At 44.6% G+C, this 144,179-nt stretch overlaps 1 protein-coding gene across 1 annotated transcript; it reads right to left on the reverse strand.

Moving 5' to 3' along the window:
• Positions 1-5,569: 5,569 nt before the first annotated feature.
• On the reverse strand, positions 5,570-103,820 carry PDLIM4 (PDZ and LIM domain 4). The gene is made up of 7 exons (XM_005311487.5): positions 103,589-103,820; positions 81,615-81,766; positions 62,926-63,010; positions 25,062-25,240; positions 19,896-20,053; positions 12,989-13,109; positions 5,570-11,183 (listed from the first exon to the last, which is right to left on the reverse strand). Exons 1-7 carry the CDS (start codon positions 103,679-103,681, stop codon positions 10,979-10,981), a joined length of 993 nt encoding a protein of 330 aa, XP_005311544.2. The 5' UTR covers positions 103,682-103,820; the 3' UTR covers positions 5,570-10,978.
• Between the last annotated feature and the right edge of the window lie 40,359 nt (positions 103,821-144,179).

The following is a 144,179-nucleotide window of genomic DNA, read 5'->3' on the forward strand; positions in this document are numbered from 1 at the left end:
GCTGACACGTACGGCTCAGACTGTCTCTCCCAGCATAGCGGCTGCTCCACTTCTCCCGCCTCCCAGGCTTGCGGCGCCAATCAGCTGTTTGGCGCCGCAAGCCTGGGAGGGGAGGAGAATTAGAGCGGGGGTGGCGTACTCGGGGAGGAGGCAAAGCACAGGTGAGCTGGGGTGGGGAGCTCCTGCATGGCTCCCTGGAGGGGGGGGCGAGCTGCCGCGGGGGGGGGGGGGGCGCTTCAGGGCGGGGGGGGAGCTGCTGTGGGGAGGAGCACCTCAGGGTGGGGGGGGGGCGGGGAGCTGCAACAGGGCTGGTTGGGCGGGGGGGGGCGCAAGGTGGAAGTTTCGCCTGGGGCGCGAAACTTCCTTGCACCAGCCCTGGCTGCGAGGCGAGGGACTGAAGGATGATGCAAGGATCCTTAGCTGTTAATTTTCCTGACTTTTGAATGTCAGGGTCTGCCTTGCAGACCCTGGAGCTGCTGTACCATGCAGCAGGGGCGTTTTGCCCCCGAAGCCATCCAGAACCTGGGTAGCATAAAGCGGTCTTTGTCCCCCGTCTCTCTGTGCCGGGGGCTCTGCATGGCTTCTCTCTGAAAACACAGCACAGAATCTGGCCTTGAACATGTTGTTTCCCTTCAGTGTCCTTGCCCTGCCTAGGAAATCAGCCCATTTCCCCCAAGACAGAAATGATCCCAGAAGTAAACAGCAAACAGGACTTGGCTGGGAGAGAAGCTGACACTGCACTAGGGTCAAGCTTAAAACAGTAAGGGACTTCTGAGAAAGTCAGTCCCTTTTATGAAAAGCTCCTCCTATCAGGGAAAACCTGCTGCAATAATTTAATCTTGTATTAGGGTCTAGCTGGGGGAGGGAGGGAAGAGGAGGAAAAGCAGCATTATGTAACTTACCTTGGAGTTCTGGGAAGACTGGAGAGAGTCTCACAGGCAAAGAAACTGCTGTGGAAGTTGCAGCAGTAGCAACAGTTTGCCAAGTGCATCTGATCCCCTTCAAAAACACATTAGATGCACCAATTTCTTTTTTAAAAGCATAACGAAGCAAAACAATAGCATGTCAGTTCCCAGTGTGCTAGTAAAAGGCAAGCTGAACCCCTCTGTGGGCTAAGATCTCCAGCTCGTAGCAGGCCTAGGCAATAAATTATGGTATGGTGAAAAGCAGCAACAGGCCAATCATACAGACTCAACTTGGATTGTAATGAGATGATAAAGTCCAGATAACAATTACCGGCTGGGATGGGATGTGGACTCATTATCGTCAAGCAGCTCATTAGGTCCAAACAAGTTTAAAAATATGTAAAGGTAACATTTGTTTGTATTTCCCATCAGTGATTGGATTAGGAAAGGGTTCTGCTTCCCCACCTACATTTTGTTTGGTGATGGGGGAGGCGGAAGCTGGCAAACCCACCTATGTTCTGCCATTTTGCATTTGGCTGCTTAGTAATGTTTAATGGTCTGTGTTTAGAAAGGGAGTTCTTGGTCCTAAGCTTTTGGAGAATTAGTGGGTGTGTGTTTCCTTTGAGCTTTTGAAACCAACTGATAAATCCAGTACAAGTCACAGCCTAAACCTAGAAGCTTGGAGCAGTTTACAGGCTTCATTTAGGTCACAGTTGGAAATGTTTGGAGGTTTCTTCCTAGTCCCTCTGCACTTATTTTGTGCCCAATGATTATTCAGTGGCAGATGTTTCGTGGCCTCCACTTTTTTCTTATGTAGTTTTTTTGTAAACAAAAAGGGTTTCCTGTGAGTTGAGTGCTCCTACAAGGCGCTAGTTTGATAGCCATGAAGATCAAACCCCACTATCCACAGGGCAGATACAGGACAGGGGGAGCTGCTGGAGGTTCCCCCACATTGGCTTGTCAATGCACCTCACTAAGGGAAGGGAGGTACAACTTCCAACTACGAGAGGTTATTTCAATTTATGGCCCATTCGGTCCTTAGGCTCTGCTGCTCAGGCTCCCAATTACAACTGATACCGTTGGTGGTAGTGGCTTTTATGCTGAAGACATCTGTCCAGCAGGAGCTGAACTGTGGCCAAATTAATTTCACATTAGTCACCCAAGTCAGCAACAAGTAACAACTTTCCGTAACTAACAATCTGGGCGGGATTGAAGCTGGTGAACTAGGAGTGAAGAATAAAAGAAGGACATTTGTAAAACATTGCTTCACTTTTATATTGACTCATAGTTTGGGTTTTTTTTTCTCCTTTGTCTTACACGTACATTCAGAAATTCTTCCCAAGCAAGATTTTCCAGAAAATGTCCTTTGCTATGTTAGCTACTGAGCATGCCAAATCTTCCTTAATCTTATGATTTGCACTGTTTTGAGCAGGTGATAAAGTATCTGGATCTGTGCCCTTGTTAGTTAAGCCTGCCTGCCACTGGATTTGAACCCGAGATTGAACGTGCGCCAATGTCTGGAGGTCCCTATATTTCTGCTTGATGCTTTTCCTCTGCTCATCCTATTTACTGTCAAATATAAAATGGAATCCAGTGCTTTCTATTTCATCCACAAATAATTCCCTTTTCCTGATTGTTCATTTAATAGATATATGGAACGCTGCCATCCACCCCGCCCTGCTCGTGTGCCTCAACTTTGTTCTGGAGCAAGTACGTGCAGCGCTGAGGACCGTTTGGTCTTTATGCCCATTCAGTTCTTGGCCTCCTTGCTAAGACTTACATGGTGCCAACTTTAGCAGTGGTTTTATGGGATCTGGGGTGAGACCACTAACACATTCTGCACTGGGCTCCTAACAGCTGTCAGTCGATCACTTTGCTGGGTCTTAAGACCAGCTTGTAGACTGAAAGGAGAAAACACATTTATAGTAGATAGCCGCAGCCAAAGTGACCCTCTGTACTCAGCCTGTGAGGACCAGAACATGTTCACATCTGTCCCTCTGCTTGGCTGCAGCTGTTGACCACTTCCATTCGCCTTTTGTAGGAGTTAATATGGGCAGAGGCAAGACATGAGCTCCGGCCAAAGGAAAAATTATAGTTTTGTACCAAAAGGCCCAGGGGCATTGGATCAAAATTGTAATGGAGGCTGGAGAAAAGGCGAAAGCAAAGAATCAACATATACCTCAAACCCGCATATGTCTGCATAAGAGAGGAGCCATCTTGGGACAGTCACTGCTCAGTTTCAATCTGTAGTGATTTTGCAGGTTAGAGCAAAGTAGCCCTCATGCCAGATCATTCGGAGAAGGATTTTGGGTCCACAATGATACATGGTAGTTCTCAGCTATTTCTTTGTCCACCTCCAGATTATCAGAGCTACTGAGAGACTCAGTATCCATTCCAGCAATGACTACGGTGATGGGCCTCATCCAGGCACTGGAGGATGGAGTATCAGATACTCCTGGCATTCATTCTCTACTTGTACGTGTATATCCTACTGCACTTCAGAGCCTGGGAAGGTGAACCTTGATACCAAGACTCTTGTGAGTGCACCTGGAATTGGGGATAAAATCTTTTGGACTGATTTATCTTTACATTTAAACAGATTTGCCCTTTTCAAAGCCCAGTAGTAAAGGGCAGAGAATGCTACGATCAGCCATAACCCAGGCAGCATCTGCACATTTCTTACTTCATATTGTGTCCTCACATATGAAACCCTCCATCCGGATCCTGTACTAAAATATCTACAGCTGTAAACAAAATAAACAGACTTTTGAGCGAGGCTGAATCACAGGGAGATGAGACGGGACCTTACAAAACCTTCTGAGTTCGTGTTCTGGCCTCAGTGAAAGGGGTTTGGTATTGTGCACATTAAACCTCATTGTGGGCAACTCTCTTCATATCCATCCAGGATGTTTTTACAGATGAGAAACTCAATGGTCAAAATAACAGAGCCACTATCTCTTGAAGAAAAGGATCTTTGACCAAATTCTTTAGTAGTGACGCCTGCCCCAGCACCGCTCTGCCAGCAGTAATCTAGAGTTATATCCTGGACCTGACTCTGACGGCTCCGAGTTGCTCTGGCAGCAAAAAGCAGCTCTTTAGGCAGTAAACCTGGCTCTCTGAGGATTCCTGGCTCCACTAGAATATCTCCTGCACCGCTCCTCTCTGAGACCCCGATGCATGATTCTTTTTGGGATAAGGGGGGAATGGCTGGGATGCCCCTATGGCCACATTGGGCTGTGGGCAGCCAGCCTATGTTAGAGCTGGGGAAGGGGATCTCACAGAGTTAACAGTTAATTAAGCGAAAACTCCATTGCAATTCTGATCTGTTCCATTTGGCATTGCAGGACGCTTCTCTTGGGGTGGATCCTGCCAATGCTTACATGAGTCCAGTTCTGGACGCCACATTTCAGGAAAGATGTGGTCAAACTGGAGAAAGTCCAGAGCAACAAACATGATTAAAGGTCTAGAAAACATGACCTATAAAGGAAAGATTGAAAAAACTGGGTTTGTTTAGTTTGGAAAAGAGAGGACCGAGGGGGGGACTTGATAAGAGTTTTGAAGTACATAAAAGGTTGTTACAAGGAGGAGGGTGAAAAATTGTTCTTGTTAACCTCTGAGGATAGGACAAGAGGCAAAGGGCTTAAATTGCAGCAAGGGAGGTTTAGGTCGGACATTAGGAAAAAACTGACTGTCAGGGTAGTGAAGCACTGGAACAAATTGCCTAGGGAGGTTGTGGAATCTCCGTCATTGGAGGTTTTTAAAAACAGGTTAGACAAACACCTGTGAGGAATGGTTTAGTTGCTACATAGTCCTGCCTTCAGGGCAGGGGACTGGACTAGATGAGCTAATGAGGCCCCTTCTAGTTCTACACTTCTATGATTCTATGAGTAACTTCACTCAGTCAATTAATCCCATTAAATGCAATGAGCGTAAACCTGTGAGTAAAGTTACTTAGATGCTTATATACAGACTCAGGTGCATAGTCCTCTTCAACACAAGAATGAGTTCGCAATAGAGGCACAATCAGCATTGTTAATCCGACTACACACTGTCCATTCCTTTTGCAGAGATGATGGACGTGCAAGCATAAAGCAATGATCGCTCTTCTGCATAAAGAATAAAAACTATGTGCATACAAATTCAAACAGCATTAATCCCACTGCGTGCGTGAGGCTCTTTGCTCCCATACCACAAAAATACTGTAACCTTTAGGAAATAATATGGCCATAAATCAATAACCAAGACAAGGTCGATGAGGTAATATCTTTTACTGGACCAACTTCTGTTGGTGGAAGATACAAGCTTTCAAGCTACACAGAGCTCTTCTTTAAGTCTGGCCTGAAGAAGAGCTCTGTGGAGCTTGAAACTTTCACCAACAGCAGCTGGTCCAGTAAAAGATATTACCTCGCCCCCCTTGTCTCTCTAATATCGTGGGAGCAACACGACTACAACAAGACTGCAAACACAATAAATCAATAACATTTCCCAAAGGAAATCTGCACCGAGAACATGTACCTTCTGTTTATATAATGCATACCCTGTATCCACCTGCGTTTGGACACTGTGGGAACAATATGCACACGCGCTGCATGCCCTAATGGGACAACAGGGAGCTTCATTGCTCGATAAACCATCAACCCAACTATAAAGAATGTGAGACAGGAAACTGACAGTACAACTTTATTTTGTATTTCATACAAACGCTCTCCCCCAAATGCTTTACAGAGTTAAATAATAGAGTTAACAGACACTTACGGTATTTACAAGGTTCATTCTTGTCACTAGCCTGGTACGGCAGGTAGAACAGCAGTCTGGTTTTAGTCATTTGTTACGAGGCAAATAATGTAAGCGAAATGGAATCAGTCCAGGAACTAATTTACCACAGGATATTATCGTGTGAGGTGGCTCCATTTTTAAGCTACTCAGGGGAGCAAATGAGTGGATTACTCATAAGAAAGAGTGGCCATGAGACAAGTGTATGGAAATTTTGATTTGTGGGAACTTATTTGCAAATGAAAAGAGAGGTAAGTTTGAATCCCTAAGGTCAGAACTTGCCAGCAGTTATTTATATAACAGCTAAACGAGACCACTGAGTATGCCTAAGTGAATGGTTTGCTTGATTTATACATTCAAACGCAAGGGTAATGAAGCAATTTATGAATGTCTAAGGTGGTGCCTCATGTTAGTGTTACAACACATCTGAAGAGTATGCTAGACACCTGCAGTGTGAAAAACCGCCTTAGAAATGGAGCTGAACAGGAGACAGAGGTGCTGGAAAGTGGTAGATGGCCCAACCTGACAAATACGTCGTTCTCACAACAATACATTTGGAAAGCTGGGTAGGCCAGTCTCATAGTACACTTCCTCCTGCCCAGTCAACTCTGCACTCAATCCTGTTTGTTCAGAAACTTCCATGTTCTGCTCTATGTCACTATGCTTCCGACTTATTGCCAGGTCCCCATATGATTATTATTACACGTGCCTATCAGGCATTAACTATCATTCTTTGTTGCCACAAATATTTGAATAATGAGAAAATGGGTAAAGGCCTGAAGAGGATGTTTGACTATTTATTTCTCTGTGGGAACCAGAAGGATGTAAAGTATCTGTTTCGAGTCAAGCAAATCCAATGGGCACACATGCTTGTGTCCCGCACCTCATATTACGCAATGGCTTTCTGAGAGAGGGCACTTACAATAGGGGAAAACGACTTTACAATCTTAAATCTTGGTGTTTGATTAAAAAGATATTTCATGATTAAAAAGATACCTTCCATCTGAGTATGTCAAGGTGCTTGACAACATGAACTCAGCTTCACAACAACCATATGAAGAAGTCTTACACTCATTTTACACATAGGGAAACCGAGGCAGAGAGCAGGGTTAAGTGACTTGCCCCAGGCACGACTGGCAGCACACCCCATATCTCTTGACTCCTAGTCCTGGATTACCATGATTTCTCATTAAGCAGACAATTAGCTAAAGGGCACATGAGAAAATGAACATGAACTTTTGAGTATCAGCGGGTAGCCGTGTTAGTCTATCTACAAAAACAACAAGGAGTCTGGTGGCACCTTAAAGACTAACAGATTTAAACTTTTAAGCGGAGCAATAAAGCTAGAGGAAATAAGCCACAAGCAGCATTTATAGAGGAAGTGCAAAGAGACCAATTGTCAGCGATGATACATCAGCACATAAATACCCGAACACAACCCCAAAACCAGGTAAGGCAGGTGCCCACTTCACAAAACCTATTATAATCAATTACGCCGGGCCCAGTAAGCCGGGCCGAGGTTAATAAACCAAGTACAAATGAATGTGAATGACAATTGCAACGTAATACACTTCCGGTAGTGGCGGGCAAACACAGTACAATAGTATTTTATACTTGATTAGGAGTTTAGCAGTACAGCTAATCATTTACAGTTGTCCAAAGTATTAATGTTCATATGGTCCCATCCCTTAAGAAAGACTAAGCATATGTAAGAGGAGACCCATACTTAGCTATCTATGCGACAGAACCCCCTTATGTTACCTGGACCGTAATCATTAAACCCGCTCCTCACTGAAGGGAGTTGCAAACCAGGATGTGGATGGATTTACAGACCTGATGTAGGTTTTGATGGTGAGCACAGGATAGTAAAGGGGGAAGGGTATTTTCCATTACCAGGAGAAACACAGTGCATCAGTGCCATGGCCTTTTGTCTCTTGGGACGAACACTGGGTTCAAATCCTGAACAGATCACAAGTGAAAACAAGCTACTGTCTAAACCACATTATAAAACTACTGCTCCATTCTGCGGGATGGGTGACTTTTGTTTGGGGGAAGTTCAGGCCGGGCATGGAAGGTGCATTGTTGCTCAGGATTAAACTGCATAACTCTGAAGAAGGGGAAAAAAAAAAAAAGAGCCAGCCCTTATTTACCAAAATGTCAAGCTTGAAGCCATGCTATTAGGGTCTCATTTCCTCTAGCACCGCTGTAAATCACTGATCCCCGAGTGAAACAAAAGCGAGAATGGACATGCTGCTGTCAGCTGGAATGACCCGCACTCTCTCACACAGAGAAATGCCCTCACCCTGCCACCAGAAGAATTCCTGCAAATGAGTTAGACCTACATAAACAGTAGCAGCCAGACTTGTCTGCGCTGCTGTTAAGTGGCACCTGGACTCAGGATTTCCTGACCCTGGCTTCTCATGCAGCCTGCCAATACTACAGCACATTCCGCACTAGGAAACCTTGAATACCAGCGCTATGCCAGCAACCAGTTTCACCAATACACGGTTAACCATGTGTCCCATTTCTACCTCCCTCCTGTGATCCATCATAGCTTCAAACAGAATAAAGAATATGCCACTCAAACCCTCACAGCCTCTCTGTGTCACCGGGTGATGTAACAGCCATAGGAAGGATGATTTCTACAGGTGATTTCTATGCCTAGCACTAGCCAACAGATCTTTTTTTCTGACCTTCTTCTGAGACCCCATTTCTCAGACCCCTTTTAGGGAAAACCGACAGGAGAAAGAGGGGCAGGCCAGTTGCCCCATCTATACTCTTTTGTGCCTGCCCAGAAGAGGCAGCTGTGTATCAAGAGTGCCACGTTTTGCTTACCTCACAATTCTCTGCACTAAGCATGGCCGGCTCCAGGCACCAGCGACGGCAGCAGGTGCTTGGGGTGGCCAATGGAAAGGGGCGACACGCCCGGATCTTCGGCGGCAAGTCCCTCTCTTCCTCTTTGAGCTGCCGCCGAAATGCTGCCAATCGGCTTGATGATTTTTTTTTTTTTTTTCACTTCGCCGCTTGGGGCGGCAAAAAAGCTGAAGCTGACCCTGGCACTAAGGGGCTGGTGGAGGGGAAAGGGACTACTGCTCCGAGGCAGAAATAGCACTCCCCCATCAGATAGTAACTCTTTTTGATATTGATCAATAATGCTGTCCTGGACTGTCCAATTCAAACCACAACACATTCTTTTCTGGGGAGTGATCAAAACCTATGATCTGCCCGGAACGGAACTGAACGTTTGCACTGAATGTTTTACTAGGAGCCGCGTGGAATGCCGTGGGGAGGTCTTGTGTTTCTCAAGAGTTACTGTTGATGCTCTTTAACTGCTAAGAAAAAGACCAGAACTATAACCAGGATACGGTAACCCTGGCAACATGCAGTTCAATGTTCGGCTTTCTGACACAGAAAAAAGGTGATTTGTTTTCCGTTCTGTTCTTAAACCACGTCTATGGTTCAAAGGTCAGATATTCCAGCAAGCTGAGTGTCTCCAACCCCCACTGATCCCAAAGGGAGTTGGGGGAAACTACAGTCCACCAGTTTTCAGTGGAATGCATTCTACCGCTCTCTGAAGTGCAAATTCAATTCAGAAGGGTGGACTAATCTCATGAGCTGCCTAGTGTATGGTGGTTATTGTGGCAACTGCATCCTACTGCCTCTTCCAATGGGAGAGATCAGCAGCAGCACACATGACCTTTCTAAAAGAAAAATGTTTCCAGGCTTCTGATTTTTAATGTGCTGGTAATGCAGGGGTAAGGTTTCCAAAGCAGTGCATGGGGGAAATTGGCCACATGGCTTCCATTAGCAGGAGTGGCAATCAAGCAGCCAAATCTCAGCTCACAGCTTACAAAACGGCCCAACGTTCAGCCAATACTGGATATCAGATGCCGTTCCAGCAGGATGCCCAAGGAAAAGAAAATCCTCCAAACACCAGAACAAAACATCTCTGCCGACAAAAACCAAACATTTCCCCCAAACAAAAGGGAAACCAAACCTTGTTAACGGCTCAGGTTTGCGCTGAGCAGCAGTGGGCCCGAATCTGATCCCACTCACTCTAGACCAGGAAGAGTAGCTGCATTTACCAGTTCTGATGTAACTTGCTAAGTTCTTGATGGATTTTGCTATTAGTTCCACAGCTGTGAAATTACAGAGAGCCAGGATGGCAGGTAGTTTTAAGAGTTGCTGTACAATTCTAGGGGCCACTGAAAACAGCAAAAGTTGGATCAGACCTGTGATGAACAAAAACAAAGATACCTTTTGCTGGGGGAAGAACAAGGCAGTCAAACTTAGGAGCTGAAGACCAGTTCAGGAATCACCCAGGCAGCCCCAGTACTATTTCGGGGTCCTAGGCATTAGATAACTAGAGAATTCCAGGAACTATAAGGAAACACAAAAGCAAACCTTATAGCACAGGGGTTCTCAAACTGGGGGTCGGGACCCCTCGGAGGTCATGAGGTTATTACATGGGGGGTTGAAAGCTGTCAGCCTCCACCCTAAGCCCCGCTTTGCCTCCAGTATTTATAATGGTGTTAAATAGATTAAAAAGTGTTTTTAATTTATAAGGAGGGTCGCACTCAGAGGCTTGCTATGTGAAAGGGGTCACCAGTACAAAAGTTTGAGAACCGCTGTTATAGCAGAATGTAGGTGCACAATCCTTTTTGATTGAAACCTGGATCAGGTCTGCAGATCAGGTCAATGCCATGTCACGTAACTAGTGAATTTCACTGTGGCTGCTTTTTAAAAAGATCATTTTTGCCCAGGACAGTCATCTCTGCTTAATATCAGATCTTGTCTGAAACTCTCTCCACCCCACCACCGTGCTGCATTGCAGGAACATAGCTTCCACATGGTCTCAATGTGTTACTGAAAGGTATGGATCTAAAGCAATGCAATAAAAGTTAGTTTCTCTTGTTAAAGTGCCTTATTTCCTTTGAGCTTTTAAAATGTTTTCCTTACATTTTAAAATGAAAAGAAAAAAAAGAATACTGGTTTTATATGAAACATAGTAGAACATTAATCAGTATTTACACAGAACTTGGACAAGGCCATGGCAGAACTTATTTAAACCCCCTCAGCATAACAACCCAAAAGCAGAGCGTCAAAAGGAAGGAAAAAATCTGTTCATATGCTTTCAACACCATCCCCTTGAGATCCCTAGGGTAAACCGCTTTATCTCTGAATAGGCATTTTACTGAGACGCTAGTAATCGGAGTTGATTACAGACATATTTTAAAACTAGCGGCGTGCGTGTGGGTGGGCGAGTTGCCTTTTGACCTCTCCAGGAATAGAGTATGCACTTAGACAAGTTCGACTTTTGCGTTTGGATAAACAGCAACAACATCATATCCTTCGGGGGGCTTAACCCTTTCCTTTGCATGCGTTTCGCAGTACAGCTGCTCCTCGATGAAGAAATATCCCCTCTGCTTCAGGTTTAGGCCACAGTCATTGCACATGAAACATTCTGGGTGGTAGAGCTTGTCCCGAGCTTTGACAATGGTCCCTCTGTTGAGCGTAGGAGAGAAGACAGATTACACACCAAGCTGATGTCAAAAGCAACAGCGAGCGCACTCTGGAGCAGTTTGTTCCACTGCCCAGCATAGCAAAGAAACATGAACGTAAATGGCATTTAGTGGCATTTTGAAGATATCATTTGACCCCTGCAACCTCTTCTGCCTCGGTCTCTAACACCCCCTTTGCTCCCCCTGCTGGCCATCTAAAATTCCACGGTGAAAATTCTCTCCCTCAGCAATTACTCCTATCATCGCAATCTCTCCTTCAAGGGCCTGCTCCCACTGATGTCAGTAGGAAAATCCCTGTTAATGTCAGTGCCGGAAGCCCTGGACTGGCTCCTCACTGCCTTCTGCATCGAGTTCTCCTCAGCTTCAAGGTGCTGCTCAACTCTCCTCTCCATCATGGTCCCCCCAGCTCCTTTTTTGCACCACCCACACCTCTCAACCTGGTGGTCCTCTTTGCTTCCTTCTTCCATGCCTGTATCCACAGCACCTCCCACATGGTCACTTTTGCCTGGGACACTCTTCCCATCCCAGTGTGGCACTTCTGCATCCGCTACTTCTTTACATTCTTCCTTGAAAACCTATTTCTTTCTGAAAGCCTATCAGCATTAGGCTGTCCCTCCACCTCTGCCCCTCAAGGGCCCAGGTGGGTGAGGTAATACTGGACCAACTTATGTTAGTAAGCTTCTGTAATAAAGATATTGCCTCCCCCGCCTTGTTGACTTTTGTCTGACTGTTTAGGGTTCATGTCTCCCTCGTGTTCTGTACACCCAGCACTTCCCCAGAGACACTTGGCACCTTCCAGGATTGGACCTTGAAGGGGATATGTACATGGTAAGCCCTTTCCTACTCTTGTGGGTTGTTGCCTAACAGCCTGAATTCCTTACCCCATGCCTTGGCATGACGCTGGGTCTGGAGCAACAGTTCTCAACCTGTTTACCATTGTGGGCTGCAAGCCCATGGGCTGCAGGTTGAGAACCACTGGTCTGGAGTATCTACATTCAGCCAGGATGATGGCAAGGAGACCTGTCTGTGAGAGCAGGGAGCCATCCCCTTAGGCTAAAGCATTAGCCTTTCACATGCGAATGTCTACACGAGCCATCTGTGGGAGATCTCCCACCACTGCGCTCCCCCCGTGATAGCAAGGATGGAAACATGAACACGGACAGTGCACAGGAACTTTTACCATGTTGTCAGAAAGCCCCACTTGGACTCGCTCTAAATGACGTATTCTGCATACAACATTGCAACAGTGGGAGCTTTCTCAACCCCCTTCTTCCCCCCAAGCCCCCTACCACGCAGGCTAGTCAAGCAGACAAAGCCCTACAGACTCTGCAGTCATCTACTAGGACTGAACAGAGCAACTTCAGCATGAAAAACACTGGCCTCTTCCACTTGAGCCAAATGAGAACTCGGTTTGCTGTGGGATAATAAAGGGCTGTAATAATGTCTGGGGCCATTCACACGCATTAGGCCAGTTTATTACAATAAGCATGGTAAAATCATATGCTTCATTAGAAATCATTGACACATCACTGTACTGGTCATATTTCTTTGCATCTTGAAAAGGCAACCCAAACTGTACTGGGGAATGTCACCTTATTCCAATTTTATATCTTGTGTACAGGTCTGGCTGGCAAAAAATATGAAGATTTGGAGAACTCTGCTGTAAATATTAATAGAGCCACTTCTATTAGATGAATACCACAATAGAGGTCTTGTGAATAGTTAATTGTCTTGTTCCACTGCATGGTGTTATTGACCTCTAATGCTGTGGAGAGATTATGTACTTACACGATCCCATTTCCACATCTGGTGCACTCAGGAAGCATCTGCAATCCAGACATGGCACCACCAAGTTTTGATACTGGAGATTTGATGTTTCTTGGGCCAGTGAGTCGGTCGAGTTTTTCACCTGCCAAGAGTTTTGAAAAGACACAGATTAAAAGTTGACCTCTATTTTAGAGGACTGATGTGATGATTCTGCCTGAGAAAACATGATATATATATATTGCAACAGAAAACTCTTCTTGCAATTTGCGTAACAAAGAAAATGGTGGGACCAATCAGACTTTAGCAAGTTCAGCATTTAAGTTCACAGAACACTGATAGGCTCACATAAATCCATTGTGCATCATAATGAAGCCAGCAGGGTTAGTAACTAACTGCTCAGAATGGTAGCAATGAAATGGCTGTAATATAACCATTGATTACCACATCACCATCTCCTCGTACATCCTCAATGATCTAAACAGACACCATCAATCTAAACAGACCAGGGCTGAATTTGTTTGACAGACTTTTTTGGGAGCTAAGAGGCAGAGATGGGGAGAGAAAAGCAAACTGGTGAAATCATAAGAGAGCAGAACAGAGGGAGTGCGTTCTATCTGAGTAAGATTAGATGTATTGTTTTTTATATCTATGACCAGTCAAAGAGAAGAAGATTAAAACCTTTTGGAGCACAGGGCAAACCAAAAAAAGAAAGAAACCAAACAATAACACAGTTAAGTGCATTTTTCTTCTTAGGAGATTTATTTGTTTTATTACATCTGTCGTGAGTCAGGAAGACTTTTGTGAGCCTAAAACAAAAGTAAAACAGCATGTTAGAAGCCGACTTTTTTCTTGGCATTACGTTTTGTTTTACATCAGAGACCAGCCAAACTAAAAGGAAGCAATGAAAGCTTTATGCATAGTGACTGGCACTCTCTCTCATATATGAGCATATGAGTGTGTGTGTGTGTGAATACATATATACACACAGAGAGAGAGACAGAGAGAGAGTATACATATAATGAGTGTTTATATATAATGTATACACTCACTCACACAGATACGTGTACATATTGCCAAAAACTATAAAACTTAACAACGTACACGACTAACTGCGAGGTTTTCCAGAATCCCGTCGCCCACCAGATCACAGCTGCAATTTTGAATATGCTCATCCAAGCCCCCATTCAGCAAAGAACTTTAAGCATATGCTTAATTTTAGGCATATGCTTAAATTTCACTGATCTCCATGGGACTTTAGCACGTGCTTACGAGCTGTGCTGAACAGGAGTAAATACTCACCACACAGCTACTTTGGAGCGTTAATAGCTTTGATTCTGCCCTAAAGTGCCTACTACAGCTTAAAAAAATTCTGTGTATATAAAAGTTAATTCTTAGCATTTTAAATCAACCAGGGTATCATTCTTCCAGGCTGTTTATTTAACTTGTCCCTATTGTTACAAACAGATTCACAAAGTATATTTCTGACTTGCATTACTCAGTGGTGCGTCCCTTTCTTTTTGCTTAGAATTCATTTTCCCAAATGATTTGGGGATGAGAGAAGCACCTCCTCTTCCCTTTTAGAATAAGGACGTAACAGGTAGGACAACTTGCTTTGCTTTCAACACAGAAAGACAGATCAGTGCATTTCAGCTCCAGCAGTTACCAGCATGACTGTACTTTCATCCTTATAGAAACCGTTTGCAGTTAATGTAGAGGAGGCTATTCAGTTATAGAATTAAGAGGTGAGCAAAGGGCCCAAAAAACTGTCTCCCTCCCAAAGTCAGGGTGTTTTTTTGGGGAGGGTCTTTTAATCATTTCTCTGTCTTTGCACAGTGACAGAATCTTAGCCATTGACACTGAGCCAAAGCATGATTTTACCATCAACTAAGATCATGAAAACCAAAGACCCTCCCAGCCCCCCACGAGTAAAACACAGTGTTAATGTTTTCAGAAAACTTGGAACAAGACAGTCCCTCGGTCTATGCGTGACTGACTGCCCAAGCAACCCACTGAGACTGTTAAACCCAAGAGGCCTCCAGTGCGCTTGGCCGGACTCAAGCAGAACTCGTTTGCTGAGATTTTCTGTTGAGCATGGACTGACACAATCGCGCACAAGGTCAGACCTCACAGCACTGAGAGACGCTGTATTTGAGCTATTCATATATTCATTTGCCAGCTTTTAAAATATCACGCTACGCCTGAAGCTGCTCCTGTTCCTAAGCTAGGGAACTGGGATAACTTTGACAGAGTGGGGATAGAGAGAGATTTTAAAACAAGGCAGGATCTTCGAAACTCTCACCAGAATGCTAGGTCCTTTCCCTCTGTTTCTGCAGGCACAGAGCCCCACAATAATTTATGTTCCTCAGCGAGGCAGCTACTAACTTTAACTAAACATTCTTGTCTATGCTTTGTGGTTAGGGCTCATCTTTCATGGTTGAGGGGCACCCATTGAGGCAACTGTTATGTTTCTTTACAAATCCTGTCAGATTCCCAGCAGGAAACACTTCTTATTAGAGGCACAGTGTGAGGCCAATCATCATAAAGAAAAAATACTGCTTCTGGCAGGAAAATTTTCCATATCCCCAGTCCTTCATGTGAACTACCAGGTTCTCGAAGACTATGAAGATCCTGCCTTTAAAGATCGTGTACACTAGTCTTGAACCCAAAATGTATATTTCTTCTTTTTTGTATTTATTTTTAAAAAGGGAGGGAAGGAAGATTTGAAGAACCCTGATACGAATTTTAAAAATGTGCATCATTTAAAAAACAACAATAAAACTAAACCTCTTAAATGGAATCTCTAGTACTGAGACTCCCCAATACAATAACATTTCCCTAGTGCACCAGAACCCAGAAGTGAAATAATTTACCCCAAAGTGAAAGGGATTAGTCTGTTTCCATCATCCAAGCTGAGTGAAATGCAAAAGACACTTAAATTAAAAAAAATACATTCAGATTTTAAAATGTTTAATTTTTAATAACCTATGCATTTTATGCTGACAGAAGAGAGTATTTCATTTTTAATCCTTTACAAAATGAACCTCAGTAACTTAACAATCAATGCTCCTGGCCTGATTCTGTGGCTGCAAAACTTGTCAGGGATTCACCAGCCTCATGTAAAAATCACCAGGAGAACAGAACCAGGTGTAAAGTAGGAGAGAAAAAAGGATGGCGTTGGCCTAGAATCAAGATCTGAATTCTCCAGCTTGCTGACCTTTTGGTTGGTATCTTTCATCAGTTTTGTAATTCCAGACTCTGACAACACTGTGCTGCCATGTTACCAGAGGTTGGCATTATAATAAACTCCATGTGGGAGGGCAGGGGGCAGTTCTTCAAAAAAATCTTTTTAAATAGTGTTGCCCTTTTAAAATCTTGTAAAAGCAAGGCTCCACTGTTCTAGTTACGTCTCATCATGAGAGGATGAAAGAAGGGGAGGAGACAACAGTCATTTACGAGCTTCAACTCCAGCACTTTCTACTCGCTTCTTCCGAATAATGAGGTTCTTGGGTACGTACAGTTGTGCACTGTCAAAAGACCCAAAGGCACAATCGAATCCTGCTGTTACTGCCAGCTAATCATGCATTTGCCCTGCCAGCCTAGAATGGAATAGAGCGTCTATGCCTAGGAGTCCCATGGCTAATCTCATATGTCGCGCTTTTCCAAAAGTAAGTTATTGGCCCTTCTCCTTGCCAACATAGCCTAAGAAATGTAAACGGCTGCTAGGGTTGAAAAGTGATTTTCCCAAAGATCATAGCTTTTTCTCAGGCCTCCCGCACGCACCCAGGCCTGGCCTTTGGGATCTGTAACACTCATGGCCACACATTCTTCCATGTCTTGGAGGACATCAGGTCACACTGTGGGTGTGGGTGAGCAGTGCCACCTAGAGTGCACGGATGATGTTTTTAGGGCTCCCACAAGCTCCCTCAGAGCCACTTGCCTACAGCAGGGGATTGGCAGTAACCCAATGATTGTAAAGCAAGGCGGTGATATTCGATGGAACCCAGAATTATCTGCCTGCCAGACCTGGGCTCAGTGATACGGACACAGTGGGCAGTGCTTTGGGATGGTGGGGTGCAGAAAACTGTTCTGCTCCAGCCAACTATGGCCACAATGTGGCGGGCGGAGAGACTGCCAGCCCAAACACCAAATAACATTGGGCCACTCTGTAGCACCTCTTTTCTTCAACTCTCAAATGGCTTTGCAAACATTTGGGCCCAATCCTGCTCACCACTGGAAGTTGTGTTACTGATTTCAGTGGGTACAAGATATTGCTTGTCATGAATTAAGTCTTGCAATAGCCTAGTGGGGTAGGAAAATATTCTAAGTAATTTTACTCACAGGGAAACTGAGGCACAACAAAGCTGTGTTACCAACTCTGGCAATTTTATCCCAAGCCTTGCAATAGTTGTTTTTCCTTAAAGTCCCAGCTCCTTGAGTCATGTGGGAATATCAGTCTTTTTGCAGAGAAAAGCTTGAAAATTTAAACCCTAAAGGCCCAAAACTCACAAAGTGAACAAAGCATTTATTGTTTAAAATCTCGTGGCTTTTTAAGACAATCTCATAATTTTTTCAGACTGGCTCATGATTTTTGTATGGTTGGAGACGAGTGGACAACGTTCAGCTAAAATATGGGCTTTGTTACGTTCTATAGGAAGCTGGCTGCAGGACTGTGAGTATAACTGAGACCGCTGACTCCCATGATTATGTTTGTTCATGTAAATGCCATTTATTTAAATAGAAAAGGTAGGTGAGGTCATATCTTTTATTGGACCTTCTGTGGATGAGAAAAACAAGCTTTTGAGCTTACACAGCCCAATTCTTCAGGTCTTCAGCACCTGAAGAAAAGTTCTGCATAAGTTCGAAAGCTTATCTGTCTCACCAGCAGAAGTTGGTCCACTAAAAGATATTACTTCACCCACCCTGTTTCTCTAATATCCTGGGACCAACATGGCTACAACACCACTGCGTACATTTATTTAAATAGGCGACTGATATTCTATTAATTACGCCCCCAATCATTTCTAAAATATTACATCTGTATGGATACTTCTAGGAAAACAGCCGCAGTGTGCATCCAATCTGCAAACCTGGACACCTTCCACAGGATGCCCAACGTCTGAGTTTGGATGCAGTAAGCACACAGCTGCTAATCTGGGCTGTGTGTTCAAGTACCCAGGTTCGAAACCGCCATTGGGGCATTTATTGCTGGAGACGTGTTCGCATGTCCAGTCATTCCAAGTCTCAGCACAAAGGAGGTGAGATTGAAAACAACAGGAACCAGAACCGTCAGTTTCCGAGTTTCCTTTCAAAGTGCTTTCCAGGCCTGTGGAATGATTCAGTAGAGAATTACACAGAGGCAGTCAGCCAGGTCTTTTTCTCAAGGGATGATGTGGCTCAGCCCAGAGTGTGGAGTCTAATCCTTCCACAGGCAAGAAGCCAATATATGCGCACCTGGGCAATAACATGGAAAATCTGAGCAGAGGTTTGCCAGTGACCAGGTAATGCCTTTGCACACTGTCACAATCTCATTTCCCAGCATCCACATAAACAATGAAAGCAGATGAAGGTTGCTGGCCGGGTTAGTTGCTGAAGTGGTTGTGGCCGGTGGAACTGGAGTGCCAGGAGCATGTGTGAACAAGCTCTCTACAATGGAAGTGCAGAGGAGGTTGCTAATCCTGTTTGAGAGCTTGTGGAAGTGGGAGAGTCAAAATCCAGTCTTTGAAGTATCCCAGTACTGAACCAAAGACATTCCTGCCCAGTCACACACCACATGCTTTATGTGGAAGTCTACAGCTCTGCGTCAAGCACTAATCTCTTTCAAGTGGTCCAGACACACCAAACTGGGCTGGATGAAAGCAAGGCTGTGGTTTTGTTCTCAAGTTCAATACATTTCTTTCCACATACTTAAGATCAGTGTCACTACATCATATCAATTGAGGGCAGATTTCAGCTGTCCCAGCCCATGTGTGCAACTTAAAGGAGACAATGCAAAGAGACCTTCCTCACTTGCGCCTCTGCCACAGCTTGGGTGGGTGCTGTCTGGTGGGGTTAGCCCCCTGACATAGCTAGAAAGGATGAAGAAAGAGCGGTCCAGTGGTTAAGGCTCTGGCCCATGACTTGGCAGAGCAGGGTTCAAATCCCTGTGTGACCAAAGGCAAGTCACTTAACCGCTCTGAGCCTCAGTTCCCCATCTGTAAAATGGGAATAACAGCATTTCTCTGTATCAAAGGGGTGTTATGAGGACAAATACACTAAAGATTGTGAGATGTGCAGATACTACAGTAACAGGCAGCAAGCAGTGGAGCCAACTCTTGCGGTAGATGGGCAAAGAGTGTCATGGCCTTATATCCTGTTCCCACTCATCAGAGTAGCTGGGTACAGCTGCAGGGGGATGTGTGACTACACTCGGCTGAGGTTCAAAGAGTGGCATTGCTTCTTCTTCATTGTATGCTCCCCAGCATAATTCTAGCAAAGTCAGCAGAAATTCTCCCAGCCATTCCTGTTGCACTGTACCACAATCTGCTCAGTGTTGTAAAGCCAGGATCTGGCCTGCTCTGATGAGTGAGCACCATACAGCTAACTCTGTGGGGAGCAGTCACCTTAGTATCAAAGCACTGATGTTCCTAGCTTGGAAGGGCTTTTAACTTGTATCTTTGGATCATAAAAAGAAATCATTCTTCCTGTTACACCAGCACAACCTCATTGAAGTCAACAGGATTGCTCCAGCATAGCTGTGAAGAGCATCTGACCCATTGACTCTATCATGAGAAAAAGAGAAGGCGTTGAAACATGTAGGTTTTCCCTCTTGTAGGGCATATTATATTCACAGGTAACAAACTGATTTAGAAGACAATAAGAATTAGGAGGCTTGGGGGACCCTTTGGAAAACTCCGTATGTATAAACAATCTGAGATGCTGTCTTCCTTACCATTCTCTCCGGCTTCTAACATGCCCTGCAAATACCGGAACGATCCAGACTGCTTAGGCTCCGAAGCTGGCTTTTCATAATCCTGGAGCATCTTGTACACATCTGACTCCATGTCAATCCCATTTCTGCTTCTCGGGAGAGGTTTTAAAGGGTCGGCACTATTTAAAAGCAAAGCAATGTCAGATGGTAAGCAGTCATTGCATTCAGGGGAGGAACAAGATTTCCAGTTAATTAGGGATGGGTGAACTCCATCGGGTTGGAAGTTTTATGAGCAGCCCCAAATGTTCTGTGCTTCACCAAACAAGTCTGCATTTCATTAAGCTTTTTCACCCATAAATTATATCCACGTTTATTTTCACAGCAATTTAATTAAATCCCCCATTCCCATGTTTTCTGCCTATAGCAAAGCTTGCTCTAGGGAAACAAACATGCAAACCATGAAAGATAAACTAGTATGTGGCTTGCTCTTCTATTGTGCAATATAACTAAGACTTGACCGGTTACCAAGAGTCTTAGAAAAAGGGCAGTTGCTAAAAAGCTTCGTAAATTACTGTGCCACACATGGAATGTACTGAAAAAATTCATTAAATTAATGACTCAGTGCTATGGAAGCCACCCATCCATCGTTAAATGACCCGACATCTGGGGTATTGTTTTGTTGTTGCCAGCCACAGCCCCTGTGGATATGATGTTATCTCCAGTGAACGCATCTTTCTAATCCAGTTTCCTTCTGGATAATTCTGCATTGAAAAGGCCAATGGTATTTGTCCCAGAAAGTCCAAGTGTTAAAAAAATAATAAAAATACCACAAAAATGACCACTAAACAAATTGATAAAACACCCTCCAAACTTCCTATTTTATCGCATTCTCCCCCATGTTCTTTGATCCCACATTGTCTGTTTAGATTGTAAATTCTTTGGGGCAGGGGATTGTCTGTCTGTGTTCAAAGCACCTAGCACAATACTGGGTGCAATTGAAACAAGCAATATATAGTAATGAAGGCCCTGATTCAACAATCCATCCTAATACAGCAAAGCTCTAAAAAGACATACTTATGTTCCATTCACTTCAAAGAGACTTTAGCAAATGCTTACGCATGTTGTTGAACAGAGAAGGTCTTAAGCATATGTTTAAATGCTTTTGTTGAACTGGGGCCTAATAGCATAATATAGCACCTGGGGGCAAGGAGTTTGTCTGTAAAGTGCCATGCACGTCAATGTCTTTATAAAAACAATAAAAATAGCCAGAGCTCTTAATCCCCGTCAGACAGCCGAACACATCTTACTCATCATCTGAATCACTGTCTCCACCAGCATTGCATTCATGCCAGTACATAAATCAAACAAAATTCACTTTCAACAATGCATTTTCTGGAAGTAATCTGGATCTCAGACTCCTGCTGTGCCATAGGTGCCAACTCCGTGGGTACTCCGGGGCTGGAGCACCCATGGAGAAAAATTGGTGGGTGCTGAGCCCCCACCGGCAGCTCCCAGCTTCCCCTGCTCCAGCTCACCTCTACTTCCTCCGCGAGCGCGCCGCTGTGTCCTGCTTCTCCTCCCTCCCAGCGCTTGGGCCGCGAAACAGCTGTTTCGTGGGGCAGGGAAGGAGGGGGAGGAGGGGGAACGTGGTGTGCTGGGGGAAGAGGCGGGGCCGGGGCAGGGATTTGGGGAAGGGATCCAATAGGGGCAGGGAGGGGGCGGAGTCTGGGCGGGGACTTTGGGGAAAGGGTTGGAATGAGGGCGGGGCCAGGACCGGGAAAAAGGTGGAGTCGGGGTGGGGCCAGCGGTGGGGAAAGGGTGGAATCAGGGTGGGCCAGGAGTGCGGGGGGGCGTGAGCCCCACCGGCGCCAGAGAAAGTTGGCGCCTATGTGCTGTGCCCAACTTCTGTTTGGAATGTGCACTTGTTGGTGGGCAACTTAGGAACTCAAAGCTAAACCTGCAAGATCAGACAAGCAGGACTTGATTTTCTAACATTCTAATGGGCAGTTAGTGATCTCTTCATCAAGTCAGCAGTGGCAGGACTGGATTGGTCACCAAAGATGGAGATGCCATTATATACAGTAGAGGAACAAGATCCACAACTAATTAGGGAAGGGTGTACCACGTACTTCCTGGGGTTTAAGGTTTTGCAAGCTGCCCCGGGTGTTCTGTGTGTCACCAAACAAGTCTGCATTTGATTAAACCTTTTCATCCATGCATTACATTCTAGTTTATTTTCACAGAGATTCAATTAAACTCCCTTTCCTCCCGCAATGTTTTTTTGCCTATAGGGAAGCCTGTTCTAGGGGAAAAATGCAAGCCACAAAGCAATCTATGCATAATTCTCTGAAGGTTGTGATGCCCATGAAATCTTGAGACAGCGAGCTGAGCTGTTGCTGCTGAGAATCGTTGAGTGCACATGGGACTGCAAGTTGTTGCAGCATCTACCACCAGTGACTTGAACCGGACTCTACAGATTCTGTGCCAGTTGCTCTGGTGTCCTTTCCGCATGTCTGAAGTTCCCTAATTACCTCGTTATAGTGCTGTCATCTGTCAAGTCATGCATTTTCAACTAGGGAGTAAACTTGTGTTTTATCAAATCCAGGCAAATCACATACTTGGAAAAGACTGAGTTCACGACCCAATTCTGAACCTATGAATGCGTTCAAAATCAAGCACAAATGCATTGACTCATCACTAAAGCTAATCCCCCTGTTTTTAGCCAAGGTATACAAAGCCACAGTCTTCTCTCAGTGATTCCTGTGCCATCTCAACAACTTCAGCATCATTAATGTCAATGAGGCTGTACAAGTATAACAGAGGGCAGAATCTGGCCCATCAAGTCCCCCAGGTGTGAATTAGTACAGACACACAGTACTCAACAATCTGAAAAAGCTTCTTCACCACTGGGAATTAATATGGGCATTTTTCCTAGTTCAGAACTAATGTATGACATAAATAACCAACAGCCTCAAACGAAGATACTCCAGTCCGCAAGCTGGGCTGCATCAAAGTTTCAGCTATTCATCTGAGCTGTGTGTGGCTAGAAAAGTGTTTGATTTTCTATACGCACTAATATACCACAGCCTGCCAAACAGCTGCATTGACCTAGATTTATAGTTGTCCCAATTTATTGGACTTAGTTTTGTATGAAAACCATAATCCCAAAATCTGCTCCAAGGCTTCACTTGGAAGACCAGTCACTGTACAACAGCAATCATAGCTTCTACGGGGCAAAAACCTTTGATAAGTGTCTGGTGGACAAACACTTCCTTAAAACAAGATACTGAAGTTTATGACTAACTCAGGACCATTAGCATCATCCCACATTGGGATCTCATCTGGTGACTGCTACCCTATCCAGTTCCATTAGCAGTAAAAGGATCTGAATCAGGTAGGTTCCAAATTCAGTAGTGATATAAATGATGGGGTAAGTTATACAATGGGTGTCAATCAGGCTGGCTGTAATGCCTGGCTGTAATTGATGAACTAGAGTAAAATGTACTAGTTTGGCATTAAGTGGACAGGCAAAACAGGGGGTTGGACTAGATGACCTCCTGAGGTCCCTTCCAACCCTGATATTCTATGATTCTATGAAAACAACTTCAGCCAACGTGATATCCACACCAGCTTGGCATCCTACAGGTAAATTGGGAATTGTGTGGGGATAGGTAGAGTGGGGGAGATCTTGCTTTTATTTCACAGCTTCCTGTTAACTGTTTGTCCTCCTACACAAATCCCTTCTGTCCCCCAAACACTCAGTTACATGTTATTTGCGCATCTACGAAATGCCTAATTGGTGAAATTTATGCCATTTGGCCACTGACATTACAACATGTGTAAATTACAATTTGTGTAATTGGCACCACTGAATTTGGCCCACAGACTCTCATGGGTGTTACCATTGATTGCTCGAAGAAGCATTTTGCTGAAACTTGCCTTGACCCTTTCTAATGAGCACAGAGGAACATGCCTGCCTCCACCTTTGGAGAGTCTGCAGAAGTTCACAGAGGTGGTTACAAAAATCCAGAGTCTCTGACCCATTTGAAATCCACACTTGAAGGGCAACTGTCAACTTAGATTTTTTTAACTGAATACTTAAAAAAACCAGTTGCTGACAGAACACGGTTAAATAGCATGTTCTGATTTTTTTTTTTTAAAAGATGCCTTTGAAAATATTTACCTTGGTTCATGTACATAAGGGTTTTTTTCATCAAAGGAAAAACTGAGTGACTATTTGGAGGAAACTGAGAGTGATTGTAAACAGCGTGTTGTCAAATGTACAAAATAAACTTAAAAAATAGAGAAAATCATTTTTACTGCCAATATCTGTCGGTTATAGTTAATTTAGGTGTTACTTGGAAGCATAATAGGTACACCATTTTCAGACAAAAATGTGGTTTTACCGAGTAGGAAACTTCCTTTTAAGAAAATGGCCAGTCAGACTGTTCAAACGTACAGATTATTGACCAGTTTTACTGACTACAGAGAAAGATGCAAGTACCCAGTCATCCTTGCTTATAGACCATCACTGGTTGTGTTGTAGTTCAGTTATGTGATGGCGCCAATCAGTCATTTTTCCAAAATACTAATATGTTAGGCCAACATAAGCTAAACTGCATGAAGAGAACTTTTGCTGTAGCAAAGCCGTTTAGCTGTGGTTAGTATAATGGGGTTCTGGTCCACGATGGGGCTCCTAGGCACTATGATAATACAAATAATAACAAATATCCAGCTACCTTGGTATAACATGCTTATGTATTGTACTGAGTGCAATAACGGGCAAACAAACACCAACCGCACACAGCATATACCTACATAAAATAAACAAACACTGACTGCTGCTCCCATATGACATTTTGATTAGAAACTTGAACCTTCAGCTCCAAGAACCCAGGTTCCTCAAGAATGTGGGATGGCTGCCATCTTCACTGGCACATTCAAAATTAGACCAGGAACCTCCAGAGCTAAAAGCTCTGCAGCTTGCGCTCAAAAGCCAGTACGCCCTATCCATGCTGTACCAGACGTCTATCCTTTACGGACACGGCACGGAGTGGGGACCTGTTATGTAAACCCTTCTCCCCACCCCCCAAAGCATAACACTTTATATAAATTGCTATTTAACAATGTCAAATTCCATTATTAACTGTTAGCAACATAATCCTACGATCAGAGTTTTTCTCACACCTGTGTGGCGAAGCAATATGGAGACCACTCATCTGTGCTGGCAAACTGGATTCCACATTGTTATTTGGATACAGTCGCGTTGGATTATTGTACTGTAAGTTCAACATCTGTTTGTTGTCAGTGGGGCTCCCGCCGGGAGCATAGGACACTGGTCTTCGGCTCTGAGTGGGCCCATTATCCTAAAAGAGAGAAGAAACAGAAAACGGTGAGGTACATGGCCCCAGTACTAAACAGCCACTCCGGCTATTCTTCGCAGCCTAGAACAGCATTTCATTTGTTGTTGTAAATAAGCAGCGGAAGAGAAAGAAATTCACCAGGAAAAAGGAAATTCACTTTTGACCCATAATTAGATCTTGCTGAACCTGTACAGCTTTCATTGGTCTGTAATTAAATAAGCTTGACTGTTTCTCAATATTCAGCCATTGTTAATTATTTCGCATTTCTTCATTTCCCCCATATGATCCAGATTTATCTGTCCTGTGAAGGAAGAAAAAGGGGCATGACTCACATTTCAGTTATACCTTTTCACAGTACAGTTGTGCACTGTTCCGATTTACTCCTGATTCACACTGGTGCAAGCAAGATCAGAATCAGACCCCTGGGCTATGTATTCAGGTTACACAAGAGCCCAAATAAAGGGCCAGATCCTGACACCCTTTCTCACCTTGAATAACACCTTACTCCACAAATAATTTAATTCATTTCAATGGTGCTACTCTTGAAGTCAGGTGTTACTTGAGGTGACTAAGGTGATCAGAATTTACCTCAAGCTAATCATTTGGTATCTATATTTATATTTTTTTGCTGGCTTTTTAGTGCCTGAGTGAAAATTAACATTTTGCAAGGCCAAACCGATGGAGGATCTGGTCTCTTTGTGGTATTTCCACCAAACAGGCACTGAAGCATTGTAAAAAGACTAGTTTTCATGTTATTTCAGCTATACGAAATATTAACAAAGGCTGTAAAAACTACGGACAAATATTTGATCCTGCGCACACCAGAAGCTACAAAACACATCAGAAGTAACATTTACTGCTAGAGGTGCTCCCTGCCAAGCAAGCTGTACCCATGTTTTATCTCCTCTTTAATATCCTGCTTTGTGAGCTATCAGTAGAAAGAAGAACCGTGGTATATTGACAAGGAAAGACAGGTTATTTCATATCCAATTATCAAAAGCAGGGTAAAGCAGCTGAAAACCAAAGGGCAGTACTCTTCCACTTGCCCTGTGCTTGTTAGTTCCATTTGTGCTAGTCAGGTTCATGTCTGTATTGACGGAAGAATAGACATTTACAAGAGAGACATTTTAATTGTAATGTATTCTGGGCTGGGCTCCAGGAGCTACGTTGATTTATACCAGCTGAGGATCTGGTCCTCAGTTTTCAACATTCTTGTATATTTAAGGCTCGTGAAAAGCTAAGGAGAAAAACCACATTGTGACCAAGTAATGGAGTGCACAGTTTGGGTTCTATTACCAGGTTTACTTTTAACTGAAATCATCCAATAAATGCTAATTAGAAACAAAAGTTTATCACTGGCATATAGAATGAAATAATTTTATGTCCAAGTATAGTAAAAATTAATTGGTAAGAAAAATAAAAACAGACCCAGCTAGAGGCAAGGTTTTTAGCATCCAATCCTGAAATTCTTCCTCAGGCAAAACTCTTAACAATATCAGTGGGATTTTTGCCTGAGTAAGGAGAGTAAGATTGGGGATATATGGCCTGATCCTGCAACCACCTAAGCACGTGAGTAACTATGTATGTGAACAGTCCCATTGGATTCAGTGAGACTGTATGTATGCATGAAGTTACTCATGTGCTTAAGTAGTCGCAAAACTAGGGCATTCTTTGTAATAGCATTACATTAGAGACATTACATCGGAGACATATGGGGGAAATAATTGCTTCCAACATATGAGATCAAATTATCTGTTAAAAATAATTCATCTGCTGGGAATAATATTTCTGTTTTTTCACCCGAATGATTCTTTAAAAAAAAAAAAAAAAAAACATCAGGCCACAATTTCCAATTCCCAGATTTACAGTATTATTTTAAGGGAAATAAAGCAAATACTTTCTACCATGCCCCAGAGGGGAAAAGGAAGGCCATAAATGTTTGAGGGAAAGCAATAGTGTAAATTGGCCAGATGGTAAATCGTTTTTAGTAAAAAGCCATTGGTTCTTTGGAAGCCAATCCTGTAAATGTCTATGTCAAATAGGTCTGAAATTGCATTTCACCCCAAGGAAATTGAATGCTACCCTTTCCTGAGTCAGATGAAGAATGAAGAAACCACAGAGCAACAGACAGAGGCTAGTCTGGGTCATGTCTAAGGTTTGACACTTCTGTTTTACATGGATGAGCCACTCAGAACTATGGGCCAAACTGTCCCCTGACAGATGCATGTGCAGCTCCCAGAGAAGCCAACACAAATACAACATGTGTGTCCATGGGAGAATTTGGATTTAAATTATTTGGGCTGCATGTTTCCCTCTACTATGGAGTAGAATGTATCTGTTTTGAAGAAGAGTGCAAGTTATCTGAGAGCATTATGCCACTGACCCAGTGCATGCTCTCACTCCATCTCCGCCCCATTGTAGGTACACAGTGAGTAGTTAGCGCTCTGCCGTGATGGGGTGTGCTGGAGGCAGTGAAACCAGGCTAGCCTGCAAACTCATCTAACTTTAAGGGTTCTCAAGAGTAAATCTGCCTGGGGATTAATTCTTGTTCAAGCAATATCATCTTCTCCCAACCATCTTAACCCTTCTCCCTTGCATGCGGGCACAGAGGGAGGGGATCTTCAGTGGCACAGCTCCTGATGGCATCCAAGCAACCATAGAGAGGAGCTGGAGAAGAATCCTTGTTACCTTTTGTGCAGGTATGGGATCCCTCTCCTTCTTGGTTGGAAGAAGCAAAGGAAAGACTTTCCTGGGTTGACCCCACGGGGTTTCTAACATTTGTTTCCCTCCCCCCATCTTGTCCTTTTTTCCATACAAGGGATGATTGGGGCCTTTACCATTAAGGTAACATGGGATCGTAATCCATTTCTGGAATAAAATGCACTTTAAAGTGGGCCTAGAAAGCATGATCTCCTGGGGCTCCTTTAATCTGAGGCAGTTTGTAAACTGTCAGGCATTCATTTCTGTTGAACAAAATGATGTGTAAATCAACAGCAAATGTGTCTTAAAAAGCTAAAAAATATTGCTTTGACACTCTCCAAAGTGCACAGAAATTCAGTGTTGGACACAGATTTATTCAGTCTTGTGGGGGCCTCCCCAACTACGCCCGGTTAGGCAGTGCAGTCTTGGAAACATTTCTGTGTGGAGTGGTCTCAGTTTGGTGATAAGCACAAATGGTTGTGAGGCCATTTGACAAGCAATGATGTCCCTTGCTGTGGTTTTGTGGTTGAGCACCGACGTGCTGAGCTCTTGAATATCTGGCCACTTATTCCGTTGACAGAATAGGAACTGACCCCTTTGGAAAATCTGTCCTGAGGGGTTCAGGAGAGGGGCTATAAGAGGCTGGCTAGGGGAATGCCTGTGAGAAGGCAGGGCTCTGTGCCCAGGTGCTGAGGTCTCCTTGAATTCCACACTGAGAAGGATTTTTGTTTTTCTCCAGATGCCTTTGCTTTGTTTGCATTCCTAGTTATAAAGATTCGGAAAAACCCTTGCAAGACTGCTGTTATCTCATTTCCTGCTGACTCACCCCAGTAGCTCATGGGGCCCTTCTACTGTAATGCTCTCTCCAGATTCCTGTCTTCTCAAAGGGGATTGAACTTCTTGATTGCATATTCACTGGAAAGCTGAGTCCAACTTCTTTGTTTTCAGTCTGCCATGTCACTTCCCTGCAGTCACAAACAATGAGCCTTTTGTACCACATGTAGCCCTGGTGATGTGAGGGCTGGGATTCATTTAATTTTAGTCACTACTAATTGATCTGTAGTCATTATAACCATACACGGTATGAATTGTTCATAAGCACCTGCCCTCTCTGCTGTTTACAAGGCTCTGCCATTCAGACTGACTTTTAACTGATAGCACAATGGTTATTTCCTATCTACTTAAAACCTTGGCCAGTTTTCTAGAATTTCACCTGTGGGTAACTGCCAAGTGTTGTGCCAGGGTGAAGTGAAGGAATTACTGGCTATTGGGAGGTGCAGAAGACTAGTATTGTTAGGAGCAACCACGCTTTATACTCCCTTTCCAGGGACAAGGTAGGTATTATCTTTTTTTTTTTTTTTGGACCAACTTCTGTTGGTGAGAGAGAGAAGCTTTCAAGCCACACCTTGTTTCTCTAATATTCTGGGACTGACATGGCTACAACTACACTGCATACTCCCTTTCCACTCAGGATCACTCTCCTGCCCCGGTACATGCTCTCACTGTGACCCGCTTCCCTTCACTGCCAGTTCTCAAACCCTTCCTCAGAGCCTAGAAGCTGACCTGATGGTGTCTCCAGACCTTGAAGATCAAGGGACCGATTCCAAGTCCTACTGGAAGATTTCAATTGGCTTAAATGGGATTGGGCCAAAATGCACAAGCGCATCTGGCATTTTCTCTCCCCGCACTGGAATGGGTGCAATAAGTTCTTTGAGTAGTTGCAGTCTTTGATGGGTTTATTTTCTTGGACCACGCTGCGGATTCAGGCTGTGGCTTAAGAGGAAAAACATGGAGAATATTCAGTCTTCTGGGAGGTCACTTGTCTTGGTCTTTCTTGGTTGTACTCCTTCGGTTGCCTGGATTGGTTTCAGACTCCTTTCTCAGTACCTGTCTCAGAGTTTTCAATGAAGGCCATGCAAGATTTTACATAGTACAAAACAGTCAAGCCTTAACCCTTAGAGATCCAGATTTCTTTCCAGTTCAACGTTTAAGATTACAAAAATATCTCCAATTTGGTGGCTAATTTTCTTTACTCTGCCAGCTTTTTTCTGTTCTATAGAACATATCCTAGTTAGAGGAGTTTTTAAAAAAAATTCTTATGGAGTTTCGCTGCTAAGAACTAGTTTTATCAAAGGGAATTCTTTTGGTCTTCAAGACAGAAGCATTAAAATCTATTTTCTCATGCTAGCCTTCCAAGATCAATTATAAACCACAACAAAATCTAATGGAGTTTGTAGCTGGCTTTTGGGATTCAATGGAAACTGGCTTGTGGGGCTTCTCCCTCATGATTTGTGTTTGAGTCACAAATTAATTTAACATGAGGTGCTGAGGTGAGATCTCAACATCTGTTGGTTTGATTTTGTTACAAACGAGAAGATACTTAGAGAATCCTGGCAAGCTGCTGCTTTGCACCAGTTGAGAACAAGAGGACGGCAATGTTGAGGTCATGTCCAATGTGCAGAAGGCATACTTCTACAGAAGGTTATATGGCTGAGGCCAAAGGAAGCAGAGCACAGGGCCAACCACAAATGAAATTGGAAGTTGGAATTTTGAGGGATTTAAGAAGCCTAAACCCTCCCATATCGATTCTTGCCAAAGGAAGGAGACTTGCAAGGGGCTGTTCAAGGTGGAAGTCCATTCTAGGCACCACCACAGCTACATCATAGCTATGTGGATCTGCTGCTGCTGAGGTGAGATCAGGTATTGAGACTTTCAGAGCAGGGGCAGTGTTTTTAGAAGCCCTAGCACAATGGGGACCTGATCCTTTGGGTCCTACTCCAGTACAAAATTATAATAATGTGATCTATTGCTGTCTGAATGCATTAATTGGTGCTGTGCTAGCTGTATGGTAGTCTCTCCACTAGCCAGCTCTGGGCCAGGCTTTCTACTTCTTCCTGACTATTATATGGATAGAGGTCTCTAACTCCCTTCCTGACCCAATGTGGGAGAGAATACATAGAGGAAAGATGATAGAGTAAAGGAGGAGGAGAGCTTGGGGCCATGGTGAGGAAAGGATTTGGGGGGGGTACATCTGTTAGGAACTGGGACATGGACTCTCTTGCCTAGTAGTTGGAGCAGGAGTCAGGCCTACAGGGCAGAATAGGCATCCAGAGAGGAAAACTGAAGTGAAGGTCCGGACCAGAGTCAGTGGCCAGATGCCAGAGTCAATGGTCAAGCCTGAGTCATATATCACCTGGTTTTAAGGGCAGGTCTGCTGATGCCCTCTGCTAATTGGGTGGTTTAGCCAATCAGGCAGTGCAACTGGGGTCCAGCTGCATGCTTTGGACTGCCGGGGGGTTAAGCTAGCTAGCAGGTAAGCAGGCTAGCTGCAAGCTCTTACTCCTGACAGCATTCTTCATAACATCAGTGGGTCCCAGATCCCCCAAATCAGCTTGATCAAGCTAACACTCCCAAGAACAAACATGTGAAGTCACTGTTTTTCTCTGTGTATTTCCTAGGAACATTTAGTTCAACTTCATGTTTTCCTCTTAAATATATACATCACCCATTTATTAATAATTTACATCCCTCGGCACTGCCTATACATTAACGGCTACTGATATGTATGGCCTTATGGATGCAGTCCATCTATCCCGACAAACTATTTCCAGAAAAAGGAAAATGCAACACAATATGGCTCGGAGTGTTTCTTTTGGCATGGCATAGAGGAAGTGAAAGGAAATTATACATATACATTTATGGTAATAGTAGCATTGGCAGCAAGCCATGATTACATGCATTAAGTGCATACTCTGATGAGGTACATTAAATTGGCTATTGTACTTGGAGCTACTGGATTTTTTCCCAATAAATCTTCATTCACTAAAAGCCACATTCTGTCAGTCTTGCATGCACTGAGTAGTGCCTCACTCCACAAAGAATCTTAAGCAATGGCACTAAAGAATATACTTATCACAGGTTTCAGAGTAGCAGCCGTGTTAGTCTGTATCCGCAAAAAGAACAGGAGTACTTGTGGCACCTTAGAGACTAACAAATTTGTTAGTCTCTAAGGTGCCACAAGTACTCCTATACTTATCACAGGAAGAGAAGGGCGAAACTCAGTTGTGCTGTCTATCACTAACCGGTGCCCTTTATTGTTACCAAACATCTCAAAATGGAAAATACCAAGTGAACTGTTTTCTGAAGAAAACAATCAAGTTCACAAGAGTTACACTAGAAAATCTAGAAAAGAAATGGGGGTCCCCTGCCCCACAATTAGATTTATTTTCTGAGTTTGGCTTTTTCTTGAAACACAAACACTTCTCTAATTTAACTCTTTATATGAAAACCTTTTATATTTTGTAACCGTTTTCGGGACTGAGGTGGACCATGTTTATACCAGTGACCCTTTGCCCCACGGGCTCTTACTGCTGGCTGTAAGGTGGCAACAGAAAAAGAGATACTTGTTTATCTCAAGTATCTAGTTCAAACAAACCCGTGTAACTAAATGCAAGGACAAGAAAAAGGCTGCTGGCTCTGGAATGCTGGTTACAGAGTCCAGCACACATGAAAGGTTTTTTGTTTGGGAGGATAATTAGCTATTTATAGTTAAACAAGTTCACTCCTGACCTTTCTTTATAAAGGATGGAACAGAATCTGGTTTTGCAAGGCTTCTTTCATATGCAGCATATCCTATGAAACCTCAAAAAGCAATAAGATGCAGCAGGAAAATAGCCAGAAAGCCACCAGTACCGGACATCAAAGAGTACTCTGTACAACTCTCTTTCTCTTGTCCCACAATGCACCGACGCTCTCTGTACCGATGTTAAAACACAAACTACTTTATTCTGCATCCACTTAAAAACTCTTAATACAAATATGTAAGTTTCTACATTGCTCTCATCACAATGGTATCTGCAATATATACAAGGGAAACAATAGAGACGTTCAAGCTGGTATTTGGAACAAAGCGTACATTGACAAAGTGTTTGATTGATGTGTTTTTTTTTTAAAATAAGCATGTTATTAAGCTTTAATTGAAAGGACACAAACCTTCTTTATCAACATGTTTAGAATATAAAGCACAAAGCCTATTGAAAAGCCATCATGACAACATCATCTTAAATAGTCTGTTCTGACAGATCATCAAAGGGGAAAAAACCTCAAACTTTGGCTCAGCTGTCCAACTGCTAATGCTATTGACACACAGTGAACGCTTCTCGGCATGGCTGTCTGACAGCCTGACTACTTTAACACATAGTGCCTCTCTAAACAATCCAACAATTTTCTTAAAATGGAAATTATGCAATTGAAGGAAAGTGATATTCTCAGTATTGGGCATCTCCTCATTTTTAAGAAAGGGAAATTTTCCTACAGTTGAAAGACAACAAGTTGTTTGGATTTGTAAAACTATCCCCTGCTCTGCTTTCGACCTGAACAAAGAGTCAGCAATGAGTGCTTCAAAAATGTGAGATCCACCTTCACGGGAGGCTGTTTCTATACTTCTTTCCATCTCTGGAAAGTCACTTTAGAATCCTATCCAAGTCACTGGTGAATCTTTTTTCCCCACTAGCTCAGTGCAGCTACAGTTTCTCACCTATTACTCCATTCACGCCAAGACACAGCCAGTGAAGTTCCAAGGATCAAATGTTTTTGAAAATGCCTGGTCTCCTCCAGTCTCAGAGACACAAAGGAGAGGATAAAAAGAAGTAGGATGGAGGTTTCAGTAGAAATACAGAACTATACACCACTATGCCAGTTTTACTATGACCAATGGCTTGTCTACAAAGCAAGCTAGTGCCTGGCAAGCCAGACTACAGCACACCACACCTTGCTGCACAGTAACTTGCCTTGTGTGGAACCTGCTCCAGTGGTCCTGGAGTGAAGCTTAGCATACTGCTCCCCTGGGACCTTCACTGCACTGCACTGTAGCAGGGTCCACACAGCAAGTTAGTGCTTGGCAAACTAGTGTGCTGTAGATTTACACCAGGGGCGGGAAAACTTCTTGGCCTGAGGGCCACATCGGGTTTCTGAAATTGTATGGAGGGCCAATTAGGGGAGGCTGTGCCTCCCCAAACAGCCAGGAGTGGCCTGGCCCTCGTCCCCACCCCCTCCGACCCTCCCCCACACTTCTCACCCCCCTCTGACCCCCCTCCCCAGGATTCCTGCCCCATCCACCTCTCCCTGTCCCCTGACCGCCCCCTGCCACCCCATCCAACCTGGTGCACTGTAGAGTCACAGCCTGGCCTGCCATGCACCAACCTGCCATGTAGACGAGCTTTGGGCCCTAGATCAGTAAAGTATATCAGTAAAAGTGGTACAACCCCCTAGTGTAGACACAGTTACATCAGTACAACTGTTCTTATTATGCTATTAATGTACAGGAAGGGAAATAAGCTATTCTGGTATAAGCATGGGTTATATAGGTATAGCTGTGTTCACAAGAAGGGTGGGACTGGTATAACCATGATGGGGCAGGGGGAGAGAGGCACACTTCTAACCAACATAGTTGCACTGGTACAAAAAACCCCTCTGAATACAGACCAGGCCTAAACTGAGTTTCATCATCACAGAAATTTGATCTCCATACTCATCAAGCTTTTTAAATTAGCTTGTAACACAAGCCTCGGAAGCTGAGCACATCTATTCAGCTAAACATTTCTAATATAAATGTTCCCCTAACCGGGAAAATATGCAATCAGCCAGGAATTTTGGAAAGAATTAGAAAATTAGTCTCTCTCTCTCTCGCTATGGAAGACAACGTTTATCATATTTTGTAAATGCCTTTTTGTACAGTCAACAAAAAACATAAAGACACTTTTCAAAATGTGACAAGGAGAGCTTTAGACTGCCTGCTTAATGGGAATAATGGTGGGATTCAAAATTTCACAAGATCTTCCAGCAAGGATTTGCATCTAAGCCCTTTCCTTGGCAAGTGGAGGCACTCCGTCCTCACTCCATAACGAAGGCTAAGATGCTGGTGGTATCAAGAGCTCATTTATTCTCTGTTTTAGATATTGTCAAACTTCCTGAGCTGACTGCTCTATGCCCTCCTCACTCAGAGGGAGATATTCTGTGCTAGGCACATGGTTTCTGAAAGTTTGGGAACTTTAGCTCTCTCATTCTGAATTTTGATACCTAGCTTGGCAAGATACATACACTCTGATTTGGCTTACTGCCTTCTGAATGCTTCCCAGCTTTGCTGCCTCAAATTCGGTTGATTCAGATTTATTAGGATTTTTTTATTTTATTCTCTTTGTAAGGGATTCTGCAAAATGCTTTATTTGTCTTTCTGTCTTTGTTCAGCTAGAGAGCTTCAGTAGTGGGCAGGATTCCCTATTATAAGGCAGAATTTTTAGAGACAGTTGTATAATACTTAACTCTTAAACTTAAAGGTCGGTTCCAACTCCAACGTTCATTTACTTCACTGGGTTTTGGCTCAGGCTCGTAAAGGTTGAAAGTACAAATATTAAAAAACTAGTAATCCCTTGTTATTCAAAACACTCACACCTTGTGAGATAGGTAAGTGTTATTAACCCCATTTTACACTGAGGCAGAGAGGTTAAGGCCAAAGATTTCCAACTCGTGTGCCTAAAGATGATACCTAAATAAGTGTTAATTTTGAAAGATTCTGAGCAGCTGCAACTTTCAAGAACCAACCAAAGGCACCCAAGTATGAAAATGCTGTTTTAAGTGAATTCCCCATGGTCACAGAGGTTTAGAACCCACAGCTCTGGCTTTAGAACCTAGTAACTCCCTAATCATGTGCTAGCCTTTGGGTACGTCTTCACTACCCGCTGGATCGGTGGGTAGCAATCGATCTATCGGGGATCAATTTATCGCGCCTCGTCTAGACGCAATAAATCGATCCCCGAACGCACTCCCCGTCGACTCCGGAACTCCACCAGAGCGAGAGGCGGAAGCAGAGTCGACGGGGGAGCCACAGCCATCGATCCCGCGCCGTGAGGACGCGAGGTAAGTCGATCTAAGATACGTCGACTTCAGCTACGCTATTTTCGTAGCTGAAGCTGCGTATCTTAGATCGATCCCTTCCCCCCCAGTGTAGACCAGCCCTTAAAAATCACATTGCCCTTGACCAGATGTAAGGGGCAGTTCTGATAGGAACACATGGCAGTCAGGTACCTAATTCCCATTGTGTTAGGCACCTAACTGCCTTTAGTGCGTTTGAAAAATCTACCTACAAGGTTTATTTTTCTAAATCACAGGGCCCAGCTTCTCTTGTCAGTTCTACACATGCAATGCAGCTGACGTAAATCAAGCTGCCTGTGTGGAAGAGGGCACACAGGTTGAGACTAAATGATGAGAAGTGCAATTTTCAGTTTGATGTACTTCAGATCTGCTGTGGTCAAAAACACACTATCATTTTGCAGTGCTCAGTTAATTACCTTGGGCACTTACGGTTTAAACTAAATGTTTACTGAAATAAAGATATGAGGCTTGATAGGTGTAAAACATGAGTTGAAAATGTCATCTGGTGTTAGAGTCAATTTACAAAAGTATCCCTTGGGGAAATGTTTTTGCGTTTGTAGCTGGTGAAGCAGCCTGTGAACGCTCCAGCCCCTAACTAGCAGGTCTCTCCTCTGGCCTTTTGTATCCGAGTTCAGATGTATTCCATAAAAAGATGATAAGCATTTCTCAAACCCAGGATCTGCAATATATGGCTAAACAATGTGTCCTTGGCAAGGGCTACTCAATGATTACGGTAGACAGAAGAAGAGGGCAAAACAAACAAACAAAAAATACCTGAGTGGAGTCTGTCTAATGTTTGTTCTAAAAAAGTGCCCACCACTGTGTCTGTGGGTAAATCATAGAACTGGAAGGGACCTTGAGAGGTCATCTAGTCCAGTCCCCTGCACTCACGGCAGGACTAACTATCTAGACCATCCCTGACAGGTGTTTGTCTAACCTGCTCTTTAAAATCTCCAATGATGGAGATTCCACAACCTCCCTCGGCAATTTATTCCAGTGCTTAACTACCCTGACAATTAGGAAGTTTTTCCTAATGTCTAACTTAAACCTCCGTTGCTGCAATTTAAGCCCATTGCTTCTTGTCCTATCCTCAGAGGTTAAGAAAAACAATTTTTTTCCCCTCCTCCTTGTAACAACCTTTTACATACTTGAAAACTGTTACCATGTCCCCTCTCAGTCTTCTCTTTTCCAGACTAAACAAACCCAATCTTCCCTCATAGGTCATGTTTTCTAGACCTTTAATCATTTTTGTCAATCATCTCTGGACTCACTCCAGTTTGTCCACATCATTCCTGAAATGTGGCGCCCAGAACTGGACACAATATTTAAGTTTAGGCCCAATCAGAGCGGAAGAATGTCACGTGTATCATCTGTAAAAGGAGACATTTTTAATCAAAGGCACAAGCTGAATCCTGTCTCATGTTCTTGCTTAATTTATGGAGGATAGCTACAACAATCAGCTCAAATGTAAAAAAAAAAAAAAAAAAAAAAATTAAGCTTGCTTCAGAATCTGTACTAATTCTGGTCCCATCAGACACATTTTTGTGAGGAGCCAAAGCATTTTAGCCCTTTTATTGTTCTTTGGAGGAAAGTTAAATAAAAGAGAAAATGAAATAGGCAAAGGTTACAATACTGAGCTGCTAAAATTATCCCAGACCCCATGCATTAACACTGTAGTTTAAGCTTTATCATTCCCTTTGAACTAATCACAACAACAGAAAAGCCATTAAACCCTTGTTGTAGTACAGCACTATGTTTTCGAGTGGTTTGGTTTATGTACAACTGCAAAGCAGTTAATTGTAGCCACCTACGCTTGTTCTAAGGCATAGAGTAACTTTGCCCTATACGCTATAGAGAAAAGCAAAATGAATCAACTGAAATAAAAACAATCCCTTAAATACAGTTATCCTGGGGGACGTGGTGAGCTGCAGCACAGGCCAGGAACAGACATGTGCAAAGGTAGTATAAAGCTCAGCTTTGAACTTCCTTGATGCTGGGGTTGCCATGTATGGGAGCTAGTCTCCTGGTGCGAGAGCTGCCTGAGTGGTAATCTAATTCAGAGTGGCTGCTAATTGCCCCCTGGGGTAAAGCTGCAACTGGAGATCCCTGCAATGTAGGGGGAATTCTGGCTACCCCCTCTATCCCAGTAGCAGATTGTTCACAGATGAACGATGGTATTGGAGCCTTCAGGTCAACTCTAGACCAGCGGAATATCCCCCTTGGAGTGATCCTCGCAAGGGTAGCTACGCCATCTTTAGGGCCAGTCTACGCCAGCAGCCTGGCTCAATTCAGCCATACCGCATCAGGGAATCTGGCTGCATTGTTTTAAATTTAGCAGTAAGTATTTAGGGCAGAAGTTCCAGAGAGGGTTGGACAGTATTTTGAAATCCAAATTGATTGTGCCTGTCATCCAACAACGAAAATATTTATAGACAGCATGGCTAGAGGCTCAAGTTTCTCTTATAGGATTTTGCACAGCTGGCTACCTATGGCTCTGAAACGGGGGAACAGAATACAACAGGTCAGAGTTGGCAGAACAAGACAGACCTGGCCAAAATGTTTTTAAAATATAAGGTGTGATCTCTTCATATGCCAGGCCTCTATCCTGCTCCAGAGGGCAAACTCAAACCCTGAAGACCTCATTCTGACTTGGTACTTGTTTTACAGTGGTGTTACTCCATTGATTTCTGTTTTATGCTGTGAGATCAGAATCAGGCCCTGGAACTTTATTAAAAAGAATTCATTTTCATATCCTGCCAAACCTAAAACCAAACTTAGTCGCAGCATCTTTTTATGGGCAGTTCTGCGAGCAGCTCACATGGGCAGCTAAAAAGGAGGCATGGACGTTGTTATATAATGATTCCCCTCCGCAGACACACACCTTCATATTTGTTAGTTTAATGCTCATAAAAGATGCTGGTTTGGAGACTGAAGTCCATTATTTGACAACAGAGATGGGACAGCCTGGGTAGTGTTGGTACCATTTTAAAGTGAACATCGGTGCCATGGTCATTTGTGTGATGTGATCATCTCTCCATTAGTAAATGGACGGATGCCACCAACTCATTCCAAAGCACTCTGAAGAGATGCTGTGCAAGATCTTTATTTCAAGGGCTGCACTCTGAATTGTGTGGAGACAAGAATGTAAAAAAACGGTTACTCACCTTTGTAACTGTTGTTCTTCGAGATGTGTTGCTCATATCCATTCCAATTAGGTGTGGGCGCGCCGCGTGCACGATCGTCGGAGAATTTTCTATCCTAGCAACACCCGGTGGGTCGGCTGTGGAGCCCCCTGGAGTGGCGCCTTCATGGCGCTGGATATATACCCCAGCCGATCCAGCGCCCCCTCAGTTCCTTCTTGCCGGCTACTCCGACAGTGGGGAAGGGGGGCAGGTTTGGAATGGATATGAGCAACACATCTCGAAGAACAACAGTTACAAAGGTGAGTAACTGTTTTTTCTTCTTCGAGTGCTTGCTCATATCGATTCCAATTAGGTGACTACCAAGCCTTACCTAGGCGGTGGGGTCAGAGTGAGACATTGCTGTGTGCAAAACCGCTGACCCGAATGCAGCGTCGTCTCTGGACTGCTGTACAAGCGCATAGTGACCGGCGAAGGTATGGACCGATGACCAAACTGCAGCTCTACAAATGTCCTGGATCGGGACTTGAGCCAGGAAGGCAGTTGAGGAGGCTTGGGCCCGCATGGAGTGGGCGGTGAGGCGAGGCGTCGGGGCTCCGGCCAGGTCGTAGCAAGCACGAATGCAGGACGTGATCCAAGAGGAGAGACGTTGCGAGGAGACCGGTGAGCCTTTCATCCGGTCGGCCACTGCAACGAAGAGTTGTGTCAACTTTCTAAACGGTTTTGTACACTGAATATAGAAAGCCAGGGCCCTGCGTACGTCCAAGGAGTGCATACGTTGGTCTTGACGGGTGGCGTGCGGCTTAGGATGGAAGACCAGGAGAAATATATCCTGGTTCACATGAAAAGCTGATACTACCTTGGGAAGGAAGGCAGGGTGGGGGCGAAGCTGCACCTTGTCTTTGTGGAAGACTGTGTACGGAGGCTCAGACGTGAGCGCCCTGAGTTCAGAAACACGCCTTGCTAAAGTGATGGCTACCAGGAAGGCTGTCTTCCAAGATAGATAAAGGAGTGAGCAGGTAGCCAACGGCTCGAATGGGGCCCCTGTGAACTTGGAGGGAACCAGGTTAAGATCCCACGCCGGAACGGGTTGGCGTTGCTATGGGTATAGCCGGTCTAGGCCCTTGAGGAATCTGATGACCATTGGGTTAGAGAAGACCGAGGAAGCGTGTTCTCCTGGGTGGAACGCCGATATAGCAGCCAGGTGAACCTTGACTGAAGGTATCGCCAAGCCCTGCTGTTTCAGGGATAGGAGATATTCGAGAATAGACGCCTGCAAGGGGGGGCGTGGCCCGCTGCTCGCACCAACAGGAGAACCGTTTCCACTTGGCTAAGTAAGTGGTCCATGTAGAGGGCTTTCTACTTCCCAGCAGGATCTGTTGCGCGGGATGTGCGCATCGTAGCTCTGTCCTATTCAGCCATGGAGCATCCACACTGTGAGGTGGAGCGATTTCAGGTCGGGGTGACAGAGTTGGCCGTGATCCTGAGAGATCAAGTCTGGGCACAAGGGAAGCGTGATTGGAGTTTGCACCGATAGCTCCAGAAGCGTGGTGTACCAGTGCTGTCTTGGTCAAGCTGGAGCGACTAGAATCATACGTGCCTTGTCTCTGCGTAGTTTGAGCAGCACCCTGTGGACCAGTGGGAATGGAGGGAAAGCGTAGAACAGCTGATCTCTCCATGATAGGAGGAAAGCGTCCGACAGGGAGCCCAGAGATCGTCCTTGGAGGGAGCAGAACACATGGCACTTCCTGTTGGCTCATGAGGCGAACAGGTCGACCTGGGGAAATCCCCACCTCTGGAAGATGGAATGGATGATATCCGGGAGGATCGACCACTCGTGCGTCTGGAAGGATCTGCTGAGACGGTCCGCTAGAGAGTTCTGGACTCCAGGGAGGAACGATGCCATGAGATGTATCGAGTGGGCAATGCAGAACTCCCACAGGCGAATGGCCTCTTGGCATAGGAGAGACGACTGGGCTCCTCCTTGCTTGTTAATGTAGAACATGGCCGTGGTGTTGTCTGTGAGGACTGACACGCAACGGCCATGTAGGAGACCGAGAAATGCCTGACACGCTAGGCGCACCGCCATCAGCTCTCGAACATTGATGTGCAGAGCTAGTTGGGATGCAGTCCACAGGCCCTGGGTATGGTGCTCCCCGAGGTTGAGTCCGCATAGAGTCCGCGTAGATCTAAAATGGGTCGCAGACCCCCTTTTGCTTTGGGGATCAGGAAGTAGCGGGAGTAAAACCCCCTGCCCCTTAACTCTGGGGGAACCTCCTCTATGGCCCCCATAGAGAGGAGCCCAAAAACCTCCTGTGTAAGAAGATGCTCGTGAGAAGGGTCCCTGAAGAGGGACGGGGAGGGGGGGACGAAGAAAACTGGAGAGCGTATCCCCTCTTCACCGTGCGAAGGACCCAACAATCCGAAGTTATAAGGGACCAAGCATGGTGGAAACAGGAGAGGCGATCTCGAAATAAAGGAAATGGATCCTGGGTAGTGGCTGGTGCGCCGTCCTCGGGCGCACCTTCAAAAGTTTTGCCTAGGTCCTGAAGGTGGCCTAGGAGGGCCCTCGTTCTGACCAGGTTGGGGGCCGGTCGACCTCCGTCTACCACCTCGTCCCCGCCTTCTGGGGAAGTCCTGACGCGGACGAGGAGGAGGAGGTAGAACCTTTGTGGCTGGGGCCTAAAGGGCCTGCGCTGGGGTCCTGGGACATGCATCCCCAGGGAGCGCATGATGGTTCTCGAGTCCTTGAGGCTCTGCAACCGAGAGTCCGTCTTGTCCGAGAACAACCCTTGGCCCTCGAACGGCAGATCTTGCAGGGTCTGCTGCAGTCCTGGCGGTAACCCCGAAACCTGGAGCCAGGAGACATGTTGCATGGCTATCCCAGACGCTAGTGTCCTGGCGGCCGAGTCCGCAATGTCCAAGGAGGCCTGTAAGGAGGTCCTAGCCACGTTTTTCCCTTCCTCCACAAGGGCCCCGAACTCCTCCCTCAAGTCCTGGGGGACCAACTCCTTAAATTTACCCATGGAATTCCATGAGTTATAATTGTACCGACTCAGGAGCGCCTGTTGGTTTGCAGCTCTGAGCTGCAGACCCCCCGCTGAGTAAACCTTGCGTCCAAACAAATTGAAGTGTTTAGCGTCCTTCCATTTGGGCGGGGCCGCCTGCTGGCCATGGCGCTCTCTGGCGTTCACTGAGGAGACTGCCAGTGAGCACGGCAGAGTGTGTGTATAGAGGTACTCATGGTGTTTAGAGGGGACAAAGTACTTCCTCTCTACACCTCTGGCAGTGGGAGGGATGGAGGCCGAGGTTTGCCATATGGCATTAGCGTTAGCCTGGATCATATGGATAATGGGCAACGCCACCCGGGATGGGGCATCAGCTGAAAGGATGTTCACCACCGGGTCCTCCACCTCCACTATCTCCTCAGCCTGTAGGTCCATATAGCGTGCCACCCTACGCAACAAGTCTTGGTGGGCACGGAGGTCTATTGGAGGTGGGCCTGAGGCTGTTGTACCCGCCACTGCCTCATCTGGGGAAGATGAGGACGCCGCCTCAGGGTGTAAAGGATCCATGTGCAAGTCCATCTCCAAGGGACCCTGATGTGCAGGATCCCCTGCACCGGGGTCTGGTGCCTGCGTGGGTGTCGGCACCGGAGCCTCCATGCCTCCTGGGGGAGGATGGGAGACGGTGGCCTCAGGAATCCTGGGCTCAGAGTGTGCCAAGCGAGAGGCCGCTGGTGGAGCCCCTTGAGCTTGGTGATACGCCCATGGGGTCCAGAAAGACCAATGTGCAGGGTCCTGTCTAAGATCCTCTGCCCCCTCCTGCCAATGACCCAAGTCGTCTGCAGCCTGACCCTGAGCAGGGTATGCTGAACGGGAAGCCCCTTCAGACGAGCGAGATGCCGATCTCGAGGGCCAGGGCGGTGCTGAGCATGGTTGCAGGGACTCGTCCTGGTACGGTGCCGAGCGGTGCCGGTCCACCGGCGAAAGGTCTCTGCGCGGTGCCGGTGAACGGTACCGGGATCGAGAACGGTGCCGATGGCCATGTCAGTACCGGGATCCGGATCTGGATCGGGAAGACGAAGACCGTCTGTAGACTCGGTGCTGGGAGTGGCCTCACGAACGGGAGCAGCGCTCATACCGGTGCCGAGAACTGCGTCTGGACTCCAACCAGTACCGATGCTCAGGTCGGTGCTGAGAAGTAGACAGGTGCCGGGAGGAAGATCTGGGCCGCAAGTACGACCGGCGTCGAGATGAAGATCGGTGCTGGGACTGCGAGCGGCGTCGGGACCTGCTCCGAGACCGGGAGTGGTGCTGCAAGTCCACGCTTGGAGATGGCGGGCGTATCAGAGTAGGCTTGCCCCTGGATTGCACCGTACGAAGGGCATGCGGTGCCGTGGGTTGAGACGGCGCTGGCTCCGTGAGGGCGATGAGGTCTTTCGCCGTGGCAAACGTCTCCGGTGTAGAAGGGAGACAGGGCTTCACCACTGGACGAGGCGGTGAGCCAGTCCACACCGGACTCAACGGCCGTACACCCAGTGCCGGAGTCAACGGTGCTGATGACACTTGCACCCTCTGGCGCTCCGAAGCCGGATGCGGCTCTACCACCGGTGCTGGGGGAGCCGGTGCCTGTTGGACGGCAGCGTCCTGGGTCTTGCGGAGCCTTTTATGTCCCGGAGACAGGGACCGGCGCTGAGGGGCTTGCGGCGGACGCGGTGCCGAGGGAGGACAGTGCCGTGGGGCCTTATCCGCGTCTGCTCGTGGTGCAGTACCGGAGGGTGCCACTGGGGCGCTGCGCACCGAGGCGCTCGGTGCCGGAACTTGGCGCACTGAAGGAGGATCTGGGCTAAGTGCCGCCTCCATGAGGAGCTGCTTAAGCCTAAAGTCCCGCTCCTTTTTGGTCCTTGGTCTGAAAGCCTTGTAGATCTTACATTTGTCTGTTTGGTGAGACTCCCCTAAGCACTTCAGACAAGAGTCATGGGGGTCTCCCGTTGGCATAGTCTTAGCACAGGTCGCGCACGGCTTAAAGCCAGGAGCCTTGGGCATGAGCCCGGCTACGCGCCGGGGGGAAAAGGGGGAATAATAGCCCCCTTAGCCCCCGCTAACTATTTATAACTATTAACAACATACTACTAATCTAAAGTATATAACCAACAACTAATGAGTAAAGCTAGGGAAAGTGGAGAACAGCTATGCCGTGCTCCACAGTTCCAATGACCGTCACGGGCGGTAAGAAGGAACTGAGGGGGCGCTGGGTCGGTTGGGGTATATATCCAGCGCCATGAAGGCGCCACTCCAGGGGGCTCCACAGCCGACCCACCGGGTGTTGCTAGGGTAGAAAATTCTCCGACGATCGTGCACGCGGCGTGCGCACACCTAATTGGAATTGATATGAGCAAGCACTCGAAGAAGAACCTATGATTATATTGAAAGAGCTACACACATTAAAATTGAGATTATTTTCATTTGACTGTCAAACTTTTCTTTCTGAGTAAGCTTTGGACTGACCGTGGAGATTCAAAAGTCAGCTTTGTGGCTAAGCCGACTTCAGGCTAATTTTATACCGTCCTTGTAAAAACAACCCTGGAATTTCGTTCAGTGTTGAAGATTAATAGATAAGAGAGAAAGAGGATTGATTCAGCTGGCTGAACTGAGTGTTTGGTTTTTTTAAAAATATGTCAAGTATTCTGCTGAGAAATAACTATTTCAAACAACGTATCCAACACCTAAGAAAAAGGAAAACATCTAACCTGCCTATACAACTTACACATTCATCTGATGATCGCCAAAAGGGTTTGTCCAATCTTTCCTTTTATACATGTTAAAGTCGGATGGTCTTTCTACACTCCCTTTAGTTAACAAAGAAGCAGAAAACATTCATCTGAAATGTGACCCCATTTGCAGCCTGTCATAAGTAATAGGTTTGCGTCCGCCTCTAATAAGGTTTGGTGGAATTCATCCTGAAAAAGCTCTGCTGTTAATAGGAAACAGATGAGATCTGGGGATAAGAAAAGTCACAGAGCTATGTGCTTAAGTACTCCACTGCACATCCAAGAAAACATTCATTTAGCTGTATAACAACTGCAAGGGGAAAAATACATTATCTGCATGCCAAGTATTTAAAAAGGTTCTTTCAGCTTCACATCTCTATTATCTGGGATAGTACTCTCCAAACTGATGAACGGTTTTTTAAATGATTGTTTGCATTGTACAGTCTGCAATATCCCAGAAAGCTCTCATCAGCCACAAGAAAAACATCACGTAAAGATTTTCTTTTTTATTATTATTTTTGATAGCAACCCTATGGCCAGCCTTCTGACCTTACTATCAGTTTTGGATTTTACCACCATAAAATCCTATTTCCAGCCAATAAATATGTTATCAAGACCCTTTCCCTAACACACTGATGTTAAAAAGTCCTCCATAAAATGTGCTTTTGTAGTTGTCTGAAAACCACAAACTGGGGACTATAACCACCAACATTTCATGGACAGCCAGAGCTTGCCAGTGCTTTTTAACATTATCCACTCTGTAAACATATGCACTTCTGGAATACAAAACAACAGCAGCTTTACAAGCCTTGCCTTCTGTTATTAGAAATAGTTTCTTCACAGCATTTGCAGCTGCTAAATGAATTATTTTAATCACCATCCATTTTGAAGAAAATAATAAAAATGGAGAATGTGCATTTCCTCGCATGATCCAATTACTGTGCAATTAACCCCCTGCAATCCTAGCCATATGATCACATTAATTATATTAGAACAAACTCACTGGGACCTGGCTCTGCACCTGTGTGGAGTGTGCTCAAATCCAAATGGGGAGGGGACCTCCCAGGAGGTCAGTACTCCACAGCCATGTGCCACAGTGAAAACCAGCAGAGGGCTGGGAGAGAGTGCCTGTCCTGGCATACCTGCCTGAGTCACAGCATCGCTGTACCTGAGTGACTCCCTGGGAGACGCGGAGTAGCCACTTCCTCATTGGAACAGCACAGGGACTCTTTTCTCTTGCCCTTAGGGAGTGGACTTTCCAGAGAAGGTCTGAGGAATATTATTAATAATTATTGTTGATCATTTCTGTAGTGCCAAAACTGTGCCAGACACTTTAAAAACAGACATGAAGACAAGGTACCTGCTTAAAGAGCTTACAGTGGAGACACACACACACACACCCCACACAAAATGACCCAGGGAGGATAAGGATTGGGAGATGATCAAAACACTGGAGCTTATAGCGTGACCAGGCAGCAAGTGTGAAAAATCGGGACAGGGGGTCGGGGTAATAGGAGCCCATATAAGAAAAAGACCCAAAAATCGGGGCTGTCCCTATAAAATCGGGACATCTGGTCACCCTAGGAGCTTAGCAGTGAAGTTTAAAAGACGTCTTGGTAGTTCCACCTTTTCTATTTGGATTTTTCTTTCTTTAGGGAGTGAAGATGCTCCTCTGTGCTCTCGTGCGTAAACACATCCATGAAGTGAAGCATAACGTGGGCAGTAAGGGGGAAGCCCGCTCTGCTGCCGCTGCCTGGACTTTAACTCTTCTGATGATAATAGAAGGCTTCAGTCCCCCAGGTGGAAAATCCAGCATCTTTCCCAAGCACTCAGTGCACTATTTAGAAAAGGCTAAACATACATAATAGGAGTGAAAAGCAACAGAGGGTCCTGTGGCACCTTTAAGACTAGCAGAAGTATTGGGAGCATAAGCTTTCGTGGGTAAGAACCTCACTTCTTCAGATGCAAGATAATAGGAGTGGTTAAAGTTACAGGTACAGACAACTCATGCTAACTGGTCTTATGTGAAGAGTCCTGCAGCCTCTTCCACAGCCTTCAATTAAACCCTCTGACCTATTCACAAAGAATCTGGTGTTGCTATTTTGTTTTATTTTTCTCAGTGATACTGAGTGGAAAGCAAAGTTTCTTGGCAATACTAGGAAGCGCATGATTCAGCCACCCTTACTTACACTGAGTTGCACTTCGCTCTGGACAAGTCTCACTGACTTTAGTGGGAGACTATTTGGAGTGTCAGGCAGTGCTAAACTCTGCTCCCAAATTAATAGCTCCCGCTTCGGAATTCTACATGAGACAAACAGCTGACAAATGCATCAGGCAGAGAAGAACTGTTTAAAGAGGGAGCCTGGTTCTGTGGATAGGGCATTGGCCTGGGTCTCTGGAGACCTGGGGTGAGATTCTGTGCTGTGTCTTGAAGAGACCTCGCAGGCACAGGGGCATGGCGGCTACGGTGGCCGTATCTGCTGGAGAGAACACCGGTGTAACTTAGACAGCCCTGGCGTGCTGTATAAATTGCAGCAGCTTTCCCAGGTTGCAACAATGTCCAGAATCTCAACCACGTTGAGTGCTGCAGCCCTGCTCCTCCACCACACCCCCACCCCACCATGTCCCTTCTGCCCCCAGGACATCTCCTACATTTGCAAACCGGTCCATGGGAGGTAGACTTGTGGTTGCCTTTCATAATACCTGAGCTGGGAGAATCCTGTCTTTCTCAAAACGGCATTTATGGAGCTCCTTTACCCAACATAAAGGGCACAGAGTGTGGGGGAGGATCTCACCTTGGGCTCTATTCCAGGCTCACCATTAACCCACTGTATGACTGAGGGTGATCAAAACTCACGAGACTTTTTAAATAGCACATTTTGTATTTTGCTTTGCCAACTGCTTCGTGAGCCTGTAGTATTTGTGTTTGAAAGTTTCTCTCCACACAAAAGTCCCAAACCACCCAGACTTGTTGCAATTTAACTCTCCAAAGAGGGAATTGGTTTTGTTTATTTATGTTGCGGGGGTGTAAATCCCCACAAGAAACAAAAACTGAAGAAGAAAATTACATAGATGCGAGAAAAATATCCAATTATATACATGCTCCTTTGCACCACCACAGCCAGGAGATTAAAATCTCACTGACTCTGCTCAGGCATTCAGGAGGAAAAAATGCCCCAAATTAAAGTAACTTGTATTTGATCCCAACACCAGAAAGTAAAGGGCAGACGAGGAGACAGGTGACCCCACAGAGCTTGCACACAAAATCAGTGTACATAAATCCTCAGGTTCCATAAAAAGAGCTGTTCCACCCAGAAGGTTTGGCATAACAAAGAGTTGCTCTAGACTTTTATAAGAGCTGAGACAGCCCTGTACTCCCGTGTCTTGCTCTACTATTCAATCTTGGTATCTCATTTCTCCAACCCTCTGCCCCAAATCCCTGGCCTCTAATAATATAATTTCTGAAACAATAAAAAATACCCTGCCTTCATTTACAAGTATACAAATGGAAATGGTTTGGCTACAAACATCCAAACATACATTTCAACCTCCATCATCTACAAAACATTGCTCACATGAGCTAAAAAGCCAGATATAATAACTAGGTTCGTCGCTTCTAATAAGGGTATAAAGAGTATGAGTTAAAGACCTCAATAGAAGGCTTGATTTGGGGATTTCCCTGTTTTGGCTGGTATTAGTTAGACTCGGTTATGACAGAAAAATTTCTGAGTGACTGTCAGTTTGTACATTTTAAATCTATAAAGTTCTCTGTGCGTGTCTGTGTAAGTGACAATTGTATGATTTAAAATTTGTTTTCCGAAGGATGGGCTTGGAAAGAAGATATAACTTGAATACTGAAGCCAAGTGAAGCCACGCATGATCTCGCTTGGGTCTCCCCAAAGGAACGTCATGCCACTAGACTGTTTACGTGCATGTGGATTTTTACACCTCTTTGTCCAGTGATGGGACCAGACCCTCAACTGGTATAAGCTGACATTATTACATCGATTCAATGTCGTTACGCCAATTTACACCAGTTGAGGTTCTGGCCCTATCATCTTTCCACTTCCTCACAGTTACATTTTTATTGATATCTTTTCCTCTCTGCTTCTCTGGTGAGTGCATGTTCTGTGAAGGTAAAAACAGCAGCACTAAATTCAGTTGAAGTCTGCTATTTCTCCCAGGCTAGAGAAAGGCAAGTAGCTTGTAATTTGAGCTTCTCTACTGTATTTTCAGTGCCTTTCATTCTTATCTGAAAGGATCACCTTATGTAGTCTTCAGATTGGGTGAGTCCTGGCTCCCTATCATGGGATTTCAGCAAATTTTTCATTAAAAAGGACAAAATTACAAACACAAAATAAAGTGAGATTGTCAGTGGAGCAGGTCAGTGTCTGCTGGTAACCAGGGGCCTGATCTGTACCTTTGAAATCAGAAGAGATTTTGCCATTGACTTCAATGGGCATAAGGTTACTGAGAAGCTCAGTCCATCCAGGGGCAAAACTCTGACACCTCCCACCTGCTTCATCCAGAGAGGAGCATACACAATCAGCGCCTTGGTAGAGGCCACAGAACTTGTTTCGCTTGAAAGCTCAAGATGGACTTGAATTGTGGTGCTGCAGCTTTATCCTTTAAGCCACCTGGCTCTCTAACTGTCTCTCAGAAATCCATAGCGATGGAATAAGTTACCCATGCAAGACAAGAATGATTAAAATGTGTTTCCATTTATCTTGCCAGGGGTCAGGATTTTCAATGCCAACAATACACGGATGTGTATAGTGAACAGCCAAAGGAGGGGAGATTTTTGCGCTAACGTTGTGTCAGTTTTATTAACACTTTTAACCAAACAAGTTAACTAGTTAAAGGCATGGATTATATACTCTCTTTTCCTTCTGCTGAAGTGGAACATATAGAATACACTTACTCCTTTTCTTTTTCTTTTTTTGACATGCTGCCAACATTTGTCTTGCATCACTTCTAATAAACCAAGCATCCTCAAATGCGTTCCCTGCCCTGCTCTTGGTTCTTTGTTTAGACAAATCTCTCTCGCGTTTGCAGTGAAAGAACATTTGGAGCCTAACGTAAGAACAGCCACTGTGCTGTGGTTAAACAATGAGCTCTGTGTTAACACTGTGTTAAACACTGTGTCTTCTAGTGTTCAAATTCTTAAGACAACTCTAGGCCCCAGGTAATTTAATATGTAAAAGGTACTCATATTTATGAGGAGCCAAAGGAATTTTCAGACAGAATGAAAACCATTTTCTTCTTTTTATTAAGAAGATTATAAAAGGAACCGATTGCATGATATATGCTTGAGACTCAGTGGAAATAACAGAATAGTAACAGAAATGCTGAGTATCACTACTTCACTCCCAAAGATGAGGTAATTTTCACCTGTGAGAGAAAACAAAACAATCCATATTGGAAAATAAAAGCCAATTAAATGTCAAGTACCTTTGCAATGAAGTACCTTGGGTAATGATGGTGGCGAATCCTCCTATATACTATAAAGAGTGTGATAGAATCCAAAATACAAAACTATACGTCACTCAAACACAACCAAATAGCTAATAGCCTTTGGTAACAACATACTTTCCACCGGAAGGATCCAATGTATGGAGCCAGATTCTTCACTGCTGTAAATTGACCTGGCTCCATGACCACAATGGAGCTATGCAGATTTACCCCAACTGAGGATCTGGCCCACGGTCCAGCCAAAGGAATAATAGCATTTTCTAACCACAATGATAATCTGAACCTTAAAAGGGATTTAATCTCTGTACCAAACTTTTCATTGAGCCTCATGTTCTCACTTTTCCAGTACTGAAGAGAGAAGATTTCTCAATCCAGACAAGTAGACTTACATTTGTGTGCGGGTTTCCAAACTCAGTTACTTACGCCAAGAGTTGCCCATTATGCTAGTGTTGTTCTGGGTGTTGTCTGATAATCCTTGCTAGGAATATGACATGTCAACTCACACTGTAGACAAATCAAAAACAATAACCATCCACCCTTGTACTTTCGAAATCCATTTCTAAAAGAGCCTTTCAGCATATCCAGTTTTCATGCCATCAGGCTGGTAGAGCTGCCTGATCTCTTTTAAGCAGGACTGCGTTGTCTAGATTTTGACTTCTCATTGCCTACATTTTGATCTCTATGGTTTTAATTCCTTAACAATGTTTTGGTTATGCTACTGGCATGCCGAGATCACCACCTATCATGCTGACCAATATGGTCTCGTTTCCTTGTGCTCCCCCATCAGTCTGCGTGTACATATATGTTGTCTCGTCTTATACTTAGACTGTAGGCTCCTCTAAGGGAGGGACTGTCTTTTCATTCGGTATTTGTACAGCACCTAGCGCAATGGGGTCCGGGTCCATGGCTGGAGGTCCTAGGCACTACTGTGATAATAAATAATTAATTAATTCTATTAAGTAAAGAACTGTGCGCGTGATCATTATCCTATGACTTAAATTTTACTCATCTTTAAACCTCACCCATCTATCCTGCACCAGGTCTAACTTCTTACTGGTATCCACCACGCTCATAATATAGTAATTCTGCCATCACTTAATAAGAAAAGTAATTTCCAGCTAGTGAAATGAAACCAAAAGAATAAGCCTAACTCATGAACCATTTGACACTTGGAGGGTGAAGTTACAGACCATTTAGTGGACATAGGGGTTTTTTTTTGTTTTTTGTTTTTAATTTTAATTCTCCTCTAATACTGGTCAAGGGAATTTCTTTCTTCCCAGGAAGTATTATTGTATTATGCCCTCTCCTCTTCCCTCTGCATACTATTGGAGAAGAAGGTTCGAGAGCACAAGTATTAAATCCAAGAATCTCATATTGTTGAGATATCCTCATATGCTTAAAATAGAGATGTAAATGGTTAAATGATTAACCAGTAAGCATTAGGCTTACCACCAATCAGACCTTAACCGTTAACCTTGGTGGCCAGCCGGTAGGAGGGACCCCAGCCCCTGCTGCCCCATGCTGGCCCACCGGAGTAACCTCGGTTAACGGTTAAATGATATAATTTAATCATTTAACCGGTTAACTTTTAAAACCGATATTTACATCCCTAGCTTAAAACTAAATTTCTCTGGGCATGAAGTCCTCCCTCATCCTACATTACATGAAAAAAATCACATGAAAAATGATGGAGAAAATTGTTTCCTGTTTTGAAATTGACCAGCCTATTTTTCAGTAGTGAAGAAAAAAGGAAGCTTCTAGTCAAATAAATATCTCAGGCCTTCCTGTTAATTACAAGTCCTGGCAATACCTATAGCAAACAACCAGCTCAACCATTGCAGGAGAACAAATTTCCAGAAGACCGACAAGGAATTTCTATAACTATTCCCATATTAGTCATCCAGAATGGTCCCACCTTATCCTCTTTCCAACTTATCAACCAGGACTGGGGCACAGCTGTTGTTTTCCCCCCCCTTCCAAGTATTCAGTTCTGCTCTTACTGTCAGAAGTCAGTGCCAATCTGTTTCTTGCAAGAAGGTTTGGAGACCACATAAGAACATTTCGGGTTAGACTGAACTATTATTCAGATGTGATCATCTCTGTAAGAGCTTTATCTTTCACATACACATCCCAAGGTCATCACTTTTCTCATCTGGGAGTCTGGACAAATAAACTAGCCTTCTGTTGTATTAATAGGCAAGCTTCTGTTCAAACAAAGGCTTCCAGATGATTCAACATTACGCAAGAAGCAGTTGATGATGCTCATTACACTTCACACAAATATTTTCCCTTCGGAGGAACCAGAAAATAGAACTGTGTTTAGAATATTTATCTAACATATTGGTTGCCTAGTAACACACACAGATATGTTAGAACTGTAACAAATGACTACAGAGTGAAGACTACATTTGAAGTGAATGACTACGAAAAATGAAATGGAACCAACATTATGCCGCCTCCTGGGTTTTAAGAACAGTAACAGAAACACTATGAAGAACAGAAAGTAAAACTAGCAAATGTGCTTTGCAGTTTTGAAAATGAACAAGGATTTGAAACAAAAAAATACTATCTCCCACCAGACACAATATTTAGGTTGCTAATCTAAAGTTTTCCAACCTGTTACCAATAAACTTTGCGGTAATTACACTAAAATATACTGTATTATTTTAAAGTAGACAAAGTCACTGTGATATAGACCAGTATATATCTGTCAAATGGTATTTTCCTTTTTCCAGTCGACCCACATTATTACCATTAATATAGCCTATAATCACCTGTGATGGGAACAAAGAAAAGTGGCAAATAAACTATTTAGATTACAGAAACTGACCGAGGAAAATACCTGATTGAAAAGCTTTAACTACAAAATTTCCCCTTTATTTCTTAAGTGCTTTTTTTCTTAAGCACATGAGGATTATTCAGAAATTCAGGTATTTAGGTCTTTCAACAGTTAACTAGTAACTGACTGGGCCGCAAATAAATCTAAACTGGTTACTGCACAAGGACCCTGTATCTTGCACGCACTCCTCAAATGGAACTCCCACTGAAGTCAACTTACCCACATACTCATACTGAGAAGTAATTTCCTCGCCGATTGAGCCAACTGCTTTCAATGGAACTACTCATGGAGTAAGGTGCTACTCATATGAGTACTGATTGTAGAACTGGGTCTTCAAATACTAGTAAAGGCTTACAATATAGGGCCTGATCCAAAACCCACTGAAGTCAATCTGAAGGTTTCCACTGACTTCAGTAGGCTTTGCTTCCAGCTAACAGTGTATGAACACTTTACTAAGGGCTAGTCTACACTGGTTTCACACCCCTGAGTGAGAAAGTTGCAGCGCTGTAAAGTGCCAGTCAGGGCCGGCTCCTGGGTTTTGGCCGCCCCAAGCAGCCAAACAAAACAAAACAAAAAAAACCCAAAAACCACGATCGCGATCTGCGGTGGCAATTTGGCGGGAGGTCCTTCACTCTGAGCAGGAGTGAGGGACTGTCCACCGAATTGCCGCTGAACATGCCATCTCTCTCCAAAGTGGCCGCCCCAAGCACCTGCTTGGTAAGCTGGTGCCTGGAGCCGGCCCTGGTGCCGGTGTAGACAAGCCCTAAATAAAGAGAGCATTCAGAAGCCTTTTTTCCCCCCCACATTAGGCTCTTTTTGTACTTTTAGGTTAATGGCCACATCAAATGCAGTTTGCCACATTACGTTACTGTAACAATTCCTGTGCTTTCAACTTGATTAACATTGTTATCAGTTACAAAATCTGCACCAGTTTGAAAATCTACACCGGTTTGTATATAACCGCGTTGCCCAATAAATTGGACATGCAAAACTGTTAATGTCCTAAATAGTGATATCTGAACTTGAAACCCTACATAAATACTTCCAATTCACAGTTGCCTTGAAGGCTTCTGTGTGTTTCTATGATTGAATCAGTCCTAAGACAATAAGCTAGAGAGTTCCAATGTGATTGGGAATCTAATGTTGTGCCAGAGCATTATCTCACCCTTTGTTTTCCCCAAAGTGCAAAACAGAGGTTTTTCCCCTTTTGCCAAACAATGCACTAAATTATCCTGGAGCTCTCATGCATCAAATGTTTGTTTTGTTTGGTAGCCTGCAGTAGCAATGAAGACTTTTTCTAAGCAGACCTCATCCAAATCCTGCCTCTTCTATATAGCAACCAAAGTCAGGAAATTCTGTCTGCCCAGTAGATAGGGTTTACTGCTGCTATTTAATACCATGAGGTCAAAACTCATCCCTGATGTTACTTAACTGAAGTTAATAGAGTGTTGCATCAAGGATAAGTTTGGCCCATGCTGTCAAAAGGTCTATGAACCTGGAAAACTGGCTTTAAAAGATTAGCCCTTTAAAGTTGGAAAGGGACACTCTATTTGATAAATTAACTTAGTAGTAAAAAGTCTAATGTTAGAAATTTACTAAAGTTTTGGTCAGATCAAATCCTTTGAAAATTCATAGAAGCTACTGTGCATGTACATTCAAATATTTTTCAAACCGCACCAATATTTTATAGTACAGTTATACACTGCCTATACAATTACACTGTAGAAGAACTACAGGAATAATTTGATATAGCTCTGTTCACAGTACCTCTCATGACATTTCACATTACAGAAGCAAAACGATCAATAAAACCAGGAATGTTCATCACGTGAAACAGAAAAGTGTTGACTAAAGAAAAAGATTTTCATTTGTGAACTAAACTGCCTCATTGATTCAGCATTTCTATTATCCTCCTGTAAAAGCAGATTGCAAAGCATTAGCACACAGGATACAGATATCAGATCTCTAAGCCTCAAAGATATAGTCAGCTGTAGGTCCCAATTAGATTATCTACATAGATGCATATTTTCCTTCACATCTAACAAATCTGGAACTAACCCAATCAGGTCTTTATCAGGCAAAACTCCACTGACTTCATATGGAAATAACTGACACAGGAGACTAATCTATTGATCCAGGCATTTCTAGTGAGTCCCATTGCCATTACATGAACATTTTTAAAAGTTTGCATAAGAGAAATAAAGTTTCATAAAAAACTTTGAAAGCATAGGAAACAAGTGTAGCAAGAAGAGGAGAATCAAAGATGGCTGCTTAAAATATTATAGCAGCTATCTCTGATTCTCCTCTTCTTGCTACACTTGTTTCCTATGATTTCAAAGTTGAAACACAAGTACAGTTAAACTCTCTTTTCCTGAGTGATCTAGAAGTCTAATTCCTAAATGGTTTAGTAGATATTTAATAATCTTCTCCAAATCTGCCATTCAACTTTAAACCGTCATAGCTCAGTTACAAATGTTTACTTTGTGAATATCATCCATTCCAGTAAAAATTAACATTGAAAATCTGGTATAATTTTGTTAGCCCAGCACTGAACAGCAGACTCCTGTGTTTTGAGAAGCCAAAAGCCCATGCTCACACACAGAAAGTTACCATTTAATTTTAACTCAAACATCCTTGGCCTCTCAATAAAGAAGTTCTGTCCTGCAGGGGAAAAACTCTGCAATGTGGGAGGTTAGAGCAGTAGGATATTCCTGGTGCTATCAGAGAACTGGAAAAAGGGCTAATGAAGAAGTTCGAAACTCACTTCTTAGTTTTACCATCCAATTCTCCCACACTAAGAAGATAAAACGAACATGAAATATACATTTAGGGACAGACTGTGGCTGGCCCTGTGCGGCAGGTACATAACAGGTGGCAGAGGGTACAAGGAACAATGCAGAACATGGCTGTGGAATATACCCCCTAAAGAGAAATGGGTGAGGTGGGAATGGGGACTATAGCCATGCCCCTTCCACATCAGCCTGAGGAGCTGTTACATCATGTGCTACTGGGAGTCTTCAGGAAAAATCCTGGAGAAGTCAGGAGCCCCCCCAGGCACTCTTCACTGAAGTGTGGCTCCCTCAGTCTCCACTGGAACCAGGGTATCAGGGAGCAGGGTGGGGAAGGAGGCACTGGGAGCACAGAGCCAGCACAGAGGTATGGGTCCCTCACACAGATGGCTCTGGCTTCCACCTGGTCCCTCAAGGTCCACAAAGATCCCAGGGGACCCATGGGGTATTGGGAGCAGGTGCCAAGGGGGTGAGGACTGTCACTCTAATGGAATGATTTGGGGAGAGGAACTCTAGAGAGGCAGCCTCCTGGAGTTTTCTTCTGCCTTTCCTCCCTTCTAGTAGTTGTACTGAAAGATGGCGACCTGGCCCAATACCATCATAAATCACAGGAACATATTCAAGGGTTGTTTTAATCCCTTCTCTAGGATGAGAAAAGTACATAAAGCTGTAGAGCTGGGAAAATGAGCTAAACTACTAACAGAGTCCATGCCCCAAAGAGCTTAGTTTAAAGGCACAAGCTGATACAATAGAAAACAGGACTGAAGAGTGGCCTTACAACATGAACACTTCACAGAACAGGTGCGTCTTCAGATACATTCAGTTTCATGAAGAACAATCCAATGCTGACAGCCAGGGAAGAGTTGAAGAGTCAGTCACTGATGCCAAGTTTGGTTGGTTGGTTGGTTTTTACTACATTTTTAGAGAGCCCAGCGTTGGTCAAATAGTCATGGAGACTCGTGTCTTGTATTGATTCAGACATTTCTAATCAGCCCATCACCATGGTATCTAATTGCTTCTGCTTATCCACTGAACAGGAACAGCAAAGCCCCCCCCCCCATTGTCCATGTTATAAAAGACCAGGTCTTTGCCATATAGCTTATATAGTCATTCATACCAAATCAGAGTGGTAGCATTTTACATGCACTTTGCAATGTCATAAGTGCAGGGTGATTGAAAGTCACGCCCACCATTTCAAGGGACAAGAGCCTCCTTCAGCCTCAGTGTCTATTCAGCCCTTAGCCTTTCTGATAAACCTGACATGAGTGATATCAGATAAGCTAGTACCAGTTCCAATGGTGGTTTTATGATGAGGACCTCTGTCAACTGGGAACTAATTCACCATCTTATTTCCTGAGGAGCACCTAAGAGTTGTCAGAGGGCAATAACTTTTGGTCAGTGCCATACTGAGCTGGATATGAAAGGCTCTGTTTCATTAGCCTCCTAATTCTCTGTTCCAGTTTCTGCTGTATGCACAGTTCCACTGCCAAATGAATTTTTGCTGCACTCATACTACTGACCAGCCATCTGAACTAACTGTCAGTTAGTGAGAATGGGAGTTTGACCTCACAGTCTGAGACATGAGTTTCCAATCTTCATCATGCCACTAAGCTGACAGTTTTGGCAGCATGTGAGTGGTCAAGAAAATAAACATCCCATTCTTTTATTAGCACCATATGGCTGTATTTTGACTAGAGAGTCAATGCTAAAGAAACTAAGCTCAGTGGAATTTTCAGAGACTAATCTCTTCCCTCCATGGTAGCTCACTGGCATTCCCTACTTTCATTGTCTGCTGGAGAATCAGACTGCGGTTACATGTATAGTTACATTAAAAGGGGGCTGAATAGAACAGACAGTGACACTGCAGAACAAACCAAGAGATTCAAGTTTTAAATAGTAAAGGCTTCTTTCAGAAAATACTTCAAATAACAATACTACTAGTATCTGGATAGCATAAGCATTGTATGATTGGAACTTCTTCAGGGTCAGTCCCATCTCTTTGCTATACGTTTGTACACTATCTAGCACAATTCACAGAGTTTAAGGAAAGAAGGGACTATCCAGTGAACCTGACCTCCTGCATGTCACAGGCCATTACATTTCAACCAGTTATCCCTGTATTGAGCCCAATAACTTGTGTCTGACCACAGCATATCTTCCTGAAAGGCATCCAGTCTTGATTTTAAGACAACAATGGTGTTGGGGCCCTCTTGGAGTTACCACAAAACAAATAATAAGGGCCTGAGGTTTGGATTTGGCTCTGAACTTTCCCCAAGTTTGAGGATGTTTTTTCTTGGTACACCATAGAGATGGAGCCAGCCACTCAATTCAGATCCAGATATGAACATCATTAAAATCTGGATCTGTGGTTATAATTTGAACCCTTCTTTGTAAACATTCTCTATCTCTCAGACCTCTCTATTCCATGCAGAACATAGAGCAGAGGTGGGCAAACTACGGCCCATTGACCGTCCTGCCTGGCCCCCGAGCTCCTGCCCTGGAAGGCTAGCCCCCATCCCCTCCCCCGCTGCTCTCCCTCCCCCGCAGCCTCAGCTCACTGTGCCGCCGGCACAATGTTCTGGGTGGCGGGGCTGCGAGCTCTTGCCAGGCTGCCCGACCCGGTGCTCTGTGCTGTGCGGTGGCATGGCTGGCTCCAGCTGGGTGGCACGGCTGCCGGTCGTGGTGTTCTGGGCGGCGCAGCTGTAGTGCCACCAGCCACCAGTGCTCCAGGCAGCGCAATAAGGGGGCAGGGAGCAGGAGGGATTGGATAGCGGGCAGGGGAGTTCGGGGTGGTGGTCAGGGAGTGGGGGTGTGGATTGGGGCGGTCAAAGGGCGAGGAACAGGGGGGTTGAATGGGGGCAGCGGTCCCAGGGAGGCAGTCAGGAAGAAAAGGGGAGATTGGATGGGGTGGCGTGGGGCAGTCAGGGGCAGAGGTTCCCGGGGCAGTCAGGGAGAAGGGGTGGTTGGATGGGGCAGAGGTCCTGGGGGGGCTGTCAGGGAGCGAGAAGGGGGGGGTCGAATAGGGGGCGGGGGCCGGGCCACGCCTGGCTGTTTGGGGAGGCACAGTCTCCACTAACCAGCCCTCCATACAATTTTGGAAACTTGATGTGGCCCTCAGGCCAAAAAGTTTGCCCTCCCCTGACAGAGCCTTCACCACTGCATTCCATCTTTGCCAATCTCCTGCTGCAGTCTTAGCTTCCTCCCCTGGCATTTTGATAGCTTTCAATTCTGCTTCTATTGTGCATTTCCATGTTATCCTAGGGGTTCCATTCCAATGCTTGTTTTGTTATGTTATTCTGGCATTTCCTCCATGCATGTCTAGCAAGCTCCATTTTTATTCGGTAACACCCTGTCCTACTGGTTTCTGTTTGGTCCTCTCCCAGAGTTCTTTGTTTGTGATTTTTTTCTGGCCATCTGATATTGAGGATTTGTCTAAGGCAGCTGTTCATGAAAACAGGTTAGATAGTAAGGTCATAAGAAGTCTTCAAGTTTCAGCTTCATACAGTAAGACTGACTCAGCAATGGTGTTAAATATTCAACTTTAGTTGGGAGGGCAAGATTTCTGGTTCTCCAGATCAGCTTTAGAATTACAAAGGGATGTCTGGCTTTTGCTATTCCGGCTTTAATGTCTTCTTCTGTTCCACCTGTCGTACTTACAATGCTGCCCAGATATCTGCAATATCAGATCTCTTATATGCCAGTCCCAGAAAGTATTACTGGTGTTTTTTGTTGGGTGTTGAATCTCATGGTTTTAGTTTTATCTGTGTTCTCAGAGTTTGTAAACACTAATTATTATTTGTTAAAGGTATGTTTTAGTGGGATATCAGGAAAAGTTCCTAATGATGATATAGGCTGCAGAACTGAAACTCTATGGCTTGAGATAACTGCAACCAGACTTCACAGTGCACTAGCAAATAGACTGTAGGCAAGAGTCCTTCATTGACAAGATGATCCAATGAGCCATTTCAAATTCTGAGTTCTACAATTCTGACAGCACTATTTTCCCAGCGACTACCATATCAAATTAAAGGTTCTGGGATTAGTTCCCAAAGCTGTCAATGGAGGAGTCCTGGTTATATCAGGGACCATCTCTCTCTCTTTGTGACCAGGAACTTCCTTGGCAATGGAGCTATTGTGAAATGACGGAATTATCAACTACAAGAACGAGACTTGTGAGAGCTGTCTCATTGGCTGGCCCACAGTTTTTGAACTCCCGCCTGCAAGAGATTAGAATGATGTTGAATCTTACCGCCTTCCAAAGTGACCTTGGCATAATAATAAACAAACACACACTTCTTTGCATGTCACAGTGCAAAGGGGAGAAATCAGGTAGACAGCCTGCTTTTATCATTTTGGTTATGTTTAGACATCATGGGAGAAGGTGCATTAAAAACACCGTGATAGATAAAAAGTCCTTACAGAAAATTCCTTTTTTTTTTTTTTTAATTTCCATTTTATTCTTTAAATCCTTCTTTGTTTGGCAATCATTAAAACAGTGAACAGTCAAAGACTTCCAAGGTATATTTGTTCTAACGGGACAATCTAAAAGCTAAGAGAGTAAAACCTTGGAGGAAGGAAATACATGTGCTCCACATTACTGGAAAGCACAAACCCCCAAGATCTTTTCAAGGATAGTCCCCAATCTATTTTTGTGATTCATGAGCTAGCTTGCATGAAGATCTATTTATTCTTGGGTTTAAAGGCAGATTGCTTTTTCCCAGGTGCACATGAGGTTACTCATTTTGAGGCTAACTATTACTTTACAATGGGTCTTTTCTTTTTGCACTTCAATAAAGAGCCTTCGCTAAAGGGTTTGGTTTAACATTACACAGGGATAGCCTTCTGGCACATGGGCCCCTTCCCAAGTGAACATCAAAGTACTCCTGCAATCAATATTAATCCCAGCTCCGGTGGGAACTGGGGGCCTCCTGCAGCTGTAGTGTCCATAGGTATCCATGGCCACTCCTGACATGCTAGCAGTAGAACAGTACATCATAGGAAGTTTGAAGATTAAGACAACCACTTGCATCCTCTAAGGGTTCCGTTCCAATTTACTATCATTATTAGTGGTACTGTAGTGCCTAGAAATCCCATTTATGGACCAAAATCCCACTCTGCCAGGCACTGTAAAAACACAGGACAAAAGGCATAGCCTGCCCCACCTGACAGTGAGTGAGTGCCTGCCTACATTTCTTGGCACATAAGAAGTCATTGCAGTTCTGAGACAGTAGGCTCTTTGTGATTGGGACAGTGTCAATCAACACATTTGTACAGTGCCTACCACAATGAGTCCCTGATACTACACACAACCCCTGGGTGGTACTAAGTGTGTCCAGAGACTATGGCGATAAAGTCAAATATTAATTCTGTGGGCCAGTTAAAGCATGAGAAATGGCCTACTGTCTTGAAAATGGGGAGAATTTAGTCCAAGGACATATTGGAAAGGGAGGGTTGGAGTGAGAAGTCATCTGCCTTCATCAGATATTTCTACATGTTACCCTGCTGTAAATGTGTCTATGTACTTTCTGACTACTTTAGAGATTTCTAGTTTAGACATATTTGGGGTACATTTTGGTTCAGAAAAACATGGTTCTATAATAGATTAAAAGCCCACTAACTATATTTTATGTAACTTTGTCTTTTTTTTTAAAAAGTACCATATGTAATGTACATTAATAGGAAGCTCAAATCCAATCTGCTTTAAACCTCAGAAATGTTGTATCTGGCAGTCAAAATGCAGAACATTTGTTCTTAATTTAACACTGTATGCAAAGTTTTGGTCATATCCAAGTCTATCCAAAATATCTGTCGGAATATATTGCCCTAATTGATTAATTAAGCCAGCAAAGACAGAATACAAAGCCAAAGTGTATAGATCACCCTATGTCTTCAATAACTATAGAATAAATGGTGTCAACGTGACAACCTCCACAGTAGAAATTTACACACTGTTTCTTTAGAGCTAGCCAATGTTTTCCTAAAATCCTATTCGAGTCTTTTGTTAGCTGAGTTCACCATTTGTTGACCTTTCTGCTGTCAATCTTAATGCCACTTCCTCATTCTTCCCTGAAGAAAAGTCTGCTGTTTCTCATGTTTTTATGATAACTGTTCCCCACATCTTTTTAATTCTGACATCCATCTTGGACTGGATTACATATGGGGCCATGATCAGATGCTTGCAGCTATTACTGAAAATGTGTTGCCAGAGATATGCCAGTGGCATGGACACATGGTGCTGGTCTTTGGATTCTTTATAAATATTGAAGAAAGGTAAAAGATCTTCAAGAAATTTCTAAAACAAAATTGTTACAGCAATCACCTTAACAGAATAACAGCATGAACCAGCATGAATATAGCAAGTAGAAATTTTCATGGGCGAGTGTGCCATCAGCTTCTGCAGAATATAGCAGTCTACCTTGTTGCAGCAAACATAACCTTCCAAATGGTAATCTAATGTGAACCCACACAGTGTTGTCTTCCTAAGTCTGCAGGCAGACAGCTCCAGTGCCTCTTCTGCTACTGCTCAATATAGTAGGTCCTTCACACTGATCTTTAGTTGTGGGTTTTGTTCCCTAGCTATTAGGTATCTTGGTGTAAGGGGATGTGGGTGCTTTGCTGTGTGGGTGAGTGGGCAGACGGGGAGGGGAAGAAGGAGACTGATGAGAAGTTAGACTAGAGAAATGTAGTAGTGGGGGGAAGATTCTGGAGCAGAGGAAGAAGAGACTGAAAAGTAATGGGAAAGAGACAAAATACAAAATAGAAAAAGCAAGACAGAGAAGAAGGGAAATAAAGAAAAGAAAAAGAGGACAAAGACACTGACACAGGACAAGATGCACCACAGTCTGTGATACGACAGACCAGAAAACAAAGTGGAGTCAATCCCAGAAAGGCAAGAAGATATGAAATAAGTTAGAAAAACATGTTGTATAGAAAGCTGGCAGACAATAAAATATGTTACTATTAAATGGCAAGGGGCATTCTTTGGGGACATGAGAGCATGAGTGTTTTTCACCACGCTAGTAGATAGTTAATTATTGCTCCCATACCTGTGATTCTGACTCTATGTTGATCCGGTAAGCTTGTGCTTTTCCATCTTCTAGAATATTAGGAGACCAAGTCTTGCCTTCAGCCCTGCAATAGGGAATTAAACAAGAAAATTAAACAGAGAAGTTTAATGAAGAAATGCTTTCACTGGAGGTAATCGAATGCTATTCTGAAGCTCAGCAGAGTTTACATGAACATCACTCAGAAAGAGGTTTGTACCATTTGCTGCCTAAGTTACTCTTGAACCTTTCCACATCATGTGCCTGATAAAGATGACATAGTGCTTCAGTTTCTGTGCACAAATGTATCTTCAGCCATACAAAGCGAGAGTGCTGCAGCAGGCAAATGTCACTGTTCAAAGATTTTCCATGGGCCTGAACACTTTTTCCACGGAGGTATCCCAATGTACTGTAGGGATTAGCTCACTGACATATTTCTGTTCAGTTCAATGTACTGAGCACGTAGGACCTGCTTTCTGTGTCTGCTGCATTTGTTGGAAAAGCCCCTTGTTCTCCTCTCTACAGCAGAGAATTGAATGGGCATGCACAGGGTCTAGCATATGTACTGATATGTTTCACTGGCATTTGTGAGGCCAAAGAGAGCCTCTTAAGGGGGCTGAAAATTTTCAAAGGCACCTCAGAAACTGAAATGGCATGAGATGAACAGGGACAGGATTTTCAAAAGCACTGAAGTCCCATTTTCAAAAGAGAGGAAGGAATGAATCCTTTGACTTTCAGTGATATTTAAGAGCCTAAGTGCCTATGTCACTTTTGAAAATGGGACTTAGCAGCTTTTGAAATTCTTGGCCCTGGTCTTCTCATGCCATTTCAATTTCTCAGGATTGAATACTAGGATCTTCTATTTGATTCAGTTTTTAAAAAAAAAAAAGAACGTTGTATTTACTGAGGTATTTACATGACACGCCCCACCCCTGAATCACTGAAATGTCTAAGTGCCTCCCAAATATTTATCCTCGCAACACTCCTGAGGTAGGATAATATTATCCCCATTTTACAAATGGGGAACTGAGGCTGAGGGAGATCCAGTGATTTGCCGTCCCATAGGACGTCTATGGCAAAACTAGGAACTGAACCTTAATATCCCAGGTACAAGGCTAATGCCTTAACTACAAGGCCATTCTTCCTCACTGCTGAACCCGTGGATCCAAAGGAGCCTACAGTAGCTGTTTCTAACATGTCGTTCAGAGCAGTGTAGACTATTTGTTAATAACACGATCAGATCAATATAGCTATTGTGAACACATAACGCTGGAAAAACATTATTCCAATTTTTAAAAAACTGCATTAGTTTGTCAATAACTAATATAACAGTAATCTTCTGCACTTATGTCAAACCTTTCCTCCAAGAATATCAAAATGTGCTAATAGCCAGACAAGCTGAGGCCCATCAAAGTCATAGGAACAGTTTCTTAGAGATTTTTGTATTCCCTTAGTCCTGGAGTCACCAAGAGCTTGATAAAGGTTAACTTACACTGGCTGGTAACAAGACTCCTCCCTCAGGAGCCATTACGCAGCTGGGGAATCACCAGAGCACAACGATCCACCCCAAAGCTCCAGCCCACTCCGCCCCTTCCCCCGAGTCCCCACCCTTACTCCGCCTCTTCCCGCCCCTCCTCCAAGACCTCTGACCTGCCCACTGCTCACTGCCCTCCCCCAATCACCTACCCCTAGCTGCCAAACAGCTGATCGGTGGCTCCCCGGAACAGCTGTGGCTGGTGGGTGCTGAGCACCCACTACTTTTTTTCCCATGGCTGCTTGAGCTCCGGTGCACCCATGGAGTTCATGCCTATGGGGCCATGTACCTGGTCTGCAAAGGTTTCTGAACAACTTAGCTCTTTCTGAGGGAATTTCCTTGGGAGGGGATGATAGGGTCCAAAGATTGCATTTTGCCCCAGTCATTTTAACTTGAAGGAATCTGTTGCCTGGGTCTGCCTCTCTCTCTCATCTTCATCATGTGCTTTATTCATGCAACACAGAACTTTTTGTTTAATCTCAGGAGCCACATGCAGATAATTTTTGGAAAATGTGACAAGTTTGTTTAAACTAATAGGTGTAGCTTATTTGCTGCAGCCAAGAATCCCTTCGCTGGACTCTACCCCCAATTTGCCACACACCACAGCTGAATTTCATTTAATTATTTGCAGCATCTCAGTTTGGAAAACAAGAAAGGCACAGTTTTATCCCAGGAATTTTTGACTTGAATTCTTCCCTACTTCCTGTCTTTTTCTAGAGCCAGGGCCTGATCCAAAGCTCAGTGAAGTCAATGCAAAGTCTCCCATGGACTTCAACAGGCTTCGAACACACCCAAAAGCTCCATGCTTTTATTTTTCCACATTGTTTGCTGTCTCTGAGTCTAGTTTTTGCAACACAAGGACACTTGTTATTTTTCATAGCTGGATATTTTACTCTAACAAAACTACCTGTACAGATGCCCCCCAACGTACGCAATCGTTCCGTTCCAGAAAGCCTTGCGTAACTCGAATTTTGCGTAAGTTGGACACCTATACCCGCACGTTATGCAAAAATTTCCACAACTCGAAAATCCTATTTCTGGCTTATGGAACTTTTTCTGTAAGTGCGAATTTGTGTAAGTCGGGTCTTGTGTAACCCGGGGAGCATCTGTATTATAATGACTAGATGCTAGGGAGAGGAACCCCCCTTGTAACTCAAGTCTGTCCCTAGAAATGTTTTACTGTTCAGCATCCCTTGTCCTAGGGGTGGCTGATCCTCCCAGGAATCTTAGCATTCCTAACACTCCTAAGCTTGATCTTTACCATAATCTACTACTGTGTGTTTGCTGCTCCTACTTTGAGTATTTCATTTTGAGGTGGCAGAACAGGAAAATATCTAGGTACTTTGTTCGAGGGTGTGGTGGGGGGAAAGGACCATCATAATTTCAATTTTTTCCCCCTGCATTAAATTAGTTTGACATTTGTTCAGATGGGAATCAGACAGTTATGAACTTCCTGCTCTGATCTGCTTTGGAGACCAAATGCAATTTAAGAAGAAGCCCTAAGATTGCAACAAATCCAGCAAATAAAAGAGGAAGGATTCATAAAGTGATTTCAGTTCTAAAAGATAAAGTGATAAGCAACAGCATGTTCTCTCTGCCTTAAGCTGCCTAAGGGATATAGTCATCTCTAACTGCCGAACTGTGATTTCTCAGTTCTCCCTGACTCAGGCCTTGGCTACACTTGCAGCTGTACAGCGCTGTGAGGTAAACCTGTCTTCGTACAGCTGAGTAGGGAAAGCGCTGCAGTCTGTCCACACTGACAGCTGACAGCAGTGGCGTGGCCACACTTGCAACATTTGCAGCTGTGTTGGGAGCGGTGCATTATGGGCAGCTATCCCAGCATTCATGTGGCTGCAACGTGCTTTTCAAAACGGGGGGGGGGGGGGGGGCGGGGAGGGGGCGGGAGTGTGACAGGGAGTGTGGGAGGAGAGAGAGAGTGCTTTTTTGGAGCATGTCAGCACTCTATTTTGCAAGTTCTGAACTCCCAGCCCCCTGCTCATTCATTCATTCACTCACTCACTCAAAGCAAACAGCAAACTGTTTGCTTTTTCTCTGTGATACGAGCTTTGAAACAGGCACTTCCGCATTCCTGCAGCCGGTCACAACAATGGAGAGGACTGGTCACTTGACAAGGTGATCAGTACAGCGCTGCAGGTTGATTCCTGGTACACACTCACAGGGGAGAGTCGTAGCCACGCCGCTGTATCTCTTATGCTTCTCGGGGAGGTGGAGTACCTGCAGCGGTGTACCCAGGGAGATACAGCGCTGTAAGTGCCTTGCCAGTGTAGCCGGTCAGTGAGTTACAGCGCTGTAACTCGCAAGTGTAACCAAGGCCTCAGAAACAAAGAGATCCTGTTGTGTGTATTCAAGGTTTCTTTTTAGATGTATCATGAAAGATAGGGTTGGAATTTAGTCCCCAGGTTCACGCATGAAATCCTATCTGTCGCTGGAGCTTTTTTAAAAAAAAAAATCAAACTTGAGACTTTTTCTCCATATCAACATGTCTGGCCCACAAGAAAAATGGATTTCTGATTTCAGCTGCATCAGGGTTTGGCCCGAATGGAAGATGATTTTGGTTTTATCACTTCTACCAAATAACTATCTAGAAGGGGCAGCACCGGGCCAAATTCTGATCTCAGTGACACTTACCAAGAGAGTTACTCTGCATTTATACCAGTGTGGCCCAATGTCTGTAAGGAGGTGCTGTAGAGCAGAACTAATTGAAAAAACTCCAGCAAATAAAAGTCTGAAAAGTGGAAAATGTTGACCTGTCCAGACAATAAGTCACCCTCAGACACACCCGAATCCCCACAGAAATACCCAATTCCAGGCTACTTCCATTCTACTCTGGGGCCTGCGTGTGCATGGCCTGTCTGCAGATATTCAGTGATTGGGGAAGGGATGCAAGCAGCCTTTATTCCTTTGCATAATCTGCATAAAGGCCAGGCCAAAGTTGAAGGGCTGCTCTCACTGAGCCTACATGGGGGCTCACAGAGCCCCATCAAGGAGAGGTCCTTAGCTCCAATGCCACTCTGCACCTGCCCACTGAATGAGGCCCGCAGCATGCAGAGGGGAGTAAGCCGCACTCCATAAAGAGGTAATAGTAGCAGCCCTATTCCCCCTATTCCCCCAGAGCAGTGGGGAGCTCAGGAAGGAATCTTAGGGTCAGGGCAGCTCCATGCCACCCCCAAAGCAGGGCTGTGCCTTAAAGCACAATTGAGCCCTTGCTGTATGTAACAAAAATCAGACTTTTCTAATGTAGTAGGGGATATATTAGGCCTCTCGCTTGTCTGTTTCTAGTAGGCTGCTTAATTCACAGCTCAGGGCGGGCAAAGTGTTTTCAGACGTGCTGTATTATATCGAAAGGAATTAAAGTCAGGTATGCGGAAGTCAATACCTTGTATCAACAATGCTCTACTTTAATTGAATATCTTCTACAACTATACTAAGAAAATAATTCTACCTGCATTCTGCCATGCCATCAATATATAGTTCTGTGGGAACAGAGCCATTGACAAGACATTATTAAAAAGCCAGAAGAAACTGTAGTCACCCTTTATCCTGCATTATTAATTTTTTGTCTAGTTGACTCACTGTCATTTTAGAAAAATTGCTTGCATACAGTCACATATTTACCAAAAGCTTTTTCACCTGGTAACAATCTGGAAGTCTTGTTCTCTTCATTTGCAGAATTGCTTTAAAGTCATGGGAATGCTTGGATCTTACTGTATTTCTAATTCCTCCACCCCCTTGCAAACGAAATCTTAACATTTGGGAAAAAGGCCAAGGACAGCCTTGGACGCTGCAGTCCTTTGTTTAACAACAGAACAGGTGCGACCATGCACAGCAGCTGTGCAAGCTTCCCAACACAATCATACCATTGTGCCCCATCCCTGGCCTGCCGGGGTCACCTTTAGGGGGGAGGGATTAGTTCAGTGTCCACGCTCATCAAGACATTTGCATCTCTGATTAGACGACAAGTAAACAGAGAATGTGGGTTTTAGGGTATGGACACTGGTCCACTAGGAACTGGACTGAAAACACCAGCTGCGACGGCTACTGCTCATAATCCCAAGGGGTAATTTCCCCTAGATAACTACAGAATGTTGGTTCAATTACTACAAAGCCACATAAGACTATCCTCTACCTCAGCAATAGAGTTAAAACGTCACACAACCAGATAAACATGGATGGGAACTGGAAGGAGTGGGTAGGAAAGAAAATGTATGGAATATTCTCTAGGAATCCTGGGCTGCTCAGAAGTTAGATGATTCCTTCCCCGAGGTGAGTTAATTTTATGGAGTCCAGTTCAGCAAAGCACTTAAGCATATGCAAAACTCTAAGCATCTGCTTAAAGTTATGCACATGTTTAAATTCTCCCCTACTTATCACAGCACTTAAGTGCACACTTAAAGTAAAGCACATAGTCCTGTCTTTTTTCCAGGCTCACTGAGGCCACGTCTACACTACCCGCCGGATCGGCGGGTAGTAATCAATCTATCAGGGATCGATTTATCGCATCTCATCTAGAAGTGATAAATCGATCCCTGAATCGACACCCGTACTCCACCTCGGCAGGAGGAGTAAGCGGAGTCGACGGGGGAGCTGCGGCGGTTGACTTGCCGCCATGAGGACGGTCAGGTAAGTTGAACTAAGATACTTCAACTTCAGCTACGCGAATAGCGTAGCTGAAGTTGCGTATCTTAGATTGATCCCCCCCTTAGTGTAGACCAGCCCTGAGAGTAGCTAATCCAGCCCTGGAGCTTCAGGGATTCACAAGGAAGTTCCTGGGACTTGGGAAGTACAGAACGCTTGGGCTCATTCACCCACCTTGCCTTTTACAGAGCACTTCAATAACTTTTTGTGGAACTGGAGAGTTTCACTTCCTCCTCCCTTCCTTCTCCCAGCTAAACTGGTACATTGTCTTCTGGGCTTTGCACAGCCAGGATATTTTTTTGCTGGATCAAACCCTGAGGAGTTCCAAAGGGGAAACTGTGATTCACTTTTTTTCAGTGGCACATTTACTGGAAACTTGGGACCGTCACATATAGTAATATTTCCCATATCCCAGCAATATTACTGCATGATTTCCAGCAACTGTACCCAAGACATTACCCTCCAGGGAGCCTTATTAAACTTTTATAGTACTGGAAACAGTCAGAATGCAAAAGGAAATTGACCATGCAAAGTTCTGGAGAGTTTTAGGGGTAAATTTCCAGAAGGGCCATTACCAGGCCACCTTTTGTGAGCACACAATGCCTGTCCATTTGAGGTAAAATTCATCTCACGCAGAGAACCAGCAAGGCCTCTCAAACCTGCCTTAAGAGGAACTTAAATGGTGCATAGGCCTCATGCTGGCCCTTTGCACTGGAGTGAATTATATCCTTTCGTAGGACTACATGCATGAGTAAGGCAAGCACGATCTGGCTCTTAATCTTTGCACAAGGCTCCAGATGACATCAATGGGAATTCAACGGCAGGGCAGAATTTGGCTCTTTATGATTTTTAACCCCAACTCTAACTTTTGGTTACACATCTAAAAGGGACTGTAAAAATGGGTTCCATGTATATTCTCTCCCTAGTATATCAATCATATCAAGTCTGATCTGAGTGCAAGTTGGAATTCCTAACTCCTGTAAACTCATCCTGGCTCTGTAATTCAAGGTGCGATCATTCTGCATCGGGAGCTCAGTTAGCTATTCTGCTGATGATGTAAGGGGCAGAATGGAACTTCGTTTACTCTCCCATAGCTGTTGGTTTTGGAAGGCAAAGAAGGGCAAAAAGCAGTAAACATTTATGTTTGACTCTGAAGTAGGCCTATTAGAATGAGAGGTTTTGGTAAGTGGCGTTTTAACATAGTTACTTTTCAGATTAATGCAATTCAATTCAGGAGAGTACAGAAAAATCAATTAAAGATGCATGTGGTATATTTGTGCACCTGTTCCACCTCTGGGTCTCAGGAGACCCACGATTTCAGGAAAAATGGATACTTGAGGTAACTGTCTGTATGTGTGATTACACTGCAAAGTAACCATTCCCAACTATTTTACACTGAAAGTACCCCAACGTTGGGTCTCATATAAGTCACAATTTGGAAATAGTTTAGGATAAAAAAAATCCATTGTGCTCTTTCAAGCTGACAAAAAGTAGAAATATAGGAAGTTGAAAGGCAACTTGAAATCTACATAATATGATTAACCAAGGTCTGCCTTTTACAGCAAAATTTAAGAATATTTTTTAGGCAAGCTACCTATTTTCAAGAGTTCATATTTACAGCAAAATGTATTCTTTGTGATGAATCCTTGTACTTGTCAGACTTGCAAACAGTGGACTGTTGGCTATTTGTGTGTACTATATAATGTGTTTTGTGGTCTGGTTCACAGACTTTTTAGGGCTTGTGCCTTCAACTCATAGTCTTCAATGGGAGTTATGAGTGCTCAGTACATTGTAGGATCATGTGATTTATTCAATCAACCCTGGAAACAGCAGAACTCTAGTATTAACAGGCTATAAAGGGAAAGGAGCGCGAGGGTGTGGGAGTATAGTTATTTTTACTATACTTCAAAACCAAATTTTTCCACATCTTTGTCTATTATAGGGGTGTATATATATGAGACAGAGAGTGCCTTCCTAGTTCAAGCTTCTTTTCATTATTTATATAACTCAAAAACACCTTCTATTACAAATAAATGAACCTAGGCAAGATTTACCATACAATGATTTTATCATCAATTTACTTTTTTTTTTAAATTGAAATCTCTGGCCTCCAGTCAAATGCAAAGGTTTGATGATTAAATATCAGAATGTCCATGGAGCGTTTCTGCGAGAAAGAACTCTGCACGCAGTGCTGATTAATAAAAAGAACCTCTTCTTTAAACAGCAGCCGTAAACCTACCATTTTACTCTTCTTTGGCAATTTCAGGATGATGAATGAGCCATATATTACGCTACCTTGGCTCCAAAGGAAAAGATGACATAGAAGCATGCCAGCTGAGTTATAAGATGTCATCCTAAATTGTTCTGCTAAATCTTCATTTACACCCTCACTTACTTTCTCCCACATAAACCAGAAGACATGTGCCATTAGTAGCTTACTAAGCCCACTTGAACTCTTGCCCTTGGATCTGAAAGCCATTAACCATGACCCTAATGTCTGCCCCCTTTCATAGGAATGCCTAGGTAATTTCTCATACATTACATCAGTAACCACATGTGAATCAGTTATACAAGCTGGCTTCATTCAGGGGCTGAGGAATATTTTCCTCTGCTTCATTTCTGAACAAATGGGCTACTGTATTACTTTGTTTGCCCCAGCATGGGTGTCCTTGAATGGCCTCACACACCAAAGGCAAAATCTTGCTCTTGCTGAAGCCAGTAAGAGTTTTGCCATTGACTTCAATGGGAACGGAATCGGGCCCCCTCAGCATAGTTAGATAGAAAGCAGCCTCTTATAAAAGCATGGTATAGTCCTCTAACAGAGGACAGATCAGAGATTAAACACATACCATACAGCCTTGCACTGGAGTCAGTATGGAGGCAGACAGCTCCAGCTGGAGCTAGAAGAGACGTTGTGCCGGAGTCAACATTGGCTCCTGGAGCTCCACAAAGCCTCTATAGCAGTGTTTCTCAACCTTTTTGATACCAGAGACTGGCTTGCTGCCTTCCTCAACTGCGTCCGGGAGATCTAGGGTACCGGCGCTGGTCCACAGACTTGGTCCACAGACTGGTTGTTGAGAAACACTGTTCTACAGCATCATTGAAAAGGCTGAAACATCCATTCCTCAATGCACGTGGCCAGCCCAGGGGAGTTAGGGCATTACCTCACGCTCTCTGGAAGGAAAGCCACCACATAGTCCTTGTGGATGGGATAGCACAGGTACCAAAGGAATCTCCTTGCACCCTCTCTCCTTCCTTGCAGACCTGTGCAGGACTGGGCACAAACTTGTCAAGAGCTTCCTAGTTATGTCTATTGAGGGCAATGGGAGCAGATCAGGCCCTCAGTCTTCAGTTCCAATGCAATTATGTATCCACTGGTATCACTTGTCTCCTACTGAAAGAATGCCACAAATCTTAGGCAACTGTAAAGAGAGCAGATGCCATTTGGAAAAACGAAATTCCCAGTGCTCTGCCTTCTTCTGGCTTTGAAATCTATAAGTAGCCTGGACATTTAGCTAACAGTACCTTCTAGCCACTGCTTCTCCCAGCACTGCTTCTTAGCATGCTTAGCGCAACAAGCCTCAGGTGGCATCTGACCAGGATTCATCACCGAATTTGGTCAGCTGGATGGATCGTTAGCTTCCCTGGGGTGGTACTGATGGGGAGTGCAATGTGAACGCTGATTCATACCCCCCCCCCCAGCACTAAAATAACCAACAACCACCACCTCTTATCTATACTCTATCAGGTCCAAACTCAACACCATTTTACAAAACTACAGAAATCAAGCCAGAATCAATACTTTCAAACTTGGGTCCCCAAAGTTAGGCACCTGAAGTGGGGTCTGCACGTTGCTGAACACCCTCCACTCCTGCCAAAATCAACTGAGGGTGCTTGGCACCCTGTAGGAAGGCACCTTAAACATTAACCCACCTCACAAACTGGTCTGATTTTCTGCACACCCGCCATTCTGTTCGATTTGAGAACCTCTGAAAACCACTCAACAACTCTGACAATAAAGACACTTAATTAGGTGGCCAACCCTGGGGATGCAAGCACTGCTTTTTGGTGACCAGGAGGCTGTATCACCACCAGTCCTGCTTTAAGCGACCCAGTTCTCATTCCTGGGACACAGATCTGACAATCCTTGTATTCTTCGAAGGTAGAAATGCCAGTTTCCACATGGCACATGCATTAAGACAGCGAAGTTAACTCATGCCCAGTCATATAAAATATCAGGTGTGCCCAAGGGGGACTTAGGTTACGAGTGCCATGAGAACTTCCTTACAGGTCCTCCTTTTAAAATTTCAACCAGGGTTTTCATCCCTGATACTCTGAGATGCAGCACAGTCACTTTTGTCTATGCTGCTGTTCCCCTTGCACCTCAGTTCTTTTTGGCTGCTTGACAGCACAGCTCCTCCAGGTGTCCTGCTGCCGGGGATCTCCCTAATTGCCAGCTGCCTCCAAAGTCCAATGCTGAAGGTTTCTACAGTTGGCAGATAATGGGGGAAATGTGTCACCCCTTCCCCAATTGTTGGGTTGTTCTTTGGTTTGAAGGGCTACCAGACGGCACACTTGGATGACAAGGAGTATGTGTCAAAGCTAGGAATAGAACCTAATGTTAAGGGATGTGGATGCCTAATTCTCAGTTAAAATCAAGGATACTTAGTTGTCAAAATCCCCTGGGCAGCTCTGACTATCTCAGCTTAAATGTCTTGGCACTCCAGCCCCTGCTGTAATCACTACAGCATTTTTAGTGAATAGTACCCAGTGTAGGAAGGCAATATCATATAGTTTCCATATTATATAATCTTATCTTTTGCTAGGCAAAGAAAGAAAGAAAGAAAGAAAGAAAGAAAGAAAGAAAGAAAGAAAGAAAGAAAGAAAGAAAGAAAGAAAGAAAGCTAGCTAGCTCCAGGTTTGGCTTTACTTTGTGTTTTCATTTAAAAACAAAACTGAACACAAAAGGTAAACAAGTCAGTTATAGTACTCATCATCCAGTATAAATAATACAGCATGCCCTGTATGTTAGCATTTGCTATGAAGATTTTTATGTGTAGCACAAATACTGTAAAATAGGAATTTGCTAATAATCTGAAGAGAAACTCTGCTTTGACTTCTTGAGGTTTAGCCAGCAGACATTACTCATATGAGCATATTTTAATTATTGGTATTTTTTGTGCTGCTCTTCTACTGAACAGTCAAGCTGGGTAGATATTGCAAAAAAAGATTCCATGAATATTTACTCAAATTCCTATGTGATTTCACCTTGGCTATTGTCATGTTCCCTTTGTGATCACTCATCACCAATGGTCCTGTGATCCAGTGTAACTGGCATGGATGTTCATACCTGTGAATTTCAAAATTGCATGTGTGTTTGTATTTGTGCTGGGAGTGTTTATGCAGCTATCCAATCAGGGAATAGAAAAAATAAATTACAGCTTATCTGACCCATCATAACCAACACTGCTCTTCTGTCAACTACACAGAGAACTATTTGCAATCGATCCATGAAGTCATCTCTGCCCCTTATCAACAGATCTCACATGATGGTGAAAGACCTACTGCTTGAGTTGCTCCCTCCAAAATATTGTTCAGGTGCATAGGCTGGGCAGCACAGGAAAGTTTTCACTGCCTATGCTGCACCAACTCTGTGCTGAATACATTTTCAGTCACTCTGGGTTTTTATACCATGCACACCAGCACAGTATCTGAGTGCCTTATATGACCCAGTTTTACAGACGGGCTGTGCAACCCCCAACTCCCAAAGTCAATGAGGGATGTGGTTGATCAGCACCTCTAAAACACAGGCCGTTAGTGTTGGTGTCAGTGTGTCCAGGGCTGTTAATCTGTTTTCTTTCAAAAGATCAGATTTCTTTCTTTTTTATAAATTATTCATCCAGTCTCTGATTTTCCTGCTGAACTTTTCAGTGGGAGTCAAAGGGTATTTGATGAACACAATTTGGAAACAAAACAATCTTGTTACATATCTGAATAGCACATAATGTCGAGAGTTCAGTGAGAAAAGGGTACTGGATGGAAAGCCCCAAAAGAAACAAAAGGATGAAAGATGTTCATTGAGAGGTCCTCTACTCTCTTTACATGATGAATAGTCACACTGGATTTGGGTGATGCCTTATTTGGCAAAATATTTGCAGCACCAAATTCCATAAGTACTCACTCAGCAGATACAAAAGAGTAACAAAAAAATAAATAACCCTGCTATCTCAAACATGTTTCACTCACACATCCCCCACTTTTGTTTTAATTTGTGAGCTAAAAAATAAGCAAATAAAAAAAAAAAGATTTTTGCTGACCTGCAAATTACTTTTTAGCTAGAAGAAAACAAAGAAGTGAAAGACGTCAAGGACACAACTTGGAAAACGTTCACATAATCACTGAGATAGGAGGGCGTCAGGGTAAGAATTCCGCATCTCAGAAATACGTGCAGTACTTGCACAGGAGTAAGAAGTCGTCAACACCCTGCATCTTGGTGTCCTTTTAGAACTCAGTTCAAAGCAAACCCTTAAAGAGCTAGATTCTCAGCTGGTGCAGTGCAAAGCCAATGAAAAATACCACAAAAGAGGCTGGCCTTTTGTACCTCCAGCCCTGATCAGAAATGGAAGTGGCTCAAATCTCACGGAAAACTTGACCCTGGAAGAACTCCAGACGAATTGGACAGACTCAAGTTGTACTGTATGCTTGTCTGGACCATATCCAAACCTTTGATGGTTTACCAATCATGAAGTTAACGTGTGTCAGCTGACTGTATTGGCTGCTATGGAAAGGTCTATCCTCTTAACCCAAAGCCGGAAAGAAAATTAAGTAAGTAACCGTAAGAGTGTTTTGGCTCAGGAATGGCTACAGTTGACAGAGACAGTGCTGTTGGGCATTATTTTGCCCTAGGCATCTCCCAACCAGCTTTCTGGACATGTGATGGCTGGGCTGGAGCCTCATTAGCGAAAGGGAGCCCTTAAAGGGGAAGACTCCCTCCCAGAAGCCATGCTGGGGGTCGGTGAGCCAGACCTGTGGAGGTGGCAGCTCTCAGCCCCAATTGCTGGTGGTGGTGTGGAATGGGGAGCGGTGGCAGCACCTTTAGAGAGGTAGAACTCCTCTGCAGAGGTGGCCAGGTTGGTGTGTGCCAGCTCTCTACCACTGCTACTGTGGTGGGAGCCAGAGTTACAGCCATACTTGTGCAGCTTCCAAGTGGTGCAGAGTTGGGGGGGCCTGGCCAGAGGCACCCTACAAAAACTGGCACCTAACCAGCTACCTATGCAACCTATCCTAATGCAGACCTGGAGGCTGAGAGCACAGTGCAAGGACACCAGTGTCCCATATGCAAATCTACTGCCTCTGTTTTTTCATAGACAGATGAAAGTGAATGTCAGCCTGCACCGAGTCAGCTAACTGACTTCTAATGCATGGGAAACTTGCAGATTTTCACTACTGTGAGGATAGTAACACTAGACAATTAAAAAAAAAATCCTTGTTATCCCCAGAGGTAGTTCCCTCACTCAAATGATCTCACTTCTTTCTTAGAAAGGCAGCTCTTGAATGGTGATTCATTTTCACTGATGACATAGACCTGGATCAGACTTCAGCAATGACTAACTATTGGGCAAGATTATCTGGAACTCAACAGATCATTCAGGACTGAGCAGAGAAATCCAACAACCATGTCACCAAACACTCAGTTTGGGCCAAGCTAAAAATAGAGCTAATGAAGTGTTACTATAGTTGCTTGCCTTACTGTACAAAATAAACTATTCAATTTTTCCTATCAGGAGAAAGGCCTTATTTAAATATTACACTAATTAACTTATATTGGCACAATAGCCTCAAGGGTATATTTTCTTTATAAAGAACTACGTATTCATATATGAAAGAACTGCACGATCCAGTCTAAGGGTATGTCTTCACTACCGGCCGGATCGGCGGGCAGCTATCAATCCAGCAGGGATCGATTTATCGCATCTAGTCTAGACACGATAAATCGATCCCCGAGCACTCTCCCGTCAACTCCTGCACTCCAGCTCGGCGAGAGGCGCAGGCGGAGTCGATGGGGGAGCGGCAGCAGTCGACTCACCGTGATGAAGACACCATGGTAAGTCGATCTAAGTACGTCGACTTCAGCTACATAATTCACAAAGCTGAAGTTGCGTAACTTAGATCGATCCCCCACCCGCCCCCCCCAGTGTAGACCAGGCCTAAGTTAAAGCACATAGAAAATGGTGACTTTGGATCCAACTCTGTCCTCGGGTACATCAGTATTACTCTTGTGGAAGTCAATGGAAATTGTGTATGGATGCCTGGGTCCTTTTATCTCCCCAATAACTGGCCACATGTTATCAGGTGCTTATACAGTTTGCCGTCCTGTGTAATAGAGGCTGAAGAATTTCACCCATCCATTGCTGCATCAAGGTGTTAACTTGTGGTTGAGTTAGAGCATCTCATTTAGAAAGACGTCAAATCCCATATAAAGACTTCAGGGCCGCAATTTTTAAAGGTATTTAGGTGTAGCTGCACTCAGCATTACGACCCCTGACTGCTTTCAGAACCTAAATCTTATTTTTAAAAGAGATTTAGGCACTTATGAGCCTCATAAGTGCCTAAATCTCTTTTGAAAATGAGATTTAGACTCCTAAATCAGTTATATGTTACAATACTGAGCATAGTAATACTTAAATATCTTTAAAAATCTAATCCCAAACTATAGAATCTGCTACATCTCTTGGTAAGTTGTTGCAAAGAACTTAATTACCCTGACTGTTAAAAATGTGTGTCCAATTTATTTCTAGTCTAAATTTACCTGGTTTCAGCTTCTGGCCATTGGATCTTGTCATGCCTTTGTCTGCTAAACTAAAGAGTCATCTACAATCAGAAATCTTCCATAGCAACCTACAGACCATGATCAAGTAATCTCTTAGCCTTCTCTTTGAAAAACTAAATAGACTGAGCTTCCATAAAGCAGCTTGACTGGCTGTAAGATCCTCTGCCTGAGAACCTGAGGACCCTGTGTAATAAAGATTGTTATAGTGTTCTGGTGCCAGCATCCCGGGTCTTCAAACGTAATATATTAGTTACTCTGTATACACTTGAATCTGATCATAACAATGGCCTGATCCAGCTCTCATTAAAGTTAATGGAAAGACTCTGACTGACATCAGTAGGGGGTTTGTTTGTGCCCTTCGTGAATTCACATAGGATGATACTCCATTTTAGTGGACTGAGAGCTTCATTTCAATGCATTTCAGTGGAGGGTCACCTACAGTGAAGCTTTACTCCAGCATAAGAAGGTTCCACTGTGCTAGTCCCCTTGAAGAATATAAGAACGGCCGTACCGGGTCAGACCAAAGGGCCATCCACCCCAGCATCCTGTCTGCCGACGGTGGCCAATGCCAGGTGCCCCAGAGGGAGTGAACCTAACAAGTAATGATCAAGTGATCTCTCTCCTGTCATCCATCTCCACCCTCTGACAAACAGAAGCTAGGGACACTATTCCTTACCCATCCTGGCTAATAGCCATTAATGGACTTAACCTCCATGAATTTATCTAGTTCTCTTTTAAACCCTGTTATAGTCCTAGCCTTCACAACCTCCTCAGGCAAGGAGTTCCACAGGTTGACTGTGCGCTGTGTGAAGAAGAACTTCCTTTTATTTGTTTTAAACCTGCTGCCCATTAATTTCATTTGGTGGCCCCTACTTCTTATATTATGGGAACAAGTAAATAACTTTTCCTTATTCACTTTCTCCTCACCACTCATGATTTTATATACCTCTATCATATCCCCCCTTAGTCTCCTCTTTTCCAAGCTGAAAAGTCCTAGCCTCTTTAATCTCTCCTCATATGGGACCCGTTCCAAACCCTTAATCATTTTAGTTAGCCCCTTGAAACATTGTAGTTCCAAGGGGAAATGGTAAAGCAGAGAAGGAGCACAGAAGTGTTACCACCTTGTGTGGAGAGGAGTAAAGAGAAATCCCTGTTTCCCAGTCTCACTACAGCCCCACTTTGTGACGAGATAGGCCACTCTTACTAAAGCCACTCCCTGTGGGAAGCAGAGAGATGTGGCAGACCTGATAGATCCTCTCTTGTTATATGAAACTCTGCTCTTGATGAAGCTTTCTGTGAAACAAACCACTTTGAGGCAAGGTGTATATATATATATATATATATATATATACACACACACACACACACACTCTGTTCCTCCAGGACCTCGCACAATGGGGTCCAAACTTGATCAGGGTCTCTGGGTACTACTAAAATATTAATGTTGAAAGAGAGTTCTACTTTATTTATGATAGCTGTTTATAAATGACCAAACTGTACACATAGGAATAAGGCTATGGCTTTGTGAAACACCAATAACTAGTTACTTAGATTTCAGACCAGGTTTTAAGGTCCAAAAATCTAAACAATTTTTAAAAGGAAGTATAAACAGTGAATGGTAGCTCTTTACATAAGGAAATGCCTTTTCAACATGAAGTGGAAAATCTTATAAATGTACTTATATCTATCACAGATCACATTAATGACTAATGTGCCTCATAAAATTCACTCATTTTGGCTGGACAATTATAGTAAATTTGTGATTTAATTAGAAACATTTGGCCAGGGAATGAATTCCGGTGGAAAGAAAAACAAAATCCATTTACATGAACTTTTGTTTTGCTTTAAATCATTCCTAAAAGTTTAAACACTCAGCAGAGCTTGGGAAGTGTGCTAAGGCACGTAGACGAAAGAGATTAAGGTAATAGGTGCTATGTATGTGGTGCTTCTCCAAGCCCAGATTTCAGTCCCAAGAGTGCTCCCGTTGAAATCAACAGGAGTTTTTCAGTGGGAACAGGCCTGGATGTTTAGACATGTAAATCTGCTTCTGCCAAAAGCCCTACAGTGTGCTCATGCAAATTCAAATACAAATGACCTGGAATATATATTGCCATATCTACCTTTTCTATAACGTCATTTTAAAAGCATTTGTTTACCTGGAGCAGATACACAAACCACTGGGGCACATTAAGAAACAAACCTATTGATACACTATGGTGTCATTCTTTATTCTGAGACCAGTCACCAGTCTTTTGCAGATGTACCAACTTTGCATGATATCCTGGGACAAACTGGCTGATGCAAATAGGAAAGAACGGTTAAAAAATAATAAAATGTATAAATGAAGCCCTGGTCCCAGTGGCCTGCTCCCTGGACAAACAGAGGCAGGAACTGTTGCAGAGGCAGCATGCTTAGCCTTTTGGTGGGAGAGGAAGGAATACTTGGGGCTTGTCTACACTTGAAATGCTACAGTGGCACAGCTGCGCCGCTGTAGCATTGCAGTGTAGACACTACCTACACAGACAGCAGGCATTCTCCCACTGACATAGGCAATCCACCTCCCTGAGAAGCGGTAGCTAGGTCGACAGAAGAATTCTTCCACTGACCTAGCACTGTCTACACTGGGAATGAAGTCAGTTTAACTACATCAGTCAGGGTTGTGGATTTTTTACCCAGCGATGAAGCTAGTATAGACTAGCCCTTAGACCACCTTTGTACAGGAACACTCAGGAGAGTTAAAGTGAATCAGCTAAAAGATGTGAAGTCAATATGCATAAATTAAAGGGTGTTCCATTCAGGAGTAAAGTGGCCATAATTTGCTGTAATTTAATCCTCGTCTGAGGATTCCAGGGTGGATTAAGGGCTTGTCCATGGGAACAATTAGTTCGCCGCAAACTGGGGTGTGAATTTACCCCGCACTAGCCTGCCTTAGACTATCTGTCCGTGTGGACCTATTGATGCACATTAACAGTTAATGTGCTTTGACAAGCCCTTAATCCTCCCTGGAATCCTTGGACAAGGATTAAATTACAGTGAACTACGTACTACGGCCACTTTATTCCTGAATGAAATGCCCTTTAATTTATGCATGTTGACTTCACACCTTTAGTAGATTCACTTTTAACTTCACTGAGTGTCCCCATGTAGACAAGCCCTTAGGGTCACTCAGGCCTTGGCTACACTGGCGCTGTACAGCGCTGCAACTTGCTGCGCTCAGGGGTGTGAAAACGCCCCCCCAGAGCAGCGAGTGCAGCGCTGTAAAGCACCAGTGTAATCAGAGCCTGCAGCACTGGACACTCGCTCGCAGCGCTGCAAGCTACTCCCCTCAGAGAGGTGGAGTACATACAGCGCTGCGAGAGCTCTTTTACAGCACTGCCGGCGCGACTACACTTGCGCTTCACGAGTGTAGCCAAGCGTAGCCCAGGCCTCAGATGTGATTATTTCAGGGCATTAAGATGTCACATCATATCTGCTCCAACACGAACTGCCTTCTAGTCCTCCCTAGCTAGGAAAGAGGCTACAGCTCAGAGATTCAGAGGAAAACAGGAAGGTGCTCATGGTTGCCATGTGGTTGCAGAAGAGCACCTCAAGGAAGGGGACATTTAGTTACAAACATGGACACAGTTACTATGTAGAGGTGTAAGTGTTGGAAGGGAAAGTGCAGACACCTACCTGTTCACAGATAGCATCAGCTGGTCCATACATGCTTTGATCTTGTTTTGTGCTTCTAGATGAGTCATATTTTCTGTGCTCTCTCCATTAATTGCCAGAATAATATCTCCGGGGCACAGGTTAGCCATGGCTGCCTTACTCCCAGGATTAATCTACACAAGGAAAGAAAAAAAAAAGTGCTTCTAAAAAGGATGCATTGTATGAGAACACATAACAGTTAAAGAAAGAGGACTGGTTCTTTGGAAAGGAAGGGAATGTAGCAAACTTCCTGTTACCAAAGCAGTTGTGAGTGAACAGTTTTCAATGGAAAGGGCCATTGTGCTTTGTCTGGGATGGAGATATTTACCAGCTTGGGTGTGTTTTCAGAAGTAGCTTCAATTTTGGGCTGCCCTATTTTCTCCCCCGAAGACTGTGTTCTGTAGACACACTGGATGATTCTAGATATGGGTCTGATTCAAAGCTCTTTGAAGTAAATTAAAAGATTCCCATTGACTTCCATGAGCACTTGATACCGTTCTCTTTGCAAACTTGCTTTTTTACATATAATAATGTAATGTAGCCCTTCACTCAAAGGGAGATGGGCACCTAAAATCCCTTGGGATCCTTTGAAAATCCCAGCCTCTATTCACAGGCTCCATCACATGCTTGAGAACCAACTTCTGAAGAGTGCTGAAAAAATGAAAGTTGGTGGGGCTTTTTGTGTGTGGCAAAAACAAAGAGACGCATTATAGCAGTTATGCTAACAGCTTCCTTCAAAGGTGTGATATTCTACATCAACTTTCCCCAACTGCTGCTCAAATTACGTGTCTCTTTCCAGTCTTGCATGAAATATCATTATGCTTATTAAATCTCCATCACTTTTCCCCTACTGTTTTTGTATTAATGCCAAAATCTCACTAAGCATAGAATTCCTTTCTGGGGAAACTAATGACATGTCCAGGTACCAGTTGTGGTTGGATTGTACAGATTTAGGGCCGAACACTACAGGTCTGAATGAGCCATAGTTATTCAAAGCAGTGGGTGTTTTGTCTGTATCTGGCCCAGTATATTTCTAATTTTTGCAAAAATAAAATAAAATTATATAATATGTAGGCAGTACAGTTGCCAATAAGTGCGTGTCTAACTGTGTAAACTGTTGATAGCTAAATGTTTGTCCTCAAATTTCCTCCTCAGTCATTCATAGCATCTGTTTATGCTTACACACACTTGAGAGTCACCAGCATGGTTTATCTAGTGAGAAAGTGCAGTCTGTTAGATATTGTACTTATTCATCTCTCATTGCATTTTAAATTGGATGTCTTTTGGATACCATTTAACGTCAGTCTTTATTTATACTAGAATAATCCTGTGTCTCAAGAGATGCATGACTGCTTCAACATATTATTTTGCAGAATTACCGGGGCACATCTCTGACAGACAGATTAGGATTAAAAAGTAGTCTAATTTAGGATCGACTAGAGATTCCACCTCCCCATCCAAGTATAAACTACAAATTAGTCATGGAATTACAGCCTCTAACAACTGTCTCTTGGCAACTTCACTTTCTCATGGAAAACTCTTTGGCTTTGATTTTTTCCTATTACACACAACCCGTGATCTCTGTTGCATCTTACTCTTAAATGGAACTATGCTTTTTTATATGGATTGCCGGTGACCGGCCTGCTGCTATAGAATGACAGTATTAGCGACATAAAGAAACCTCCAAACATGACTGTTTGGTTTGAGAATAAAGTGAAAGGGAAATTCTCCAATATTGTGACTTGGTCACTTCAGGGGGCCTCTAAGGGGAAAATGTTTTTAAACAAACAAACAAAAAATCCCCACAATTTACATCCCTAGAAAGTAAATTTCCTATGCTATATTCAACATGTGACTCAAAAACCAGGATCTCTACTCAGCTCCGTACTGTCTCCCTTGTATGCATTGTTTGGATGGATGCAAGGAACAAACTGGCTAACAAACTACATATATCAATTGTATCAAATACTTGGGACCCAATTCAGGCCCTGGTTGATTCTGGGTGCCACCAGGCATGCACACTGCAGTGTGTTATTTATTCTGAGCCTCCAGAGATACAATAGGGACCTTTATAAACAAGCACAAACATGATTCTTGCCTTAAAGAGAGCACAGTCTAAGTTTAAATATGACAGATGTAGTGAGATAGACAAGGGGTGAGAGGGAGACCAGGGCAATAGCAATATCACCTGGCTAATAGAGAGGCTCAGGTAGACATTTTGATTTTGAGGCCTGTTTTGTATTGGCGAGAAGTATCATATGAACTCATGTTCTGATCCAGCCTCAGCACCACACAGAGCCCTCTGCGGGCACAAATTGTTCCCCTGGCAGGAATAATGTGGAAACGACATTGAGTGAACAGGGCAGGGAGCATCCAGTTTAAAACATACTGACCAAGCCACTTGTCACAGAATACCTCCTTCATGATTATGGGTACAGAGTACCAGTGGGGCATGAACTCTAAGAGCTTATGGGAAGATAAGAACCTCTTTTCATGTCTAATCAGAACAAGCAACCTGCACTAGGTCCTTTGATGCTTTTGCCATGATGAATCAGCATTTCTTATTTACTTTTCCATGTTTTCAGATGGCTTATTTTGTTCTGTAACTGTACAAACCATTGGGCTTTCCACCTCCTTCATTTTTAGGCTGCACTGTGATGAAAGTGTCCATTTTCTATAATGTACAAGTAAAATCTAGATTCATGATAGGGTTTTCCCCCTCCATTCAGCTTAACTAAATCAGAGCTTACTTGGAGAATAAGCCATTCATAAACAGAGTTCTTTGTGGTTTCCTATTTTTAGTTTGCAATTTATTTAAAATTACTTTGGCAACTTTTTCATATTGGAATTATTTTACGCTACTCATGGAAATGCCTTTCAAGGTCTCATTAGTTTGGTATATAAACACTGGTCCTTTAGTTAGCTGGGAGGTAGTAATGTGTGTCAGGCCCAACATTTGTATTGGTTGCTGAATTATCTTTAAAGCACTACAGGCCAACTTCTCCAGATTTACAGCAGTGACATTCTGAGCCAAATTCAAGCCACCAAGAAGTGGATATTAATGAGGGCCTCTAATGTCCTGGCTTCAGCCCCAACTGCATTTGAATCTTCTAGGGCAGTGTTTCTCAACCAGGGGCCAAGGCCCCCCTGGGGGACCTCGAGCAGGTTTCAGGGGGTCGTTCAAAAAGGCCAGTGTTAGACTCACTGGAGCCCAGGGCAGAAAGCCGAAGCCCCACCATATGGGTCTTAAGCTCCTCCCCTGAACCCTGCCACCCAGGGCTGAAGCCAAAGCCTGACAATGTAGCTTCATAGGTGACCCTTGAGCATGGGGCCCCAGGCAACTACCCTCCTTGCTACCCGTCTAACACCAGCCCTGGCTTTTATATGCAGAAAACCAGTTGTTGTGGCACAGGTGGGCTGTGGAGTTTTTATAGCATGTTGCGGGGCGGGGGGCTTAGAAAGAAAAAGGTTGAGAATCTATGTTCTAGGGCAGACTCACGATGGCTTCAGTGCAGAATCACACTGGCTTCAATGGGACTCTGCATGAATACAAGGACTCACAGAAGAATCCTAGGGCAGGATCAGGGCCTTTAAAGGCATGAAAATGTGAACTTATGCCTGGTTTTGCCACACTAATTGGATAAGGGATCTTTTATAGCAGGGTAACAACCTTACTGTAGTCAAGACCAGGTTTGTGTTTAAGGCTTGACTCTAACTGCTCTAAAATCATGGTTAGCCTTGAAATTTGGTATACTTAACAGTCCCCTCTGGTTCTGACATTGATCCAAATTTGGGCCATTTGAACCAGGGGTTCCCAAGATATAACTCCAAGGAGAAACAAAACAGCTTTTCTTATAAATTGAGAGATTCCGGCAACTCATTTTTGGTCACACAGACATCAAACCAGGGCTCAGTTCATTGCACCTGGGTGTCCAATACTTGTAAGTTACCCCAAAAGAGTACAGACATGGAACCCACCAGCTCTTTGGGGAAATCAAAATTAAAAGGTTACTTCGAAAATATTTTGCTTCTTCAGTCTGGCTTGTCGCAAACCTGACCCACAAGCCTGATTTTCGTGCCAAATTGATTATCCCGAGTATGGAGAGAGACGAATTAATAGGATTGTTAGCCTTGGAAGTTTCACACCAGCTGGAGAGCTCAAAGGGATAAGCAGTAGGCCTCTGAACCTGACCCTCCTTGGGCAGAAATCTGAAAAGGGCTGGGAGGCATATCTGTAAAATCTGTCTCTGTTGGGGGAGGAGGGGCACGTGAGGAGGTTATTTTGGGGAATGTAATAAAAAAAATTGTAATTAGATATGCAAATGTTTTTACTGGAAGGGGAGGGGCCTTTTAGGGGGAGGAGTGAGAGGAATAGGGGTGAGAGAGGTTTGGGGCTGCATCAAAGAGAAAGAGAAACGGTGATGGGAGGTAGGGGAGGGGAGAGAGGCAGGGGTCTCAGGTGAAGGGCACTGGGAAGGGAACATGGGTTGAATAGCAGGGAACTAGGGGACAGTTGGGACATGGGCATCCCTCTCTCTACCATCCTATGTAAGCTGGGATCTGGGGTTCCCTGCCCATCTCACAGTCTGACCCCCCTCCCTCTCACTTATGTGAGCCAAGTTCTGGGGTGGGGGCTTGCCCTTCTGCGGTATCCGAGCCCTTCTCCCTAACCCCCATGTAAGCTGGGATTTGGGGAAGCCCTGCCCCTCTGGAAGGGGCGCTTAGAACAGGCATGCTCAGAGCAATGACCGAAAACACTGGGGTGAGAGGCTAAGAACCAGTATGCTTAACACACATCAGAAACTCTCCTGGACTGCTGGCAGGAAGGGAGCACCCACTGACATGAATGGTGCAGTTCACCCATCTCAGAGCTATTGTTTCAAGCTATGTTCGTCAACATGGAGTATTCTCTTTCCTCTGAGAACATCTCATTGAGATGAATGGGCCACTTAATGCCTCACTGGGCCTGCAACTTTGAAGTCTGAAACCTACCTTGGGCATTTGCCTTAACTCTGTATCCCTTAGTTTCTGCTGAACAACATGTTCTGGAAGGGTAAAAGCTATCCCCAGGACACCCTTAACTGTATTAATGATTTTTTTTTGCAGTAATTTTGTGTTTCAGGCTGACTTGAATTGACTAAATGGCATGTTCTGAAAATCAATGGAGTTAAAGTGGCATAAATCAAATGAAATTTTTTATCACGGGGCTTTTGGCAGATCGATCCATGCCTCCAGTCAGCTAGACCGAGAGCCTGCTTTGATCAATAACCAAAGTACATGTGACATGAATGAAGTATATGCCAGCAGGGTCTGAGAGTGAGCATGCACAGATTAGGGAATTAAAACACTACTAAAACTCTGTGCCAGCCCATTTTATTAATTGCTTCTAGATCACTCTAAAGTCACTTTCTAACCAGAGCTCTGGACCATTTTCAAAGGAACTTTACTTGTGCATGCTGCTGAATGTAATGAACTAGAATGGGGTGTTTTTAAGACAAAACAATGATCTGTGAATAATCTATTGAGGCTTTGTGACAATAAGGATGCTGGAAATTATCATTGTTGAAAACAAACCTTTATTACAAGGGACAAGTGTCAAAACAAAACTGTTCCGTAGTTAAACACAACAGTTCCGTAGTTACGTAAAACACAAACTATTACAAAATCTAAGACAATATCCATGATCCATGGAGACCGATCCTCAGCTGGCGTAAGCTGTTTGCAGTGGAGTTATGACAATTTACACCAGACAGTGATCTGCCCCATAATCTCCATGTTTCCATGAAGATTTTTTTTTTTTAATTCCAATGGAAACAGTTAAAAATAAAGACACTCACTATCAACATCTGCAATTGTTACTGAGCAGAGCGACCTGTTATCACTTCAAGCTATTTGAGGAAGCAAACATTTTGGCATACACTTTGGGATACCTTCCCTGGAGACTATTAAGTGAAGACTCAATTCTTCCATGATGGCCAAAAGAAGTGAGTCAATATGGGATTCCCCCTTTGGGATTCCCAGTACATTTTGTCTATTCTGTGCTGGTTTTGTCTATATTGTAAACTCTTCAGTATGTGGGCTGTCTGTATGTTGTTTTGCACAGACCCTTGTATCCCAGCGAAGTCAGCGGGATTGCATAGGGCAGGGGTTCTCAAACTGGGGGTTGGGACCCCTCAGGGATCGCAAGGTTATTACATGGGGGGTCGCGAGCTGTCAGCCTCCTTCCCAAGCCCCGCTTTGCCTCCAGCATTTATAATGGTGTTAAATAGATACAAAACTGTTTTTAATGTGTAACGGGGGGTCACACTCTGAGGCTTTCTGTGTGAAAGGGGTCACCAGTACAAAAGTTTGAGAAACCCTGGCATAGGGGCACAAGGGTCTGTACTAGCTGATCATATTGCAGAAGAGGGAGCAAATACTGTGCAATAATCACTTGTGTACAGTCGGCATTTCCAGCTGGTCCCATAGTATATGTGGAAGAGAATCTCCTTTAATTTTATATATTTAAAATTCTTTGCCGCTGATCCTGCTCAAAAGCTCCAGGACAGTTGTCACCTCCCTCTTCTGACATCTGGATATTTAGAAGAAACTGGGGGAACTCAAAATTTCTCAGCCTGATTCACCTTTATACTGGTGTAAACTGAAAGACTTCAGTGCAACTGCTCCTGTTTTATAGCTGTGTAAGCAAAAAGAGGATCAGACTCTCGGTCTTTTACAACCAGTTGAAAACAGTGACTAACATTCTTTGATTTAGGAACCCTGTCTTCTTCAGCTGGTCAACACCCATGATGTATTTTGTATTTTACATGGAAACAGTTCAGGTCGGATGTGTCATATAATACTTACACGTAATTCACAGATCACAGGAAGACACTATTTTTTCCACAGCATTCAGTGCTAAGCTGTCTAGCAGACTCAAGAACATTAGTACACAGATGCTAATGTTTAGCTCAGTATCCATTCATAGCAGTAAAGAATTTACAGTGACTTCAGGCCAAATACATTGTAAACACTATGGGCTTGAAAAAATCTTTAAATAATTTGAGTTGAGGCCTTTAAATTAACCAATATTTAGTGAGACAAGATGGGTGAGGTAATCTCTTTTACTGGACCAACTTCTGTGGGTGAGAGAGAAGCTTTCAAGCATAGGCCATGTCTTCTCTACCATTTATGTTGGCAAAATTTAGGTTGCTCAGGGGTGTGAAAAAACACCACCCGCTGCCCCAGCGACAGTCTGGAAAAGGTACAGAGAGACCTGAGGAAGAGCTGTGTGTAAGTTCAAAAGCTTATCTCTTTCACCAACAGAAGTTGATCCAGTAAAAGAGATTACCTCACCCTCCTTGTCTCTCTAATATCCTGGAACCAACACCACAACACTACAATCAACCAGTATTTAGTGTCAACTGAAAGTGTCATTAACATTCCATTCACTCTCCCTGCAACGCCATTAACAAAGATCTTAAAGGGCATTGGCCCTGACTCAAAATCTCTGAACTACCCCCATTAGATACCCTCCCCAATTGGATATGTTGCTATTTATCACTGCCATGCATTTACAGTCCTTTCAGCCAATATAAATTCACATGGCAGCATTCCTATCTAGCCCATTGGAATTAGTTTGATTCATAATGCAGATATGTGATCAGCCATGCCTGATCCAGGCTTAGGGCTCAACTGTGTCACTCAGGGGTGTGGATTTTCACACCCTGAGCGATGCAGCTCGGTTGACCTAACTTTTTAATATAGGACTGGCATCAGATCAATAATATTTGCAAAGTACTTCTGAATTTTCAGTTGGAAGGTACTAAAAGGGTGTAAAGTATCATTAATTTGCATTGGCCCAGTAATGTTTTCTGTGCAAATGGAGATTTAAAATAAATAAATAAAGCTATGAAAACACAAGAACTCCCATGTGTTTCACTATTGAGGTGATCACACAGCAGAGTTGTCTGCCTTATGAACTACATTGGAAACATCTGTCATCTGTAATGCCCTCCAAAACTAGAATTAAAATTATGAGCAGAACAGCCCCAGTAAGCATCCCTTTGCTCTACAATACCCCTCCTCCTCTCAGCACCCAGGACAGGAGGTGCCACAAAACACTGTGCTCCAGCTGGTCTCATCTGCCATGCGGGCAGGGGACTGGACTCGATGACCTCTCGAGGTCCCTTCCAGTCCTAGAATCTATTAATCTATGAATCTGCTGGATGGCCCTAGAAGGCCACAGGCAATTGAGAGAGCATCCCTGAAGCTCTAATTTATACCAGGAAGCAGGCATTCCCCCAAAAGGGCTGAAAAACCCAGGAGTCTGTGCAAAGCCAATATAAATCCACCGAGGCACATTTCTTTGCTCCTGCACCAAGCACAGGGACAAAAAAAAAAGGGAGAAAGAGCTCCTGAGTGATGAATTATTAAACATGTTCTGCGCTGTACAAGACCCCAGAAAAGCCAGTCCGTAACTCAGAGCTAAGATGTTCATGGATAAAACAAGAAATGCTGAGAAACACAGAGGAGGTGCTAATTTGGGGTATGGGGGGCAGGAGAGGGGGTATACAGTTACAATTACGAACAAGTTATGTTTGCTCAGCTAAAGGCTGAGCTGTCGCTGGGTTTAAGAGGATTTTCACACACATCCCCATCCTCTCTCTCAGAACTGCCACCCACCCACCACCTTCCTTCCCTCCAAGAGCAGGGGGAGCAGCAGCATCAAGGAGTCTCTTTGTGATGCTGCCTGCAGCTGCTGATGTGTGGAGTGGTCGGCTCTCTCCCCTGGAGACTGACACATTTCCGTCATGATGTGAAGTCTGCTTCCCCAGAGACTAATGTGGAGAGTTTGCTTTCAAATTTATGACCCTGGCTGTGGGTGGTGTCACTAGGCCAAGCTACATTACCCCATTAGTTAAGAGAAAACACACAGCTGAGTGGATAATTAGATCTTATGGAAGAGATTTAACAAAAATACCAGTTACTATCTTATCTGACCACTGGAGTTTGCGTATGCTTTATAAGTGCTCATGTCTGACATCAAGCCAGTAAAAGAAAACACTCCAACAACTGTTGCTTATACTGTAATGAGCTAGTTGAAGTTTGGAGATGCGCAACTTGATTTCCTAAGCAACACTGTTTACACTTGAAACACACACACACACACACACAGTTTATGCTTTCCCTCAAGGAGCTCAAACTCAACACTCCCCAGCACACTAAGGAACCAACCATAGGGGGCCAAAGCCTGAGAGTCCCATTGTGCCCCACCTATGGTGAAACCCATGGCAATGGGGCCGAGGGGGAGAAAACTCTGTAAGGTTCCCCTTTCCAGAGTGTCCTCCAAATTCTTTCACAAAGAGCAAGGCATATTTCTCCCAAGCAGGGGGCCTGCAACCCAAATTCTGTGGATACCCCAAGAGCTGCTACAGGCTTGGACCATCTGTGTAGATGTTCTTTCCTTCTAGGACTGCTCCATGGTCCCAGGTCCCTGGGAGTGATGCTCCATTGTAGCCCAGGGCTATATTACCTTTTCAGAAGAGTTCCCATGGGCCACCAGTAAATGATACAGAGTCAGTCTTCCCAGCTCTCCAACGCTGCTTTTTTGCTCTCTATCAGTGGGACTTGGTTATAGGCAAGTTAGGGGAACATACAATTCCATAAGCATGATCAAAAGGCCCAGATCAAAGCCTTAGAAAGACCACATCTGACGAGCTAATAAAACAGTGACAAAATTCACAGCTATCAGAGAGAACAAATGAACTTGCTCTATCCTCAGACTGCAGGCCATGTACCACTGCAGTATTTTTATAGCAAGATTTTTAAATAGGAAGAATCAAAAGTTAAGCTATCTACCAATGAAGTTCAATTCCCGTCACTACCACCACCACCACATTTAATATTTTCCTGTTTATTTTATTACGCTTTTAGTTTTAGCATAGCTCATGGGAGAGAGTAAAGATGTTTCATTCCAATCCACCTGCATTTTTCCCACAACAAAGAAATTTGGTAAGAACAAAGACATATTAATAAGTAGGTTAAGAGATTCAGGATGGAGAGATTGCAAGATGTTTGAAAATAGTTTTACATTCAAAATACAGATGGATCCAAATCAAAACCTAGATCCAGGCTTCCTTGCAGTTTGAATCCCAGTCCAGATCTTTGAGGCTCACCTTGGTCAAAGATGGAAAAGGCCGAGAACCACTGAAACCTATAAATTACACAAACCTACCTATTATATAAATTGATCAGGTTAGAGAATTAAGAATGCCAGTGACTGAGCAATAGGAGGCAAGCAATAAGTCTGCATTTAGACTTTAGTTTAAGAGCTGCTTCTTCAAGTAAGTTCACCCAGAGCCACATTTTAAAAGGTATTTGGGCCCCTAAAGATGCAGACAGGCACGTAGGCATTTCTGAAAATCCCACAAGGCACCTAGCTGCATCTTTAGGTAACTAAATACTTTTTAAAACATGGCCCCCTCCAAACTGGACACCACAATGCTTCAAACAAGGGTACCCTGAAAGGTATCGGATACAGTTTGCTTCCCCTTATCAATCCCCTTTGCTAGTCAACAACAAGCAGAGCCATTCCTACTCATTACCCTCAGCAGCAGGACCAAACTGCAGCTGTATGACCCCTGCAGCTCTGACTGGCGACCTCCATCCCACCAGTCACTTCCTGGAATGTAAGTGATCTGGGTTTAGGACAGTTTTGGAGCAATCTCCTGTGTGCAAACAGAAGCGGCTTATGGCTTTTTATCTGAAGAGTACTGGGTTTCCCAACCAGAGGGGTAAGTCTAGTAATCTCCTTTTGACAGTAATAACAAATAATAGTGACCTTTATCAGGGTAGGTAGATGCAGAAACAAAAAAAAAATCATGATTTATTCATTCCTTTATGGTGCAATTGATTATGAAAGTTCAAGGAATGGGTACATTTGCAATTTACCTTCAAGCTACCACTGCCCTTTCCCTAGTGGGAAAACTGATCATGTGATGCCTAGACTCCTCACTGAAGGCAAAGTTAAAACTCCCATTGACTGCAGGGGTGGAGGCGCTGTCCTTGTGCAATATATGCAGTATTTGGGCTAACAAATGTTTCTGAATCCTTCTGTTCTGGAGCAAGATGTAGGTTGATTTTACTGTATTTTTAAAGTTTGGAAATCTTACTGTGGATTCCACACAAATGACACTAAATTCTTCCACAAGATTTTTTTTTGTGAAATGCCTTTGAAGCTCTGATAGACATGAATTTGAAACATGGACGAGCCAGCATAGCTCCTTCATACTGGTGCATTCCATGCGAAAGGATCAGTAATGGTGTGGACTTTGAAAGGGACTTTGTGATGCTTGGATATTATATTGGTAGTAATGCTCTTGGAGGGCAGGGTAGGTACCCTAGTGGTGTTGTTCCCCACCAAAATATAAATAATAAAAATATTGTTTTTATATATGCACAAAAGTGATAGATTTCTCTCTCTAGAGGGTGTAAGGACCACTACTGAATAACACAGTGCTCAAACCTTGGCTCGCTATGAAATTTTGCGCAACTAGCAACGTAACAGCCAGCACACTGGGAGATGAAATTCTAAAATACTTTGCATAAGCCTGCAAATGTACTGATTGCAATAGGACCAGGACTGGGGCGTATCATGCTCTACATGACAAAGAGAAAAATATCATTGTACTTGTTTTTAGTATTGGGAAAGTCATTTTAACCATCTTGATACTGGTTAGAGGGAGAAACTGGATTAATAAAAAATAGCTCCAAAGTATCTAACTTTTTGGCTACAGGTCTTTTCACAAGAACTCTCAACACCTGTCTTAACAGAGCAATAGTTCAAATTTTATTTTAAAGCTAATGTTGTCATTATACTAACATTTTAAAAATCCTGTAAATCCCCCTGAACGTGTAGAACATTTTCTGTTTTGTTAAGTCTGGCAAAGACCTACAGTATTTTAGGGTGCATTTGGTTTATTTTGCTAAACACAAGCCAAGGTCAGACCTTGTATGACTGGAACTACATGAATCATTCCTTCCACCTAGTTTCCTACCCTGGATTATCAGTGTGCTTGATTAGAGTAATTAGCAGTAGGCTTTCTCTCTAGTATTTTCTTCTAAACAAACTCCAAGGCTGAACAGCAAGAGATTTTTATTCTCCTCTCATAGCTATTTAATAAAATCTGAAGGCAGAACATTTAGGAAGCAATAAAAATATATTAAATCTAATTCCACTAGCTCTTACCTTTAGTTTAAATGAATTTTAAGTGTCATTACAAATGTAATTGCAATGGCCCAAGTTTCTCGCTCTCAACAGATCTTGCCATTAGTTCTCATTAGGGCAGACATATGAGAACACCTGACACACACACAGTGATTTCCTTATAGCCAAAAGGATTAACTTACTCTAAGTTACATTTTAGCTTGTTATAAATCTAGTGTATATAAATATACTTTGAATAAAAGAAACAGCTACCAATTCTTAGTTCTGTCATACAGGAGATATATATCTGGCAAAGGCTATCTTTGCAATACTAGTTTAGGACTGATGCACATACAGCAGTTAATTCAATCTATTTGGAAGCTCTAATCAAAAACTGATTACAGCAATAGATTAAATACTACCAGCTACATTAAACAAGCATAATCCAATACAAACAGAGTTGCAGAGATCTGAAACAAAACCAAGGAACTAAACAATAGCTTAACTTGAAGGGCTTCAGGGGAAAACATGTATTTGTGGTGGTCCTAGGTCTCTCAACAGTGGTTATTAGGCTACATCACAATAATGAATGGCATATACATTGTAAGTAATGTGTTTAAAAGGCTCAGGATTGTAATGATATCCAGAGAGATTATCAGGCAGCCCTACAGCAAAATTCATATAGACCAGAACAACTTATTATTATTTTTTTTTAATAACTGCTCTGTCAGAAACTTTTACAACCTCCCAATCCTTTACCGGAACAAATATTCTCGTGAATGCAAAATAAAACCTTTCTTTAAAGACTGCATGATCTCAACATTCAAACATGTAAGTGCTATATCATTCAACAATAGATTGTAAATATGTTCTTTTTCATACATTCATTTGTTTTGTATAATTATGGGCCAATACTGAAAATGTGTTTTCTGCTGCACTCCCAGAAATCAACAGGGGAACTAATATACTAAAGCTCCCCAGGACAAGTATGAGTAATTTGTTTGTTGGAGTAAATCTGCATTTGCTCCAAACATAAAGGCTTGGGGCATCTCTGACTGAACTCAGTAGAAACATACCATAGACATAGGAGTTGGACAGGGCTGGGCCATAAATGATCCAAATGCATTTTAAATATGCCTACTGTACTTATAAGATGATCATTTTAATTACAGGCAGGGTGTGTATCTAGTGGTTAGACTGGAAATCAGAGAGCCATGAGTCCTGGTTGTTATTCAGCTCTTAAATACCACAGTGATAGGTACTATACAAAACCATAAGATAACCTCAGCTCTGCCACGGAATTGCAGTGGGACCAAACCTCTGAACTTCTATACAAGTTTGCGTATTATTACACCTGAGAGCGTTGAGAGGCTTTATGTCTGTTAAGTGCTTTCAAGAATCTGGAAGCAGGGGGCTGAATGAAGGGTTCTATTTCTGTTATTAAACCACAGCGGATGAAAAAGAGGAAGCATCCTAGCAATCGAAACTAAAAGATGAAGTACACTGATTTTCCATAAAGTTCAACATGTTTGAATTGCAATTCTTAGAATTAGCCAAGAAAGCGAAGTTGACAGTAACCAGATCCTTACTTAATTAAATCTTAAGTCTCATTTCTAGCACAATATCTGTCAAATCATTCAGCCAGCTTCAAACAGCCGTTGCCTCTGTAAATTCCACAAAGGTAGAGATAGTACACAGCGCTCTACCCTCAGCTCCACGCTCTCAGTTGTACTTGCCCATATGCCGCAGTGTGAAGCATCACAAAGCTGATGATGTGCAAGCAGCCTTGCACTAAAAATGCTGTTCCCAGCAGGGGCGGCTCCAGGCACCAGCACAGCAAGCGCGTGCCTGGGGCAGCAAGCCGCGGGGGGCAGCCTGCCGGTCGCTGTGAGGGCGGCAGACAGGCTGCCTTCGGCGGCACGCCTGCAGGAGGTCCGCCGGTCCCGCAGTTTCGGCGGCAATTCGGCGGCGGGTACGCCGAAGCCGTAGGACCGGCAGATTACCCGCAGAAATGCCGCCGAATCCGCGTGACCGCGGACTGTCTGCAGGCATGCCGCCGAAGGCCACCTGACTGCCGTGCTTTGGGTGGCAAAAAACAGAGCCGCCCCTGATTCCCAGCATTGTGCCGGTATTGTGGTGATTAATCTGATGCACTTAACCTGGGGGCACATTTCAGTACAATATATGTTTGAAGTTGCTAAACTCAGTCTTGCCAATTTCAGCTTCACAGATGACATACAGGAGAAAACGTGAACTGAATTAGTTCTTGCTGCTAGATGGGTATGGGAGAGAGGAACGTCTCCCCCTCCCCCCATCACACATACCCAAGTCTGACCTTCCTAAAGATCTCCTCCTTTTAAAATACTATTTTTTAAAAATTAAATGTAAAGAATAACATTTTTTTAAAGTCCCAACATTAATTGAACATGAAGGCTAGAGTTCTGACTTCTCTAAAGCAATCTATTAACCAGCACCATAGCTAAGGCTCCAAATGATTTTAGGCAGGATAATGACAGGAGTAGCTCTGATCTCATGGAGATCCTCACTTAAACCCTCCTGGTACAGAGTCCAATTCTACAAGGTGCTGAGCAACCGCTGCTGCTGACGTGAAGGATCAGGCCACTCTATGTAATTATATTTGTGGACCTGAGGTTTATCAAATAGAAAAACTATTTTCAAGAAAAACAAATGAACTTTAAGAAATATATGTGGTTATTGATTACACAAGCTTTCTTCGAATGTCCAGCAAACTAAACCTAGTTATTGGAAAACAATGGACTAAACTCTAGCCTCAGCGGCATCATCTGTGCAACTGTAATGATTTATCATGGAAGTTAGAGATAGAAGACAGACCTACTAGTTCATACAATCCATCTCCTTGCCAGGGCAGGACTGTTCACTACAATATTATTTAATGTTTTTAGTGCTAAATCCAGACCAGCTTTAAATACATGATGTGAAGTCATTTCCAGAGCTTTCCTTGAGGGACCATCTTTAGTTTTCTTCTCTACAATATCCTAAGTAACTCCTCTCCCTCCTTGGGGTTTACAACCTTCAACTACTTGTACACTGTTAAAATGTCTCCTCCTTAAATGTTGCATGGCCATGCTATAAATGCAGGTATTTTAGGGTCTGATTCTTCAGTCTTTATTCACACAAATAGTTTCATTTGTTTCCACCCATGTTTTTAAATGTTACGTTAGTGGAACTGGAATATAAAGGCCAAGTTCTGTCTTCATTTGTACTGGTGAAACCCAGTTTGGCAAGATGGACTTTGAAAAATAAACTGCAATCTTAAAGGGTTCTCACCTAGGTAACTAAGTGTAAAATGTTGTCTTATATTTGCTTGCTGTATGCTCTCACAACAGCAGGGCCGGCTCCAGGCACCAGCCTGGGAAGCAGGTGCTTGGGGCGGCCACTCCGGAGGGGGGGCGGCACGTCCAGCTATTCGACGGCAATTCAGCGGACGGTCTCTCGCTCCCGCACGGAGCGAAGGACCTCCCGCCAAATTGCCGCCGCAGATCACGATCGCGGCTTTTTTTTGGCTGCTTGGGGCGGCCAAAACCCTGGAGCCGGCCCTGCACAGCAGCAACAGTATTTTTGCATTCCATTAAAATAAGTGAATTGTCTAGTCTAGAGGGAGATTATTCTTTTCCCTAGTAGTCTAGCAGTCATAGAAAGCCAAACACTTATTTGCTGAATGATTTATAAAACAAACCAGACACAAATACACTTGTGTGTTATAAACAATGGAGGGTCTCATCCTGAAGGAGGAATCTGGATGAAATTATCAAGTCTTTAGCTGTTAGAGACATCTTAGTCAGATTAAAAATAGTAAAACAAATGTTGAAGTCTTCCCTCTGTCCTAAAATAAACTCCTATTAAGGGCCTGGCTCATACCTATTATATCCACACAAGGAGGGATAGGGTTGTGAAAAACCTACCTGGTTTTCAACAGACAAAGATAATCTAGTGGATTTTATGTGGGGTTTCCATTTCTTTGCATAATTTTTTTTAACTTTAATAATAATATATGGAGATATACTTATCTCATAGAACTGGAAGGTCATTGAGTCCAGCCCCCTCCCTTCACTAGGGGGACCAAGTACTGATTTTGCCCTAGATCCCTAAGTGGCCCCCTCAAGGATTGAACTCACAACCCTGGGTTTAGCAAGCCAATGCTCAAACTAGTAAACTATCCCAAGAGCTTACAGCATCATAACGTGTATTTGGACACTGAAGGCTCTAATTTCAGTCTACAAGTGAAAACTTTAACCGTCCTAACAAGTGAACAGAGAAGTGATGAGAACTTTAAGGCTCTTGTTAGAAGCACTATGAGAAAGTAATAAGAAACCTATGGAACTATCTGGAAGCTTGAAAGGGAAGGTGAATAAGTGGGGTCCTTGGTGATTGGGTAGTAGGTTGTGGCCAGCAGATCAGAAGAATGGTTAGGATGGAAAGTGTATTGATATCAAAGGGCACATATAAAAACAGTATTGTCAGTCCTAAGTATGTGGTCAACATCACAAGTCAATACCCCCGAAAAAGAATCATGAGACAATAATGTAGGTTCTTTTTACTTGCCTCCTGGTTTCTGAACTCTTAGGCCTGGTCCACACTAACCCCCCACTTCGAACTAAGGTACGCAAATTCAGCTACGTTATTAACGTAGAGCCTCCAGTTATTAACGTAGCTGAATTCGAAGTACCTTAGTTCGAACTTACCGCGGGTCCAGACGCGGCAGGCAGGCTCCCCTGTCGATGCCGCGTACTCCTCTCGCCGAGCTGGAGTACCGGCGTCGACGGCGAGCACTTCCGGGATCGATCCCAGAAGATCGATTGCTTACCGCCGGACCCGGAGGTACGTGTAGACCTACCCTTAGAAAACATTTAGGTCATAGTGTCAAGCTTCCTCTGTAATCAGGAATGTTAGAAACCTGTTTGTTTTAAATGAAGTTTAGGTTCTTGCCTAATCACATGTCTCTATGAGCTGGGGTTTTAAAAAACACACCAATGACATGGGACTTGCAATGAAATTGTGAGAGTTGGCAACACGGAGTGACAAAACTCAGTTGGCCCAACTAGTTAGCAGCCCGGAGACTCCTATTGCATTTGTGGTTTTTACCCACTAATGCAATAGGCTTTACATTGCACCAATGTCTTTACATTGCACCAAAGCCACCCAATGGCTTTACATTTCCAGTCATCACACACACACACACACAAAGATGGGGCAATGTGGGAGGAACACTAGGAGGAGATTCTTGTGGAGATTTTCTTTCCTACAGTCCCCTCCTGTGCATTTTGCCACGGAGGATTTTCTGACCCAAAGTCAGTTAGAGTTCACTGCATAAGGGCACCCAAGATTTGGCCCCATATTTACAAACAAATTTCTCTGTGTTACAGATAACACCTTAGATTACAGAAAATAGAAGTATTTTTGAAATCTGATTTGTTTTCACTACTTATGCTGTTTCTTTTAGTATTTGCACCAACAAGGGGACAAGGAAAATAATAATTTTTCTTCACAGTCAATTCATATTTAATTTCCTATTATCTTGCCTTAGCAGAATGTTACAATATCTGAGTTGGGGAAAAGAAATCACAACTTTCCACTTAAATAAATATTAATAACAACAAGTTTCAGAGTAGCAGCCATGTTAGTCTGTATCCGCAAAAAGAACAGGAGTACTATAAATTCGTTAGTCTCTAAGGTGCCACAAGTACTCCTGTTCTTTTTGCTAATAACAACAAAACATTTTCACTGTCCCATGCTTTTGTAAAAGCTTATTTTCAGTCATCCTTAAAAGTGGGACTCAATTTGACCTGAAAATGTCCTTTTAATCTATGTAAAACAACTGTCTAAGAACAATAACAGCTGTATTAACAGAGGAGTGCAGCAATTCACACTTAGCATCTGCATCACAGTGCAATCTGCTACAAAGCTTAGCCTTTTGTCCAACCCCCAAAATAAAACACTGATGGTTTTACCAAGCGTCTGAGCGTCTTTCCTGATTTTTACCATTTTCAGATATTAGTCCCAAAACCAATAACGCTTCTCTCAGTGCTGACATTTTAGTGCCCAATCTCGAAAGGTGCTGAGCACCCTAGACTCAGATTAGCTTTGAGGGTGCACTGCTCATCTCCTTGCAAGCTTGAGTACTTAGGGACTGAGCCTACATCATTGAGGTCAATGGAAGTTTTGCCATTGATTTCAATCAGAGCAAGATCAAGCCCTTGAAGTATGGCTGGTTTTTAAAAGAACCACACATAAAATGTAATGAATAACATAACATGAAATACTATACAATTGCTAATCACATATGTTACACCTCTTAAGACTAAAGTAAAATATCGCCGTTCACTGAAATAAAAAGTTATATTTCTAGCTCCTAAATTTGCTGAATCAGTTCAGGAATTTGGCAAGCTACTTGTCTGCTGCAAAGCCAGACTCTATGGTTTTTCTAATATAATGGTAAAACAAAATATTTCCACCAAAGTAACAATAAAACAAGCTTTCTGACCTACACTAGTTATTTTAATCTTCACAAGAGAAATATTTTATGATCTCTAAGAGACAGGTAGGTATTTAATTGTGATAAATTTCATCAAAATGGGGGAGAAAATTAGCAGACTTCCTAAAATTAATGAAACGTGTTGACGCCTGCAGGCCAATTACTTCCCCTCGGGGCACATCTAGCGTATGTTTGTTTAACAGACATATTTTGCTCAAATACTGTCTGTTGCTATTCAACATGCTACATTTTTCCTTCGTTTTTTTTTTTAAAATGAATAAATAAAACCAAAAGATCCTAGTAATGTGTGATAAGAAACACCCCCAAATGAAAGCAAACATGCAAAGCTTTGCAGTGTGTGCAACTTCAAGATTATAAACTGAGCAGTTTAAAAAACATGGCTTGTTTCTATGATCACATATAGTTTTCCTTAAACCCTATTTACTCACTTCCATTTTATGCAGTGACTCCTACTGGCAAGATGGTGAACAATTTCTGCATGTGGGGGGGAAGCAATCTAACAGCTGTTTCTCCTTGCAATGCCGATCAATATTCTGTACAGCATTTATTCACTCATTCCAAAAGTAAAATGACCACATGACTAATATCCTGAAACTTACTATTCAACTCCAACACAAAAAGTATGTGCTCAATCCTGTGGGGTGCTGAATGCTTCCTCAGAGCTTCTCAGCAACTCCACCTACCATTGATTTCAGTTTGGGTAGTTGAGAGCACGCTGCACTTCGCAGAGTACAGCCCTGCCCAGGATACTCAGATGCTTCAGCAGAGCACCACACTTGTTAATTCAGGCCATCATACATCACTTACCTGCACACATTCCTATTAAGGATTTTAAAAAATGTGCACAAGTTGTTTCAAGCCAGCAGCAGTCTTTAAACAAAGAAACTTCCAAAACATACCCCTATGGTATTATACATAAGTACTTGATACCGCAATAGTTACTATGCAACACAGGATTGGGTGTTGGACCCAGTCCTGCAGTCTTTACTTAAGTACAGGTCCCATTAACTTCAGTCATATCTACCTAAACAAAAACTGCAGGGTTGGACCTATCCCCTGGACTAATCTCTCTACTGTATAGGACAGGATGTTTCTTTACATATAAAAACTGGACAGAGTAACTGGAAAATACATGTTATTTACTGAAGAGATGTTAATTATCATCAATTGATACTTTTAATGCATTTGACACAAATCAAATATGACAACTTTGGAAAACAAGGTTTTAGCCTTTAAGATATTAGAAAAGAATACGCAGTGATCGGACAGTTATTCTTTGATTTATACCCAGGCTGCATTTTAATACTTTAAGAATTCATCTTAAATATTCATTTAAAAGATGCTATAGAAGACTCAAAGATGTTTATTTATTTCCATGAGTCTATTCTCCTCCAACTGCACCTTGATATTTCCAGTGACAGTTATATTTTATATTTTTACATGAAAGATGCAATACATAGTGTCTTTTTGACCAATCTATTAAAATAGCTGGAATTAATCAGTCTATAGGAAAATGGAGAATAGAATAAATTAGTTAATATCCAGCTGCACCAATTCAAAGACAGATTTATGCAATACTAAGTACAGAAGGGAAAAATAAGTTTACAGCACTACTGTGAAAGGAGCAACAAACTTCAAACTGCTTACACTGCAAAAATATTCTGCTTCATCATATTTATTAAAATTATACCATATAAATGCTCATCCCAAATGAATTTAACCCAAAAAGGGTTATTAAAGAAAATTAAACACTACTTTTTGATAACTAGCAACTAACTGGCATGGTAAATTACTGTGAGTTAAGTTAGTCATTATATTTGCAATCCTGTAAGACATAAAATGCCAAATTCTGTCCTGACCTATGCCCCTGAAATCCCACTTGAATAAATGGGATTTTAGAAGTGAAACTGAAGGCCAAATTTGGCCCAACATATTAGCTTACCCAGCCAACCTGTCACATGTCACTTTCTTTGTGCTTCCAGGTGAACAAGGAATGCCATGGCAATTGTTCTCTTATCGCATGAAAATACTGCACTGTTTTACTTTCTCAGAGAGTGAACAAAGAATTAATAATTTAGAAGGTGGCTCTCTCTTTACTTTTTTAAGAGGCTTTGATCTAAGCTTTAAACCATCATACGACCACAGTAGGGTGACCAGATGTCCGCATTTTATAGGGACAGTCCCGATATTTGGGGCTTTTTTTATATATATATATGGGCTCCTATTACCCCCCAGCCCCATCCTGATTTTTCACACTTGCTATCTGGTTACCCTAGACCACAGCCTCCTTATGCAAAGAAGATCCTAGTGACTGACACTGTACTTGGTTGCCTTTCACAAAAATGCAGATTTTTGTTCATCGTAAAACAAAACAAAGGCATATCAGGAATACAAGAAAATGTATAAGTTTGCACCATGAAAAGTAAGCTTTTTATCAACTATGTTCAAAACCAACTTCTCTCCCCTGACTCTTCTTTCTTAGATGGGAGCTCCAAACCATGAGGCTGGGGTATGCAACTGTTCAGGCTGTTAACTCAATTGTAATTTAGGCCCAATTGCATCGCACTGATTTTTGCCAAATCCCGCTGCAGACAAAGCCTCCAGAAAGTTTCCAAGCGGGTGTAATTTCATCTACTTCGGTGGAGTTACACTAGGGAGGAGTGTGACCCAGCTCCTTTTTTTGCTGAACAACCCTCAGCGCTCAAAGGTCTGACTACCCATGCAAAACAACCCCCCTAACACCAGTGAATGAAACCGCCAGTCGGTGGGATCAGCTACGCATGCAGCCCACTCCCCACAGCCTTCTTCCACCTGCTTCTGCAGCAGCCACCGTGCCCGCGAGCCCCGAGTCAGCCAGTCCCCTCCAGACCCAGCACGTGCAGGGAGAGGGTGCGTGCCCGGGGCGGTGCAGCGGGGACCCAGCACTGCAGTGCAGCCCCGTCTCTGCCGGTGCCCCCGCAAGCTGCTACCCGCTCCTTTCCAAGAGTCCTGCGCTTCCCGGCTGAGCTCCGCTGCCCAATTCCCAGCGTGCGGAGCTGCGGCTCCCCATCAGCCCCCCCTTTCCTTTGCATACACCCCCCCAAAAACAACCCAACAGCTCGGCGGGGGGCATCTCGGCAGCTGTGCAAACGAGCTCCAGCTGCCCGCGGAGAGCTGCTCCCCCTGGGCAACGGAGCGCCCCGCTTCGCAGCTGCGGGGGGCGCCCTGGCCGCGGCGGCGGGCGCCGGGGCTTACCCTGGAGATGGTCAGCGGGGTGCTGAAGTCCTTGCCCCCCACCAGCCGGAAGCCCCAGGGCGAGGGGCCGGTCAGAGCCACTGTCTGGGACATGCTGGGCGGGCTGGGGCGCGCTGCGACCGGGAGCGCACGCGGCAAGAACGCTCTGGCCCTTCGCCTCAGCCACTGCGCCGGCCAAGCCCCGGCCCGCCTGACGTCTCCGCTCCCCCTCCCCGCCCGGGGGGCGGGTCCCTGCCCGGGGCCTGGGTGACAGAGCCGCAGGCCGGGCACGGGGCCGCCTGCTTCCCCGAGAGCCAGAACCCCGCCTCTGCGGGGAGCGGGCCAGGGAGCAGCGGTGAAAGGCCAGGAGAGTGGGAGAGAGCGCGCGCCTCTCCCCCGGCTACGCTCCTAGGGGAGCTCGCCTGCTAAACCACTAAAGGTGCTCCCCTTCCCCTGCTAAACCCCTAAGGGTGTTCCCTCTCCTCTTCCCCTGCTAAACCCCTAAAGGTGCTCCCCTTCCCCTGCTAAACCCCTAAGGGGGCCCCCTTTTCTCCCTCTGCTAAACTCCTAAAGGTGCTCCCCTTCCCCTGCTAAACCCCTAAGGGTGTTCCCTCTCCCCTTCCCCTGCTAAACCCCTAAGGGTGCTCCCCTTCTCCTGCTAAACCCCTAAGGGGGCCCCCTCTCCTCTTCCCCTGCTAAACCCCTAAGGGGGCCCCCTTTTCTCCCTCTGCTAAACCCCTAAAGGTGCTCCCCTTCCCCTGCTAAACCCCTAAGGGTGTTCCCTCTCCTCTTCCCCTGCTAAACCCCTGAGGGTGCTCCCCTTCCCCTGCTAAACCCCTAAGGGTGTTCCCTCTCCTCTTCCCCTGCTAAACCCCTGAGGGTGCTCCCCTTCCCCTGCTAAACCCCTAAGGGGGCCCCCTCTCCTCTTCCCCTGCTAAACCCCTAAGGGGGCCCCCTCTCCTCTCCCTCTGCTAAACCCCTAAGGGGGCCCCCTCTCCTCTCCCTCTGCTAAACCCCTAAGGGTGCTCCCTCTCCTCTTCCCCTGCTAAACCCCTGAGGGTCCCCCCTGCTAAACCCTTAAGGGGGCCCCCTCTCCTCTCCTCTGCTACACCCCCAAGGGTGCCCCCGTTCTCTCCCCTGCTACACCCCTAAGGGTGCCCCCTCCTCTTCCCGGCCAAACCCCTAAGGGTCCTCCTCCTCCCCCCTTCCGCCACCTCTGTCGGGGGCGGCATTTCGGGGCGGGACCTTCCACCGCCTAGGGCGGCAGAAAAGCTGGCGGCGCTCCTGCTGCAACATTTGTGCTACCTCTACCGTACAAAATCATGTTGCCCTAACTTACATGGGCCTACAGCCACCGCAGTTATTAAATCACCTGTGAGTATGTACGTTTGGCTCCTTGTGTCGGCGTTGCACGTCCTCACCAGGAGTGCTTGTATCGATTGTATTGTCAGTGTGGGGCATTGTGGGACAGCTCCTGAAAACCAGCAACAGTCGACAGAAGCAACGCAGTGTCTATACTGACACTACGTCAACCTAACTACATCAACCGTGACTCCACATGGGTCTGGGAGGCAGTGTTCCCCAATCCCGGACAATGGGAGCTGCTGGGGATGGTGCTGAAGCAACAGCAACACACAGACCCTTGTGCCCCTCCTCCCCCAGGTTCCAATCACTTCCTACAGTGGTATGGGGACAGGCAGGCAGGGAGCCTGCCCTGCCCCCGGTGAGCGTCGGGCTGGAGCCCGCCCCCCGAACCTCTCCTGCAGCCGAACCCCCTGCCCTGAATCCCCGCCACACTCCATACCCCTCCTGCACCCCCTGGGAACAGGAAGGGGGCAGAGTTGGGGTGGGGATTTCGGGGAAGAGGTTGGAATGGGGGCGGGGCCTCATGGAAGGGGTGGAGTGGGGGTGGGGCCGAGGGCAGCGGGGGGAGGTGTCAGTAATGCGGCCCTTGGGCCAATGTACTAGTCCTCCTGTGGCCCTCGTGGTCATTTGAGTTTGAGACCCCTGGTCTAGGGCCTAGGAAACAAAGCATTGTAGAGACAGCAGCTGAGTCCGCAGGAGTAAAGTACAAGGCATTAATCTATGACCTCACAGGACTCCCTTCGTAGATAAAATCTATAGTACAGCAGCTTGAAGATACAGCTGAAAAGAGTTACGTGCCTCCACTGAAAACTGGGAGAAAAAAGGTTCTAAAAAATGACAGCTCTTGGAACATCCTGCACTCTTTCCAGTTAATGCAAGGACAGGAAAGTCCCACTTCTAAGAGAGACTAAACAAAGGGCCCATTGTTTAAAAAGTGTGAGGAAAAGCAGAACACACTTCTTTCAAAAGTGACTTCTTGTCTCTCCCTAGGACTATGCTACACTACACATGTTTTGTTCTGGGATCATGTTACAACATACTCATATAGGTTATTCTTTCTGTCTGTCCCATTCTCATCACCACAGTATCTCAAAGCCTTCAGTCTTGTGGTATAGAAGGAATCATGTTTTAACTGTGTTGCCCAATTATACTACAGCCCTCATATTTGAGAACCTAAATATGAGAACATAAGAACAGCCATACTGGGTCAGACCAAAGGTCTATCTAGCCCAGTATCTTGTCTTCCGACTGTGGCCAATGCCAGGTGCCCCAGAGGGAATGAACAGAACGGGTAATGAAGTGATCCATCCCCTGTTGCCCTTAGCTTCTGGCAAAGTGAATTCAAATATGAATTCAGGAGCCTAACTTTAGGCACCCACACTTGAAAATTTTGGCCTATGTTCCCACAACACAGTAGCTTTTCCTCATTTAGACAGGAACTTAAATTTCTGGGCTTGATGTTAGCAGGTAAATGGCCCCCCAGCTGGGCTTTGATGTTCAACCCTCAGTGAGGTAGGGAAACAGTTTAATTCAGACCTTTCCTGCTCTTGCTGTTTGTGTGGCTAGAAACAGTTTTTGGGAAGGTTGAGTTAACAAGGGTAGAGTGCAGCACTTTGTCCTGGGTTCTCCCCCCTCTCAACTGCAAAGAGATAAACATGTTTTGTAAAAGAAACTTTAGATTTGGTGGGAAATAGCTAAACAAAGTGTAGACTTGGCAGTTTTCTTATGCTAGGGATTTTCCACTGGCATTCATCATGGCTTCATTGCTGTGGTGGCCTCTAAACCACAAAGCACTAGGAGGGGAGGGCACTGCAGTGTAACATACTGTCAGAAATTTCAGAATAATTAAGTGAGGTAGGAAATAGATGGTTAAACAAAAATGCCAATGACCTTGCTAGGTATCTTTTTCAGCGTTTCAGGAAGGAAGGTGTTAGCTGAAGGTCCCAAAGCTCACTGGCACTCTCTCTGTCTCAAACACATATGTACCTTTTCACATATATGCTTTATCTGAACATAGAGCAATAGTTATCAACCTGGATGTCCGCAGACGATGTCTAAGATTTCCAAAGGGGTCTGCTCCTCCATTTGAAATTTTTTAGGGGTCCGCAAATGAAAAAAAGATTGAAAACGACTGGCATATAGGCTAAGGGCTCATCTACACTTAAAATACTACAACAGCATAGCTGCATCCAGGAGCGGCGCCAGGGTTTTTGGCGCCCTAGGTGGGGGGTCCTTCCGCGCTCTCGGTCGTCGTCATCAATTCTGCGGCCGAGGGGGTCCTTCCGCGCTCCCGGTCTTCGGGGCACTTCGGAGGCGAGTCCCGGAGCGAGTGAAGGGCCCACCGCAGAATTGCTGAAGACCCGGAGTGCGGAAGGCCCCCCCGCCGCTGAATTGCCACACCCCCCCAAATCCTGGTGCCCTAGGTGACCGCCTAGGTTGCCTAAATGGAAGCGCCGGCCCTGGCTGCACCACTGAGCTGCACTGCTGGAATGCTTCAGTGTAAACACTACGTAAGTCGATGGAAAGGGTTGTTCCATCAGCATAGGTAATCCACCTCTCTAAGAGGCGGTAACTAGGTCAATGGAAGAATTTTTCCATCAACCTAGCGCTGTCAGGGTTTGGTCAGTATAGCTACATCTCTCAAGTATGTAGATTTTTCACACCCTGAAAGATGTAGCTATATCAATGTAATATCCTAGAGTAGACCAGCCCTAAGATTTTGTAGCTAGAAGAGGGCCTGATCTTGCTCCTGTTGAAGTTAATAGGAGTGGACTCACTGGTTTCAATGAGGGCAAGAATCAAGTCGCTGGTCTTCCTCCTCCCACCCACCCTCCAAAATGTGTACCTTGAGAAAGATGTGAAAATAGATTATTATTAGTAGTAATTTGTGTTACCATAGTGGTCATTGACTAGGACCCCATTGTGCTAGGTGCTGTACAAACCCAGAACAAAAAGAGTGTCTGCCCCAGGGAGTGTACAAGACAGAAGACAACGGATAACATACAGAAAAACTGATGGGGGAATACAAGGAAACAATATTGGTCAGCATGATAGCTAGTGATCTCGGCACACCAGTAGCCTAACCAAAAGCTGTTAAGAAATAAAAACCTAGAGATCAAAATGTAGGCAATGAGAAGTCAAAATCTAGACACCGGAGTGCTGTTTAAAGGAGATCAGAAAGCTCCAGAAGCTTGGTGACATGAAAACTGGATAAGCTGAAATGCTCTTTTAGCAGTGGATTTTGAAACTACAAGGGTGGATGGCTACTGTTTTTGATTTGTCTACAGTGTGACTTGGCATGTCATATTCCTAGCAAGGATAATCAGACAACACCCAGAACAGCACTTGCAGAATGTGCAACTCTTGGCGTAAATAAAGTAACTGAGTATGGAAACCCGAATACATGTGCAAGTCTACTTGTCTGGACTGAGAAGTATTCTATCTTCAATACTGATAAAGTGTCAGCATGAGGCTCAAGGAAAATTTTGGTACAGAGATTAAATCCCTCTTAAATTCAGGTTATCAGTGTGGGTAGAAAGATGTTAAAAATAAATTTGTATTATTACTGTAGCGGCCATTCATGGACCAGGACAGCAATGTACAATACACAATGAAACGACAGTTTCTGCCCCTAAAAGTTTAGAATCTAATCTAATGAAGAATTAAATCCTTTTTAAAAGATGACTGGGTCTCTTTCCACTTCTTGAGTAGCAATCAACAGAGGATTAAATATACGTCTGCTGCAGACCTTAATGAACTCCCTCAGATGTAGGGGCAAACAGTTTAAGAGTGCATTAATGTTAAGTTCGTATTCCTGAACATTTTTTATTCTTCCTGTTGTGTAATGTGTGTGATAGACTGCACAGCAAGCTCTATGAATGCTCATGCCCATGATTCTCTATAGAAAGCAACGCCAGAATATATCCCAGCAATTCTAACTAATATCTCCTCACTCCGTCTATTTTACTTTCCTTTTTCTAATATTTTGTTCAGTTTTTCTTTCTCGTCCTCCTCCCCCCCTTGCCAAAGTATTATCACCTATATAATGCTTTATTTGAATATTCCATTTTGCCTTTCATTATTCACCGGTTATGCTCGTTTTTTCCTGTCTATGTTGGCAAAGGTCTCATGGTTGAAATATAGGATACCCAGCTTTATGTTCTATTTTTAACAAGCATTCAGGATAACTGTTTTCCATTTGCCACCCACATGCTGAGGTAGATGTTTTCTTGTTCGCAGATGTGAAGCTCAAGAATGGTTCTTCACCAGCATTTTCAACCAGTTGTCTCGTTGAGAATGTTTTAGGATAGCAGCCAGAGTTGACAGCCGTTATCAAAATAGGGGGAATTCACTGCTCAACAAATGACCTTCCTGTGGACTGACATTGTTTCTTCATCGGGGTTATCTCAGCAGGTTTGGAAGTTAGCCATGAAGCTTGTAGCAACTGAGTGGGCTCAGATAGGGTTACCATACGTCCGGTTTTCCCCGGACATATCCGGCTTTTCGGCAATCAAACCGCCGTCCGGGGGGAATTGCCAAAAAGCCGAACATGTCCGGGAAAAATACCGGCCGGGCACTTCCTCTCCCGCGGCTGCTCTGCTCCTCCCCTGACTCAGACTTCGGCTCTGTTTAAGAGCCAAGCTGCCCGAGCCAGCGCTACCGGCTTCGGGCTGCCCCCTTGCCTCCGGACCCCAGCTGCCGGCCGGGCACTTCTCCTCCCCGGCTCCAGCTGCTCTGCTCCTCCCCTGACTCAGACTTCGGCTCTGTTTAAGAGCCAAGCTGCCTGAGCCAGCGCTACCCGGCTTCGGGCAGCCCCCGTGCCTCCAGACCCTGCGCCGCTGGCCAGGCACTTCCTTTCCTGGGCTCCAGCTGCTCTGCTCCGGCGGCGCAGGGTCCGGAGGCAAGGGGGCTGCCCTAAGCCGGTAGCGCTGGCTCGGGCAGCTTGGCTCTTAAACAGAGCTGAAGTCTGAGTCAGGGGAGGAGCAGAGCAGCTGGAGCCGGGGAGGAGAAGTGCCCGGCCGGGGGCGCAGGATCCGGAGGCAAGGGGGCAGCCTGAAGCCCGAGCGCTACCGGCTTCATGGTTTGCCGGGCAGCCTCCAGACCCTGCGCCCCCAGCTGGGCGCTTCCCCTCCCGGGCTCCAGCTGCGCTGGGGAAGCGCCAGACGAGGGCGCAGGGTCTGGAGGCTGCCTGGCAAACCGTGAAGCCGGTAGCACTCGGGCAGCCCTTTTCGCATGGCTGGGAGGGAGGAGGGGGAGTTAGGGCGAGGACTTTGGGGCCGGGGGTGGGAAAGGGGCAGGGCCAGGGCCCATGGAGTGTCCTCTTTTTTTATTTTTTAAATATGGTAACCCTAGCTCAGAGGAAGATAAAGTAAGACTTCCTGATTTTTGTAACATTTGAGGGTGGCTGTATTGGTGTCACTTGATACATCATGTGGTAGCTGTTCTAGACTATTTAAACTTCAGGGAGTTTCTTCCTAATATTATAGTAGAAATTTTGATTGTTGACCATATTTTTCCCCTTCTATATACTGGATTTTATTACTGGAGTAATGAAAAAATAGCCAAAAAGCCCTAACTGTAACAAATCATTTTTATTACACCAGAGAAATCTCCAAAGGTTTACTTAGTTAAAGTTTGTTTGTGTTTCAGAGACTAAGATAGAATTAGGCCACTCAATAGGTTGATATTGGCTCTGTGGGCCTCAGACATTTGCTAAACATGAGGAGTAATTTTGCAGCTATACAGTGCATGAAAAAAGTTTGGATTCTTCACTGCCTGCTTATCCTTGGTCAGGCTAGTGTTCGCTTCACAGCACAACTAATTACCCAACAGGAGCATGTCACTTTTAACTGGGAATATACTAAGGCTGCTTTAGAATCCTCTCTCATCTGCCAACCATTCTTCATTTGCCTTCTGGAGACAGCATGTCTCAAAATGCCTATGCAGTGCACTGATGGAGCAGCATCTAAGGAAGCTGAAGCTACCTATCAGACCTTTCTGGTTAATTAAAGAGTGAGCTTAACTTTAAAAAGCAGGGCAGTTGAAACACAGGAAGCTATTTTTTTGGTACTACCAGATTCTCTGGTAACCATGTTGATAATCTGCAAGGAGTTTTGGGGAAGGATTCATCGAATGGCTTGCTGTCTGTGCAGAGGGGCTATATGTCCAGTGAAGAAAGGCTTACCTGAATGATATGCTTTGTGTAAATTACTCTATGCATTGCTCCACTAAAACCATGCACCTTTTGGAAGAAGTGAGGATTGTGATTTCTATTTACTGCAAACATTCCTGTAATAGTATTTATATAGCAGGTAGAGAGGACGTGTTTGAAAACACAGCTTTGCAAGAGAGGGAATATAAGCATACCTAGTGCCATTTTCTATTCTTTCTTCCAATATGTGCACCTTTGGTGACGTGGGTGAGCCAAATTGTGCTCCCTAGATTTGCACAAGGGATCTATGCATGGACCTCTCCAAGTTACTCATAGAACAGGAGTTCGGCCATCTTTGTGGTATCATTTCTCCCTCCCTCTCTACACTGCGGTGGGGAGTCTTTGTGCTGTCTGGAGTGGGAATAAGATGAGGAATGGATGGGATGGAGGGGGAGGGGAATGCACATCATCTGGCCTCGTGCATTACAACCCTCCAATGGGATGATGTGGTGGGATCTCAGAAAGGCAGTCCTTGTCATGATTTCCTCCCTCTCAGCCCCCACCCAAGGGTTTTTGCATAGGCAGTATGATCTGGCAGATATTTTTATGTCAGAGGTGTAAATAACTGTGAACATGTAACATGGGTGAATTTCAAGGGTATCTGTGCTCCTAAGCCACTTAGGTGCTTTTGAAAGTCCCACTTGGCAGCTAGTTAATTGAAATGTAAAACAGCAAGCTAGATCTTAACACCACTTTATGGAAAGTGACAGAACAGTTACCTAAATAATGAATCTGGTTTTACTTTGTGCATTATATAGGGTCATATACCCTTGATCTGTGGCAGAACTCCTCAATGTTTTCAATGGGAGCTCTGTGTGACATGAGTGTAGCGTATGGCTTGTTTATATTTGTAATGTAAAGTAGGGTTACCATTCGTCCGGATTCCCCCGGACATGTCCGGCTTTTTGAGCTAAAAATAGCATCCAGGGGGAATTTGTAAATGTCCGGACTTCCACCCTCCCCCCATGCAGAGCGCACGCGGCTAACAGGGCAGCCGGCCGGATGGTGCCACTTACATGGGGCTCCAACAGCCAGAGAGAGCCCCTCCTCCTCTCCCCTGCAGCAGAGATCACTCCCTCCCTCCTTCCCTCCCTGCATTCACAGATTGCCTCCGGCAGTCTGGAGCTCCTCCCCCGCTCCTCCTCCACTGCTGCCCAGCGTGCCGGGACAAATGGCTCCGGCCGTTCCTGAGCAAGCTCACAGAGACATTAGGCGAAGGCCAACAACAAGGGGGCCAGGGGGTCGGAGAAGGGGCAGGGAGGTTTTGGAGGGGGCAGTCAAGAGACGGGGGGGGGTTGGGAGTTTTGGGGGGGGCTTGTTGGAGGGGGTGTGGATAAGGTTTTGGGCAGTCAGGGTACAGGTAGGGGGTAGGGTCCTGGGGGTAGTTGGGGGGGTCTTAGGAGGGGGCAGTTAGGGGACAAGGAACAGGGAGGCTTAGGTAGGGGGTGGGGTCCTGGAGGGCAGTTAGGAGTAGGGGTCCCAGGAGGGGGCAGTCAGGGGACAAGGAGCGGGGGCGAGGTTGGGAGTTCTGGGGGGGGCTGTGAGGGGACAGGAGTGGGGAGAGGGATCGGAGCAGTCAGGGGACAGGGAGCAGGGGGGTTTCGATGGGTCGGGAGTTCTGGGGGAGCTGTCGGGGTGGAGAGTGGTTGGATGGGGCGTGGGAGTCCCAGGGGTCTGTCTGGGGGTGGGGGTGTGGATAAGGATTGGCGCAGTCAGGGTACAGGTAGGGTCCTAGGGGGCCAGTTAGGATGGGAGGAGGGTCTCAGGAGGGGGCAGTCAGGGGACAAGAGGCAGGGAGGCTTAGGTAGGGGGTGGAGTCCTGGGGGGCAGTTAGGGGCAGGGGTCCCAGGAGGGGGCAGTCAGGGGAGAAGGAGCGGGGGGAGGGTTGGGGGTTCTGAGGGGGGGGAGTGGGAGGGGCAGGGGTGGGGCTAGGGCAGGATGGGGGCGGGGCTAGGGCAGGACGGGGGTGGGGCTAGGGCGGGCTCCTCCCGTCCTCTTTTTTGCTTGCTGAAATATGGTAACCCTATGTAAAGAGGCATTTCTTTTATCGGGATAAATGATCATCATCTCTTTAAGAGAATATTCCTGGAACAGATAATTTTTATAATAAAATACACTACACTTTCAGTATACTAAGTTGTCTCAAAGGTAACATCTTATAAAGACCGAAGTTTGGGTCAGGTAATGTTTCTGTTGGAAATTTACAAATCCTTTGGCCCTGACCTAGATCTTACACCAATATAAGTCAGGAGTAGCTCCACTGAAGTCAAGGGAGTTACACTAGGGTAAAGCAGGTGACATCAGAATCAGGCTGTTTTATTTCTGAACAATGAGACAAGTTGCAAAGCGTATGCAAGAAAAAAACAACTGGGCCTGAAATCTGTTCTGTGTCATCAGGGGTGAAAGTAATAATAAATTCTTACTGGAATGAGGGCCAGCTCTGGCCCCCGGAAGGGGCGGGGCCTCAGGTGGAAGGGGTGGGGCTGGGGTGTTAGCCAGTCCATCCGCACTGCCAGGCGGTGATTTTAAATGGCACTTTAACATGGGCTGCATACAGGCTGGTACTGGCGTCTTACTGGTACGCCGTACCGGCCCATACCAGCTCACTTTCACCCCGGTGTGTCATGTTATCTTTTTAATAATTGCAGGCTAGAAAATGAAAGGGTCTCTATTTTCCCACATAAGTAGAAAAATCCTATACAATGAAAAGTCCCATTGTCACTTATAGTTACTTACTTTACCCAAATGTTCCAGATGAATGGTATCTCTGAAAGAGTTTTTATTGCCCTTATATCTAATGTAGTAAACAAGAAACACTAAACTCCATTTCATTTTATCACTTGAGAGTTAAAACATTCTTATCATTAACTAGTTGGGAGGTGTGACTGGAGTCCCAGTGGGAGCCAACCGAGGTCACTCAATTACGGTGAACTGCAAAGAATGGGGCAGGCAATCCCCAAAGCTGGTGGATATTCCAATACTTAGCTTTACCAAGCCAGCACAAAACAGCTTCTATTATACCTCACTGGTTACTCAGAAGTCATCAACACAGTTCCCTTAAAGTAACCCAGCCTCAGGCCGCCACCTAGACATCCAAGTCAAATACGATGAGGATTACCGAAAATCATTTTCATCATATAAAAAAGTTCTACTAATCCCAAAGGATCAGACACATTACCTCCCAGGTTAATGAATATTTCAGATCTTACCCAAATACATGCTTACAGGCAATTCTTATTACCTAAACTAAAATTTATTTAAAAAGAAAAGAAGGGGAGTATAGGTTAAAAGATCAGTATACATACAGACATAGATACAATCTTGAACTTCAGATTCACAGCAGAGATGGTGAGCTTTGTAGATGCAAAGTGTTCTTTCAGAGATGGTCCATAGGTTATAGTTGAATGTTTGTATTCAGGGCAGTCCAGTCAGAACTGGGATCTCAGTCCTTGTGGCTTAGGCTTCCCCTGGATGAAGCCTCAAACAGATCTGAGATGACAGGATCAGGACCCAAGCCATTTTTAATTCAGTTTCAGGCTCTCTTGTGATAGCTCAGAGTCTCTCAGTGAACATTAGACACTCATTTCCTAAGCGTTCGCCAATAATTATTCATACAGATCCACATAAGGCAATTACCTGTTTTTCCACCATTCGCAGATGATTTGCTATACATTTCAGAGAGATGAATACAGCGATATCCTATGTTTACAGTTCATTTAAATGTTAAGTCATCCTATGTTTACAGTCATTTAAATGTCCTTTTGATCTCTGAATTAACAGAATATAGCATAGACAGGGACTGTTTGATTACATTGTAGACCACTACCAATATATATGTAAATACACAAAAACACAAACATTATCTACCCATATGTTTTTAAGGGTTGAATTTGAGTCATTTATCCTTCAGGATGCTTAACCCTTTCTGGTCATGCATCACAGGAGGAAATTATTTGTACAGCCCCCTACTTACTCCTGATCCTTGGTGTAAGTATGTGATTATTCTCTTCCAGGGCAAGAGTTTCTTGATGCATTTTAAGTTATTGTGCAAAAAGATGAATTTGACATGGTGTTTAACATAGGACCAGCTCTCAAAAATGTAAATGTTTCACCTTTAGGAGTCTGGAGTCTAATACAGCTACCTGAATTGCCAAATGAAACTCTGGGTGTGTGAAACAAAACTTCTGTTTTGTACAGCTCTGTTTATATTATTGAATACTGTTGACTTCAGAGCTGATGTTCCTTTGTTACATTTGAAACAGATTTCTATTACAATTCCTTGGCATTTTTTAGCCACGATTGGACATACTGTATGTTGCTTGTACTCATCTTTTGCTTTTTGTACTTCTGATGATATTTCAAGCCTGGGAGATCATCAACTAAAAGGCTGCAATTCTTTTAAAATTGGACATAAGTAAAATGGTTTCTTGTAGCTCAGCCCTCCAGCCAGGTATAAGTATTGAGATGGTTTTGTTTTTCTTCTTTGTCCATTATTTAGTGTCAGTTTACTGACTGAAGTGGAGTAAATAACTCACATCAAAGAGTTTATTTGATTAATGTTGCCTTTTTAGCTAGTCACAAATTATCTATGAAAAGCTTAATAATTTTTTAATGGAAATTCACCACATAATTTTGGTGAATGATCATCTACAGACCATATGTGAATAGCTTATTGTGCACATTGATATTCAAAATGTGTTGGCTAGTTTTAATCAGCTACATAGATAAGGTATTATTTATCCTACCTAATAGAATGAATACAACTCTTAGAAATAGGTTTGAAACCAGTCTCAGTTTGAAATTCATTTTCAATTAATGTTCTTTGATAACTGTTTATAATTGGCTGTTTCCATTAACGTTTGATTGAAAATTTTCACAGAAAGTAAATATTGAAGAGATGGAAGTGAATTCAAATTTTCTGTTTGAGATGTTCACAGGACCTTTTTGGAGACATTTGTACAGCTGTAGTGCTAACATTTACGTTGTCCTTGCCCTTCCAGTAGTCAGAGTTCTCAGAGGATAGCCTCTGCTCCTTTCTTAGATTAATCATAACTCCCTGACAGTTTCAATTTTGTTTCTGCTTCCACTGACCACACCAGCCACTCTTGGTAGCTCCCTAATCCCACTGGGATCTTTCCCATGCTTTGTTACAATGACCTGACTTTAATTCTTTAACTAATAGTGTATTAAAAAAATTGTAGGTTCAGTTTTTAATCTCATTATTTTGATTAAGTCCAGGCATATCTGAACCCTGTGGCAGATTTAACTACAGATTTGAAAAAGTTTACATAATGTATAGGTTTTGCAGTGCCTAGGTCTTGAGTTATTTTGGCTTTTGAAAGGTCTTTGGAACATCCCCTCCGTTGGAAGTCATCACTGTAAATTTTATTTAATTCATTTCTTTGTCTAAGTAGTGTATGAAATGCTTATCATAAGGCATTCAAGCATCACACAGCAAAAGCCAAGCTACAGTACAAAACATTAAATCAATCAAAAAGTGCTAGCTGGCCAATTAGCATTTCTTGCACTGTAAACAGTCATCTACAGGTGGTCAAACTGGTTACTAAATTTGAGTGCCAAGGGAGACTTTGTGGTATAATTATTATATTAGTGAAAGCTTGTGTTCAGCTTTAGCTTAGATTCCGATATAGACAATGTTGCAGAAACCAGATAATTCACACTAATGACTAGGAAACTCATTGTGCATTGTGAATGTTGTCAATACGTGACCAGAACAAGGCTTAGTACAGAACAAGATGAACTTTGTTCATTCTGACTATTATAAATTCTGTTTTAACTTTTTATAATGTCCCAGAAAATGTACTGTAGTCTTTTTTGTAAAAATAAGTAGTTTTTTTAAAATTTTGAAGCCTCCTTTCAGCCCTCTACTATTCAATCTTTGCTGACGTGTGAGATGTAGCCACATTCTCCCCATTTCTCTATCCCACCCATCTCGAATTATACAGTGTGTGGATTAGCTGATATAGATTATTAGCCAAATTCTACTACATGGGATAAAACCTACTTTCCTTACTCAGATGAATGAAAGATGAATGAATGGATCAAATCCTGCTCTCGTTTTATTCCATAGCAAAACTTCCAGTGACTTTAAAGGAATCGGGGTAGAACATGTATTGAAGCCAATAGTCCATTTCCTGGGTTACGATGTGGGCTACTTTGTATTCACCACTGGTGCAAAGCAGGCCAACAGCCAGCATAACCCATCACAAGAGCTCCATCCCAGCAGGAGAGGGATCTTCCAAAGTGTGCATCCTGCATACCAGCTCCTTCACTATTCCACCATTACAGATGGTGTGGCCAGGGGAAAAGGAGAACAGCCATAGGGTTCCTGTTCTTGAGCAATTCTTTTGCTGCTGTAATAGTCCTTAGCAGCCCTCTCTGTATATAGTGTCATGAGAGAGAAAGAGAGCTAAAACTTCTAGAATAAAGGGGGGAGGGCCAAATGGTAAATGAGCCAAATGGCACCGAAGCAGCACAAACAGCCATAATGGGAGTCCAAGAATCTGGCACAAGTAGCCAGAAAGCTAGCCAAAGTGGCCAGCTTGGGATTTCCTTGGTGAAGGAGATTCTCCAGCTACTTTAGAGCCACCATCACCAGCCCTACATCACCGACCAGCTAGTGCAAGCAAGCAGGTGGCCTTGTCACCTTTGACCTGCCCCACCAGGTTCTGTGTCCAACGTAGCTTGGCCAGATGCAAGGACTGGGCCCATTGTATCCGGTGATCGATGACTTTGTACTAAAAGCAATTTGAATGGTTATGGTGTGAAGAGCAACACTAAAATTAGCATTTTTTATAGAAAAAATAATTTTCTTGGAATGCACTGTTACAGCTGCCTGTGTGATTGATGAACCATTGCTGGAAAATACCAAGGAGAATATTGGCACAATACTGAAAGCAGAAGATGTGATTATACCAATGATCTGTTTTTTCCTGTAATGCTAGTTGTTCTCATTATGGGATTTAAATGTTCAGTTTCCTGTCAAAAGCAGCAACAGGGAGAACAAAGTAATGTCTCTACCTCCTCACCCCTCTGCCTGATATGAGTCATTTGTTTGTAGACTACTGAACTATTAAACTCTGGTCTTGTTTGCTGATATTTTTTCCTTTTGAGATCCATGGCTGTTGTCAATATATTCTGCAAACAAGTGTGTTGCATTGTTTATTATTTAATCCAGGAAGAAGTCAATAGTGTACATACTCCATTTAGAATGTTCTGAGCTGTGCTTTGAGATCTTAATCTTTTGGGGCATATTTTATCATCTTAAATATAGACCTAGTTGATAGCAAATGCTTCCTTTTGGGGGTTCTGTACAGGTACGGAATGCAGACAACTGGAGGAGATTAACCCAAATGTTCCTAATTTATGCAGGTCCAGGAAAGTTTACCTTTTGTCATTCAGAGATAAGTGCAGCAAACAGTTTTTAAAAGGATGACTTCCACACATGCCATTAGTTAAATCCCAGTAATCTCAAAAGGTCTACTAAGTGTATTTCACAGGAGTGTCCTAATTCATTTCAGAATTTTCATCAGTCTTACTTTGATAGGGTCTTATGTTCCCTAAAGAATGATGGACAAATCTTGTGCCATCTTGCATTCCGTGCAATACAACAGAACTCTGTTAGCACACTTCACGGCTGGTGCACACAGTGCATGGTCATTTACACCCGTGCAAAGGGAGCGTGGCATGTTCCCACTGGACCTAAGTTTGTTGAAGATTCTGATTTGGTAGCATTTTAGTGCTGCTACAGATGTGGATGGCTGCATTTTGCAAGTGTAAATGAAGTGTAAGTCAGTGGTAACCCAAGCCTGATAAGATTTATAGAGGATATAATAAGAGCAGAATTTGGCCCAGGGTATTTGGTAGTTATGAAATGTACTTTTTGTTTGTTTGGTCTTCAAAAAACACTTGTATTACCTGTTTCCCATTATTCAAGTCCTAATCATGGAAAGTAAATCATGATCAATTGTCATCTTTTTGTGAGTTTGGGGAATTGGGCAAACATTTTCCTCTGAGAATTAGAGGGAGAGCACAAAATATTTTTGGCATGATTGATCCCAGATTTGAAAAGCTGAAACGTCAAGTACACTTACCCATTACAGTTCTCCCTTTTGTCTGAGCTCCTCTGATTATTGCAGGACAAAAGGATTTCTATTTCTGACTTTGTGTGGTGGGGCACACTCACCCTTGGCACGCCCCCTTTGCATCCAGGCATAACATTGCTAGTATCTTCGGCTCCAATACCTCCTGTTGGCTGTCTGCTTCTGGCTTCACAAAGTTCAAACCACTTTTGGGGTACCACAGACAAGTCTAAATGAACCTGAATACTTCTTCTGCCTCTTTGGACTACTGAATTCTTCCCTCTCCACTTGCAAACCCTGGCTCAGGACTTCCCATATAGGAGCCTACCGTGCCCTACAACATGCTTCTCCATTTATCTTCCCATTAAACCCTAACTTTGAGTTCCCCTCTGACAGAGGATATGTCTACACAACAAAGAAAAACCCACAGCTGGCCTGTGCTAGCTGACTCAGGCTCATGGGTCTACAGGGCTGTTTCATTGCTGTGTAGAATTCCAGACTCAGGGCCCAGGCTTTAGGGCCCAGTGGAGTGGCAGGGTCCCAGAGCCCAGGCTCCAGCCCGAGCCCTGCAATCTACACAGCAGTGAAGCAGCCCGAGCCCAAGTTGGCTGGCATGGGCCAGCTATGGGTTTTTCTTTGCTGTGTAGAAATACCCAGAGAGATCTCCATCTTCTCTACAGTCTCACTCCCCAACTTCTTCAGTCTACTTATTATGGCCTAGCTTTCACCCTTGAGGCCCGGAGCCAATTCCCAGGTGCTCACCTCCCCAGGTGCAAAGAACGACTAATTGTGTGCATTTGCTAGCCTTGCAAGTGATGGGGGTGGCAGGGGCGGCTCTATGTATTTTGCTGCCCCAAGCACGGCAGTCAGGCGGCTTTTGGCGGCATGCCTGCGGGAGGTCTGGCTGGTAATGTGGATTCAGCGGCTTGCTTGCGGGAGGTCCGCCGGTCCCGTGGTTTCGGCGTACCCGCTGCCAAATTGCCGCCGAAACCGCGGGACCAGCGGATCTCCCATAGGCATGCCGCCGAAAGCTGCCTCACTGCCGCCCCCACAGCGACCGGCAGGCCGCCCCCTGCGGCTTGCCGCCCCAGGCACGCGCTTGGTGCGCTGGTGCCTGGAGCTGCCCCTGGGGGGTAGGGCTAAGCCCGGTAGAATCATAGAATCTTAGGACTGGAAAGGACTTTGAGAGGTCATCTAGTCCAGTCCCCTGGACTCATGGCAGGACTAAATATTATCTAGACCGTCCCCGTCAGGTGTTTGTTTAACCTGCTCTTAAAAGTCTTTAATGATGAAGATTCCACAACTTTCCTGGGCAATTTATTCCAGTGCTTAACCAGCCTGACAGTTAGGAAATTTTTTCCTAATGTCTTACCTAAACCGCCCTGGCTGCAATTTAAGCCCATTTCTTCTTGTCCTATCCTCAGAGGTTAAGGAGAATAATTTTTCTCCCTCCTCCTTGTAACAATCTTTTGTGTACTTGAAAACTGTTATCATGTCCCCTCTCAGTCTTCTCCTCTCCAGACTAAACAAACCCATTTTTTTTCAATCTTCCCTCATAGGTCATATTTTCTAGACCTTTAATCATTTTTGTTGCTCTTCTCTGGACTTTCTCCAATTTGTCCACATCTTTCCTGAAATACTCAGAACTGGACACAATACTCCAATTGAGGCCTAATCAGCACAGAGTAGAGCGGAAGAATTACTTCTGTTGTCTTGCTTACCACACTCCTGCTAATACATTCCAGAATGATGTTTGCTTTTTCGCAAATAGTGTTATACTATTCATTCATATTTAGCTTGTGATCCACTATGACCCCCAGATCCTTTTCTGCAATACTCCTTCTATCACACTTTGTCAAACAGAATTTTTGAGCCCTAGTGAAAATGTATAGGTTCTATGAGAATTTAAAAAAATCTCTTAGGAGAGCTTCATCAGTGTAAAATACTATGAAAGGCTTATGTTTACTATTGTAGAGTGAGTAGTATTTTTATTAATGGTATAGCCATTAAGAGTGAGTTTCTGTGGATTATAAAATATAAACTTAGCTGATGATTGGTAAGAAGAAAGAATCAAGGCTCAGACAAAGAAAAAGTTTTCAAACCATTGCCTATTTGATCCCAGATACAGTAAAAGGATGTATAACTTGGTTTTGCCATCCTTGCAGAGGCAAAGCTCCCATGGAAAGGAATAGGAGTTTTAGCTAAGTAAGCAAAGCAGGGCCAGTCCCCCTCAAACCGGTGTCCTATCTACTATTGGATGTACTCTGAAAAATGACCGCATGTTTAATGATTTCTATATCAAATCTACTCCCTTTAAAGCTAAAGAGATGGCTTTTGTAACTGCCAGCCCTGCCTGGGATCTGAGTTCCAGACTTGCAACATATTTACAAAGCTAAGTACATGGTATAAAACTGCCTGAGCACAGCTTTAATTTTTGTGGCTTCAATCTTCTGTAACAAAGTCTCTCCGAACTTGCCAGCCACAGGTATTTTGTGCATATGAAAGGATGAACTGTGCTTGAAAAATCTTTCTGATATATCAGGTACACACAGGATTTCCTTCAATATACCGTAAGTCATTCAGGTCTTTTTGCTCCAGTAGTCCCCACTCTATATTTATATTTGAGTTCTTCTGCAGGATACTCCCTTTTTACAATATTCCCATGTCAACAGAGCACAGGATCAAGTCCAGTAGCTTTGTCCTGCTTTTGCAGCTCTAGAAGACATCAGTATTATACTTGTACACAATTCTGTTCCATAAAGCCAAGCAGTTCCAGCGCTCCCTGTGCTGAGGTCTCTGCATTGTTGAACACCACATCAAATGTCAATTCCCAGTCAGAACTTGTAACCTTTTATGACCAAATGAACAGACTCTCTGTACACCATGGGTTCTCAAAGTGGGGGTTAGGACCCCTCAGGGAGTCGTGAGGTTATTACCTGGGGATCGCGAGCTGTCAGCCTCCACCCCAAACCCCGCTTTGCCTCCAGCATTTATAATGGTGTTAAATATATAAAAATGTGTTTTTAATGTATAAGGGGGGGTCGCACTCAGAGGCTTGCTATGTGAAAGAGGTCACCAGTACAAAAGTTTGAGAACCCCTGCACACAGTAGCTGAAATATACAGAAGTAGTTAATGGGGCAAAAATGCTGATGTAGACAAAGATACCTGGATTTTCAAGTGGCAGATTTTAAAAATATCTGATCGCCAATAGATCTGGTTCTACGGGAGGGAAGGACTACATGTATTAAACGGGATAAACCCATTGTCACAGGGTTGCTTGTCTCTTTAAGGGTCAGGAAGCCTGGAGCCAGACAACCTTGTTTGAACATCAGACCCAGCTGGGAAGGGGTCAGGTGATCCCTATAAAGGCCTTGAAGGCCTCAGGGGAGGAGCTGTGGGAAGTAGGTGGTGTGTTCTCCTGTGCATTCTCTTTTGGTTTGGGGTGGAAGAAGTTGTTGGTGGTGTTTTTTTGGGTGAGTTTTGTGTTTGAATTAAATCGTAGTCTAAGGGAAGGATTAGAAAGAGATCTGGATGTAGCATTAATCCTTCTTGGGCTCGGGTAGACAGGCCAGCCATTTACATCAACATAGGTGAAATGTCTCAGAAAGGTGACTTGGTCAGGGAGATCAAACTATCCGCTCATTGATAGTCCCAATTCAGAGCTGAGACACGCTTGGTACCCAGCTTGTATTGGTTCTGTGCATAAATAGAGGAGTTGTCTCTTGGGCAGCCAAATCACAGCAATGTAATTTTTCAGGTTGGCATGAAAGCAAAGCAATTATCTTTAATGTAGTGTATTAATATATCCATGGTTTAACTTCCTGGCATATATCTCTGTTAGTCTTCCCTGACTTAATTTTGAACCTGAAGAAATCTCATAAGGCACAAATGGATCCTGAAAACAACAATGTGGTTAACCTAGGCAAGGTGAGAATTGTTCAAATTTGTAGGCATGTTAGAACATAGAGTTCTCTCCATATAACTCCAAATGGGCAACCTAAGCTTTGGAGAGTTGTCTAAGATGTTTATATAATTTCTCATTGGAGGCAACAGAGGAAAAGCTTGCGTTTATTCAGCTGTAGCTCTATTCCCTGGTGTTCCATACAAGTCCTAATTTTTTAAACATTTTATATTTTGTGTTTGTGAATGCAGGTTTTCTAGAACTGGAACACCAAATTTAACGTTTTTAGAACAACACTGTAAATCCAGGAACCCTAAAATATAAGCAGTATTTTTTGTTGATCACAGCATTATAAAGCCATTAGCTATGCTCATACTTAATACTCTCCCAAGCAACATATGAGCATAATTTCATAAAGGCTTGCTGGAATTTAATAGATCAACTTCCTTAAACAGACATGTCCTGTTTCTTTTGTTTCCTTTTCTGTCTTTGTGGAGATTGTTGCTACAACACTCCATTGATGGTCTCTGCATTTAGTTATTGGTTTCCATTCTAGCATTGAATGCTTCCCCTCTAGCACCTGATCCTTTACAGTATCTTCCTGTTTGGACTGCATACTGCCTTCCCCCCCTGTTGTAAAGTGCTAGGCGCATTTATGAAGCTATAGAAATATGAACTACATTCCTATTCAGATTAGTTCATATGCATCCATATGCATTCCTATAACACCATCCAGTTCTTGTTGCCTACAATAATAATATAATCTACAGACTTTGTCAGTGCACAGCATTTGTCCCTCCTGTCTTGCTCTGTTTCATTGCTCTACAATGCCCAGTATAACATACCCCTTGAATTAACGTGTTCAGCACAAATATGAAGTCTGTTCTCTCTTTCTCTGGTTCCAAATGTATAGTTGTTAAGACTTGAAAAATTGAACCCGAAACAAAAAGTTTAAATGTGCTTAAAGATTTTCCATTACTCATAGAAATGTATAGAACACTTCTTAACACTAGTTTAAAATAGAAAGCATTGTACTAGGAAGATACTGTACTTGATGACACTAACTTGGAAAAGACACTAAAGGGATTTCACTGAAACAAATGCATTTCATATTTCTAAAATATGATATGGTAGCATTTGATTGCCAAGGAATATGGTGTTTTCTATGGTGGTTTAGAAATGCAAGGTAAAGTGTTAAAAGATCAAGAAATAATAGTAATTTGATCTCATAAAACGCCAAGCAAGAATGAGTTATTCAGATTTTTAATTCCTGTCTGATGCTTTGAAGATTTAACGTTTCGGCTTGGCTTTAAATATTAACGTTGTTCTAAAGAGTCTCAAGAACATTCATGTCAGCGTATCACTGGCTTCTCTGATTATTGTCATGTAAGTGTTGCTCGGGTTAATTGACCCTAAAATATTACTGTAGTGCCTGTGTTGCATTGCAGCATCGAATTGCTTTGCAATTTCCTGTTTTTCTGGAGGCCCAGAAATCTGCTTGCTTTTTTTTTTTTTTGTCACCCCAGTAAACTACCTTTATTTCTCTCAGCAGCTTTAGTTTCATGACTGTTTTCATAGTAATCGGTGTTGCTGCACAGAAAGAGAATGCAAATATTTAGCATGGGTTCACGTTTACTTCTTTGCTTTAATGACTTGCAGGAGATTGTGCCTCTTCAGAATGTCTCAGGAGAAGAATTAATAGCTTAAACATGCATGTTCAAGGAAGCTTTTCAGTTTATTGATCCCAAGATACGTTTCTAAGCTTGCTTTTATAGAACGTCATAAATAGAAATAAGAGTGTTGCTTTAAAAGAAATGGAAAAAATAATCGATACTGTATATATCTTTTAGATTGTAATTTGCAAAGAATATGAATCGATGGGAGTTATGCATGTGAATCAAGGGTAGTATAAAGCTCACATGCCAGCCCTACTTGGGTTTTTCAGCATAAGAGCTTAAACTCTGCTGCAGAGTTCTTCCCCAATTGTCCTGTAGGGAGGCATAGTTTGGCTCCTAAACCCACTGTTCCATGTGACTCTGGGGCACTCTCAAGGGAGAGAAGTTCCATATGGAGGCCTCATCAACTCCACACTATACAGTCCCCCACTGGCAGGTACACCAAATCCCCCTCCCTAGCGTGGATTTTCAGCCACGTAGCAAGTGAGGATTTGCAATAACCTCGTGGTAGATTTATGCTTAGAGATTCACCCATGTCTGTGAGTGGCTACTCTCTTCTGCCTCTCCTCTTCCCTCTACAACCTGGACTTTGAGGCTTGTCTAGACTAGGATTTAAAGGGTTGGTATCATGGGCGCTGATGACCCGGTCATTGGGAGAGGCTAGCCTCCGACCCCTCCCCCTGTGCCCGAGTCTCTGCCCCTCCACCTCCCCATCTGCCTTCCCTCCCCCAGGGGAGCCCAGAGCTCCCCCACCATGGCCTCCAGCCCTGGTGCCATGGGCGGCAGCGCCCTCAGCCCCAGTGCCAGCCAGTCCCTGTAGGAGGCAGGCAAGCCAGCCCCAGCCAGCCTGGGCCAGGGCAGAGCACCGGGAACTGCAGGAGGGGGCCTGGGAGTCTATCATGTGTGGGGCCACACCAGCCTGTTTGGGGAGGCACAGCCTCCCCCAGCCTATGATACCAGCCACCCATGGTTGGTATTAACATGTGTTTGCTAATACATTCTAAAAATCTAGTGTAGACAAGCAGTATAGACCTAGCACATACTCAGCTGGTGGAGTTCAAGTCTAGTCTCCCTTGCTGCCATGTGCTAGATCTATACTGCCTTGTCTACACTAGACTTTTAGAACATGTTATCGAACAGGCTAACAACACCTTTAAATCCTAGTCAAGACAGGCTTAAGGGGCAGGGGAACATGGAGCAGAGCCAGTGCTCTCCAAGCACTGTAGGTTTAAGGGACTCTGTGCCTCTCTGATGACAATATAGGCCATGTCTACACTACAAACTGTGGGTGATACAAGTTAAGTCCGTGTAGGCCATCAAAGTCTGTATATTGCTCAGGTACTTGCATACATGGCTGCTTGCATCAGCACTGTGCATACTCACCAAGGAGTACTTGTGTCAACATTAAGTGCAGTGCACCACGGATGGGTCTCTGGTGTCTGAGCAATGCCTTTGGGGAAATTTTCACCATGTGGTTTGAGATAGAAATGAGTCACCCAGGGATCTCCGGAAGCTAAGAGTCAAATCCCCAGCATGTGACTTTCTCCATCCCATAATGCAATCCATATCCCATAATTTTTGTGCTTTTTAAAAAAAAAAAATTCCCTTAACTTTCCAGCACTTTAGGTCTCTGCCCTCTCTGATGGAAGCATGGAGGCTTCAGAGCTCTGCATTATTCTCATGAATGTTGCAAATTTAGGACACACGATTCTCCTGTATTTGCAGACCTGCCGGAAGTTCCGCCACAATGGGGAACATGAGGATTTCTTTGAGGACAGCTTGGTGAGGGACATAGCAAAAAACAAAGGTTGTTTGTGGTGTTCACAGAGTAGCTGCAAGGGGTGGAACTCTGCTTTTGGGTATGAGAAAAGTGAACTGACTGGGGGGGGGGGGTTGCATCCTAATGCAGGTTTGGGGAGGATGAGCAGCGGCTGCAGAACTTTTGGTTGTAAAAGGCCACATTCTCGAATCCATGTGCTGAGCTCACTCCAACACAGGGACACCAGAAGGAGAGCTGCAGGGATCACACTCTGGAAGCTTGCAATGCTGGATGGCTACCAGTCAGTGGGAAATCATTTTGGAGTTAGAAAATCCACAGGGTGGGGAGGGGAGAGGGGCATTGTGATGCAAGTGTGTACGGCCATTAATTGTCTCCTTCTATACAGGACTGTGAATCTCAGCAATGTGCAGGACATAGTAGATAGATTTGCAGCAATGGGGTTCAGGAAATGTCGTGGGACAACGGAGAGAGTGTGGGGGCCCCGGGCTGGGAGCGGGGTGAGGAAGAGTCACGTGAGGAGGTCACATGCTCCCCCCCCTTTAGCTGGTGCCACCCATTTGTCTCTCCCATCAGTACAGCGTATCGGTAAGAAATGAATTCTACTCACCACTGAACACATCTTACCTCCTCCTCTTCTGTCTCCTCCTCATTAGGGTCAGGTGTTCAAGTAGTGTGTGTGTGTGTGGGGGGTCCCTCAAGGCTACCACTCCAGAAGATGCTGATTAAAAACAGACAGATGTGCCCCTGGACTTAGTCACAAGGGAAAGATAAGTGTCAAAATTCCTTTCCATTATTCCCATAAACACTTTCAATACAACATGCTTATTGACACTTCAGCTGTGGAGTGCCTCAGCACAGCGTTGCTCTCTGGCCTCAGCCGTGGTGAGAATGGCCCGCCAGGGACAAGGGGGGAAGGATTTTATATTTGCATTAAGCTCTAACATTTCAGTCCCTATTCCATGAGTGAGAGGGCAGACAATGGCACTGAGTATTGGCACTATTTTCCACAGGCTGCGGTGATCTTACCTAATATCTCACTCCTGAGAGGCACAGAGAACACAGCTGCTACTGGTGTCCCAAAGCTGCCTGGACCCCTAGGCTGCTAGCCTCTTTACACACAATCCATATACGTGCTAAGTTCATCCTTTGCCCTACAGCACAAAGACAATCTGCCAACAGTAGATAAAAAGGAATAGTATCGGGGGGGAAAATCTCATGGTCTATGGTACTGTGAAGTAAATTTACAAGGGAAGTGGTAGAAGCCCCACTGCTTAACCATACAAAACTGATGTGGGCAAAGAACTGGAGAATATAATATAGGGGGAAATCCTTCATTGACGGTGGAGTGGGCTCGGTGACTTCAGTCTTTTCTATGACTGTATGAATATAGACCTAAGGAGCGATCAGAACTTATGGCCTGCTTCCAAGTGAATATTTACAATACATTCAGGGAGACATAGGTTTTTGTAAGGACAATCATGCATAGGATGGTATTAGCCAATTAACACAACTGTCCAGGTTTCTCTCTAGCTCATCAGAAAGAGTCGCCGTCCCTAATTTGGCATGAAAAAGACACGACTGCGTGCGCAGCGCTATTGGAGTGGGGATGCCAAAGGTCTGAGCACAAGTCCCAAGGAGCGTTGTGGAGCGAGACGTTCTGCTGCTGAATCACACCCAAGCTCTGCAGCAGTCCAGACACAGAAGCCCGGATGAACTGTCAAAGCCTGATTCTGGTCTATATTGAACCCTGGTTAATTTATCTCCATTTATGGAGTTATTTTCTGTCAAGCTGAATATTGCATTACTTTTTGGCTGCTTCAGTGGAGACAAAATATTTAAGATGATTTAAACAAGTAACAAAATCCATTTTAAACCAAAAATTACCCCCAAGCGGTGAGCTTATTGTGTCGGGGTGGGGGGTGGGTTTTTTGTTGCTGTGAGTTTTAAAAGCTTTTTATGTAACCTTCCTGCTGGGAGAATAATCAAAGGGCGAGATCCTCAGCTGGTGTAGGTCAATGTAGAAGTCTGACATCTGTAGAGCTGGGCTGGCTTATGCCAGCTGAGAATCTGGCCCCAAATGTTTTTAATGTTGTACTAGGAAAACTTGAAACATTTTTGTTTTAATGCCGACGTTCACTCCCTTTCTGAAAGCAAAGTTGTGAAATTCTTAAGATGATAAAGAAGTGCTTTGATTTCAGAGACACACACATGCCTTAGAGGACTGGATGGCTTGGGGTTTTGGCAGTGGGATACAGAGACTGTGGCCAGTTTAACTCTGGTCGAGGTCAGCGGTAACTGGAAAGTCACTCCCATCTAAAGGCTCTTGAATAACAAAGGAAATTCACACTCCTTGAACTATTAAAACTATGGAAAAATAAAGTTCTGGATCAACGTTCCAGCATTTAGGTATCTTTTGGTATGGGCAGGGCCGAATTAACTTTTTGTGGGCCTAGCGCCAAACATATTTGTGGGCCCCCATTGGGGAAATAGGGCATGTGATGGGGGGCAGTCCGCAGAGCGAGGGGCCGGTTGCGGGCAATGAGACGCAGTGCAGCAGGAGTGGCCCCACTCAGCCCAGCACAAGGGCACTGTTTACAAACCCCAAACTGCTAGACACAGAGTGGCCTGCCCAGCCCTGCGCTGCCAGCATGCCCCTTCCACACTGCCCCCTGCCCAGTGCCCTGCCCTTATGCCAGTGCCCCCTCACCAAGAGACTTCCCCCACAGATCCCTATGCCCAACCCCCCTCGCCTAGAGACCCCTCCCGCTGACATCCCACCACAACCAGGGCCAGTTCTAGGATTTTTGCCGCCCAAAGCAAAAACAATTTTGTCCGCCCCCCCCCTTATTTAATTACCCCACCCCCGGCCCCGCCTCAACTCCGCCCCTTCCCCAAATCCCCAGCCCTGCCTCCTCCCCCCAGGCTCTCAAGCCTAGGAGGGAGGGAGGGGGAGAAGCGGCGCCGCGCCGCGGCCGCTCGGAATCTCCCCCCAATCCCAGGTTTGAGAGCCTGGGAGGGAGGGGGACACTCCGAGTGGCTGCGGCGCGGGCGCCGCTTCACCCCCTCCCTTCCAGGCTCTCAAGTCTGGGAGGGAGGGGGAGCAGCGGCGTGCAAAACGGCCGCTCGGGATCTCCCCCTCCCTCCCAGGTTTGAGAGCCTGGGAGGGAGGGGGAGACCCCTAGCCACCGTAGCGTGCGAAACAGCTGATTCGCGCGCCGCTGCTCCCCCTCCCTCCCAGGTTTGAGAGCCTGGGAGGGAGGGCGAGTAGTGGTGGGCGAATCAGCTGTTTCGCACGCCGTGGCAGCAGCAGCGGAGGTGAGCTAGGGCGGCCGGGGCACATTTTTAGGGGCGGCATTCTGGTGCCGGCCATGCCGCCCCTAAAAATGTACCGCCCCAAGCACCAGCTTGTTTTGCTGGTGCCTAGAGCCGGCCCTGACCACAACTACACAGCACCCTGCACACCATACCCCCTGCCCAGCTCCCCCACCAACAGATCCCCTGCTGTCCAGCACCCCCTTCACACTCCCACCATCACAGCTGTACAGTGCCCCATATTCCGGAGGGAATTCTGCATCAAATTCTGTGCATAATATTTTAAAATTCAGATTTTTTTTATAATAAATAAATGTGGAAGCTCCACCATGGCAGTGGGAAGCACAGGCTACTGGCTGCATGGAGGTGGGAGAATACCCTGCAGCCTTCCCCAGCCCCCTGGGACAGGGACTTGGCAATGAGGCTGACCCTGGCCCTGACACAGCACAAGGGCCATGCCTGTCACAGAAACACCCTGGGGCCCTGCCCCTTTTGTGCCAGGCTCACCACATGTGGGCAGGGAGGCTCATCCCGGCAGCAGGATCCAAGTGTAGAGGGACTTAGTGTGGGGGGGCCAGATGGGGGTAAGATGGTTCTGTGGGGGGGGGGGAAGAGGGTTCTGTGGGGGGAAGTCTGGGTGCAGGCAGCTCAGTGAGGGATCTGGATGCATAGGGAGGTGCCAGGTGCAGGGGCAATGGGAGTCTGCAGGGGGGACCAAGCGAAAGTGGTTGGAGCTCACGGGGCGGGGGGGAGGAGTCTGGGTGCAGGGGAGGTGGGGTTACAGGATCTTTTCAGGGGGAATAAGGCAAACGCCACATTCATTGGTAATACATGCATCAATCAACACTGTATCATATGCATATGATCTATATTACACTCATGCACTCACATACATAGACATAAACACACTCCGTCTTGTTGTTACCAACTAGTTGCTCCCCTTAACTTCACTGGCCAGGTGAGTTAGACAGGGGAGGGGTGGAGCCAGGCTTCTGCCGATCTGGATCAATGCTCCGATGTTGACAAGACCCAGGGTCCTCTGCAAGACACCTCACATTTATAGCAGCTTCCCTCTCATGCAAATCTATACCAGATAGGGTGACCAGATCACAGAGGTGAAATATCGGGACCCCGGGGGGGGGGGGGAGAGGGAAGGGGGCGGAGCCAAAAAATAAAAAAGCCTGTAGGGAGAAGAAAAAAAAAGCACGAACAAGCGGGAAGCGCCTAGGCTGGTGCCGCTAAACAGCGGCCCCCGGGTCCCGGGATGCAACAACCCCCGCCCAGAGCCCGATGCCGCGGAGATGGGCACGGACAGGAGGAGCACCCCCGCCAAGTCCCTGCGCGGAGACCGTCCTGGGCTGGCCGCGGGCGCGCCAGCGTGTGGCAGCCCCTTCCCTGGCAGGCTTCAGCTCCCCGCGGGCCTGGGAGTGCAGAGCTGTAGCTACCTTCGCGCCACTGGGCTACACCCCGCTGGAGAAGCGGGACCTTGCCGTGGCCCCCAGGCCGGGACTCGCCCAAGCATTGCGGGACGGGATCGCCTCACCTAGGGTCGCACACCCAGCCAGGCATGCACTGCTCCCCCCACCCTGCCCCCCGGAGGCAGACAGACTCACAGATTCTAATTATCCCCAGCACCGCGGCGGAGCCGCAGCCCGACCGGCCCTTCCAGCCGCTCCTCCGCCTCTCCCTCGCCGCATGTCAGGCAGAGGCATGTGCCTGGCACCCAGCGCCAACTACACCCCTCCGGGGCCGGGGCGCACGTGGCGGAGGTGAAGCCCCGAGGAACCAGAGTCCCCACGCGGACAGCTGCTGCCCCCCCACCCATGGGCGCATAGGGAGCCGGTTCCCCAGGCTGGACCCAGGGCTGCCCCCCTGCAGGTACCCCCCGCCCTCCTGCCTGCGATTGGGCCAGGCCGGACTCACCCCGCTGTCCCCGGGCCTCCTCCCTCCAGCGCTTGCCTGGGAGGGAGGAGGAATGCGGCGTGCTTCGGAAAGAGGCGGGGATTTGGGGAGGGATCCAATGGGGCAGTTGAGGGGGTGGGGCCAGGGCGAGGATTTGGGGAGCTATCCAATGGGGGAAGGAGGGGGCGGAGTTGGGGCGAGGGAGGGGGCGCGAGCCAGAGCGGAGGGCAAAAATTGCTTGTTTGTCCAGTGTCCCGACCAAACATTGGTCGGGACGTGGAACAAACGAGCAAATATTGGGACAGTCCCGACAAAATCGGGACGTCTGGTCACCCTAATACCAGATTCAAAATCTGTGTCCGTTGGTCCTTTGTGCTGCTTTCTTCTGGGTGTTGTCCCAATACTGTTCAAATAAGGTGTTTCCAAAAGAAGGTGCTTGATTCTAAACCACCACCACCATCCCCCGAGGCCTCAATATGTCTGCTCTTCTTTAGTGAGCCCACTTGACAAGTTTGATTGTCCTTGGGTCTGGCTTCCATCCCCTCTCCAACTAGCTGTCTGGAGGTGCTTGCCTTCCACGCCTTGGTCATTCACACCTCATTCATTCAACATGCCAGTTGATCAAGGGAGTGTGGGGAGGGGGAATCTTATTCTACTCCTAGCAAAAGGACATTTTTCTTCTACTTTAACTATCCTTAGGGGCTATAACATTATAACACAGAAGGGAGCTCAACCAGCACTAGGACCCGGAAGGTGGTGTCCAGCTGCAACGTCTGGGGAGCTGAACAGCACCTTCTTTTTTCAGCCTGGCTGTGCAGCTCTGCAGTCAGAGTAGGTATGCCCGTTCCATCCCCCTCCCCAACACCTCACCCCACCTCTTCTCTGCCTCCTCTCCCCAGGTGAGCATGCTGCGGCTGTGCTCCTCCCCCACCCTCCTGCCAGCAAACAGCTGATCGGCGGCAGGGAGGGGGAGGGCGGGAAGGGAGCAAGCTGTGAGAAGAGGCAGGGGAGGGGGAGCTTGGCTGTCCTACTGCAGCAGGAGCCTCAGTGCCAGGAGCACCAAGTTTCTGCCCCCGCAGGAGAGAGCAGAGGGCGGAGAAGAGTGGGCCTGGTCGGGGCCCCCCTGGAGCGTGGGCCCGGCTCCACGGAGCCAGTGGCTCCATGGTAAAGCCGGTACTGGGTATGGGAGACAGAGATGCCCAGTGGATAGAGCACTGGCCTCAGACTTGGGAGGCTGGATTCTACTCCTACCTCTGCCACTGGCCTATTGGATGACTTTGGGCAAGTGTGTTCCTCTCCCAGTACCTCAGTTTCCCCCACTGTAAAGTGGGGATGGTGACACTGACTTCTGTGTAAAGTGCTTTGAAATCTACTGGTGAAAAGTGCTATATAGGAGCAGAGGTTGTACTATTATCTTTGGTCTAGGTTAAATGAGGTGGTGTTCTCATTTCTTTCAGGACCACATCACCTCACCGGAATTGACATTCTTGGGGACAATCTCAGCAGGCAGGGTAAGAAGTAAAAATAACTGCAGAGTGTAGAGGGAGTCAGTGTGGAGGAGCAATCTTCCCTCACTAACCACTCTCCTCTTAGGGTGACCAGATGTCCCGATTTTATAGGGACAGTCCTGATGTTTGGGTCTTTTTTTTGTATAGGCTCCTATTACCCCCGACCCCCTGTCTGATTTTTCACATTTGCTGTCTGGTCACCCTAACTCCTTTTCTCTGGAGCTAACCAGCGCACAGCCTGTGCTGCTCCCAGGATTTGGCCCTAAAGAAATATGTTCTGTTAGTTAAATCGGTTATAAATATACTCTGCAGTACAATTTTTAAACAGCTACTTAGTTTCCCTCCTGGTTTTTCTCTCAGAAAGGAGCAAAGGGACATTACCCTGTGACAGAGTGCTGTGCAACAGCTGCTCTACCAGCACTCTGATCACTGTATCAATTACATCACCCTGGAGTAAACTCAGGGTTCAAAACTGCCTAATTGATGGATTAGAATGGGCTGGGGAGAGTTAAAGCACTAATTAGCCTGTTAACTCAGGGAGTAGAAGCAGGCGGGCAGACTGGCTGGCTTTGAGAGTCAGACCTAAGGGGCTGAAGAATAATATGTTGTTGTAGCTCAGATGCCACGCCGTGCTGGACGCTGTAAAAAAACCACCCAGGATGTTTACAGGCAGAGAGTCTCTAACCAGTCTTGTGCATGGAGGAAGACAGGAGTGGAGGGGACACCCCGTTACATACCCTGAACGTTTTTATGTTGTAAACTAAAGTGAACCCTCCCCTGTACACGAACTTGTTACTTGTGAAGCTTGCAAAGAAATCTGGGTCTACGCAATTATTCTTCCCATTTACTTCCTCTAGTATCTTGAATCTGTTTAGTATCCTAAGTCACTTATGTTATGTCTACACAGGGATAAAAACCTGCAGCTGGACCGAGTCAGCTGACTCCGGCTCACAGGGCTCGAGCTCTGGGGCTGAAAGGTCTCTGTGCAGACTAGACCTTAGGCTGGAGCCTGAGCTGTGGAACCCTGCAAGGGTGGAGGGTCCAGTGCCGGTGCAACCCATTAGGCGACCTAAGCGGTCGCCTAGGGCGCTACAATTTGGGGGGTGGCGACTGCAGCGGTATTTCAGCAGCGGGACCTTCCGCCGCCTCTGTGGCGCTCCTGGGAGGGTCCCAGAGCTGGGGATCCAGCCTGAGCCCAAACGTCTACCCCAATTTTTAGCCCCACAGCCTGAGCCCCCTGAGCCCAAGTCAGCTAAAGCAGGCCAGCCGTGGCTGTGGTGTGGATCTTTTATCCCTGTGTCAATGTAGCCTTAGGAGCTTCTGAGGCCGTTACCCACAGGGCCCAATCCAAAGCCCATTGAAGTCAATATGAGTCTTCCCACTTGGAGGGCTTTGGGTCAGGCTCACAGAAAGTGAGACTATGTTATGTCCTAGATACTTACATTGCAAACACTGCAGTGAAAAAATAGCTGGTTCCCTATTGAAGGTTTTTAAATATAGTGAAAATGAATGTAAATGTTTTTGTTTTGCTAGTAAAAGGTATGTGGATTTAATAATAATCCATAACATGACTTATAAAAGCCACCTCCTTGTTGTCCCTTGCCTTTAAAAAAAATCTCTTATTAGACCACCGTAGCGCAGATATGAACAAGGAATTCAGCCCTCCTTATTCACTCATATCCTGGGTTCACTGGGCATCTGGAATGGTTTATATTATAGCAGTGTGTTACCCTGTGGATGGTGTGCAGTACTTTTACACACGCTCACCCTGGAACTTTCTCCAGTGTGTAAATGTAGCCTGGACTTCCTAAAATGTAGTATCACAGTATCACATCACTCTCATTAGAACTTCGCTGTTATGTCACAGGCTCCCTTTGGACTATCCTTTGTTTGTTTGTTTCATATTTTTTCAGACAGATCTCATCAGTTCCTCACCTTGAAGTGAGATTAGAGCAATAATACATTTAACATAGCCAGGTTTAAACATATGCCAAAAGCATTACAAGGTAGATTTTGTTGTTGTTGTTAGAGAATTTAATACTTCCTTCAAAACCCTGTGGGCAAAATATGATGTTACCACATAAAAGTGGATGTCTATACAATAATGTGGTTTGGCCGCCTTCTGGTGTAAAGAAATATTTAATGGCAATTAATCACACTTCTATAACACTGTCCATCTGATGATCTGAAAGTGCTTCACAAATGCTAAAGAATTTATCCTTGGAACACTGTGAAATAAGTAAATACAAACCCCTTTTTACAGGTACAGAGACATTCAAGTGATTTGACCAAGGTCACTGCAGAACAGGGAGTTTTGAATTCCAATCCTGTGACTGAACTATGAAACAATCCTTTCTGTGTCCTCCCTAAAATAATATTAAGCTCTGTTCCAATCATTAGGGAATTTGATGCTCTTTTTGAAAGATCTCCAAAGAATGTCTGTAGGAAAATAGCAGAAGACAGAGTAGCATAAGCTGTTCTCAGGAAGGACTTTAATTATGTATGTATCTTTTTGGCAATGCTGGGTTCTCTATAGTTTATTTAAAATATACTTGGAGATTCTGCTATTGAATCCTTTCCACTTGATGCCTACTTGTCAGAGCTAGGGTAGGGTGCTGAGTCTGTGTTTCCTTTTGTCCTGTGGAAGTCATGTTAGTAACACTCGCTTCACTTTCTGGGGTATAAAAAATGTGTGGCTCTATATTTGTGTTGCATTTAATGAAAAATTTATTCCATCAAGATTTCAGTACAATAACCTGGGATGCTTAGAATGCAGTAGATAACGATGTGCCAGTATTATGTTTGCAAGCCCCATGTAAGGACCTGATCCGACTCCCAATGAAGTCAGTGGAAAGATGCCCAATTACTTCAATATAGCTTGATTGGGCCCTGTATGAATTTTAGAGTTCACTTCAGGATGAAATTTGAGGATCCTGTTCTTTTCTAAAATGTGAAGGAAAACATGTGTTCCTCCTGTTGCTAGATCTAAGAAAGAAATATACAGAGGACCATCATAGCTTCAGGGCCAGCTACTCAGTTGGTATAAATCACAGCACTTCAATTAAGTCACTGCAGCTATGTTCATTTTATAGCAGTTTAGGACCTGGCCCCATATTCTGAAGGCTAGTCCTTAACATGACCTGGTACATGTTAATATTTGAACAAATGTATGTTCATATAAGGGAAACCAGTGTTTCAAAAGCTATATATGGTCAAAGTCTGCCCACAGTTACACTAGTGTAAATCCAGAGTAATCCTAAAATTTATACAATTGTACCTGAAAGAAGAATTTGATTCCTTTAACAGTTAATAAAGTTCTACAGCTTTTAATATATCTGAGATTTTTAGTGGGAAGTCAATGGACCTGACACTTGGATTCATTGGAAACACTGAAACAAAGTGCTTTGCTCATTAAGACCTAGGTTTGTTAGTAATGCTCTGCAGAATCTGCATTTCTAATGAATCCAGATTCCAACAAATGCTTCATTAAAATGAATGGTGATGACCTCTCCGTGTATTACAACTCCTCTGCAATACAATGCTTGTCGATTTTCAATGTAGCTGAAGAAAAATCTGTTGAAATCCAACATATTTTAGCAATTAATTCCAAGGGGTTATTTCTAATGAGTGTGAGATTGCTTTGGATGATTCCACTGCAATCCATCACAAAGCCTTTCTAATGAATCGAGTCCAGAGGTCAAAACCAGGGATTAGGGATTTCTAATAAATGCAAATTTCCTATATACTGTATTTGGAACTGATCCATTGCCAATGTGGGGAAAAAATCAAATTCTCCTATCCCTGAATAACATAGGAAACTCTCATTCCTTGAAGTACTAGGAAACTCAAAGTTCTGAATCAATCTTCCAGTATCTAGGTAGATTGTGGTATGGGAGGCAGTGTTGCCCAGTGGATAGAGCACTGGTGTGGGACTTGGTTTCCATTCCTGGCTTTGTCACTGGCCTGCTTGTGAGGGAGGGATAGCTTAGTGACTTGAGCATTAGCCTGCTAACCCCAGGGTTTTGAGTTCAATCTTTGAGGGGGCCATTTAGGGATCTGGGGCAAAAATCTGTTTGGGGATTGGTCCTGCTTTGAGCAGGGGGTTGGACTAGATGACCTCCTGAGGTCCCTTCCAACCCTGATATTCTATGATTTTAAGTAATTTCATCTCCCTGCTTCTCAGTTTCCACAGCTGTAAAATGGGGATAATGATACTTACTTCCTCTGTAAAGTGCTTGCAGATCTACTAGTGTAAAACACTATATAACATTATTGCCTGGTGGCATAAACACACTCTCTGAGATACTGCTTGCTTTCTGACTTTCTTTACCCAAAATATCAGTGATATTCAGAATTACTAGCTCATTTAGAAACTCTATCTGGTAGCGTAGGTTACTAGGTAAGCTTTGTCTTTGTTTTTACATCTTGAGATTTTTCAGGACCCTTATTTATTATTATTATTTATTTACTATTCAAGCACAACTTGCAGTTTTCCACCATTTGTCTATGTCCATGTGGCTAAGAAAGCCATTACAGATCTTGGATAGCCTCTTTTTGTGAGCTAGTGTCTGATTTTTATAGCAAAATATGGCATAGAGTTGCTATCAGAGTTGTTTATATCAAATTGTATTCATCACTGAAGATATGCTTCAGGAAAACATCACTTCATTGTTATTAAGCTATATTCACACAGTTTATTTTCAGCTGCTACGCTCTAGTTCTTCTCCAGCTGTTCAGTCCTTCTGGCCTGCTGTCTTGGCTTCCAGGTTAATTTAGCTCTGCCGCAGAACTAAATAAGAGTAGGCCTTTCAAATGGAAAATCTGGAGTTCTAGTATGTGCTGTCACGGTCACTGCAGCTGTGAGATCTGGCTTTGGTCCTTTTCAACTGTTATCCAAAGATGTGCCCAGTCCCCACAAGGATTAGGGCCAGGAATAGCCTCTTAAATGCTTCTTGCTGCATTTGGAAGCTGTCATCCAAATTAGTCACTGCCTCATCTACTGTAAAAGTAAACAGCATTCAGTTCCCTATTCACTATGTGTCAGACCCTCTGCTGGTGTAAACTGGTCTACTATATAGCTCTATTGACCTAACTGGAGCTGCGCCAATTTACCCAGCTGAATTTCTGGCCCTGTGTACTAATTGTTGTGCAGTATTGATCATCTGTTTGTTAGTCCTAACTGACTTATTTCTCAATGTGGACCTAACTTGTGAAAAACAGTACAGGAATCTAGATTTCTGAGGCATGATGGCCATTTTACCTGGGAACCTGGCATCGGCATATGGAACAGTAGCGGGCAAACACTCATTGCTAAACAGAATGCTCATTTGATAGAAAAAAAATAGGTTCCTCAGACTTCCTATGAAACAGAATATTATATTCTATAATCAGCTCAGTCCTTTGGCTCAAGCTGTGCAGGCTTATGCTTTGAGTTGTGGAGGTTACAGGTTCAATCCCCAGTGCTGACCAAGATACTTGTTCTTATACAAGCACTTATGTGCCAGTCACAGCATTAAGTTAATCTTCTTGTCGACATCTAAAGAGCGTACCTCTTTAGTTTAAGCTGTAGCAACTTCTGCCATGGGAGGCACTGTTACCTAGTGGTTATTAGAGCACTGGCAAAGGAGTCAGGAGACTTGACTTCTGTTCCAAGCTCTGCCCTGGTCTGCTGGATAACCTCAGGCACTTTCCTGTGCATCAGTTTTGCCTTCTGTAAAATGGGAATAATGAGACTGACATCCTTTTAGAGCACGTTGAGATCTAATGAGGAACTGTGCTGTATGACAGCTAAGTATTTTTCTTTGTTATTTCTTAGCTGGCTAGTGGAAGGAGGCCCATTGCCTTGAACTGGATGTAATTGGAGTTGGACAATTATGGTTTTAGACCCTACATTGCCAGCAGCTGATAGAGTCTCCTTCAGCTCAAGTGGTAGAGGCCTGTATTTTTGTAGCAGGAGGTACTGAACTGTATCCTGTTTGTGGCCACAAAGTTCTGAATGGTCTTGGTGTGCAGATTACAGCTGTGATGTTGCTATGTGGCAATGCATTTATTAAAATATTTTGATCCAAGTATACAAAATTTCAGGCAGGGTAGGCCTCAGGAGGGGTGTGCTCTGGGCTTCATTATTGCTTTGGTGGACTATGTGGATCTCTTGAAGCTCTTTAAGCTTACACAATAGACTCTCTCGTTTGGATTTCCTGTGGGTAGGATGCTCACCCAGCCAGTCACCACTGGGCTCCTGTTTCCTGCAATTTCTGTATTGGGCACTATAGTGCATTTCTGACCATTCTACAAGCCAATGTTGATTCATAGCTCAATTGCTCACCTCCTATATGCCCTTAATGACATCAGCAGTATGTTAAGGCCCCACTCCCATTTATTAAAGGAAAAAACTACAGGTGAAAAGTTTTACTAGATTTTTTTGGCTGTGGAGTCCTGAAAAGGAACTGTACAAACAAGACCTCTCATGGAACTCTAGACTCTACACCATCATTGTTGGTGAGAAATAATGGAACTCGGACACAAGTAGAGAGTGGAACTTCCCTTCCACTAAGCACAAAACATGTTTATTTAGGAAAAGGTAGATTTAGTAAAAAGAGATGCAAGTCTGAGGAGAGAGCCTCTTGCAGCACTATTATTATTATTTGTATTGTAATAGCAGCTAGGAGCAGTAGCGTAGCTAGAGATGGAGCAGGGGGAGCACATTCCCCAAAAGTAGCGCCTTTTTAATTTTTACACTCACGCGGGGACGACGTTGTGGGCTGAGACCTTGTGTTCTGGAAGTGCCTCCTTGTTCATGGCGCAGTAGGCGCGCTTGTCCCTTTAAACCAGACGGGAGGGAGTGTTCCCATGGTGCCTGGCGGTGGGCGGCTTGGATTGTAAATCCTAGCGGCCGGTGGCAAGAGCGGGGCGAGGTCAGCGCAGGGCCGGAGCCACGTGGAGAGCAGGGCAGGGTTCAGGAGCCGTGGGCAGGGGCAGGATCACGAGTGCGGTGACCGGGAAGGGGGTGAAGCTGCCGGGCGTGGCGGAGCCCGGAAAGATGGCTGGGGCTGGGGCATTCACTGGCAGCAGTGCGGGAAGTGGAGCAATGTGGCCCCAGCTTGCTCCACTCTGCCAGCTCCCAGCCGCGTCGCTCCGCTTCCCGCCACCAGTGAGTGCGGGGAGGTTGAGGAAAGGATGCCACCCTGCACTCACCGGCGGCGGGAAGCAGAGCGTCGCGGCCCCAGCCCGCTCCACTTCCCTTGCCCCTACCCATACCCCAGCCGTGTTGCTTGGGGGGGACGGGGAAAGGTCCCCCCTCCCCTGCACTCACCGGCGGTGGGAAGCGGAGTGCCGCTGCTGAGAGCTGGCAGAGTAGAGCTGGCTGGGGCCAGGCTGCTCCGCTTCTGCCGCTGCCAGTGAGTGCAGGGCAGGGAATCCCTTCCCGCAAGCCCCCTCCCCTGAGCGACATGGCTGGGGCTGGGGCAAGGGAAGCGGACAGGGCCAATTCTGACTTTTTTGCTGCCCCAAGCCAAAAAAAAACAACCCCAAAAAATAACCCCAGGGCGGAGGGCGGCCGGACCCAGAGGCAAAGCCAAAAAAAAAAAATAATAAACCCCAGGGCACAGGGCGGCCGGACCCAGAGGCAAAGCAAAAAAAAAATAATAATAATAAACCCCAGGGTGCAGGGCGGCTGGACCCGGAGGCAAAGCAAAAAAAAATAGGGCAGCCGTGCTGCCCTAGGATTGGACGGAATGCCTCCCCTTAGAATCTGCCGCCCCAAGCACGAGGTTGCTTCGCTGGTGCCTGGAGCTGGCCTTGGAAGCTGAGCAAGCTGCTCCCCGTCTCCCGCTAATCCCCTGGGCCATTCTGGGCCTGCGGGCCCCGAAAAGTGCCCCCCATAGCTCCTGCCTCCCAGACCCTCCGGGTTTTCGGCGGCAGGACCTTCAGTGCCGCTGAAGAAACTCGGAGCGAGTGAAGGGCCTGCTGCCAAAGACCCGGAGCGCTGCCGGGTGAGTAAAAGCGCCGCAGTGGGTGGTGCCTTTTTTTCTTTTATTGCTCCCCCTGGTCCCTCCACCTGGCTACGCCACTGGCTAGGAGCCCCAGTCATGACCCAGAACCACATTGTGCTAGGCGCTGTATAAACACAGAAAAAAGAGACGTCTCTGCCTCAAGGAGCTTACAATCTACCTATAAGACAAGAGACAATAGATTAATAAAGACAGTCAGATGGGGGAGTACAAGGAAACAATGAGACATTATTGGCCCGCATGATAGGGAGTGGTTTCAGCACACCAGCAGTCAAGCTGTGGTCACAGTGTAAGGAACTAGAATCATTATGTGACTAGTGTAACTGCCACATAAGCCCCATTCCTACCAGTTAAAGCTTCCCTAGGAATTTTCATTTGTATCCCTGACTTCCCCTCAAAACTTCCTAAGTATTTGTTCCATGAACCTGTTTGAACTTTCCACCCCTGCTTCATTTTCCCCTGCCCCCTTTAGACATGTGCAGTGTCCTCCCCATGCCTATTCCATTAGTGTTTGGATATGCTGCAAATGATCAACAATGATGGTCAAATCCACAGGGCCAAATCCTGAGAGAGGCTGAACACCCAGAACTCCCACTGACTCCACGGTAGGGTTGACCAGATGTCCCGATTTTATAGGGACAGTCCCGATTTTGGGGTCTTTTTCTTATATAGGCTCCTATTACCCCCCACCCCCATCCCAATTTTTCACACTTGCTGTCTGGTCACCCTACTTGAAGGAAAAAAGAACAGGAGTACTTGTGGCACCTTAGAGACTAACAAATTTCTTTGAGCATAAGCTTTCGTGGGCTACAGCCCACTTCTTCGGATGCATGTAGCCCACGAAAGCTTATGCTCAAATAAATTTGTTAGTCTCTAAGGTGCTACAAGTACTCCTGTTCTTTTTGTGGATACAGCCTAACACGGCTGCTACTCTGAAACCTACTCGAAGGAGAGATTCAGGTACCAAGCACCTCTGAGGATTGGCTCACATTTAATAAACAGAGTTTTATCAGAAACTCTTCCAACTTTGTTTACGTAACTATTTGCTCCCTGAGTCTCTATTTACAGAAAATTTATCGCATGCGAAATACACCTGTAAGTCATCTTAGGACAAGTTTGGTATTACTAAGAAGACCTAAGTAAGGAAATGCTAGATAAAGGAGGACAATAAAGATGTATCTGGAATAGGGTGCACAAATAAGGAACCACAATAGAAGTCTGACGGTGCACTGCGAGTAAAAGTTCTGTACCACAGGTTTGAACTGTCCTCATTGCTGACCAAAGGTTATTCTCTCTTGATGTATGTGTATGTAACTCCTATTAGAATGCCTGGGAGTTCTGCTTATGAATGAAAACAGAGTAAAATCCACTGTACTTCTTACCAGGAAAATCAGGTTGCTTATAAAGTGGTTCCTTAGTCTTTAAAGTAACAGCCGTGTTAGTCTGTATCCGCAAAAAGAAGAACAGGAGTACTTGTGGCACCTTAGAGACTAACAAATGTATTAGAGCATAAGCTTTCGTGGACTACAGCCCACTTCTATATGCATCCGAAGAAGTGGGCTGTAGTCCACGAAAGCTTATGCTCTAATACATTTGTTAGTCTCTAAGGTGCCACAAGTACTCCTGTTCTTCTTTTAGTCTTTAAAACAGCTGGAACGTGTTTGCAACTGATCATCCTGTCAACACATCACTTATTTACACTGACTTTCAGACTTAATCGGCTGGTTTACCAACAATTGTCCCAAGTTTAATATGGACTGAGACATAAGAGAAGGGTGAGTATGTCTTCGAAGTATAACAAACCTCAGAGACTCATAGACTTTAAGGTCAGAAGGGACCATTACGATCATCTAGTCTGACCTCCTGCACAACGCAGGCCACAGAATCTCACCCACCCACTCCTGTAACAAACCCCTAACCTATGTCTGAGCTACTGAAGTCCTCAAATTGTGGTTTAAAGATCTCCAGGTGCAGAGAATCCTCCAGCAAGTGACCCGTGCCCCACGCTGCAGAGGAAGGCGAAAAACCTCCAGGGCCTCTGCCAATCTGCCCTGGAGGAAAATTCCTTCCCGATCCCAAATATGGCGATCAGTTAAACCCTGAGCATGTGGGCAAGACTCACCAGCCAACACCCAGGAAAGAATTCTCTGTAGTAACTCAGATCCCACCCCATCTAACATCCCATCACAGACCATTGGGCATATTTACCTGCTAATAATCAAAGATCAATTAATTGCCAAAATTAGGCTATCCCATCATACCATCCCCTCCATAAATTTATCAAGCTTAGTCTTGAAGCCAGATATGTCTTTTGCCCCCACTACTCCCCTTGGAAGGCTGTTCCAGAACTTCACTCCTCTGATGGTTAGAAACCTTCGTCTAATTTCAAGTCTAAACTTCCTAATGTCCAGTTTCACTCTCATCTCTCTCTGAGATTACCATTGATTGCCATGTCAGGCTTGGCCTGTGCCTTTATCTGCCTGGTATTTCTAAAAAGGATAGGATGGGGTCCAGATCCAAATCAGTACAGCTCTTTTGAATTCAATTAGCTATGTTGATTTACAACAGCTGGGAAACAGGTTCTTCCCTTTGGGTGTGTGTGTGTGTGTGTGTTTTTGAACGTAAAGAAAACAAACACCCATTTTCATCTACAAAACATAGAGGGGAAGCAGTGAATATTCTGGCCTCACACTCCTGGTGATTTAGGAGTACTTAGGAATGAAGACAGCACCTTAGAAATTTTGTATATAGGCCACATGTAAATGCATGTGTCCACATGAAAAACTACAACATAGGCCACTGTCACTTTAAAAGTCTAGTAAGACCCGTGGCTATCTGGTTAGCA

The sequence above is a fragment of the Chrysemys picta genome, chromosome 8 (assembly GCF_011386835.1).
Source record: "Chrysemys picta bellii isolate R12L10 chromosome 8, ASM1138683v2, whole genome shotgun sequence".
Classification (NCBI taxonomy): Eukaryota; Metazoa; Chordata; order Testudines; family Emydidae; genus Chrysemys; species Chrysemys picta.

Excerpts from the sequence above, each read along its gene's own strand:
- PDLIM4 (XM_005311487.5), bottom strand. The coding sequence starts at position 103,681 with ATGTCCCAGACAGTGGCTCTGACCGGCCCCTCGCCCTGGGGCTTCCGG. Across the intron at positions 13,110-19,895 it reads GTTAGAAGCCGGAGAGAATG|GTGAAAAACTCGACCGACTC; the intron begins GTAAGGAAGACA and ends AACTCTTGGCAG. Across the intron at positions 11,184-12,988 it reads AGATGTGGAAATGGGATCGT|AGGGACCATTGTCAAAGCTC; the intron begins GTAAGTACATAA and ends TACGCTCAACAG.